The sequence below is a fragment of the Cygnus olor genome, chromosome 3 (genome assembly GCF_009769625.2).
Source record: "Cygnus olor isolate bCygOlo1 chromosome 3, bCygOlo1.pri.v2, whole genome shotgun sequence".
Classification (NCBI taxonomy): domain Eukaryota; kingdom Metazoa; phylum Chordata; class Aves; order Anseriformes; family Anatidae; genus Cygnus; species Cygnus olor.
Window position 1 is genome coordinate 78,028,804 of NC_049171.1, and position 144,179 is coordinate 78,172,982.

The 144,179-nt window shown below is 40.9% G+C and overlaps 1 protein-coding gene and 2 long non-coding RNA genes across 3 annotated transcripts in view; 2 read left to right on the forward strand and 1 right to left on the reverse strand.

Annotated features, from left to right (window-relative positions):
• Nucleotides 1-7,524: 7,524 nt before the first annotated feature.
• GALNT2 (polypeptide N-acetylgalactosaminyltransferase 2) lies at nucleotides 7,525-100,487 on the reverse strand. The gene is made up of 16 exons (XM_040551920.1): nucleotides 100,283-100,487; nucleotides 49,812-49,902; nucleotides 44,617-44,770; nucleotides 42,493-42,591; nucleotides 41,866-41,933; nucleotides 40,858-40,923; nucleotides 37,592-37,713; nucleotides 31,669-31,756; nucleotides 27,868-27,955; nucleotides 26,660-26,763; nucleotides 22,440-22,566; nucleotides 18,696-18,788; nucleotides 18,415-18,498; nucleotides 16,531-16,657; nucleotides 12,578-12,697; nucleotides 7,525-10,436 (listed from the first exon to the last, which is right to left on the reverse strand). The coding sequence occupies exons 1-16, from the start codon at nucleotides 100,391-100,393 to the stop codon at nucleotides 10,281-10,283; spliced, it is 1,698 nt and encodes a 565-aa protein (XP_040407854.1). The 5' UTR covers nucleotides 100,394-100,487; the 3' UTR covers nucleotides 7,525-10,280.
• A 9,900-nt stretch (nucleotides 100,488-110,387) lies between these two features.
• On the forward strand, nucleotides 110,388-112,376 carry LOC121068049. The gene is made up of 3 exons (XR_005818579.1): nucleotides 110,388-110,489; nucleotides 111,273-111,422; nucleotides 112,132-112,376. It is a non-coding gene; the product is annotated as an uncharacterized LOC121068049 (long non-coding RNA).
• A 25,560-nt stretch (nucleotides 112,377-137,936) lies between these two features.
• The window catches only part of LOC121067070, an 8,393-nt gene continuing 2,150 nt past the window's right edge, over nucleotides 137,937-144,179 (forward strand). Inside the window, exons 1-2 of the long non-coding RNA XR_005818086.1 lie at nucleotides 137,937-140,854; nucleotides 142,377-144,179. The exon at nucleotides 142,377-144,179 is cut by the window's right edge and continues 2,150 nt beyond it. This is a non-coding gene — a long non-coding RNA (uncharacterized LOC121067070). The remainder of the gene's footprint in view (nucleotides 140,855-142,376) is intronic.

Genomic DNA, 144,179 nt, shown 5'->3' on the forward strand with positions numbered 1-144,179 from the left:
TCCTGGCAGCCCTCTGGGGCTCAAGGGCTTTGTGGCCAAGGCAGAGCACTCCCTACAAAGGCAGCCTGAGTCCTGCCTCGCCCACCATGTTGCAGGGCGCTGCGGGGTTTGTGCCACCTTCTTTCCCCTGGGCCTCAGGACCATGTAATGCCCTCGGCAGGGCCTGCCATGAGGTAGTTTGGGGGCATTTCTCCCATTGGAGCAACACTGAAGCTCTGCAGTCCCAAGTGCTGGGGAAGACCCAGCCCCTCCTCAGAGGACAGCCTTCAGGGACACTGTCTCACATACGCCAGGCCTTTGTCGGCCCTCTTTATCCCCACACCATGGCTGACAGGCCCAGCTCAGCCCTTCTCAGCTCCCCAAGAAGCATTTGGCGAGTGCTTGTTCCTGCGTGCCTTCACACAGGCCTCGAGTTTTGTGGGAAGCTCGCTAGCTGGAGCTGAGCCACCCGAGCCAGAATCTGGCCAAAGATCTTCACTCTGACTTCGCAGCAGCTGGAGAGAGACACAGGACGAGTGTTTGGCGTTCCTGCCAAAAGGTAATTAAAAAAACAAACACAAACTGAAGAGAGGACTCTGCATGCGACACGGTTCATCAGTCGGGTCAGGTAGGACTTGTCGGATGCGTCAAACCAAGCTCCCCACAGCGAGCTTTGTCTACCTTTCCACCTCCTCAGGGCTAATTTAGGAGCTGCTCTTCGCAGCCCATAATAATCACGAGAAAAATCAAATTCTGTTCTGCCAAAGGAGGAAACTGGAGCACAGGAACCAGCAGGGAACTTGTCCTGCTGCCATCTCTGACTTTCCTGAGGAAACTTGTGCTCCAGGGCACTGAGTCACAGAAAATGGAGCTGCCTCCACACAGCACGCCTCGGTCTCTGCCCGTGAGGGAAGCCAGGCCAGCAGTAGCCGGTCTGCTTGGAAGGGAAAGGCCACCTCCAGCAGAGAGCAGCAGTGCATCGGTACCTGTAGACGAGATTTCTGTATGTAGAAATAAGTGTGCAGTGCAGAGAACCAGGTGGACAAGCACTTTCTCCATGTATGCCTCATGCTCAGAAAACCTCTTTTGTATGTACAGTCCCCTCAAACCCATCCTGAGGGGCAGGAGGGGTTTGAGAGGAAAAGAAATATCTTAAAATGAACGCCTTTTGTTCCTTTCAGGGAAGTCACTCAAAGGCCCTCTCCTTGAGGGCACTGCTCACTTCTGCCAGGCTCGGCATGTCTTCATCTGTATGCGATGGGTAACAAAACAAGCATCGGCATTAACCAAAATGGCGGGGCTCGTTCTTAGTGCAGGTGTTCTCAGGTTGCAAAAGCTACTTACCCTTTTTATTATAATTTATCTTGCCCAGGGTACCCCCATCTTGAGCCAAGACCCTCTTTGTGCTAGATAAGGATATTCAGAAACTCATACAAGCCTGTCTCCCAGCACTGCAAATAAAGGTCTCAACACAGATGCATAGATTCAGGCTTACAGAGAATTCCATGGCGTGTTTTCAGAAGTCCATAAAAACTTGTTTTCTTCAGAAGTGTATGTGAGTTTTCAAAGACTGTCCTTTGTGACTGTGCAATGAAGAGACACCAGAATGTCAAGGATGCTGTCTTCTATCCAAGATGCTATTGAAAATGCTGGCTTTTATATCTGTAGTCATTTTGGATAGGAAGAATATTCTTGAAGTTGCATGAGGCATTTGATCCCCAAAGGCATTAAACTTCTATTAACAATAATATATATCAAAATATATATATATTTTCCTGACTATTCTATGCTCTTTTTTTTTTAATTTTTCATCTTTCCAGATGAAAGTCTGAAATTTAAATAACTTTCTGCAGCTGCATGCCACTATAATATCAAAATCAACCAACCCCTTTATCCCGTTATTTTTCAAGATGTTAAACAGATGACTTTGTAGGTAAGCTGTAGCAAAAGAAAGCTAATTTGAAACAAGAGCTGGAGACAGGATTCTCTACAGAAGATGTTAAATTATCAGTTTCGCAATACTTGTGGGGTGCTCTGTTAGCACTGCCTCCTTGCACATGCCAGGAGATGCGCTGTTGTTTACCTGACCTCCTGTTCTCCAAGATGCTTTGTGCATCCATGTATCTGTCCAGCCTCAGGTATGAGCCACCCAGGGTATTTCAACCGAAAATCATTAGCCCACCTGGACCAAAAGGTGGTCTAATCCAGTATCCAGACTTTGACAACAGCATGTGTTTAAGAAAAGATCAAAGAAATGAGATCAACATTCACGAGATTAATAAGTTTAATATTAATGGTATTTCCTCCACTTGCCCTCCAAGCTCTCAATGTCTCACTTAGAGACTCAGTTTCCATAGCTTTCTGAATCACACGTACTTCTGGATTTCACAACCATGGGGTAATTTCCAACAACATGAAGTACCCTTGTTTTAAACTCGGTGCCTGATATCACCCAGTTTTGCTTTTACATTCAACTAAGAACAACAAAGAGTTACTCCCTATGCACGTTCTCCTTTACTGTTCAGGATATAACCTTGTCTTGTACTAGCACCATGCCTTTCCATCTCACGTCAGACAGAGCAGGACGATTCCTGCTTCTTGCTGATAAACTACTTCAAAGCAGCAGGAAAAGAAAGCAGGCCATGGCACCCGCTCTGCGCCAGGCAGCCTGCAGTTCAGCTGTCTGCCTCCCTCATTCTATTTTCCAACACCTTCAAAGGTTTACCAGAATGCTGTGTGAATATATATTTTTTTAATCTGTTCCAGAACATAATCCTGTTCTGAAAAATAGGAACCGCAGTAGGTCAGAGGCAGACAAACACAACGTGGGGCTGTTCCCTAAGCAAACTGACAGACCCTCAAAAGTATCAGTGCAGATTGGTGCCTGCAAGCACTGCTCCTGGACATCTGACAGCATTTTGTTTATTGCATGCACATACACACACACACCAACCTGTCTTATCACCTACAGGTGGAACATTGATTTTATCTTGCTATGCTGGATTTGCTGGAAGTCAGGGAAGATCTACCATCCCTCGGGATCATTGATTCAGAGCCTCTCAGAGTGCTGTCTAAAAACCCTCTGTCTTTATTACCAAGCCCAAAGCACATCATGAGTGCTAAGCATCAGTGGACATCTTACTCAAGCAACAGCTGTAAGGGCCTAATTCTATTTTTTCTGGAGTCAGGAGGAGGACCTTGATTCCTCACCATCCCTCCATCTGTCCTGAGAACAACAGCTGGAGCAACTGATGGTCTGGGAAAGCTGCTTCTCAGCTAGACTCAGCCTGTAGGGGGAAGAGTTAAGAAATGACAGGATCAGACACCAGAAGCTCTGACACAATAAAGAATATTTTGAGGAATCAAAGTTAATTAGCAGAAAAAATGGCTGGGAGTTGAAGCTAGGCATTCAGCCTGGAAACAATTACTCATTAAAACTATCTTCTATTGGAATAGCTGACAAGAAAAGGATTAGATCAGCTGAAGAATAAGATTTCCTAATTCTCAAAATTCATTGATTCCCCGTGATATTTATCTGCCTAAAATTTACTTATGAAAAGGAACCTTCCTAAACACTTCTGAAAATTGTATCCAGTCTTTTATATCTGAGAACATCCAAACCATAAGTCACATCCAAACGGAACCTGACGACTTGGCACAGATATCCCTGTTGAAGAGCTTATGCTATAGCACATCGGTCAGTTAAAACTCATTTTAACCTTAAACTATGAAGTTACTGACTTTGAAATACATTCTAACAATGCTGTAAGTGATGCTATTCTGGAAAAAGGAAATTAAGATTTCTCTCATTTTTTTCTTCCCTGATGAAACTTTCCATGTGTTCCCACCTGCAAGAGCTTGGATCAGCTTGACCAGGTAATCATTTAGCAAGAAGGAATTGGAACCATCGGTTTCTTGAGGGAGGAGACTTAGCTCTGCAGGTGCTTCTCCATAGCCTCTCACTTTGCACCACTTTCTCTGACCCTTCCACTTCACTTTTCTCTCATCTTTTTTACCTACACATCAAGAGACCAAACAGCAGCATCTTCTTTTGTAGCTCCTACTATGACAGAAGCCCTGACTTCACCAGTGACCAAAATATATCACTCAAGTAACTCATTCAGTAGGAAAAGTCAAACCAAAGCCTTCATACAATTCTGAAACCAGTTGGGAGAGAGCTTTAACACCAGCACGGTGTGCACCATACCACGCAAAACACAAACTGCATGCAAAATGCAGAATTTTCTTTCTCAAGATTGTCTGAAGTGTTAAGTCCGTTCAGAGTAGGCAAACCCCTATCAAACATGAACCTGTTGTTGAAACTGAGACTTTGATGCAACTTTAAAACTTCCCCTCCCTGTTGCGCTCTCTCTCCTCTCTTCCCATCTTGCCCCTGTAGGTGCAGTTGTCTTAAGACTCTGATACCAGCAGTAAGGCTGTTTTGGCAATAAATAGTAATAACAAAAAGAAGAAAAAGCATCTCAAAAGTGGAAAGCAAAACAGTACATCCCTCAGCTCAGGCTCACTTGCAAAAACAAGAGATTTGATTTTGTGGTCTAGTTAAGCTAAGCTCTAATGGCTTGCAGCTACAGAATGTAATAACTGCTACTCTTTGTGCTTTTTTTTGGTCAGCCTTCCTTACATCCACATTGGCTCACCACAAGGCTCCTTTTAATGGTTCTTGGCCCACTGATCAGCATGGGACAGCAACAAAACAGTACCCAAGGACTCACAGTGATGCACAGGGAGGGGAAATACCTTAAGCAGATGCTGGGTCCCACAAGATGCCCACATCTTGCCCACAAGATGGGCAAGAAGCTTTAGCACTTCAGTGTTATTAATGTTCTTGACAGGATGAAAGGGAGCACAAAAGTTAAGAGAAGCACATTTTGCATGAATAGTGCCCACCAGGCAGCCAAAGCACAACAGATACTCGATAGTCACTTTCTAACCCCCACTATTTTTTTAAACAAACCCAAAAGCCTGGATTACCAAAGGCAAGGTTTAAATAATACAAACATAGCAGAAAACAAGTATTTGCTCCATCAAGATCCCTTTTAAATTAAGCAAAACCACCACATCTGCTGGGTAGAAATGAAGACTTGAAATCACACAGTTCCCTCTTTCTGCACACAGAGCAACAACATGCTTCTGCACTGCAAGAAATCAAATCAAACCAAAAGGGTATCTTGCACCCATTTCAGACAACCTCTTGGAGGGCTGCACAGAGAGAACATCTATGGACTAACTTTATTCCCAATTTTTAAGCTTGATTACTAGCAGATCTTAAAAATAGCTACTGGATGTTAAGCTGCAAATAAAATATGCAGTCTAACAAAAGATCCAACTCTGATATTTCTGCTCATTCTGTAATCATGGCCTATTATCCCAGACTGCTTTTTCCAGTGCCTTCTATTCATTTGAAGTTATTTTGTACAGGAACAAGCCACTTTCTAGAGTATTCTGTAACAAATTATTTCTATGCAATTATTCCTTGTATTTTGTGCTGGATGAGGGCATTGATGCATGCAACTGAGGACCATGCCAATTTAGAGTGTATCTACATTTAATACAAATACGAAAAATACAGAGTAGACTCTTTTCTGCATACAAAAATACATTTTTTAAAAATAACTATGGTTATGGTAGAAGCATTCCAGGCTGTAACCAGGCAATGATCTATAGGACCATAGGACCCACCTCAAACAAGACAACTCTCCTTTTCTCTAGCAGTTTTCAGCGTTATAAACTCCCTCAATATTCAGGTACATACACCCAGTGATCCTCTTGAAAACTACTAAAATACATTTTAGTTAATCATGAAGAAAGATTAAATGTTCCTTCATAAAAATGGTATAAATATCTGATTTTAAGCACAGGGGCAGGCAGAGAAAGCCCATGCATAGACACAAGCTAAAAAGCATAACCTGAAATTTGAGCTAAGAAGTTGCACTGAGTGGGAAACTTGCCTTACATCTGAATATATAAGGAAAGAAAACAACAGAGCTCTGGTCAGAAGGAATGCAAACTTTGCTGGACAGTTCAGATACTCACACCAGCAGTTTACTAAGAAGAGTACCCACAGAAAATGCACAAGACTCTAGGCAGAGACACGAGATAGACTTCTGCATTTAACATCGGATTAAATTAAGAGCTACTGCTGCCGGAAGCCTGATATAATTACTTTGTAGTATTACCTATCAGCTCAGAGATGTCAAAGGGTGTTTAAGATGGAGAACTCTCATTTGAGTTCTCAAACACGATCTTTAAACACAAGGTGTTTTCTTCTATTTAATGCAGTTTGTCAGGGCCATTTTATTTTCTCCAGCCATAAATATTAATCAATGGTTTATCTTCTTGATAGAAGATTTAATGTAGATTTCATTTAGTTTTTGAAAGGTGCCAACTAGTCATCAACCTCTGACACACAGGGAGAGTAAGTTTGCACTGAAGAACTCTCCTTGAGAGCTAAAAATCTTCCTGTCAGTACAATTAAAAGGGTACAAGAGCTTAAATCTTTCCTGCAAATGCTTCTGCTGGTTATGCTAGCCGGTCAGGTCCCTGGGGCTACCTGCAAGGCTAGGGTTCTTAGAGCAGGAGCAAACATCCTAGTCCCGTATGCTACTCAGAATGGAAAAGGATGTGTCCTAAGAACTGGCTTGAGGAGTCTCAGAAACTGGATAAAATGTCTGGATGTCTCAAGACAGGATTTTATCCTCATTCATTCTCGTACTTACCCTTCTGGAGAGCAAGTTAGATTTGCAGTCCTTCTCAATCAAAGTGATGTTGCAATCAAGCACCACGCCCCAGCTGCAGCCCCACAGTAGGACAATCTCACATTCATAGCTTTCCATCACCTACTGTGAAGAATTTGTTCCCTTCCCAATTGGACCAATATAACACTTCATTTGAAAGCTCTCTAAAGATACACACCTGTGAAGTGTTTGTCCTCACAGGAAAAAAAAAAGTCATCTTTTGGTTTGTTTTAAATACGGATTATTTCACATCTGGCTGCAAGTGCACCACAGACATCTGAATTACTACCCTACATGTGGAAGAGGCAATCTCTAATGGAGCAGAGAAAGACAACATGAGCAGATGAGGACAGGGACCCCAATCAACTACAAGAGCTGTTGCTGCAATCATCTTCCTTGAGTTCCTCCAGGCTGAAGCAAGCCCATCATGCTTGGAATAGTAGTTTATGGAAGTGAAGACAGGCATTAATCTTGAGAAGATTAGACTTAACTGGGCCAGGGTGGGCGAAGTGCCTTAATGGTGTATTTTCAGGTGACTACAGTCAGTGTCAACTCACTCAATGGAAAACAGCTTCTAAAAAAAGACGATTTTCTCAAAGCTATCATATTAAATACAAACACATTCTCTTCTTAAATACAAGTATATAACCACGTATACATACTTTTAGAACAGGAGCTTTATGAAACAACCAAGTGAACTGCAGCATTTGAAAACTGCTGAAAAATACCATTTACAAGCTCCAGGCAGACATCTTGGTTTTACTCAATTACATTAACCACCACACATTTATCTATAAAGCATTCTTCTTTATTTAAGTTAAACAATTTTTCAAGGATGGTTTCCATCTATAAAATGAACAAAGTACAAGCTCTGTACAGCAGACTTTTCAAACCAACTGAAAAAACAGTTTCCAAACTATGTTTTGAAAATCTGCAAAACAAACAATATCACCATTCTTGCTCTGAAGACAGTAAGAAAAGTTCTCAGAAGACTCCATCACAATTTGCTTCAAGGGCTCTTAATTTATCTTTCAAATGGGCAAATTTCTTAAACATTAAAAACCCCTAAAATCACAGTACGTAACTTTGGCACACTGTCATGTAAACATAACAAAACGATACCACTTCTTGTCTGTTCTCTCAAAGAAAAGTAATGCTGTCTTTAGCATACAGCTCCTATATTAAGACCCCTATGCACAGCATCCATGGGGAATTAGCGAAAATATTCCTACTTTAATATAATACCAGTTGACACTAAAGACTTAAAAGGTGGAATAAGGATTTTTTTTTTTTTTTACTTTCAGTTCTGCCTCAGAGTTAAAAGGCAGGTCAATATTCAGAGTTGCAACTGCTGATTTCAGTTACCACTGTTTATTATGATCAAAGTTGCAAGTGGAAATACATCCATGGCAGAAGCTGAGTGTTTTTTCTTCTAAATTCTGTTTTTCAAAACCTCCAACAACTGACTTGCTGCTGAGCCCATATATCAGCATTTATTCTCCAGAATATTAAGAAATCTACTGCTATGTTTATGAATCATGTACCTCAAGTTCTCACCTAGGTTAAAAGGCTACAGATAGGGAGGGACGAAGCTGAAAACTAGTTTATCCACTGCATGGCCTCTAAAACAGGCTAGATTTGGGGAAAGTAGACTGTGAAGAAGCAAAAAAAAAAGTATTATCTCTATTAAAAAGTCAGATGATGGATGGGAGAAGCTGTATTTAATGTCCCCATCCAAAAGGTATGCAGGTACTTGCAGGTCATAACTTCAGAGATGAGACACAAGATATTTGTGGGCATGCTGACTGACAAAGTCATTTTGCCCATAAGAGTACCACTTCTACACTTAGTGTATAGATGCAGCCAAAGGAAACTGAAAAATCAGGAACTATTCTACTTCCAGAAACAAAGAAAGAAGGGAACTGTATCAGCATTATACAGTACAGCAAATTTTCATCTTCTTATGATCAACCCTTACATTTATCCCCCCCGAGATCCATATCTTACCAAACCCACTTCCTAGCAAGTCCACGCTCTTTTTTTTTTTTTTTGGTCGATGCTCTGTCACTTATTAGTGCTGGAACAAGTTATTCACCTTTCTTTTTCATTTTAAAAGCTAAATGAAGCATTTGCTTTTAATAAAAATAGTAAATAGTCTACGCAGATATAAGAAAGGACAGATAAAAGTTGAGGTTAACTTTGATAGTATTATTTTAATATAAAAATGACATCAGCTGGATTGAAGCTGTAAAAATGCATGGGTTTATGGTTAAAAACACCATAGAGGATCTGCTGGTATCCAGACTGATTCCCAGAGCCAAGCCTGAATACATTCAAAAGCCTCATTTAATGAAAAAAAGTGGGGGGAATACCGCAGTAGTAGGCCTATAAATTAAGCAAGTGCAATTCAGAGAGATTATTTGGCTGCTCATCCTTGCAAATTAAAATTCAGACCTTGTGCTGTCAACAGTGACATTACTATTCCATCTTAGAATTCAAAAGGGGAGCTTGAGACAGAATTTTTTTCTGATTAGGGCCCAGAATAAAATTGTGCTGAACCCACATGGCTGCATCTGTGAAAGATCTGCACTGTTCGTACAATTTTGTAACAAAGGAAGTATTTTTAAGAACATAATATTACAGAAATGATGAACACAAATATCAAGTACAAGATTAACGATATCCAGAGCGCATGTAATGAATTTCCAAGTAGGAATAAACAATCCGAGCAATCATCTGTGCAGATGCATTGGCTTATTCTGCTATTTTCTTTCTCCTCCTGAGTTTCATGATCTCCAGTGAGGGCGAAGCATTAAGAAGTAGATCCAGTTTGCAAAGCAAAAGCATCCAGTGTTAGCACGGACATCATACTCAGCTGCACAAAATCCACACCTTCATTGAGTTTCACTCTCCTAGCATTCCGCTCCAATTTCTGGCTATACATACGTCAATGAATTTGTTGATAATTATAGGGTGATGAAAATTGATATAAATCATTGGGAGCTGACAATATATATATATTTTTATATATTTATATTTAGAGTCCATCATAGAAAAGTTCATATTCAAATTACCAAGTACACACAGGAAAAAAACCCTTCAAAATGACACTTCTGTTTCTGGAAACAACAAACGATGATCTCTATGCAAATGGAAATTTCAAATGACCTTCTCCTAGTAATTTTTCCCACCCCTCCCTCCCACACCCTGTCCCCCACAGGTGTTTTTTTGAGATCCTTTTTCTATCATACATCAGTTGTTCCTAGAGTTAATTATCTGCTGTGCAAGTACATAACTGAAGACAGAAAGGAACTGTTAAGTCTTCACACCAAGAAGGAACTGTGCTGCAGCCGTGTTCAGTGAAATCTTTGCAGTGCTCCAAGTCCGCCGATTCCCTGGTGTCTGCTTCAGCACTCTCCTACTTTCAGATAAAGATGGAATACTGAGGTATATAAGTTCCGTGGAAAGTTTTAAGAAATACATCAGTAATTCAATCAAAACTTTGCCCAATGTCTATGAATTGAAACAGCATTTTGCTTGTAAGTTCTACTGCTGCAGATTAAGTGTGAATTTCCACTGTTGTGACAAAGAGGGACTGCAGATCTCAACGGTGAGACCACCATTTTTGGCATTTCGGCTGTCTAGACAGAGGTTGCTGCCAACGTGCCTCAGTTTAGAGTTGCTTTCAATTTGTTCCCATTTCTGCAAGAGAAAATAAAGTTACTGAGCTGTAAATGCAGGAAGAGGATGTGTTCTACATCCTGTCCTTTGGAGTCTTCATGTGCTTCCCTGGCTTGTGCTTGGGAGAGCTGTGAACACTGCAATTATAGTACGCGGTTTAGACAATCCTTGAATAAGGGTGTATAAATTATGGCAAGTCTTGCCAAAGCAACTATTCGTTCAGCTAATGCACTGAATTAGATACAGAATACACCAAGTCATTCTCCTCTACTTCAGCACTTCTCAAATATGCTGTCACACTGTGTTCAGTTTTGCGAAACCTTTGGCTTGACAAAGAAAATAAAGAGACACAAAACCCATCCACAATATCACCACTACTGCTGTTTTGAACATAAAAAATTAAGAAGCACAATCACCAAAGGCAACCTTAGAGAAATCTAGAAATCAGTCAGATGCCTTTCAATTATATAGAAGCACAAACTAACTGGTTGTCTGTCACAAGCTCTGTTGCCCAAGGCAATGCCATGGCGAGAATAAATCCCAACTATAGGACATTAAAAAAGATTTTTCCATTAGAACGTAACTTGTATTCTGCCTTTAAAGCAGACCTTTATAAACTTATAAAGAAAGTGTTGCTTCCTTGGTTTCCTTTATCTGAAAAGTGACAAGAATATTCTTTCTTCATCAAGGAATCAACATTTCAGTGATCTGTTTGCAAATATTGGGATACAGAAGCAAGGAAGGTGGCAGAAGATCAGAACTGATGACTTAGCAGAAACAGATGAATTGTTACATGACAAGATAAAAAAGATGTCATGTCTTTGCAAATGTGATTTTCCTCAGGCACGGGAAATAAATGAAGTAATGCTGCATTAATAACAGTGCACCAAGAGAATCTGGTGCTGCTGCAAACAGGTCACTGCTGACAAGAAAGGAAAGCTAAACCACTCTCCTGAGACAGACTACATTGTCTTCAAACTTCACTCAAGAAGGCCTTTCAAAAATACATCATGAAATAAGTATTTTATTTCAGCAAATGAACATGATAGTTGTATTGGATTTACATGGCAAGGTTTTGGTGGAAGGTGGCCTGTTGTAGGAGTGGCCTCTGTGAGAAGGGCCCAGAGACTGCCCCAGCAGTTCCCCTGCAGCCTGTGGAGAGGCCCCTGGTGGAGCAGGCTGTCCCCCTGCAGTCCATGGGTCCCACATGGGGCAGATCTCCACGCTGCAGCCCGTGGAGGAGCCCCCGGTGGAGCAGGTGGATGTGGCCTGGAGGAGGCTGCGGCCCATGGAGAGCCCCCGCAGGAGCAGGCCCCGGGCCGGGGCTGCAGCCCGTGGAGAGGAGCCCACGCAGGAGCAGGGGGTCTGGGGGGAGCTGCCGCCCATGGGGGACCCGTGCTGGAGCAGTTTGCTCCTGGGGGATGGACCCCGTGGTACGGAGCCATGTGGGAGCAGTTCTTGAAGAGCTGCTGCCTGTGGGCAGCCCCCGCAGGCTCAGTTCGGGAAGGACGGCATCCCATGGGAGGGACCCCATGTGGAGCGGAGATGAAACATTAGGGACTGACCACAGCCCCCATTCCCCTGTGCTGCGCAGGGGAAGGACATGGAAGGAGAAGGAAGGTGTTTTTTTTTTTTTGCTTTCAGTTTCCTCACGGTTCCAGTCCACGAATGATAGGAAATTAATCTCCCTATGCTGAGTCTGTTTTGCCTGTGACGATAATTGTTGAGTGATCTCCCTGTCCTTACCTCAGCTCAAGCCCTTTACTTTGTATTTTCTCCCCTTTTTTGTTTGAGGAGGGGAAGTGAGAGAGTCGTTGTGGTGGATTTCAGCACCTAGCAGGGTAAAACCACCACAATAGTTGAAGACTGTCATACATCAGTGCTACTGGGTGAAACCTCTATGTATGGCCAATTGAGATAACAGCTCTATATGACAGTAAGATTGTTACTGGCTTATAAAAAGGAAAGGTCAATATACGGGATTATTCCTGCTGTTCTGCCCCGACGTCACACATCCTAGTTTTACATGCACAAACAATAGAGAGACAAAGCAAAGAGTATAATGGTTAGAAGAAAATACAATTACCGGTGCATTTTCTTGTACTCTCATCCACAACCCTAGTTTTCCTATCGTTTGCAAAGTGTATCCATGCCATACTAACCTGTCTGCTGTCATTTTCCCTACAGCCCTGAAGTTTTATTAGTGAACCAGGTGCTCTGTCCACAACAGTAAGGCACAAATCCATATGTTTCACTGACTTGTCCTTTGTTAAGGCCCATTCCTAAAAAAAAAGGAAGAAAAATTAAAAATCAGCACACACAATCACATTACTAACACGTGCACAGGGTGCACCTGCTATTTCTGCAACCACAGCACACGTTAAACTTCTATGAATGGCTCAGTATGAACATTAGAATGGTTCATTGTTTCCCACAGAGCAGGAGATGAAAAAAATGTGCTTTTCAGACAGTAATTGTTCCAGTATCCCCAAATCAACTCTGGGCTGGGCTAGCTGACTACTCCCTCTACTGGCTTTACAGAAGTACAACAGGAAGTCACACAGGTCCTCAAGTTGAAAGAGACTTTTTTTTTTAAGGCAAGTTATCTATCCAGATATTTTCTGTGTATATTCTACATAGATATTGTGTGTGGATAGATATAGAAATTTTACACAAAAAATAATCACTTGGGCTGCCGCATAACTGGTCACTCTATCCATGCATTAAATAATGTATGCATGCCATGGGGGAAAACAGAAGTTGCTAATATGACAAAGACCACCAGAAAGCAAAACACAAGACAGTCAAACCGAAGGGTAACAGGAGATTGACACTTCCTACCCAAAGCATGACACACGAGAGAATTTCTTTAAAATACATTTAAATATGCCGTTTCTCATAGAAGAAAGAAAAGCCATTCTATGTGCACTGTTGCCCAGCTTGTTTGATCTCAGTGTCCTCCTACACAGGGCCTGATCCTGTCCTAACCTTCAGACTCTCTCCATGCATCTCACCCTGAAGTTTGGTCTCCATGACCCAGATCAGTCTCCATTTGTCTTATTATCCTTGCAGGAAGAAAGCTGACTTCCTCTCTCACTGAAGCCACACTAGTTAAACAACTCACGCTCATTGCTACTTAAAAAGGAAAAGTTAACTTTCCTTCAGTGGCTAAAGAGAATTCAGAGTTGTGTAATACAAAACCCTAGATAAAAGTGTAGTTGAACTTGGCCCTGTTTAAGTGTTATTTTGCAAAGAATGAGTGTTTCAAAAGGAAATTAGATGACTAATCCCAGCCCATTTTTTAGCTTATTTTCTGATACCATAACTCAATGTTTAGCTTGCATGATCACTTAAACTCAGTAGATTTAACAGTGATTAAATTCCTTTGAGAACAGATGCTCAGGAGACAGTCAGAGACCTCTCTCCCATGCAATTGCAAGTAATCACCACCATAGAGGTAGCAAACCTAGCAGCAAGATGGGTACCATACAATGCAACTACTAGAATAATGAGAATTATGAGAAACAAAAAGGCAGAACTCTGCATAACCCCTTACTTGTCTCTCAAAACCATACACTGAAGGCTTTTCCTTCTGCTCTCCACACAAAATATTTTTTCACTATATTGAGACTGCATGTTAGGAAAGAGCTCTTCACTGAGAGGGTGGTTGAGCACTGGAACAAGCTTCCCAGGGAATTCAAGAAGCGTTTGGACGATGCTCTCATTCATATGGTTTGATTCTGGGGTGGTCCTGCGTAGAGCCAAGAGTTGGACTCGATGATCCTTGGGGATCCCTCCCAGCTCGACATATTCTGTTCTAACCTCACTTGACAGCAAAATTACTTCTCTTCTCAGTTCCAAACAGTTTGTACAATGTCAACGTGTATCATTAATAGCCACTTTAAGAATTTAAGGAATTAAGCAAATATTTTTAGAGTTCATCAAGAAAGAATCACAAATGCTACTGAAACAGATGCCACCCTTATAAGATTTATACTCAATGACATTAAAATATTAACAGGGTAGTGGTAAAAACACGGAGTTCAAGGACCCTGCAGTCAGTGAAAGTAAGAGCCTTGAAAATGCTGATTTTTACATCTTCACCCTTCCATCAGCAGACTGGAAGAGCTTCAGACAAACCAGCAATCATGCAAGAACATAACACATTTAAAAGCCAAATCTACAGCTTCATAGAAGTTCCAAGCTCTGCTGCTGGAGACAATGTGATGGCCCTTCATGGTATGAAATTCAGCTTTCTTCCAGAGATCAGTAACTACGACTAGCTATAGTAGAGATAAGTTTAAGCAAATGCCACTACACCAGAACAGGAAAAAAGAAATGGCAAACAGTGCATGTATGTGCTCAAGGCACAGGCTGGAAACAGGACAGCTCTGTGTAATAACTGGACAATCAGGACATCCAAAAAACCCTGTATCATAAATCAGAAGTATAAAGATGGTAGAACACCAATAACCTTAAGCCTTCCCTTTGCAGCTGAGTGCATTTGCCTTTACCTTTAGCTCTTTAACATGAATATTTGCATGTAATTGTCAAACAATATACTAGAATTTCTTTGTCCTTTTAGAGGTGCAATTTTTAATCACTGAATTCTAACAGGCTGGTTTAGGAAAAGAATCCCTTTTCAACTAATTTTTTTTTTTTTGTGTCAAGTACAAGCCAGAGCACACTCTCCACATCCTATAGTAGCTGACTACTCTCACTCTCAGTAAGAATAGCTGCAAAGCACATAGGACAGAGTTAAAGACCCTGGTTTGCTCCTCTTCCTTATCCCATGCTAAGGTCACTCTGTTCATTCCTCCAATCCAGTATGAATTCTGCATGGACATAAAAATCCATTTTTGACCTGTTCTGCTTCCTAATCTGTTTGAATGCCTTGTCACAAGGCTCAAGGCAAGCATATATTACTTTTTAAAGGTCATCTTCACAGAAGAAACTACACAGAAGAGAGGGTCAGATTTGGAGGAGGGGAGTTTGAAAGAAGATGATAACTTCATGCATCTATAGAGAATATACAAGATAATGAGAAACTTCCAAGATTTCTGCACCAAGGCAATTCTTGACATGTCCACCCTTTCTTCTAAAAAAAAAGATTTTGCTGCTCTGAAAAGATGAGTGCATTTTCACAAAGACAACAGAAAAAGCCTCCCCAAATATATTCTTTAATGATATGGAAGAGACATACATTGCCTGAAATAATATATTTTGGGCTTCATCTGATTGTAGGGTTTTCCTCTTTTAATTTAAGTCAGAGCAAAATTCTGAAACAAACACTCTTTTTAATAGTGGATCTTAATTAGTAAGCCTTCTATTCTGTTAGATGCTCTTGATTATTAATTTTACATTTATGTTTTTAATCAGGTTGGTTCTGAAAAGTTTACTGACAAAGTAGCACAAAAAACTGTGAGCACATATGCACGTTTTGTTAATGGTAATGAAGTCACAACTGTATAATTAGATTCTTCACAATGTTAATCTCATTTGGTTCCCATCTACAAATTTGACATTTTCCATTAGTTTTGGAGTAGCATTGGAAAAGATATGTTGAAACATTCCCTTTACTGTGAGTGAATAGGAGATGAAATCTAGGCACTCCTGTTTTCTGGAAGAGCTAAACAGGAATTTGAGAATTTTTCACACGCCACTACCATAATAATAAGGCATCACAGTAAAGCATTCTTCTGATTTAACTGACCTTAGGTCATATACTTAACAGTACATCTTTTCTTAAGAAATAGTTCCCCCAAAAATCAAATATACCAATTCATGGATAAAAGCATTCTATAAAAGTATAAAATTTCTTGGAAGGATGTTACTGGCTTCTAGTATAAAAATAAATATTAATGTAGAGAAAGGAAGTGAATAATCTGATGCAGACTGAATCAATCTCTGTGCTCAGATTCTAAACCTGGAGGCATACCAAATTAAATTTGAGGGAGAAATTATTAACAGACTGACTAAATAACAACTGATCTGTTCATCTGGGTTTAGGTACCTATCACCAGTACGCAGTACCTGCTTGAGTTAGTTTCAATTTTATTTTTTTCCCCCTCTTCTTAAGATCGCATTTTGGAAAAAAAATCAATAGCATACAGACCTGGTTTCCTCCGGCATTATGACATTCATAAACTCCAACAACACCATCCGCAAAATGGCCCAAAGTATCAAGGCAATTGGTACCCTGCTGCAAAGCCCCAAAAGCTATATCTTGATGATCAGGTACCCTAAAATAAAACCAGAAATATCTGCTTAAATAGTTTTTTTTTTTTTAATCTATTTTTATTTGAAGTATTTTTAAGATGAGAGGTTAAAGATGAATGATGACTGATTTGAAAATTTCAGTTGTCTTTTGAGGATGGAAGGCAATTATTTGATCACATGGATAAAACAAACTTTGAAGCATAGAACAGAATACAAAAAGATTTGTATGTTCATCCTCGTTTTCTCATATAAACTCAGTACAACAAGTAAATTAAAGGTGACAATATCATCATTTGAGGTCACTTAAGTCTTAATTCTATCAGTTAAGGTCATCAAGCCTTCTTGTTTGTTGTGTTGGGTTTTTTTTTCAGCCAAGCTATCAGAAATATGACACTACATTTCTCCCAAACCGTTCTTATTGAAGTGCTAGAAACGATGTTGAAGAAAATAAGTGTTTTACTGATATCTTTTTAAACAGCTGCATATAAACTGGAATTCACAGTCTTGAAATACCTAGGCAAATGAATTCAGAGTACACTTGTGGGGCAGACAGACCATAAGATCATATCAAACAATAAAGCAAGGGCATACAAACTCCTTTAAAAACTTCAAATTATAATAATATAATAATTCAACCCAACAGAATGAGCACAAGGGAGATAACAGAATAAGGTAACATTACGCTCCAGTAATGCTTGTTGCAGCACATTTTCCAGGAGAGCTTACAAGACATATTTCTTCTGGCAAATGAAACAAGAATAAATATCCTCTGGCACTTTTAAGAGAAAATAAAGAGTAACTTCCTTCCTCAGCACCATCCTGGTTTATGAGACCCTTTAGTATGTGTGGTTCTTCACAAGTTTTACTAGGGCTGTAATGGCTGATGGTCTTGCATTCCCAGCCTGTATGCCACTAGTAGTTATCTAACTTTACTGACACAGTGCCCCCAGGAGGAAAAAAAAAGTATTCTTATGAGCCACGTTGCCAATACTCAATTGACAACAGAAACTAGTTTAGAGACTCAGATCTGACAGACATACATAGTAGGAGGTTATTGAACAAAAACTTTTTTATTCAAAAAGTGACAAATGTTTTCTTTGAGGATTTTTCATTAGTTAGATGCATTCTAAAGCAGCAAATTTCAATTTGTGTCACGTATCATGTTAATGCTCTAAGTGTTGACTCATTTTGCAGAAAGTATTAGTGATGTTACCACTCATTTCTCTGTTTATGCACATGCATAAAGGTTAGTAATTACCCACTGACAGAGTAAGAGATGATAAAGAAGACCACCCAGCTTCTTAGACCAATGCATTTACCAATGCTTGCAAAATTTACAAGGCTTTGTTATCTGCTAACTTGTGTTACTTGTACCATACTGAGATTCAGTCTTCTCACTCAGATAGGCACATGCTTAGGTGAAGGCAAAGCTTTAAAAAGAGAAGATGACAGAGAACAATGTGTCTTCGAGCAAACAGCCTGTGTAGGTGACTAACTCCAGGCTCAGAGAAGTTTAGTTCTTTGGACACTGTTCTCTAGAATACTGCAACTACAGCTTCAGTTGCATTTAAGTGGAAAAGAAAAAGATTACTTGGGAAAAATGAATTTTTAAGAATAGAACTAACAAAACTGAAAGCAAATAAGCCTACATGATTGATTTTTTTTTTTTCCACAAATTTAAAATATCTTTTACTTCCAAGAAAGTGGGAAGAGAAACCAATGATTTCTGGGGAAGGCAAATAAAGAAGTCTATGCTATTGCAGATTCAGCTGAAACTCACCGCAACTCAGGATAAACATTTTCGAGATACCACTTGAAGGGCTTGCAGCTAAGTCTCTTTCTGAGTTCCATTCGGCTTTGAATACTAGAAGAGGGGTAAAAAAAGGAACAGTTTTCAAAGTCTGGCTGTTGTATTTATATACATTAGTGAATATAGAGGAAACTCAAGTTCCTCAGTAGAACTACATCTTAAAGAGATAATGAGATCCAGCACTACTTTTTAACTCGGAAGGCAGTGTTTTGTGACGAATAAATGAAGAGAAAGAAGCAGTTGTGACTTACTTGCCATAAGGTACATTTCTGGCTGAAGGCACTGCTGCATAATAGAAGTTTTTGTATTCATCCATCCATACTTCTGCTGCCCTGCGTGTATTTCTAGAGACAAGCATATGAAATATAGGTTATATTTTTCTCCAGCTGCAATTAAACAGTTTATTCTTGGTTTGATTTTAATCCTCCCTAGTGCTACACAGTCATCTGCCTCAAGCCAGGCAGAAGATTGATTCCCTGTTAAGGACCCACATAACAGAAAACCATTAGAAAGTCACACAACTGAAATCTATGCATTTAGAACAAGACTTGTGCCTTTTCCACACTCTTCAGTACTTCATATTTTCATCTGGAATTTAATACATGTCTTGAAGATCTTTCTGTAAACTTCAGAGAATTTGTTTTTGTTTGTTTTAAAAAGAGTAACTTGACAGAAACCAAATTCCGTGAGTGTTTACCTGGATAAGCAAGCTAATTAGAAACAGAAAATCTCAACAACTGGCAGTATTCAATAATGTGTTTTACCTTGCTGAAAACAGATATGCTAACTTTGGCAACACATTCAGTCTGCATCTTACTATTACCAGCATAGCACTCAACATTCCAAGACGACATAAGCTGTTGTGACATTTAAGGCTATGAACCAAGCAAGTCTGCTGCAGCTGAAGTAACAGAGGAGAGACAGTAATTAGAAAATACTTCTAATATTTTAAAAGTCAGTAATTATTACTGTAAATGCAGGGGAAAAATAACCAAGGTTCTTTACTTCTAAGAAAACATCTAAGATTTCAGTCTTTATGTAACTGGTGTCTTTAAATCTCCTTTTGGACAGCAAGATGGTAAGGCTTTTTTCCACCCCCTGGCTTCTATGTCTATGTAAAACTCATTTACTTATTTTGTTCATAATTTTATGCTTCGAAAAAGTCTTACTTCACTTGCAACACTGAAGCTTATTTTACATTTGGCAGTAAGTTCATCTTGAGCAACCAAAGTAAACGCTGTCAGCCAACAACTTTAACATTACTCTTTCCAATTCAGAAGGCAGAAATAGCCAGGATAAAGTCAGTAAAATTAGTAAGACCCCAAAGAAGCCAGACTATGGAAAAACAGAGTGTAGGGTGCACTCAGCACTTACATTAGACCACAGATAATGAAACTTAGCATCACGCCATTAGAGACGGTTCTGCACGGACCAGACTGGGTTCTGCAAGGTTTATTAGCTCAGATGAAGTTGCATATTAAAGCAGCTGGTCCTCATGCAGCAAAGCATATATGTGCAAAGCTAAACTGATCTAGTAAATCCTGCCAGACGCAAGCTGTGTCTGCCCACACCACACAGCCAGGAAGTCATCCCCTCTCTCGTAATACAGAACTCCCAGTCTCTCATCCAGAATCATCAATTTGTTTTGGCTGCCCAAAGGCAATGCACATTGACTAGTCAGCTAAAAATAGGAAGCTTATCCAGTGCACTCCAGAACAAGTTACATACAGTCAAGGGACAGATGATTGTATAAGCTAACGAGTCCCAGTTGCACAACCAGCACGGATTCTGTGCACCAAGTTTCTTGGCACCAAGGTCCCACACATATCTGATAATATCTGCACCGTGAGGGTATCCTATTACCCTGGGTTTCTCATTCTATCACTGCTTTGTTTGTTTAAAGGAGCTTTGTTATATTAGTTTGACATATGAGACAGCTGACTGAGGAGGAAACATGACCTTTAACTATACAGCAACTTGTCAACCCTGCTTTTAAGTGATATGCAAGTTTTCTAGGTCAATTCAAAAATAACTCCAATGAAACAGAGAACTTTAATGGCATTGCAGCATTTCAGACATCTCAGCAGACAAAGGCAATAAACAGCCCACAGAGAAAGATAGATCTGGAGAGGGATGCAAGTTCCCAAGATGCTAGTTTGTAGGCTTTAGTTGTCCTCATCATTCACATCCAGGTGGGACCTCTTTTTCAAGTCATTTTGAACACAAGTGACTGGAAAGCAAAATGCTACTAAAAAACCTGTCATAGTAACCATCAGGACATTTGAGTGATCAAATTATAATGATTATTTGACTCCACAGCAACAAAATCTAAAAGTTTTAACCACAGTATAAATGCAGAATCTTCAGCCACTGCTAACATGATATATTTCTGATGCATGCTCTATTCTTGCACACACATAGCTAGACCCTTTTCTTGCTTTTCAGATGAGTTATGTTTAAGTACCTATTTAACATCACAAGAAAAGCAGCATCTTGGCAACAGACCAAAGACAGAAAAAGCTGTAGAGCAGGAAAACTGCACAACTTTATTAACCATATTATTTATTAACTTCGATCCTCGTTATGACATCAACATTTTAAAGCCTACTGTAAGACTAAAACAGTTGCTTCCTAAACCTACATAATATGGTTTAATAGGTAGATCCTTCTATCCTCCTGACACACACTATATATAGGGGAAGTTCAAATTGGATGTTAGGGAAAGGTTCTTCACCAAGAGGGTGGTTGGGCACTGGGACAGGCTCCCCCCAGGGCAGTGGTCATAGCACCAAGCCTGACAGAGTTCAAGATGTATTTGGACAATGCTCTCAGACATATGGTCTGATTTTTTTGGCAGTCCTGTGCAGAGCCAGAAATTGGACTCAACGAACCTTGTGGGTCCCTTCCTGCTCAGGATATTCCAGGATTCTATACTGGCAGAGATGTAACATATTAAGAGAGGATACTTCATCACTAGCTTTTGCTTTCCCACAAGTACTGTTATTCATTTTCACTGTAGCATAAAATACAGAACTCAAAGAAGAGGGGACCAGAAAAATCCCTACTATGACTACTGGAAGAAACGAAGACTGTGACTTTATTTTAGCAGATGTAAATTCATTAGTGTCACATTGCTGGCATAGCCAACATGGAAAAGAACAATTTATACCTCCAAGGTGATTCCTCAGCCTAAGGTGAAACACTATTCCAAATATATTGGCAGCTTGGAACTTTCTTCCAGACTTAAATACCACAGTGCTCTGTGCTGTTTCATGTTAAACAGTGTTGGGGTTCCATATTCTTTGAGGATAAATGATTTGCAGCTCTTAACTCATGGAACTTTTAGCTCATATTTATACTCCTTCAGGCCTCTGAGCATGGAGTCCAATGCTCTAAACCAAAATCTACACAGATGATTCAGCTAGAATTGACAGAGCCTTGGTCAAAACATGTCATACACTCATGTAGCGCCTTAAACCACATGACTTAAAACACTATGAACATGAATCAGGATTGCTGTTCTCATTCCACAGAAGAGCAACTGTGGAAATAGTTCGGTATTCCAGCTACTGCCACACACTAAACCAACAGCAAAATTAACACACGCTAATTTGAGTTCTTAATACTGCAGTTTCTTAGGTCTATACAAAAAAAGCATTTTAATCTTGTTACAAGAAAGGGAGATATGATATAGAATGAAGCTTTCAGCAGCCTGGCATAAATACCAGAATCAGTCTACACAATCATTTATATATCTCAAAATTGATTGAAAGCAAAGTTAACCATTTCCTTCTCCGTATTCTCTGTCTGCCTCTACTACAAATTTCTTCTTTTTTCTAAGGAATTTAAGGTTCTTCTCTCAGTCTGCATAGCTGCCTCAAAATCATCAGCTTCCTTTAAGGAAAAGGTCCTTAAAATGAAATTACTGCCACCTGCTGATCATTTGAAGAAATCCAAAACATTGCTATTTAACTGAAGACCAGACTAAGAATTACCTTGCAAATACGGTACCACTCCCGCCAGGAAATGTGTACGGATGCTGTTTGCGGAATACGTGACCAACTCTGCTGCAAGGGATGATTTCTAGGCTCCCACCACATTGCCAAACTCGGAATGAGATCTCTGCAAAGAAAACATGAAACACCAACATCACAAAATAATGTAATTTCACAGGATATTATTTACAGGAAACTTGAATATTGCTGGGAAGATCAATATATTTACTTTTTTTTTTTTGAGAAATTCCAGGATAAAACAAAGGTACATCTGAGCATTCTACTTCATTTATTCTTCAAGTTCTGAAGAAATAACTGTATTAACTTGGAAGGAAAACTGTATGTCTTCTCTCATCTGAGGTTACCCGGTATTCTCCAAATTCAGATAGGACAAGCTTATGTTCTATTACTGTGCTTCATCTAAATGTTAAGCAATAGTAGAAACACTTAACATAAATTAATGATCTTTTCTAAAAGAAATCACCTAAAGATGAAATAGAATATCAGACATATTCAAGACATGATAAAACAATCAACAGTTTTGAGCTGCTGACATATCAGATAAACACGCCCAAATGCTGGCAGCTGAATAAGTTATTGCAAGTCAATCTTGATTTGAGGAAGACTGAATAGAGAGGTGACATATATAAAGTGAAGGCTATGGACTGTACACTTCTATGCCAATCTAGCAAGCTAACCTTGCTATTGAAGACAAAGATCTAGAAATATTGTTGCATGTTTCTTAGCTTAGACAATTGTCAGCACAAGTTACCTCCTGCTGACAGAAAACTTTTCCTGATTCATTCCCAGTAAGCACACGGGTGCTTCCAGTAGCACTTTCTTAGTTTTGATTATTTCCCTCTTTAGCCTAGCAGCTGCTACTGGTCACCAACTCCTACCCTTAGTTTCAAACCTCTTCATCACCCCTTGATACCTTGCCACAGATTTGAAACAAAAACCACACACACAAACACTAAGCAGCTCTATTTCAGTGTCTACTTTTAAGACTACACTAAGTGCCATTCTTCCTCCAGAAGCCTTCCTCCCACATACACAAATAAAAGTCACAAAACCCAGCATCATTTCTAAAATTAAAGTAGAAAAAAAGCTATAGAGAGCATGTCTGACCAGAGGAAAAAAAAGGTGCTGTGATTTAAAACACTGACAATGCAAGATAACTGCTTTTCTCCCAAACGGTCGTTGCTTTTACATGGATTGCTTCGTATTTGTTTTATTTCAATAATAATTTCTATTGCATCAAGGCCAGCTAGGCATATTCATGAATTCTGAGCAATCAACATAGTCCAATCTGTAGACAGATAATCCTCCAAAAATATTAATAGGCAATAACGTTGTCTTTGGCAATAACTTATGACCTTGATTTTCAAGTTGAATTAACATGGAACAATAGGCAAAATGAATTTTAGAAGCAGCTGAAAATGACATTCTTGTTGTACATTTTTCACAGCACTTTAATCTTCCCTTATTTTGAGCTTAGAATGACAAAAATAAAGAATTACAACAAACAAGTGGTCAATGTTTCTATTAAACAAGTTAGTAACAAAAGCACTTTTATATTTCTACCAGAATAAACTACACCGATAAAAGACTTGAGGCTTTCCCCTATCCAGCTCAAATTTGATCCCACAGTGCTGAAATTGTCAAAGCAGATAAGTAATAATTTTCTTATATCACTTTGAAGCATAATTTATGGAGTTTTATGATTTCTGGAGTTTTGCTAGAAAGTTCAGACAGTGATCAGTTCAATGTGAGAGTTAGTTACATGCAGTGAGGCTAGGACATTGCTTAGCGAAAGGTAACAGGGAGATCTGACCAAAGACAAACACTTTTGCATTAGACAAACAAATGCAGACTAAATGCTCAGAAATCTAGAATTAAGCTTCATTAAGTATTGGGAAGTATATCCCTCTGAAGTGAAGAGAAGGGAGATTCTGGATAAAAATAAAGGTCAATGCAATATGCTTAAAGGCCTTTCTTTTTTAAATGATTAGTTTTGAACATTTAATCCAAAACATCACTATCATCTTCATTAATGATCTGATCGTGACCTGGATGTAGGTGCTGAAAAACTGTTCCAGATGCAGTTTAGAAATGCCTTGTGAATCAACTTTTTTTCATTATTCATAGCTTCCTCTACTGTGTATGTTAATGCTTTGTCATTTGATTAGTTCTCCTTCCATAAATGCCCAGAACATAGACCTATAACTCAACACAACACTAAACAAACCTTGATCTGTCTTGTACAACAAGCATATGTAATCAGCCAAATTTGGAAACAATGTGAAAATCACTTGGCTAATTTATGAATTAAACTGTAGGCAAAATACTGCAAGCCCATCTTGGAATTGGTAAATTCGAACCTACACTAACGTGAAAAAAAGATCTCAAGTGCTTTGTACATGCTTGAAGGAAAAATGCAAAGTTTTATACAGTATAAATATGTTTAAACTATTTTGCAAGTCCACCTAGCAGATCATTTGCATGTAACATCAAGAGGCTGACTGACAGATATTCTGGAGAATGAAGAGGCCATACAAGTGGACATATTAGATTTTGAACTGCACATCACAGATTTCCACTATCTGGCATATGTCATTTACTGCTAATTAAATAATACACCATGCAATTTTTACACACCTTCTGTTAATCTTGCAGCTATGAACAAATAATTAGCTGTCTCCTGTCTGACTTTGCTTTTTCAAGCAGCAGAGAAAAGGCACCCCAAAGTCTCCATGTCCTTCCTCCCATGGTAGGAGAAGGGGGAACAGAATGCAGCAGAAGCAACAAACAGCTTTTTGCATGCAGACTTTTCACCTAGAGTAAGGAGCTGTTGCTTGTGCCTTTTACTGCTATCAAGTCCTCAATTATCAAAGCATACGAGCAGCTGCTAAATTTTCAGGAAAAACTCAGTCACTCAAGTACATGCTTACAGCTAATCAAATACTTAAGTGCTCTAGTGGTAAAGGAGGTTCTCAGAGAATGCAAGTTTTGCTGTAGTAAGCTTATCCAATGACTTTCCAGGATGTTTTAAAAAAACAAAGAACAGTTATGATGTTCAAACTTCTACAGTTTAGTCATATGCAGCCAAAATGAGGGGTGGGGAATAGAAACAGGAAGTAATTGTTCAGAACATGCAAATGTTTGAGTATTGCGCAGAAAGGTCAGACAGTGGACCGTAAGGATGTATCTTCCAGCCTTCCAGTTCTTTACACAAGTTCAAGGAATTTTAGGATTTTGTAGATTGCACATGCAATAGAGAAGTTTTAATCCTTAGAACTGGTCCTACAACACACTATTTAGAATGTCTGAGATGCATCTCTACCTTGAAAAGTTAATAACATACTGCAAGTCTTGAGAAGTTGCAGAGTTCGGCTCCTCCTAAATCATTTTTAATACAAGTATACCAGTCTTAGCTGAAAAAAGTCATTCCACAACACTGTTATGCAGAGAGCTAGACAACCCTACTAATGCTAAATCTAACCACAAGGTCAAAGAAGCAATGCCTAATGTGCAAGTTCTCTTGGCCTCTCCTCCTTCTTCCCCCAAATCCCACTCACTTCAATATCTGAAAATAAGGAATTACAACAAAAATGCCTTTTCAATCATAATTATTTTGTTGGGCTAAAATATGGGTATAAAACACTAAGGCGATATGTCAAGCAATATAGTAGGATCAATGATAAATAATAAACCATTCTTCAGTTAGCTAAGTTTCGATTGATTTCTTAAAGTGTAAGTAAGTACATTAAACCCATGATCTCCTACGTTCTGCTTGTCATTAAGTTTCAGCATCTTAAATATCAAAAAGTTGTCAGCATTTAAACATTATTATATTTTAATCTATAACATTAGAAAACGATGACTTTCAAAACAAGGTATCATTTTTGGAATTAATTTCCTATCCACAACCTGAGGGTTGTGTTTTGCCTGCCAACTTTCAATCCAATTTTTTTTTTTTTTTTTTACTGTGCAGTGAGCAAATACATGCATTTCCTCATACTTAGTTTACAATTCCTACCGTTTTAATTCTTTTGTTGATGTAAACATTTTGGGTGTTGCCAGTAATGCACCTGAAGTTTTAACTCTGTTTCTTAATCCTCTCCACATAAAACCCCAAAGATCATGAATCCGTGACAGTAAAGACAAAGTTGAAAGATGCTTTCTTTCAAAAGTGATCCAATGGTAAATGATATACTTACCTAAGTTTTCTCCACCCCAAACATCCATCATCATGTCATACTTCCCTAGTTCTTCAAAATAGGATTTATCCATCACAAACAACCCACCAGCTATCATGGGTGTCCTAAACAGACAAGAAAAATTAAATACTTATAGAACCATGAACTGGGAGGTGTCTATTTGCATCTCAAGTTTAATACATCTTTGAAAAAACTGCAATGTTTTCAAAGGCAACTATGTTTACATCTATCACTTCAATGCTTGTCTGCATACCATCATACAACATTTCTATGGCAAGTACAGAACTATGACCATCATTTCAGCTTCTGAGTCAACTTCCAAATTTCCATTTGGCTCCCAAGATGTCTATTTAAAGACCGGGAATATGTGCCAGCAATAAAATATTGAAACTGATGCTATATTTCAAGCTGTCAAAACACATGATTTTGTGTTTAAATTTGATATGCTTGATATCTGTTTTTTGTTAAGGTAAGATAATCTAACAGTTACCTTTAAAGCTGGGTGGTCTTTTCTGTTTGTTGGTGTTGTTTTTTTAATAATCAAGTATTTGAGTCTCAGAAGGCTACACAAATATGAATGAAGTTTCCATATTCCTGAAAGCTATGGAAAAGATTCCTTTTCAAACTGAGAAAATGAGTTCTAGCTTTGTTTAGTCACTGACTACTTGGTCCTGAATCCATTTCTATTTTTAAATCTATGTCAAGTCTAACTGTAAATATATGGTTGCTATATCTCATTGCATGTCATTTAAAGTAAAATGACACAGACAAGGAAGTTGACAATTTTTTTTTCCTTTCTTATGGGAAAACAAAGGATGCAAATTCTACACTACAGACACTATCTGTTTTTTGGTATTAGAGTTTATAAGTAGCAAGGTAGTGTTTCCATTTGAACCTCCCAAACTGGAAATATTAGCTTTAGTCTGTTTTGGAGATGCAACATGCACAAAAGTAATAGTTACATGAACAGTATTAGAGGTAAACTCTGCTTCAAGCTATATTCTTCTATGCCCTGAAGCAATGTTACACTCTACACGATTTATTGTGTATTTAAATCTTCATCAGATAAACTAACCAATACTAATCCATTTGCAATGAAGTGCTCTGACAGGAACAGAGACACATGAAGATGGATCAGTAAGCTTCTTTTACTAAAAAAAAAAGTAAAGCATTATCCATCAAAGGGAGAAAAAGTGGTACAGACGCACTTTATGGGAGCAACTGGGTTTCCTTGCCGTGCTCTTCTTTGCTCTGGTGTCATGTAATCCCATTTGAACACCAGGTTCCAGTCAAAACCTTTAAGAAGAAAATTATGATAGAGAGTAACTAGGATGTTAAAAAGACGGTAGTCATCATTTAAGTTGCAGTAACATAATATTGACCCAAACCACTTGGAACTGAAATTTGAGTTAAAAATTTTAAATTCGTACAATCTTATGGGTAGAAAACAAATGAGGAAGAGACTGGATAAAAGGTAAAGAAGTTGGACAGAATAAAAAATTAAATCTCAAATAAAAAAAATGATTTCTCTTGTTGCCATCTATTACACAAAGTAAGAAACCCACTCAACAAATGAGAAAGCATAAGCCTTAAACATGAGATACTGGATTCATGAGTCAGTCATATGGAACATCATATGAGAATCTTCATCCCATTACAATTGCTCTCTACAGTTCTTACTGTACAATTACATTTCAAGTCTTCTATGCTCACATTTATGCTTAATACATATATTAATATGCTTAATACAGTACTCAGTACTCCTCTCTATCAGCAGAAGTTCTCTATCACAAAGGTTGCAACAGATTATGTAGCTCCCACTTCTCTTATTAACATTCATTTAAGTTCATCCTTTTCTACTGCATGCTCCTAAATACATCATTTTTAAACCTGGGATAAGTGCTGGAGGGCCAGAAATCTTACTCTTCTTATGCAGGTACATGTGTCTGCATGCACAGCAGGAGAAGGTCTGGACCTTTTATGAGTTAAGCACAGAAAAAAGATCACCAGTACAAACAAGACCAATAGGTCACCTCCAGCACGTTTCTGCCTGCCAACAGTTTAAAACACCTTCCTTTAGGCAATGATACAAGAAACACAGCCGGTATAAGATGACCCTACTACAGGAAACACTTTCTAACTATTTTTGATCCGGGCTAGACCATTAAGTATGAACCTCTACCAAAACACTACAAAGGCTACACAGCACTCTCCCAATATGCCTAGCAAATCAGCCTTATACAGACTGCCTGCTGCCAAAAGCATTTAGATCCTATGAGGTAATGTAATGAATGATTTCCAGATTTCTGTTGCACAGATGTCAATAGTTTTCTTTCTCCAGCATGAAGATAAAGCAATTACTTTCTGGGGAAGTGGGAAAAAATTAGCTAAACAGACAACAATTATAGTCCTACAGGCTGTTTGTCTGCACTAATAAATGTGCATGGTAAGGACTGAGGTGGAGAGTTTGAAATGAAAATTGTTTAGTTTTCAACTCCCAAAATACTTATGTCTCACGCACACAATACAGAAGTTATCCTAAACAGTCTTTACCACGTATATGCCAAGTCTTCCTCTACAGGTTTGAGCCCTTCATAAGGTGTTGCACTGTAAAAAATGAAAGACCATCTAATACTCCAAAAATTCCAAGTAGCAAAACAGTAAAATGGCTACAATTGATAGCAATGCCAAGTCTCCAGCTTGAAAAGAAAAATGAACTCCAATATTTCCGTGCAGTTAAAAAGTCTCATTTCATCATACATACCCAGCAAAATTACTTGCATCTGGGAAAACCTGAAAAAACCCTACTGTTCTCCAGCACAAGTGGTAGAGATAGTGTTATGTACACCACAGTGAACACAAGGGGTCTCTTTTGGAACACAGCACTGTGTTGCTAACTCGGAACAAGTGTATAAATTGTCTACCCATGAAAATGTTTTTTCCGTCTCCATTTTCACTGAGTCTGGGAAAAAAATTGCACTCAGTGAGATAGCATCAGTAACTCTGTAAAAGGAGTATTTTTTAAATACAAGTGCATATCCAGTATGAAATTCTATCATGGGTAAATTGCATGATAGGCACAACCTAAGTTATTAGATCTCAGTTAACTATAATTTATTTCAGTAATTAAAGTGCTTCTCAGGGTGTAAACAGTTTTGCAAGCCTCCTCCCCTCCAAAACAAATTTGTAATATGAAGTCCTCTGTAAAATTTGCTGGATGGCTTGTTTTGGGTGATTAAGTCTTTTGCAAAACAGACCAGGCACAAATGCTGTCCCAGCTGTCTCAACTCTCCATGCTTCAGCCACACAGATACTATATCTAAGATTGAAAGCATGGTTTGATTTCCATGTTTAGATTTGGCCCCAGTGAAAGTGTCCTGTGATGCCAAATGCTGTAGTGCCCCTCACACGCTAATCTGTCCTTCGGTAACTGAAAGGGAATATATTATTCACATTTCAACATACCCCAAATAGTATTTAGATATTGCTACGTGAAAAATGTGTTGTTAAAATGCAGCTTCTCACTCCTCAGTACAGAAGTACAGAGGCTCAATGCACTTTAAAGGATCTATTTCTATTGTGTATGACAGGAGAAAATGAGCATTAAAGAAGAAAATGGGAAACAGATCCATAGACAAAGCATGAAAAGCAGTAAGAGGTAAAATGATCTCTCAATTCTCTCCAACTTCAGTTGGGAAGAATTAAAGAGCATGAACCCCACAGGAACCAATCAAAGGTTTCAATGAAAACTCCTCCTACTGCAGACAACAATAAGAGCCACATAATGGTATAGAGATTTCCATACTTGCTGTATAATGAGTAGATTGGTTAAAAGCCTTAAGGTTTTAATAAAGCTGGCACACAGATAATAGCATAGTATTATATATTAGCATATTGTGAATATATCCACTGTAGGCATTCTTTCAGAACATTAATTAAAAGGATATAGAAACACCTTCAGGTCATGACTGGAACTTAAAGCATATGCAACGTTATGCAAATATTACTTTCATTTGGGTTTACTGGAACAAACACTTGGTGGCCAGTTCTGGACTAGGAGGTCAGACAGAATGGACCTGAAATTGATTTTCCCTTCCCCACTCAAGAATGCCCATTCAGAAAAAGCCGAAACAACGTGGGAACAGCACCATGTAATTTCTATATTGTGGCTCATCTTATATCTGTTATGCAGACAGTAGCTTCCTGAGTTGCAGGAACAACTGGGGGGAGGAGGTGGAGACAGCTATTTTCAATGTTATATTCCTACTAACAGTGGAAAAAAAACTTTAAAAAACTTGTAATGAATAAGGATTTTAGCATGTAGTTGCCCTCCCTCCATTGGAAAAGGAGAGGAAGAACTATTTTTGGAGGGCTTCACAAAGCTTTTTATTATTTGCTGTCAACAGTTTACACTAACCAGACAGTGAAACTGTAACATCTCTAAAATGAATTTAACAGGAAGTTTTGTAACAGTAAAGGTAATAAACACTACAAATTTAAGGTCACATTTTACTCTCTTCACAATTACAGATCATCACTAACAAAAACATTTTTTTAAGCACATTCCAAAGCTTTCTGCTTTTTCAGAAGCATTTAATTAAGCAAACCAGCATCTTGAAAAAGACTCATAGGCACTGCATTGCTGATGGATTTCTAAACTAGATAGCAACTAAAGCCTGTCTTATCTAAAAACAGAATCATAAGCTCTGGCCATAAGCTGCTTCTGACACATGCATAGTGCTACAAACATTGGAGTGACTCTTGCACGTTGGTAAAAGGCAGCATAAACTTATAAGAATTCGTATAATAAAAATGAACTGTTTTAAAGTAGAAGGCAATAAGGCCAATTAAAATCCAAGCCTAGAGAAACAACTGACATCTAGAAATTAAGCTAGAAATGCATAAGGGAGGGGCAGTATGTTAACAGCCCATTCCACAACTGCAGTGATTATGAGCTTTGATTCTTGATGCTTTTTATTTTGTATTTGTATTCCAGTACAGGTACATACCGCCTTTTAAATCAGCTGACGCCCCCACGTACTGGAAGTTGTCCATATTAATTACATCAATAATAGGAGACACAACTCTGGTCTTGTCCTAAAATAAATATTAGAAAGTGATATTGAAATAATGAAATCAATATAGAAAGATTCATTCAGGATGAGATGTTGCACAGTTCTGTAGGATTTCATCAGCACTTCTCCCCCAGCTTTTCCTCTACTTCAGCTTCTGACTCTGAATAGTATTGCTCATCCTTGCTTCAGAGAAAAGGAACCACACTATATAGCTGAGAATCCACTTTGTATTCTAGGCTAACTTACAGGCAAGTAAACCCCCCTCTTCTGGCTTGCTCTTGAAGCAAACTCGTAGTTCAAAAGGCAAGCAAGCAAACACCACTTCCATTCCTATTTTTCAAACCGGCTCAAAGAGAAAAACTATCCAGGTAATTCATACTTTCACAGCAAATATCTAGCCACACAGAGTACTGCAGTCTTATTACTTCAACCTTTAAGGAACTTTAAGGCCCTTCTACAATCAGATAAGTCTTAGGTTAACGATAACCCATTTCACACTAGAAGAATCACAACTTCACAGTCGGACACCAGATAGGAGAAAACTGAAAAAAAGCACCTCTTAAACTAATGAATGCTATTAATCTCTGGCAGCCAAGATTCCAGTGGCACGGATGCTGCATTCCTCTGTCTGAGCATGGTCTCACACACTATTTCAAGCAATGTTAATTACCTTAGCTCATGTGTTTATCAAAATAGTTTTTAAGGGAAAAAAACATCTTTCCAGCAACTCCACATGCATCATCTATCAGGATAATAAGACATCTGTACTCTAGAAGGGACTCATCTAATATTAGAAACACAGTATCATGGTTAAATCAATTCCTCTCCATGAAGTACCTCTTGAAAAAAAAAAGGAGTTACATTTACACACTGAAGCATAGCTTCTTTTGATCAAACACGTAGTTTGCGATCAAAATAGAAATTTGAGCGCCAAGATTTGGCACCATTCAGAGAGCACAGGCACCTTCTGAACAGTATTATCACGAACTCTGTGAATATAAAAATGCTTTAAATAAACAGGGGATATTTTGGTAACTCTGTTACAGAGAACCTGTTCTCGTTGTTAAAAAAAATACCAACCTGAACATCTCCATTTTAAGTATGTATGCAGAAGCGTCTTCAAACAATACATGTATTCTGAGCAGTGGTTCAACAATACTTACCCCTTGCTAATCCAGTATTATACACAATAGGTTGGTACTAAAAACTAGTAGGAGAACAGTGTGAGCTCGTAACAAGAGACTAAAAAGCAACTCCTTTAGTCAAACTCTTTGGCTGGTCCAATAAGATCATTAAAAACACGTTTTCACTTATTGATTCTTCACTACTAAATCTACTGATTTTAGCAAACCAAAACTTCATAGCTGGCGTATACCAGGTCATTCTGTATTAGCCAAAAGGAGAATCTGAGTTAGGCCTTCAGCTTTTGGCTGACAACAAAGCTAAAAGCTGATGACTTGTTATTGATTCTACTTTTCTTTTAAGTATCAATTCAGCTATACCATACGGACCAAGCGTACATCTTTGCGAGGGATGTAACAGAAAATGTAAACAGGCCTTCCACTAAGTATTAATTAGCTAGGTCTAAAGCAAACTTGTAACAGACAAAGAAGACCAGCCTCTCCCATTCTGCTGCTGATCACATCTTCAGCTCACGTTTCTGTTAGCTGTAGCCCCAAGTCTGTGTTTAAGACAACAAGCATATGGGTTTACTAACAGTGTTCTACTTGGGAGGCAACTACAATTTATTGCACCTGAACTACAACACCCTGTGTCCTTCTACACCAATAAAGCACTTCAGGTGTACCCGTGACCTTATCTTAGATATTCTACTTACAGCAATAAAACTAAAAAAACTCCTTTCTTTAAAGACTGATGATATCTTCTAAAGAAGTTACCCAGCCTAACCAGTATTTGCAATACACCCATCAGCATGAAATAAGAGATACAAATGTGAAACACCCCTTTCTGTTCTTTCCTTAGCTGAAACTGATGTGGTTTATACATCTGTGTCCATCTCTAAAAATCATTTGTTGCAAAAAATCTGTATTTTCTCAAATGGTTCACAGAGCTGAACCTGGTAGGAAAAACTGCCTAAGCTGTCATCTGTCACAACAGGCAGAGCTTAAGTTAGGATTCCGTTCATCTTCACTATGCCTCCATAACACTGAATAAGCAGGTAGCACATCGTCTCTACACATTCAGTATTTCCTCAGGCCATTACTGTTTATCTGATTAATTCTATCAATATCAGTGCAAGAGCACCACTTGCGACACTGTAAGCTTAAGTAACACATTAAGTTATTTCCCTGACACACAAATACCCAGGTTGTGACCATTGTTTGATGTACAACCACCACTTTCTAGGCCTGGGAACATGCTGTTCCTTCCATGATTTGAAGTGATAGATTTGTTCAGCAGCAAAGTGGACAAAATACTTGCACATCCTTAAGGTGACGTTTTGCAGGGCACTGCAAAGTTGTTAATGCAGAAACTGCTAAAAAGACCTTGCAAGTCTCCAAAGTACATGGAGTTCAAAACCATCCACTTAAAATACTAGAAAGCAACTGCTCCTGTTAAATTGATAATGGAACACAATTGGAAAATCTTGTGCTTCTATGTGAGGATAATGGAAAGAAATAGCCTGTGAACACTGCAAGTCTCTAGTGACTGGAAATTTGTAGCAGACTATTTCATTTTAATATTTCATAAGAAGGTTATGTATGCTCTAGAGAGTTAGGCTACTATTAGATATTATTCTCATAAACCATTGGAAATTATCCTCAGGATTCTGCATGCATTGCTTCCCCCCAACCCAGTACCCAAAAAACTTAGAACACTTCAAAGATTAAATTTCACAACACTCTTAAGAGGAAAATATTTATATTTTCCTTTCAGCAATGTGCCAGTTAAAAGTAACTCATTCAAGGTCACAGAATCTGAGACAGATATGAGAAAGGGATCCATGTCTTATTTCTTAATTCTAGTTCCTTAATCATTTTAAGATCTTTTGTTTAAAAATATTGTCAAAAAAGTGATGCAGGATCAGTTGTGCTATGAAAACAGATGAGTTTAGTTCTGCTCCAGAAACTTCCTTTTTCCTGTAACTGATATTATAAGAATAGAACAAAGTGCTTAGAAATAGAAAATGGAAAAAGCAAAGTAGGAAAACATTCACAAAATAACCTAGTAATTACCAATGTTTTCAAGATAATGGGTACTCCTGATTATTATTGATATTTGGGGGGAAATCAAAGGGTTAAACTCCACTGATTCCTTGTTTAATCTCCCCTAACCAACACACACGCTCCCCTGGAAGACAAAATGCAATTAGAAAGCCTCCTTGCAGTAGGGAGCAAGGTGGGAGAAAGCACACCAGCTCCAGTTTACAAGGGTATCTGTACATTCTGAATGCTAAAATATTCAGTTTGTGTGTACGTTTTTATTGCTTTAAGCCTTTGCTCAAATTGCTGAAGGAAATCCCTAGCACTGTCAAATCCCTCCAGGAACAGTAGGCAAGCATGGCCAACGAACAAGGACATTCTAACTAGGAAGCCACCTCAAAGAAGAGCACTCTGGGATGGATCATCTTTCAATAGAAGAGAGGATCTCAAGGCCTCACATCCTCCTAACACACATAAGAAGTCAAACACGGCTTTCAAAGGGGGTTACAGCATGTTAGATAGCATATTGTAGAATTGATTCCATTTAAACTGTTTCTGGATGCTATAATTTTTTATATTTTAAAACACACAATTAAGCCCCTAAAGCTCCCACAGAATTAAATAGCAAGTGGGCAATTCTGAAACTGAAGGAAAAAGCAACCCTCCCACCACACACAGAACAGATGTAGCAGAGCATCAGAAAAGACTGCATTGATGTTTAGTAACTCTAACCTGAAAAAGCTATCTTTGAGGCTAGAAAGGAAAGGAAGTTCGAATCTATTCAGCTTCCTGTCACCAAGACCATTAAGAAAATGCTATTGATTAACATCAAGTAACACACCATCTGCACTGTGAGCAAAAATCAACCCATTTAAAACAACAACTATACTATATGCAAGCCCTATACACATGTGCCCTAATTATTTGAACCAGCAGAACACCTACAGGTATCTTTAACAAACTCCATACCTGCTGCTTGGGAATCTTCCCAGATAAAAGTAAAATAAATGATGTGGAATTCTAGTTATTTAACAACACATCAAGCTTTTAAGAATGGAAAACTGTTCATACAGCTGAAAGCTATTCTAAGGCACACAACTAGTATGTGTCAGGGTGACAATTACAAGGAGCAGGTTTTGAAGCATCTAATCATTCACGTACTTCTAGAAGTAACTACAGCACAAAGCAAAATATGCAGCTACTTCTCCCATCAATTACACTATGTGTAATGCCAGATCTTCATTAACCTGTCAGCCACTTAATAAGACGTTTTACATTCAGTTATGATGAAAAGGTAACACTTTTTCATATCCCATATCAGTTTCAGAAACTGAAATGTAGTATACCCTGAAAAAAATATCAGAGAAGAGGGTAAATGGCAAAATATTTGTCTTGCTAAAAGCAAGGCTTTATTGACCAAAACTACCTTTCTTTCCAAATTTCTCAAACAGGTAGATGACTCAAACAAATTACACAAAAAGGCTTGAGAACAGTTCCCACGTCCTAGAATCAAGCTAGTGCTTTAGCAACGAGCATTCTTTGCTTCCTTCTGAGATGTATTTAATGCCTTCAAGTTCACTTTCCTGGTTAATAATTACATAGAAACTACCCTTGCAGGACTGCAACATTTTACATAGTCACAAAAATTGAGCAAAGTGTTATGTTGCTCATGCCCAAGGGCTCTGTGGGCTGCAGGTACTTGAGTGACCAGGTTTGAGCTGATTACAGTTATTTCACCTCCAACACAGGATTTTAAATGCTGTTATGTCTTAGGCAATTTACAGTATTTCTTGAATACACAGTAAAGCATTGCAGAAAAACAGAATAAGAAGTTATCAGTTGATGATGACTGGTTTCCCCATTGGCATATTGAGGACACAGCTTCTTCCTCCCCCTCTTTTTTTTGGAGGAAATGGAAAGGAGAGCATATGGAGAACAAGCAAGGAACTTGGCATTAACAAGACAGAGTAGCTAAGTAAAACCATTTTGACCAGGAGCACTTTGAAGGAAAGCCTTTCCAAACTAAAACGTTAAATTAAAAGAAAATGCAATTATGGAAAAAGCTTGGTTTTTTTTGAGCATCCCCCAACACTTCCTGGGATCACACATGATTCACTTTCTACTTCAGTAGAGTTCCTCCGGAGTAAGTTAACATGGATAACCAATCCCTGGAGAAAACAGTATACTTTCACTCTCAGTTCTGTCAATAGCTTTTCTAGAACACTGGCAAAGCATCGTTTTCACAGAAGCTGAGAGCCCATGGTCCCTGTTAATTTCCATGAGAATTTTTATTTCACAGTTCAACCTCTTTCCCATTATCACACTGAATCTTAATGAGGCATAAATATTCAGGTAAACTGAATTACATTGAGATGATATTGGTTGAGAAGAACTACGCTTTGCTCTAAAGATTTTCAACACTTACTGAGGAGGTCCCTAAAGAACCAAAGAAGCATATATTTGAATTGCTTTTAAAAGTAATAATAAATATTCACATTTTATGTTCCTATGTTCACAGATTAAATGAACAAAAAGTAGGTTTTAATCACAGAACCTCCGATCATCTCCATCATCTTACTTCAGAGAAAAAGCCTCCTTAGAAAAATGCATAAAATTAATGTAGTATAAACCAGATGTCTTTAAAATTTAAAAGCTACTCCTTCAGGAAATTACTTTAGAAGAACTTTACTAACCTCAGCTACTCTTTCCAAAAGTGGTTCCAGCCAGTGTTCATTGCATTCACAGTGACTATCCAGGAAGGTCAGTACTTTTGCTTGTGCTGCATCTGCCCCTCTGACACGAGAGCGCATCAAGCCTGCAAAGTAAAGAAAAAAAGTCTGTGTAGATTCTGGAGGAAAACAATCAACAGCAGAGAGACAAACAATTGCATTCCAAGATGATCATGAATTAAATTACTATAACTCAGGACATAAACACACAAGTTCGACTATAAAAACAAGATGCTAGTTAACAGTTCGGTGAAAAAATTTCAGAATAAAAAGCCTGCAACTTTAACTATTGCACTCTAGTCTACAGGTTCTAATCTTATTTAAACAAAAGAATTTAAGTGCCTTTTCAAAAAAAAGTAATATACAAGTGCAGCTGGATCTACATTACAGTAAATGGCATTAATGCTGATTAATTAACTCAACATCATAACTGAAAACAAATCCGCCCTCCCCCAAATCCACAATAGGATATAGTGCCACTTTGGTTTTATTAGCATAATTGAAGGATTGCTACTGGGTGAATTAAAAGTACTCCTGCCTTTATGAAAATACAATAGAACTGCAAAAAATAATATCAACTTATCCTAACCGCCTTTTTGCACTCCCACCACCTCCCCATTTCAAAAGTTCTCAGAAACAGTCTGTGCATCCTTCTGTCAACTTCTTCCAGAAATAACCACACTTGGTTAATTCCTGTTTAGGAGCCTTTTGCCCAACCCCTTTCAACTGTCTGTCCTGTGTTTCTTGCAATTCACTTGTTTGTCTGTTTTGGATTTTTTGTTGTGGTTTTGATATCTTAACCCTGAAAAGATTTAAGAGAAAGCTTTTGATGAAATCAAAAGATTCTTCTCTTCTCTACATCTCATTTATACAGACCCCCTCACTGATTTGCCCTGTTCCTTTTCTCCTTTCCCTCTTATTTCCTCATTGGATGACCTCACCATTCCTTCACGTCCCTTTTTGTATTTACGCATCTACCCTAGAACATCCCACCATGTTTTTCAATACAGAAAAGAGTGAACCTCATTCCTTCGCAAGTTTCCTGCCTGTTTTTCTGTATTACTGTTCAAAACTCATCAATTTCACTGTCACTCAAGATCAAAGCAAAGCAATTACTTTTTTCCCATTGACTCTCACCAACTCCGTTTTCTCAACTGAAAAAGGTCTAAAACAGATATGCAAAAAACCCCAACCACTTCTTTCCATCCTCCTCACAAAATCAACCTGCAAAATATAGGTCTGACAAACAGACACAAGTAGCTTAATAGGAATAGGCTACAGACTTGTTTGCTCTGTCCAACATTCAGCAACTAAATAGCCTCACAAAGATCCTTGTGCTCTCTTATCACAAAGACGAACACTTCACTAGTGTAGATACACTCCATAATGATGATCTATCAGTACTTTCTACTTTACCTGTTGTGCATTTGCAGCTAATCATACCTTTTTATGCCATCTCCCCGGTCCCAACTTTTGCATGTTTCTGTGCACCTTTTCCATGCTGTTTGTTCTACTTCTACAATTCCTCATTCCAGAACTTTGTATTTCTAACTTTCATTCTTACATCATCATCTACTTTCACAGAAAATGGAAGTGACCATTAGGTCATCGAGTCCTCTGAAATCACACTGAACCATACAACAGGAAGAGTTCAGAAGGTTCCTGTGAACATTTAGTCTGTAGATTACCACACCCTCCAAAACACATCTGTTCCCATAACTCTGGTCCTACAGATAAAACCCAAAGCTACCATCATGTATTTCTGAAACCAGAGCAGTCAGTACCTTCCCTGCCTGAGATATCAGGCATCAGCCTACACTTGAAAATAAAAAGCAAAGTTAGTATTAAACTCTAGCATAACCACCCAGCAATCAAATGAAATCTTAAAACATTTTAATTTAAAAAAATCTGATTGCACAAATGAATATCTAGGCAAAGCCTCCTAAACAGTACAGTAGCTCCCATTGGTAATAATTTTATCCTCATCTCACAATAACACCAAGTAAACTAGTATTGCACCTTGAATTTGAAAGCATTTCTTTTCTGACACAGTAAAAGATTTGTCAAATCATATTATGCATCAGTATATCTGAAAATGAAATTTGAAGTATGAAGGAAAATTCAGTTCATGTTTGTATGTACAGTACAGAAATAGTATTTATAGTACAGAATAAAAATCAAAAAACTGTTGCTTCAGTCAATTTTTCCATTACTATTATCTCAATATTTAAGCGCTGCACTGGTCAGAAAAACGAGATCAACTCACTGAGAACCCTGCAACCATGGCAAGTCACAAAAGGTCTGATTTCCTAACAAGCCTTTGTTCACAAGTATATTCCAAACAAACACTTAAATACTAAGAACACGCCCATATGTAATAGCTTTAATTATGGGACAACACAGGTTTTGTGCTAGACATTTCCAGCTTCTGACAATCTCATGATTCTAGCTGCTCCCTAGACCTGGCTGGCAGACAAGATGCAGTGCCTATAAAAACAAACAAGCACATATCTGCTAACTCAGTCAGCTATTTCAACTGTCAGCTCTCAGTTATTATTTCAAACAGCTGTAGAATAACAGTTGCCTCTATCTAATTCTTTAAGCTCCACAGACAGGAAGCTGCTGACTGAAGGGCTCAGTGGTACGAGGCCATAATTTACAAGGCAACAAAGAAGAAAAAAACATAATACAAGTTTGTTATATGACAGAGGCTTCAACAAAACTGGCATACATGATCCCTGCCCTCCCGGATGCTCAAACTCTTTCAGGTTTGCCAAACAAACTGCCTGACAGGCTGTCCATCAACTGGATCCTTAGAATGATCTCTAGTAAGGGAAGCAGAGAAAAAGGATATTTTTAAGCTGGATCTTTGCAAACAGTCTTACAGTTTACAGTGAGGCCTTCCATACAATTGGAGCAGCTTAACAGAGGATCGAAATACAGTGAGAAAAAGGAGGGGCTGAGGGTGAAAGGCAATTTCTCAAGTTGGCTTCCACTGTGAAAGCCAGCAACGCGTAACTGCATACAACAATACTGAATTAATTAGAATTACTATTTTTACTTGCACAAATACATCAATTTTTACTCCTTTCACTTGTAGGTTGATTTATAAAGTGAAAATCCTCCCCTCCAAGACAGAATGTTCCTTTAAAACACCTGATCAAGATTAGCAAACACAGACAATGCAACACACTAGAATTTTTATCTTCCTTTCCCCAAACGAAGCCTACCTTCTCGGCGATCGTTTCGAAGAACCCGCACTTTTTCAATTTTTCCCAAGAGAGCACCATCATCAGCTTAAAAAAAAATACAAATAAAGTGATGAGAAACAGTTTGATATACTATAAAAGCATGTTTTCCTTCACCAAACAAAACCAAAAACTTCATAGTGGAAAACGTTCATGGTTGCAAATAATTCATTTAAGATACACTCTTAAAAATGCCTCACCAGAAATAAAGAAAAATTAATCAGGCTAAGGAATTACTACCATTATTATGTTTTTTAAAGCTAATTTGATTTTACACTCAAATATTTGTATTCAATAACATTCTTTTTGCTTACTTTAGGTAGTTTCTACATGTTATAAAAAGCTAAAGCATTAAAACATGCCTTCTTTGCATATAGGAAGGCTCGCACTTAAATCAACATTATACTTATTGTGGAATACATTTAAGCCTTGAACTAGCAAATTCCTTTTAAGAAGTGTTACTCAGAAGTCCATTGTTCAAGTTAGCATTATGATACCCTAGTACTTTTAAAACCTTGACTTATTCTATATTCAGAAAGAAATTTCCAGGAGGCTGATGCAGACCACCATTCCTTTAAAGCAGTGCTACAAAAGTATTTGGTACAAGCACCATAGGTTTAATTTTTCATCATATAACATGCTACGGAAAGGCTGTTCTCAAGTCTACAGGTTGCTTCTTCAGCTAGCAGGAAGTAACAAAATATAGCTGAAGTATTTTAATCAGAAGTGGGTGATATTGGTGGTAGTGGGATGGTTGGACCAGATGATCTTGGAGGTCTTTTCCAACCTTCATGATTCTATGATTCTATATATGCAGAACTCTTCACTTTTCCATAACGACAAACATGAAAGATTTAAGACTTGGTTTTGGATCAGTCCTTTCAAACTCCTACCCATATGATCAATTCTCAACTAAACCACCTACCTTCATCTACAGAAAGTCTCAGCAAAATAAATAAAATTAAATTTGGACACTAAAAAATTACTTACGATCATTACTGTAGTCATCTACCAGTATGATTTCCTTAATTAGATGTGACGGGCTTTTTTTAAGGACACTGAAACAATGACAAAAGCATTCAATACAAAGTAGTTTTCATTTCCCATGATAATGTCATAAAAAACATAGCTTTATTATAAGCCATAGTTCAATCTGGCCGAGGGTCTCATCTTCAACAACAGCTATTGGCTTATTAAGTAAAGAGTTTGAGAAAAAAAAGGCACATGTAGAATTGTTCTCACCCCCAATAGGAATTCCAGCTTCCAGAAATCAGTGGATTAGACAACTTGGAAAACGGAAGCTTTACAGGTATCTTTAGATCAAATAGTCCCTGAGAATTTCTTCCTCAAGTTTTTCTTGAAACTATCTATACAGCCAACCTCCAAACATCATCTTGTAATTAGTTCCACACTTTCATGTATTTGTAGTTAAGGGGAACATTTCTTGTTTAATTTCAGAATGTAAGAAATGGAGTCATCAACAAAATTAAGTCTCAGCTTTCCCCTCTGTAAATAGTACAGAAAAGTATACTGGATTGTTATATCCCTTCTTTATCATAAGGTAGTATCTCACACAAACTTCTTTTAGGGAAAATCAAAGTCTCTCTTAGGTAATACCTGACGACAGTTCGAAGCAAAGCAGATCTTGCTTCATTATGAAAGGTGATCACCACACTAGTGGCTGGCAAATCTATCCGCCATTGTTTCCGCTGACACCTGAAAGACATAATACCCTGTCATTTGAATGTAGTATTTACATTCCAGTCTTAGCAGACATCCTTCGTGAGAAAGCAGCTATCTACTAAACTAGTGTACACTCTCCATCTACCTCGGAAGTATCTTGTTTTCAGATCAACTCCTCTTCTGCCACTTTTGCTAGTTGTCTTTGTACACAACAGACCCAGTGAGTGCCAGATCTGGGTACGCTGACAAAAAAAGTCACTGTACAATTGCTGCAGTACACTGAGTACCTTTCATGCAACTGAGTATGAAACCAGAACACTGTTTCACATTATGACCACTTAATAAATCTAAGTAAATAAGCACATTAAAGGAACACGCAAGGGTTACTAGGCTACCGTACGTGTCTCCTTTAGAACAGCACTCAGCCACTTCACCCTTCATTTTCAAAGCTATTGTAGCATCCTTGTCTTGCTCATAGAAGTAACCATAGAAAAATGTTTTTAAGATTCCAACATTCAAAATTTGAAGAATAAAGCTAACAGTGACAATATTCAGCCAACTAAATGCAGAATGAAAACCTTACAAACCCTGAAGATGAAATAGTCCATCTATGCCAAGTCGTTTTTCAAGACCTCTATTAGCTCTTCATATCAAATTGTAGAATTCCGAAAAACTGCTTCTAAACAGCCTAGACAGTCTCAGCAATTAAGAAGTACTATTATATAGCTATTTTAAAGTAAAATAGGCTTTTAGACACATCAGTACAATTAATAAAAGTTGCTTAAATAGAAATATTTACTCATTTTTCTTCAATAAAACCTTGCAGCAGCTCTAAAGGAAATAATTTTAACAGTTGCCTTCAATTTTACTGAAAATAACGTGCCACCAAGTGTCACATGTGCTCAGATCTGGAATATATTCTTCTTTACATGGCTATTAACTCTTGCTCTTCCCATTACACAGTTTCCACACAAACGTTTCACACAAGTTCTTCAGCTTCTGCAGTGATTATCCTTGCCAAAATAGCTATCAGCCACCCTCTCCCAGTTTTGTGTCACCTGAAAACTTGCTGAGGTTGTACTTTGCCCTCTCATCTGGGTCATTAATGGAGATATTAAGCAGTAGTGGACCTAGTAGTGACTCCTGCTCCATATGTTGCTCATGCTCGGAAGTAGCTTCTATACTGCTTAGTCCACACTGCGTGTTCAGTGATGCTACAAAACCACAGTAACATGCAGCAGGATTCTATGTTCTCCCAGAACCAGGTAAGATAAACAGTGTGGCTGGGAAAAGAGAAGAAACTATCCTTTTGTTTACATAAATGTGGTCTATTAGATGCAATACCATATTTAATAACTATCTGCCTTGTTCCTACAGCAAGAGGAAAACAGGTGAATCCTGGAACTCAAGTAGAAGAATGCGTCTCATCACTGAGCAGTTAATCCAGCATCTTTCCCAACCACACAATGATTCGATCCCCAGTATGAACTTTGATGCCATTAACTCAGGCCAATTTATATACTTGAAAAAACATCACAGCCACATGACCTTGAAGTAATCATTGTGGTGTTGATTATATGCTATTACTCTGTCCATGTTTCCCTTAAAAATGGGAAGAGGGTTCAGCAATCAGCCCAGCTTACTAGGAAAGACCTGCAAGTCAACTTCATGTAAAGAACTACACAACGTGTCTCCAGAGACTAGCAAGTACAGAAATAATGTCAGAGCTGTGCTGATTGAGGTGTCAATCACCAGAGTGAAGTTAAGATAAAACATGCTACAAATGTAGAAGCCACAAAAAACCATCAGGTAAACAAGAATAAAGAGACTGAAATGCAACACCAGCTTGGATACAAGATACACACTGACTGAAGTCATGGAAACAAAAACTTGAACAAGATCTATTGTTCTTACCCTGCTGTTTAAGGATCACATCATAGTTTGCTGTTCCTGTCATTCTGAAAGCTAGAGAACTCCTGCATTAGGAAAATCACCTGCTGCTCAAAAGCCATAAACAAAAACTAATCCAAGACAAACATGGCTCAGTCTGACACTTACTGATCATGCCTTGTATCAGGAATGTTTCTGTCCATTCGAAGTTTGTCGCTTTCTACCTGATTGAACTTGTTGCGGGCATATGGATCCTGACCAGATCGCACCATAGTAGCGCTAACATAAGCATCTTGATCAAAATCTTGCCACCGAACTTTTCCTACAATAGAAAAACACAAAAATATCCAAGTCAATCTTGGCAATTTAAAAGGCAAATTCAGCGATCCATTTTGTTTGATTTTGCAACAAAATAATTAAGCCCCAATAGTATTTAACAGCATAGCATCACACTCACTTTTGCATATTAGATTTCTATAATTACCTACAAATTAATGCAATTGAACCACTTTACATCTTAGTTTACACTAGTCACCAGACCATGCTTTATCTTATTTACTGGTTGCTGTTTTTTGCCCCAACTACCATGATTTCCATTAAAAAACGTTCCACATATCCATATGCTTTAAGATGGTAGACCTCTTTAAAGATCTAGATTTCAAAGACATTACAATTCAGTTTACTACTGTTGCATTTCATAAATAAAAATACAGACATAACCAAACTATTTGAGGACCAAGCCTTTCAGAAGTACAAGATAGCATTTTTCTTAAAAACTAGCATTTCATGTAGGCAGAACACTAGATCGCTCTCCAGTATGAGTTACATGACATAACTGCAACTTTCTTTATACTCAAAAAAGGATTCACAGATTAATTCTTCTTTAACAAAGAGTGTGTTATTATATAACTGGTTGTGGTACTTGGATTTGTATACTAAAAATTGAAAGGCAGATTTAACATCAATCCCCTAGAAATAAAGTTTCAGAATATTTACCATCTTCTTCAGCTTTAAAATAGTTCGATATCAAATGTATTTAAACTATTATTTCTTACCTCCGATTGAACATTTCCTTTTTTTGTATATTGACAGCCAAACTGATGTTACCTACTGTCAATTTACACCAAAGGTAAAAAAAAAAAAGGAGCTTGAATTCTAATACAGTGCAAACACTTCTTACATAGATGCACACAATGATCTCCTGTGAGCATGTTGTGCATAAAAAAAGATACAAAGCAAAAGCTGTCTTTTGGGGTTAGTATTTATTACAGATGAAAGGGGTCATTGTTTTCACAGGTAACACACAAAGTTTTTGAGGTACTTCAAGTTCAGTAGGTGGCAGATTGCAGAGATGTCACTCCTTTCAAGCTCAGCTTTTAAACAAGTAGTACAGTTCAGGCATATCCTGAAGTACACTGATAATGCATAGACAGAATACCATTGCAACAGCTGTGAGAGTCAGAGGTTGCTCAGGTGTTTCAAGGTTTGCCTTTGTTCTTTCTCTCAACTTGTGAATAATGGAAACTAAGGTAGATAAGGTAGACCTCGTTCAAAGCTTTCCACCATAAACTGTGCTCTACCTATCGTATGTTAACTTCTGCTAGAAGGTTCTGATATTGAAAGAACCCTTTTCCTTCATTTAGTACAGTAATCATCTGTTGTTTACTTAGACAAATACCACCAAGCTGATTAAAAATGCTCTATAGTTTCAGGACCACCTGAGGAGCTAATCGACAATAGCAACATGAACACAAGGTGTGATTTGGTTATCAGATAGTAGCAGAAGGTTGTAACACAAAGAAATCACTGCTTTTCTGGTCTACAAAGATTTAATGCATTACTATATTTTACAATATATTTATTATAATCTATACTTGAAGTGCTTTTATGTACATTTAGATAGGAGCTTTCGAAAAGCACTCCAAGCATTCAAAGGACTCTAATACAACGTTGAATGCTTCTCTGGGGTACACTCATAGGATCCTATTTAATTTCTTCTGGGGAGTTAGCTGGCTCTGTAGTTTCCTGAAATTCAGCAACTTTGCCAGGTGAAATGAATATGCAAAAATATAAATGTTATTTGAAACCTAAATTAAGCAGGTTGGTAACTTCAAACTCAAGCATGTTTTTTGTTTTTTGTTAAGGCAACCTATACTGACACCTAACATGACAATAAATCAAGAGTAAGGGAACTGCAGGGTTTGTCACCAACATCAAATAGAACCAAAAACCACTGCAATGGCTAAGAAACTGGAAGCAGGGGATGCTACTACACTGCACTACTACAGCACTAAACTCATTTTTGGCAAGTGTTTATTTTACAGATGCAGAGGTTAGATGTTCTTCAGTGTTTGTTGTTGTTGTTAATTAGGTTTGATTGTTCTGAGGTGGATGAGCTGAGCAGAGCCAAGATAAAAAAAAATAAGTGAAACCCAGCAAAGCTGCTTCTTTTTGTCCACAGACAGAAGCAGGTATTTCTCAAATCTAAAGTCTTGGAGAAGGCAATCAATGAAAATAATGCAATTCTCTGCAATTATTTTTAATAAGCTGGTTGGTTTTAAACATGAAGCACTTTTTTTTTTTGCACTCTAACTGTAATTAGCTGCAATTAAAAGAAAATAGTACTAGTTTTGTGGATTTTATTGTATTATTTCCATCCAAGTAGAACTTGATAAAAATCATTAAAGATGTATCACCTATTATTCCCTAGGACTTTAAAATCAGCAAATGCAAAGCTAGTGCAGAAAACATATAACAAATTTGAGGAAAAATGAAGGAGACTGTGTCATAGCACTAGATTTACTGAAAAACAGTGCCAGCCCATAGAATATAAAAACAAATGAAATTGGCTTCAGAAGGCAGGAAGGATGCAAAGCTTGGCTCTGGCTCCAGCAGAGGTCCTGTCGACTGTGTGGAATATGAATCAGATCTATTAGGGAAAAGTCAGATAACAGTAAAGCAGGCTGAAGTCAGAAGAGAAAAAAAGCACAACAGAAATCTGCATGAGACCAAGCAGCAGGCACCAAGGAGTAGGACTAGATAGATACAAAATTCCACAAATAGCTTGCGCTCCCTCTCACTGACTCAGAGGAGCTTAAAAGCAGTAGGATACTCAATATAAATATGATTATTTTGACTTTCAGACATTCAGAGATTCCAGATCTTTAACTAAACAGAAGGAGCTGGTTGAATAACTGCTGAAACTCTATTATTACTTGTTCAAGGTTGAAAAACATCCATCTAAAAAGAACTGGCTATATAGTTCTGCTTTAGTTATCCACAGAGACAGTTCAGGGTCAGTCTTTCTTGCTACAAAAGCTGACAATACCATTTTTACAAATCAAGAAATAGAATTTTGCAACATATAAAAAAAATGTCATCAAATGACAAAGGATAGATATACTCTGATGTACAGAAGGTAGAAGAACAGCAGTTAAATCTTTATAGTAAGCCATTTCAAAGATAAAGATAAATAATTCCTTACTTTCTGGAAATTCTGAAAGATACTGGACTGCATAATGGTGAAACCTAAACCACAGGTCTCCTAACCTCAATGGAAAAGAAAGATTTGAACCAAGCCTCTCCAAAAGTTTGTTCATTTTGCCTTAGAACACCCCACAAAATATCTGCAGAAGTATGAAGTTCCATTGCCATATGAATTCAACAGTTTGCCTACGCAAATTGGAAATAATCAAAACAGTGGTTTAAGAGTGCGAAGTTCTGTGTAGCCTTTGATGTTTGCCTAGAGACTCTCATGCTACTTTGCAGTAACGATTCTCTTGCATGTTAAATCAAGTCATAAGAGACTACTGATCAATGGATTAAATGAGAGGAGTCCTGACCTGTTCTACTTTACACTCAATTTTACTTCTAACCTTCCAGCTTCTGATCTCTCTCCCTTTTGACCTATGACACTTCCCACCCTCTTTTAATACTCACGGCTACTTTGGGCAACATAGAAAGTCTTTGAAGACACGTGTAAGGCTTTGGTTCTGAATACATAAATATTGAAGTAGAAATAAAGATACTTCCTTCCAGAAATAACTTTCCTTCTCAGCTGGAAGGTGTGAGATTGGCCAACCTGTAAACCCAGTATTAGGGAAAATATTTAATAAATTTGCAGAGAGTTCTGTTAAGGAAAAAATAGTTGGGATGATCCATCAGAAACCAAGTTACATTAGTCAGGTTTTTTTTTTAATGGATTTATTTCTCAGTTCATACACAGTTGTTTTTTTGTTTTGTTTTTTTGTTTTTTTTTGTTTTGTTTTGTTTTGTTTTTTTTTTGTTTTTTTTTTTTTTACAAAAAGCATACATACATAACCAGAATCTCGCTTCCCCCCAACCCGAAAGCATCTAAGACAAGGTAAGCCAAATGCTACAGGAAAAAAAGGCCATGAAATTTAAACAGCTTATACTGTATCAGAACTTTAAGACTGTAAAACAAAAAACTCATGTTTTTGGGGATGGAAGTTTCAGATGCTTAAAGTAAAGCTTACTTTGGTTAGTTCTTTCCTCAAAATCTCATGCTGTTTCAAATGTTTGGCTTACAAATTTGTTTTCTAGCCCAACATAAGGATTAACTGCAGAAGATTAAAACGTTGTAAAGCCATCTGATCGTAAGTTGCCCTCTCTGTAGGGTAACCTTTTTTGAATGCAGTGTAAAATTTTCAAATCCATTTCAATATTTCTGCACTCCTTCGTATGTCAATTCTAGCCACCCGTTAAATCTCATTGATGTGAAGCAGTTAAGCTGCAAAAAGTTTTATGGGAGCAGTCACACAAAATGAAGATTCCCTAACATTTAACCGTCCCAGCTCATCTCCAAGGCAAGACTCCATTTCATTCAAATAACACAAAAAACACGTTGTTCTGTTTATTTGCCAACATTCAACAAATACTCAGCAAGCATGAGAAAAAATAAGGTACACCATCAGCACACTTAAAAAAAATCAACCTGCCACAAAAGCTAGACAAAGCTACAAAAAAGCCTGAAACTTGGCTGAACCTTCAGTCAGAAGTACAGTTTCAAGGTGACTTGTCTGTTACCTGCCAGCATTCTCCACAGAGAAATGGACTACCTTTGTACCAGAGGCTTTTACAGCAGCTCGAACCTATTGCAAGGCAATATAAACGTACTAGCAAAGAGTAAATTTCTTTCTATGACTTAAAGCCCAAAGGAGCAGTGAGGCAGGCAAGATAAGGAAGCTGAAGCTTTAAGAACAGAGATACATACTGCTAAAGTAATCCTATCATTTCCAAACTACAAAGAATGATTAAAATCAGAAGAACTGCTTAGCTACTTGAAAGTCATAAAGCAATGTTCTGTGCCCATGGACCTTTCATTACAAACTTTACTGCAATACCTGGAGGTAACGTCTCCACACTTTGTGCCTTGTCTTCCCCATCACTGACACGCACATCTTTCCTTTTGGGGTCAACGTCATTTGGGTCCTCCTGAAAAAAAAGCACATACTCTTTAAAATAATATCCTTAGTATAACTTTGTGTTTTCAATGCAAACAGCAATGACAGCCTCTGGATTTTAAGTTTATGATGTGGTTCAACAGAGCTAACTGTGCATTTTGGAAGAGAAAAGACAGTTATTTCCTCTGCTACTTTAAAAATGGTAGAAATGGGCAAAAAGTTTAAGATAGGATTTTGCATTTAATTTATGCAACAATTCTTACTTGAGAAAGCAAAACTAGTATGTAAGAAGGAAATGTACCAGGAAAAATAGAATTTAAAAAGTTTTGATCAGTAATACTCAATTTTTCCCTGCCTTGCTCATTTAAGACCTGAACAAAGCCTTCTTCCAGTAAGGAATAACCCAAGTATGAAAGTTACCTGAAAAAAGTCAGTTTACCTAGCAGTTATAACTAGAGTGGCAGCTTTCTGACTGAATAAAAACCTTCCAAAATATTCGCAAGTCGCTGTTTTCATGTGTTTGTTTCAGTGTAGCTTATTCAAGGCAACTCTGATGGACTTGTTATTCCAGTAATATTGGTAATACCCATTTAGAGAGGGTTGAGAAAAAGCGTTAATAAGTTTCTTCTCTCCTACCCGCTCTCCGAGCTCCAACATTTATTCTCAATCTGTAAGTCTCATTTTCCTTTCAACAGGAAAAAACCCACGCTCTTGTATTCTCATTACCACAAAAATACAAGATGTCAAAGAAATTTGGATTCATATCATACTATGCACTTGGATGAAGTTGAGAAGAGGGTAACTTTTTTAAAAAAAGATAATTAGCAATAGTATGCTGATTTGCACACTACGCTTCGCCAACTGTTTTCAGTGCCAGCAGCTTTTGCTGCTCTTGGACGTGTGTCAAAGGAAATTCTGTTGCCCTTTCTACATCTGCCTTGAAGAAGTCCCAGTTCTAAGATGGTTCCATTTGCACAACCTCTCTAAAGGCAACATCTTCGCTATGAATAGAGTCGTGTAAGAAGATACAATACTATGCCTATGGTAATCAATTAAGTGCACCTAGAAACAGAGCAGAACAGTTTGTAGCCATCTGCCTGAGCCTCCAGAACAAGGTGACGGTACACAAATTGTCTATTGCAAATGGTCTCTGCCACCGCAACTCCTAAGCCATATCCAACAATTCTTTAGAATAACAAGTAGTTGGAACTGGCCAAATTCATGTTGGAGAACATTTAAGCCATAAATTATAGCATTTCCACAGGCACATCTAAATTTTTCCAATGTAAATTCAGCTGAAGTTACCACTTACATTAAGCAGGCACCACTGGATATTTGCGTTTCTGTATTTTAGAAATATGATGCCTTACATTCAAAACTCAATACTGATGTTTTGTTACTGGTCATCATTTTTAGAGAAGCAGCCATATAAACACTAAATTAGTTAAAAATGAAATGCTACCAATGCACATTTTTCATAGAATCATGCATTCAGGATATCAGAGAGGGAATATGCCCAGGTGCTTATACTATATCCCATCATGTAGTCCATGTTTCAGGCCATTGGACCTTGTGGAGGTCAATACATTTGCTTTTTTTTTTCTTTTAATTAAGTTAAGACAATAAGAAAACACATTTCAAGAGAACTATCACAGCATGTTGATGAGGGAAATTATCTTTCTCTGTCCTCTAAGCCCCACCAACACACTGAAAAAAGCTTTCTGTGGTTCTGGAAAGCTGTATTTTACTTGCTATTTGGCTCAGTACATCATTTTAAAGGTAGCAGTGTTATGGAAACACTTAATTCATTAACTGCAAGTATCAACTGCACTTAAAACACTTATCAATACAATAAGGTCAAATTTTGCCAATTTCTACCAAGCTCTTCACTGTCCCAAATTATTGGGAAGCATCCAAAACTATGTAAATTGAAAAATAAATGCAAAACATCCATTAAGCAACCAAAAAAACTGGAGGGATTTTTCCTGAAATTAAAGAAAAGGCACTGAGTGCTTCCTCATTCTCTTTTCTTCCACCCCTACCCACTGTAAGTCTTTAGGGGAAATCTCTGCCTTCCTTGTATGCTTAACATGCCATTAAGCACAATTAGTTATCAATAAGTTAACAATAAGTTTTTTCACCTTGTTTGGTGTTTCCTCCCCCCAGAGTTAAACACAAACTACAAAAGGCAAATGTTAAATTTAGAAAAGCTGAATGCAGTTTTGAATTCTTTTACATCTGAGGCTTCTACGTAACCATTGAGCTACAGTCTGCAGAATTTCTTAGGCGAGACCCATTGCCAACAGAAGTTCCTAACACAGACTGCTGGATCTTCAGCCTCCCTATCGAACGGAACAGGTCCAAGAGAGTATGGGATATTAATCTCTAATCTGTGCCCTAGACTAGGGTTTTGTGGTATTCTTCTTCTCCAAAAGAAATCTATTTTAATGATGCTCTATTACTTTCACCCAGTAAAGCATTTGGAAAGTATATGTAGACATCCAATGTCTTTTAAGGGAAAAGATACCTTATGTCCTTTAGAGAGAACTCAAAATGCACAAAAGGAAAAGAAAGCAGACATTAAAGGCATAGATATAAATACACCAGACCAACCAGTTTCTTTGCTTCTCTAACTGTAAATTGCTTCAGCATGTTAATTTGGTGCAGCACACAAATAAAACATATGGTCAAATGACATTCCTATGTTGTCATCATCACAGGAGTTGCTTTTTCAGCTTGCTTAGAGTGAAACAAAATACCAATTTCTAATGTAATCTTCAGAAGTCACTTGCATTTGATGAGTAATCTTCTTGATAGAAGAAAACAATGCTTGCACTGACAGCATTCATTCATACAAAAAACTAAGCTTAAGGCAAGATTAAAAGCAACTGAAACTGCTCAATGGGACGCACAGTTCTAATTAGGAGTGTGAGAAGGGGATTTAACGAGAAAAAATAGAAAAAAGCTAATACTAAAATATTGCTAATGCTGTTAGCATTTAATACTTAAAAAATACTATTTTCCTGACATACTAAGGAAAAAAGCTGACAACATCAGGCTTTAATCTAATGCCATTTTTGTTTGCTGGAAATACATTTGGACAAGAATTTTGAGCTTATTGGAAAAATAAAGGGGTAGCTATCCAAACAGCATAGATGCTAACCAAACAGATGCATGTGGGGCACCACTACAGTAATATCTTTGTGGTCCTCATTTGTGATGTTACTTTCTCAGGCCAGGACTCACACAGCAACATCAAGATCGGTGCACTCCACTGATACTGCAGGTGTCAGGGATTTGGCATACGTTGGTTTTATACTTCATGTCACAGTTTCCCATTATTCTTGATTCAGGACCAAATGGGCTATGAAAAGAAAAAATTGCAAGCTTTCAACTCCGTTCAGTGGGAGATCTTACCCCGGTATGTGCCAAATAAACCTAACTGAAATCAATTAAATTTTAAATTCAATTACCTAAATACCTTTGTTATTTCGACAGCTCAGAAGTTAACATGATGTACATTTACATTTGCCACTTTTTTAAAACATGCAAGTCATAACGACATTTCATTTTTTTCCCCAGGGAAAATTAAGGTAAATGGACATCTACATTAGCTACCCAAGTCTAACTATTGTTTGTTTTTAAATTAATAACATTTCAGCAAAAAGGACAAGGAAAGCGTTTACTACTCAACATATTGAACAGAACAGCTCAGTAGCTTTAACTACAGAAGACAGATAAAACTGAATAAATTTGGGAGGTTTTTCGTTTGTTTTTTTTTTTTTTTTTAACTCAGTCACTAAAACGCAGCAACTGTTTATTTCAGAAACCATTGTACTCTCTGTATGCCAGAAAAGGTTCACATTAGTTTATACGCCTTGCTATTACCACTTTTCTTTTCCTGCTCAACACATCCACTCCAATAAGACAACCTGGCAGATTGAACTCGAGATTTGAAAAAGGTGAAGTAGAAAATCCCAGTTTCAAGAATCAGAGCTTCAGCTGTTTTAAAGAAACAAGAAAATGCTTCATCAAATGATAAGTTGCACATTTAAGGCTGCATTGAGTGGTGAGGGGAGAGGGAGAATGAGGCAGCTCATACAAACACTAGGCAAGATTCACACTCACTTTTTACAGCATTTCTACACAGCTACAGCAAGACATGATCATATTCAACACAAAATTTAAGACGAGTGCCATTTTAGTTTAGAAAGCTGTAATTATACACAGACATACATTAGTGGATAATTTCACTACCATTACTTAGGCCTTCCAGACTGCTTACCCTTCTGGTTTTGGTATATTTATTTGCATCTAATGCCATATTCCTTAAAACTGTTTTCCTTAAAACTGTTTCAAAGCAATTAGTGTTTTGTCAATTGTTATTTCACTTGGCACAAAAAAAAAAACAAACGTTAAACTCATCCAAGTCTCTAAGTATTACTCCACTGTAAAAAGTACTACTGCTTTTCCTACTTATTCTTACCTTTTTTAAAAGAAATGAAGTTTCACATATCACGGATTTGACATTTAACTGTGAGGAATTAAACCTCATTATAGGAGAGATTTCTATCCTGCACTGACTTCCTGTCACCCAGAGAACCGCGTACCAAGGTGTAACATTGCTAGATATATTAAGATATCACACCCTTTACAAGTGACAGGTCAACACACTTTTCAGCAAAGCTCTTGTGGTTGAAACATCTTAACTGGGAGCCAGGTGTGACCCCAGGAACAGCCTTTTCTACCACTAAGGCCCCACCACAAAACCTCCCCGGTGCAGGAGATGACTGGGGGCTCTGACTACACCTAGCACTACCAGGACAGCTGCTCGCTGCCTCCTCCGTGAGGATGGCAGCAAGCCAGATGAGAACATCTCACGGGCCAACACACAGTGCTACCCCACAGGATAACACCACCTAGCCCTCTGAAACACGTCCAACAGAGAAGACACCAACTCCTATGCTCATCACCATGTAGCTGCACACTGCAACATTGTTCATGCAGAATACAAAGCAGGGAACTAAGCAAAAATAGAAGTTTTACTTGCTTTGGTAGCATATGCTCGGATAAAGTAATTGAGCAGAGTGGTATCATGGGATAAAATACATGCTAGGGCTTAATATCTGTTTTCGTACTTGCTTTTAAGATGTTGGCCAAGGGCCAATTGCAGACAGATTTTCTTCTACTGATAATTTTCTAAAAGGAAGCTGAATACTGGCAGCATCTTCAAAATCATCTGATCCAGCTGGCCTAATACAAGGCTTCTCTGCATCATGTGGCGCACATCAGTCAAATGGGTTGATTTTGGAAGAGATGCTCTTGCTGCAGCAGACACTCCTCGCGGCACTTCATATACTTGTGCTCTGATCATGCACTTGGGGCCAGATACACAGAAGCACTTGGATGTTTCGTAGCGGGCCACTTGGCATAGCAGCAGTTCGGTGCCTGCTAGGATTTGGATGCCCAGCCCAGGCATGAAGGCTCCTCGCAGAAGCTAGTTACCTAAGGGAAGGATTCAAAGCCGGCTATGCTATGGATGCAGCCAAAGCCTGATCTTGTTTGCTACTGCTGGTGCTTAATATCTGCCTCGCTTTTCCCTAATCCAGTTTACAAGCTTACAAACAGGCATTGCATTAAATGCTTATAGAATAGCTAAATAGGCTCTGAAGTGCCAGTTACTCCCAGTCCTGGAGAAACTTAAGCAAGGAGAGTTAAGCAAGGAGAGCTGAACTCATCTGCTGGTCACTGACTCACCGCCTTCCAAGGGAACGTCTCAAGAAATATGACTCCAAGTCTCTCTTTCTGGAGAGAACGGGGCCAGCTTTTCTACATGCCAGACAAGCACTCTAGCAATTTAATGTAATTACATTAAGGGGCATCCATGCCTTCCCCTGTCAGCAAAAAACGTTTTGCATGAAACGACAGAGCAGGCTCTGAAAACACCCAGAATACTGATTCTTACAGGCAAGACTGGCAAGAAATACCTTGTAAGCAAATGCCGAGTTGGTGATTGCCAAGTTGCTTAGCATTAGTAAAACAGACATGTCCAAGTACATCAAGAAGCAAAACATAAGTAACCAGAAAAACACTTTGCAAAAATTTGATTAGAAGTAATATATTTGCTGGAAGTAACGTCTGAAATTAATACAGCACAGAATTAAATTTTCCTTCTAATTCCCTTACACAGTTTAAGTAAATTACTGCCAAAGGTATGTTTCTTTCACACGTTCTAATATTCAAAGGAAAAATAGAAGCTTCCAGTACGGGAGAACAAAAAACAAACACAAGCACCACACATGCATACAAGAAGGCAATTTTAAATTCTCAAGAAATGTGGAAAAGTAATCAAAATTATAATTTGATAGCTCCTCATATGTTTAGATATAGTCTCAGGGAATATACTCAAAACATTTTGAAAGTGCCTGTTACCATAACCTGTCATCTCCAGACAAAATTAAATGCCTTTGGGCCCTACTTATCTGTAAAGTTTACCTTCAGTTATGACAAAGCACATATTTTAGTGCTTACGGGCAATATTTGAAGTACCAGAACAACTATAAAACCTGACATGACATTTTATAAACTGAGATTGGATTAGACAAAAACAATGCTTTCCCTGAAGTTTCTGGCATACATGGATACATATTCTCTGAGGGAAAGCCCGATCCAACTTTGCGGCAGCAGACTTATTTGTACAGCAAACGAGATAAACTGCAAGTTCTTGTTCAGCTTCATTTAGGATCTCTGGGCATTGTAAACTTACTCCATCGACAAGAGCCAATAGTAACAGAAAACCCCCAGGTTAGGGGGGGCAGGGCTATTCACGCAGTAGGCTTTTAAATATAGCTATGTTGGAATGCAGATCTTTGTATTTCACACTGTATTTTAAAGAAAAAAATCCAAATGGATTTGAAGATAGCTTAAAAGTAACACATTTTATCCTTCAGATCCCTGTGTTGGTTTAATATGTTACATTAATTGAATAGCAGGCAAATGCCACACAGTTTTCGATTGTAATAGTGTTTTACAATAAATGGTGAATTCTTCTGTAAGCATCTGACGTTGCACAACGTTGATCCTAAAGGTATAAAAGAACACAATACTCTTACAGCTTTGACAATTCAGGTATCCATCTCTAACAAACCATACTCTCATGCCTAGAGACTTCGACTCTAGTAATGTGTGTCTAAACTAAGTGGTTAATCTTATCACCTGTCAGGAAAGTAGAAGGAAAGTAAGCATTGCCTGCCTTCCAAAGTTGGCAAGATAACTATATGAAAAAAAACACAGAACACACAAAAAACCAACACACATCACATCCTTTGTTTTCTTTAGTTTCAACAGCCTTTTTCACCTACAGCTGAAGAGATCCTCCAACAGAGGACAGTCAGAGAAGGGCAATAATATCTGCTCACTGAAACATCTGCTCATTTAAAATAAGGCTGGATAAGAGCACATCTTCTTGGCAGAAGCTACTTCTAACAAAACCAGCTAACCCACATCTCCCCTGCATAAAGCAGCCCTACCAACCAAGCAAAAAATACTCAGCACAGCCTACCACAGACAGAAGCAAGAACGGCACTTGCTGTGAAGTGCTCAAGGACCAGAAAGCAAACCAGAGTCTCCCTCCGACTTGTGGAAGCAATTGTCACCTGGCCGCAGAAATAGCGGAGGCTAGGGGAAAGCCTCATGCACCACAAAAAACGTTATTGCAACAGGAACACTGCAGAGGAACCATTAAAAGGTTTTGCTGCTTTTACAAAAACTATTCATCGATTCTCATAATTCAGAAGGCTGCAAAATGTGTAATGGGATGGCAGGGAAGGCAGGAAAAAAAAGGAGGAGAAACGTTTAAGGGTACTGGGATTGATGGTAGGGTGAATTCTCAAATGCACCAATAACTTTGAAAGCAAGGAAGAACCATCTCTAAAAAGGAAAGCAGGGATGGAGGTCAGAAGCAGAAAACAAAAAGGTCTGTCTAGTCAGTGTTTCCTGTTGAATTTTCCACATCTGGAATAAAAATCTCACTGGTCTTTACTAGCAGCTACAGACTACAAAAATAATACATCACAAAACATCTGCAATAATTATTTAAATTCAAGAAAAATATTTAAGTCTTATCACTCGATTTTAGTTCCCACAAGGAGAGTGGAAAGAAAACCAAAAAAATGTCATTTTAAATAACATTTAAAACAGCCTTCTATTCTGAACTGATTATGTCAGTGCAAACACGTAATTCCACGATTTACATGGTAAGTACACACACAGCAGCAAGAGCATTTACACTGCTCTTTTAGCTGTACTAGATTGGGAAAAAATCCAAGAATAAATTAATCATAAATCATCATCGTTCAAAACATGTACATTGGATACCACATCACTCAGCATATGTCATAAAAAAGGCTGACAAAAAAAAGGAAGAGTCAAGGAGACATCATAAAACTTCCCCATTTCCAACTTGTTGAAAGCATCTCATTGGTATGGCCACCTCCAGGGAGGTTTCTGTCACCACTGTGTCTCTTGTATTGGTTAACAAGTGGTTTTAGGTATATATTCTGGCAGCAGCATTAATTTTAGTATTCCTGTCTCACACCTACTGCTTTCCATGCACTTTGTGACATTTGCAAAGCATTTATTTACTTGTTTTAAAAACTGACCAGCCTCTGGAAAGGGGCAAGGTAGAAGAGGCAGCCACGCAGGTCCCGAAAAGGTAGGGCACAGCTTGATGCGGATACAGTTTCTGCTCGCTGTGCTGCTCTCAAAGCTCATTGGGCTCGTTTGAGAATTACTGTGCGTATTCAGCTTCTCGCTTGACAGCTCTGCGAGATGTGAAGTCTGGACATTCAAGTAGCTTAACGCAAGCATACATACTCCGATTCAGATCCAAGAAATACAGTGGGCATTAGAGCCATTCTAAAAAATTAACCAGATAAGCCTGAATCCCTGGCTAACAATCCCACAGACCCAACAGACTTGACAGTGAGCTTTTTGGCCAGAACAGGGCCAGGAGGACAGGGGTACACAGGCATTTCATCGGTTGGGTTTTATTTAAACCATCAGTTCAACTACTAAATTAATTGGTTTGATTGATGGGAAGCAGCTGAAGGTGTGTACAGCCAAGGTAGCAGGGAAAAGCGTAATGGGAATACCACCTTCAGCAAAAGGGATTAAAAGTTCAGTTACAACATGAAACCACACATTACTCAAAACACTGCCTTCTTTCAAGCAGAAAAATATGCAATTACTCCAACAAATGTTCAGGCACAATTTAATGCCATCTCTTGTTAATTCTACAATATCAGAAGTGCCCGATGAATTAGCCTGCATTTCAAAGTCGTGTCTCTAATCCTCTTTCAATTCAAATCATCACTGCTTGTTCTTACCTCCAAGACAGGCTCTTAGAAGAACAGGGCGGGGGGGGGGAAGGGAAGAAAAGCAGCTTTTTCAGAGGGGAGAAAAGCATAGAAAGCAATGGATGTGCTATTCTACTTTAGTATTTCTGCACATGAGAAAGTCTCTTATTTTCTGGAAGTTTAGGAAACTCAAGTCGTTGTTAATTGAAAGAAAGGTGAAGGACTGAATAAGTTGGTAGAACTCATTTTACAGTGTGTGAATCCAATAACAATTATTTCAATAACCCAGGTACTTCCAATTCTCCTCCTATATATTTCTGAAGGAAGCAGTAAGCAATCCCTCAGCTGCAATACAGAAAACAGCTGGGGCGGAAAAGAGAAATGGAAGAAAATTCTGATGCCTTTCACACACATCTTGAAGTAAAGACTGCAGACAAGGAAAGCAATTAGAACTAAACACTTTTCAGCCTAATTTTGTTTTATAAATATTTAAACCTGCAAACGTAACAGAGATCAAAAGGATATACATATATTTATCAGAAATGCAAGTACATCTAAAGGCAAAACCACTCTTGCAGTCACACAGTTTGTAGTAAAGGAAACAAGGTGACTTAAGACAAAACAATGCAGAAACAGGATCCAAGAGAGCTATTCCAGGAGCGGGAGGTGAAGGGGGAAGATGCACTTGACAGGCTGAGTGCTTTGCTGGATCAGATCTGCAGGACTATGATGCAATGAAGCAACACAACATTACACCATATTTTCCTCAGCCCTAGGCAGAAGGTTATCACAGGCATAAAAGCAAACTCTAGACAGGCTGAGATGAGTGAATTAAAGTTGCTGTCTCAAATCTTTTGTATAGCATGCAAAAGCACTGTGGTTTTACTTTCTTTTTGGTTTTCTTAGGCAATAAGTGAGATTGACTTAAAATCTGAACCCTTTTAAAAAGAGGGAGAGAAGATCCATCTTTAGGTTCGGGAACTGAGCCACTACAGAACAACGGAACCATTTCCTTAAACCTCTTTCAAGATGGGCATGTTTTGAACACAAACAGATGGGAGAAATCCCTGAAGTCTGAAAAATTACTTCGTAACTCCTCTAATAAGGTAACTTTATGACAAGCTCGCATGTGACAGATGACTTCATTCAATAACTTTGCGTTTTCCCCTTTCATCCCAACATTAGGATTTACAGACAAGTCTCTGCAACTCCAGGCACATGACACAGCACATTTAGCATCACAATTAAAAATCTACACAAGTTAAACACTGATGCTAATTTAAACAAAACGAAAACCACAAGTCTAATATACTACCCACAGGAAGCGTAGCTTTAGTGTAGTCTAAAATTCTGACAGTAATTCTACCCCATAAGTGATATCCAATAATGCATTTAATCATTAGATGTTCCGTAATACAAAATTCGCACAGACGCCAATAGCATCTTTCAGTTTTGCCAGATCTAGACAAAACCGTTCATCTGAAACACTTGGGACAACTAAATTAAAGCTCAGTTCCACTATGGGACAAGCGCCTATTACAAGACAGCCAACAAGTGTGAAAGGTAGAGTCCTGCTTCAGAAGGAATAAAGACGAATCACAGTTATAAAGGATAGCTATCCTTCTTTCAAATCATTCCTGCCAATCTTTAGTACTAACATTTGTATCTGGAGTAGGTAATGTAAAGCTTTACATCTCTGCTCAACACAGAGCAAAACCATACCACGTTACACCTTTTTAAAAACATTCTGCAATGAGGTATGAGTTGGAAAAAAAGCCTTTTTTCTTCCTCCTGCTACTAAGCACGAAATCAGTTTGGGTGTGAACCTGTTACAAGAAACAGACAAAGCACTATTAATAAAATTTAAGCCATGTACAGACTCACAGCTTTAAGGCATAGACGAGGGCCCTTCAGACACAGTTTGGGCCTTGCGTGCAAACCTTCACAATTTCCACTGCATATCTAACATCTGTGGGGCCTGGGAGAACACAACCTTCAAGTGTCACACAAAGCTGGCGGTGCACGAACCTGTTGAGAGTAAAACAAGTTTTGCAGGACTGGCGGAAGGTGTTTAGGAACAGCTGGGCTCTTTACTGAAGTATCCCAAGAATCCTGTGTGCTTGAAAGCAGCGAGCTGGAAGCCAGCTTCAGCTGTAGGCACACACTGAAGTTAATCTCGCTCTAAAAGCGGCAGGAAAGCTCACCCTGGATGTTAAGGCCTAGCCAGAAGCCAGGAGCTCAAGTTAAGGCTTATTCATCCCAAATCCCTCAGAGGAGAGGTCACCAACTGCGCGCTCTCCGCTGAAATCTCACACCAGCTCCACAAAAGAAGCCTTATAATAGAAACTGACCTAAGAGGGGAAAAAACAGAACTAAAGACTGATCCAAGCATGACAGATAAACCAGGTGCAATGCAGGAAAGCTTTTGTGCTACTCTCAAAACCGTCAATAAGAAGTGCCTTGGAATTCAACAACTCAAAAGACTTTTACAGGAAATATAGATTCCACTTTAAGGTTGCTGAACAATTCTCAAACTATTAGAAAATTTTCAAAGTTTAAATTTAAATCCTTTTTGCAGGATTTTATGAGGTACCCTTTTCTAAGGATTGTTACTCCAAACAATTTTTTTTTTTAACTACCGACTTCGAAATGGAGTATTAATGTTGGCAAATGCCACAAGATGAAGTAAAAGCTATAATCTGTTTTGAAAGTAATGAATGGTATATAAAAGATAGCAGCAAAATGTCACTCCCATCTTCTGTCTCCACAATACGTAATACCCCAGTATTTTCAATAGTGAGCTCTTCTCCTTCTCACTTTGTATGCACATGCTGAAATTTGTCCGAAGTCAGAAAAAGAAAAGGATTTGAGGAGAAATCATCCTTACTTCATGTGTGTGTGTCTATATACACACAGAGACCAAAGGCACTTTCAAAATTGCAGCAGAAATCCTGAAGAATAATTTCAGCTACCATCAGAAGACAAAAGAACTTAAGTGTTCTCTGAAAAGTGAAAGAGTTGAAATTCTACTTATAGGAGAAAAGCACTAACAAAATTAAGAGATACATTAACTCAGAGAAAAAAACATGAGGAGAAACAACAAACTTTCACAAAAACTAAAGCAAATTTCAATACAGTAATATCACTTGTCTAGAAGTGAGCAATAACAGCATTTTTGAATATAGCCCATAAAACAAGAGTGTCTTCAGCTTCCTGAAAAGCACATTGTCATGTGGATTAGAAACGTGTTTAAAAATCAGGGAGTAAGGACTACACCACACTCAAGAAAGAAAACACGTTTTTATAATAAGACAGCTCCAAATAACAACTTAGTTTCAGTAGGAATAAGTTCATCAGTTAGATGCTTGTAGCAACCATCAGGCTTCATAGTGTAGGAAGACCATTGTGGTGCCGTAGCTATACTGCCATGAATGTGTGAGTTACCCAATGTAAGCACACTAACTCATTCATACACTGGTAGTCAACTAAGTACAGATACAGTCAGGTAATACAATAAGTAGCTAACAATATAATTTTTTTCCTTTAGTAAAAGCAAGCACAGCTCATGACCATAAGGAATTCATGTTTCATTAATAGGATATTACTTATTTCTCATCACTATTCAACTTATGTTCTGTATGTCAAAGCTTAGGGCAACTGACAGAATGAAAGAGCTGATGTGTTGGAAGAGTATCAAGGATTTTGGTATTGGCTATTCCACAGAATACTCAGTGAAATATGATTTGAGATAGAGATGCTTTCTTTCCTTGCATCAGTCTGAAACAGATTTTATGTATGCTCTCATACACTGCAGATGCAGTCCTCAGTTTTGCACAGTAGTAACTCCACTCACTCCTGAAATCTTACTCATCTATTCTTTTCCAATTGCTATCCAACTATATCATCATCTCTATGGGATAGCAACCTTCTTTCTGGCTAAAATGGTGGTGGTTGTCTTCATAATGGAGTGAGACTGCTCTAATTTAGCCAACACAGCAGCACTTTATCAAAGGCAATTCATCACAAAAAAACAAAAAAGGCATCAAATAATTCTAAACACTACACTGTGCAGTCAGATTGTTATGACTGTATTTTCCATTTTAATAGATCGTAGAAACTGTTTGTTCTGTTTTGTACAGAATCTCATTTTATGTAGATTTTTAAGCAGACTCATCCTTCACAAACACTTAAAACAGCTGCTCAGCCCCAACGGTTCAGACAATGGGAGATGAAGAGAACAAGTGTTAGATATTACGTGTAGATATCAAAACAGTCGCATGGTTCGCTTTCATATACTGCCTTTTTTTCCCCCCCCCCAAATAATCTGTAACTCCTCCTCATCACATGGAGGCACTTGAAGCATCAACTTCCATCAGACAGTCCTTTCACTTCAAGGCTCAACGTCAACACTCCTGAGAGCAACAGGTTATCTGTAGACACCCTATATCTCAAGCCTGAAAGCTAGATACTCCAGGGCAAAACAAATATCCAGCTTTTCAGGATATTTCTCCAGTCCTAGAACAGTTTGTTTAACTTGAATGATGCAGATGATAGAATAATAAACAAGCTATTCAAACTCAGAGGAAGCAAAGCTACATGAGTCAGAAGTTCTCAAGTATTGCCCCATCTTCCTAATGATTTGTTTTGAATAGTGCAAGGTAGAGTTGACTCTGGCTTCAAATTTTCGGCCAGCCTTGACATCCAAAGTTAGAGACACCAGATTTTAATAACCCCACAACACATACTGGTCTAATTTTTCACTCTGTTTTGTTTATATTGGAAAAAAGCACCAACACAGAGCCACAACACAGAGTAAAATTCTACATCAGAGGGGTAGTACTGAGCACAGCCATGCTTCTCATTTACTCAGACTAATAATTCAAAAGCTATTTCTAGACTCCTGGAGTGAATCTGACCTGTCAAAATCCTTTAAATTTTGACTCACATAGCTAGATTAATAGTTGAGATACAGTCTAAACAGCATATAATACAGCATCTAATACAGCAGCTTTACTATTTTTAATACTTCAGTTAGACTAGAACAGATAACAGACCTATACAAGCAGCAGCATTTTACAAGCTAAGGACAGGAGAAATCAGGCTTTGTAATCTTAGCCCACGAGGAGTTACATATATTTCAATTCACAATGCAAGTATTCCTTTGGGCAAGTCATAATCTGATTTGCCATTATCTACTACTTTGTCTAGTTTCAAAGAACTTGACAAAGATGGAATACTGAAGTCTATTTTGAATTGAACAACAGATTCAAAAGCAGTTGGAGGAAGAAGAATAAGGAAGGAAAGAAAAGGAACAGTCCATCAAAAGGGTTTTCTTGAGGGAGGGGGAAAACGCTAAAAAACTACTACTCAAATACACACAGATACAGAAGAATCCTAAAGAAAATGAAGAAAAACTTCAAAACCACCAAGTAACAATTCAAAGCCAGTATTTCTTTGACATTTAATTCCCACTACTGGATACATACCTTTCAGATAACAGCAACTTTAAAAGGTTTATTATTAAAAACCATACACCACTTGAAAACTCATTTATTTTGCACTTGCAGGAAAACATAGATAAGGGATAGAGCCATAGATTAGGTCACCTGCTCTTAAAGCGTGTGCTGTTTTGCTGATGGATATTATTCACATGTTGAGATTATGAGATTAAAGTTGAAAAAAATGAACTGCTACAGAAAATTATGAAAGATAAAATTCACTGTATCTATCTTCCACAAGCACTAAAAACAACATTCGCAAATCTAAAAGATTGGGATGGCAGGGTGGGAGACGGATGAACATCAGACCCACGTTAACTTCTCTGGCTACTAAATGCTACTTTCCAAAAGCCAAGCATCTGGTACTTTTTGTCAGCCCCAAGCAATATTGCTTGGTGACTCCAGCCTTTCCCCTCACCCCTTTCCCATTCTTTTCACTCACACATTTACACTTCCTTCCTCTAAGAGGATGAGCCAGTCCTTAAAACTGTAGTTGAATTCCCTGGTGCCCAGACTGGTGATGTGCTGCTGAACGAAGCTGCAATACAAACTGGAGTGGATTAAAGGGGTGGTTTCTTATACCTCTCATTTGAACGCTGCCAGCTCTGCTCCCCCAACCTAACATCGAAAACTGTTCTGATCCTGTATTTCACAATGCTGCTCCTTTCTTTTCTCCAAACTATTTGGCTGCTTGTGTTATAAAAAGAAGTTGCTTACTGTCAGCAATAGCTGCACCTGAAAATCCTATATACTATAATTTGGGATGGCCATGGTTCTAAAACAGTTCTAAGCACCATTCACTTATTTTCCATTTACTGCTTCAAAGCCATGCACCCAGCAGCCACCAATTTTACGATTTCTTGGGCTTGTGACGCCTTTACCATCAACACTAAAGGCAAAGCACTCAAACTAGCCATAAGCGACATGCCCAATGTCAACCATTTGTTACGATGGCACAAATTTATCATAATCTCAGCACTGTTTCTAAAGTAGTCTCCAAATCTTCTCGTGCAAGGAGAAATGGCCCTGATTAAAGCAGCTGGTACACATCTTGGACAACAGCTTCCCTTCATAAGCACAAGAATTGAGTTGTTTAAGAATACCCGTTGCACAACATTATTATTGTGTTTATTTCTGTATCAGTTGCCTTCAATACTATCAAGGGAGTTCTCTTTCTCAGTTGGAGTTGCTGAAAAGAGCAACTGGCCCATTCCTACAGATGCCAGGTATGAACAGTCAGACATAAGCAAGAACTTTCAGAGTTTTTAAATTATATTTGAGTAGGTAAAAACAATATTTAATTTGTTGAAATTCATGACTTAAAATGGGAGCAATAGGTTTTCTGTTACTGAACACCTTTCAAAGGAAATTACTTTTTAATCAGGCTATTAGTTTAAGTGTGTTTCAGATACAATAAAAACATCCTATTAAATGCACGACCAAGTGACAACTGAGAATAGCCTTGGTTCATTGGTGGGTTACAGTCAGCCTGAAACAGTACACACAGGTTTCTTTTTATTTATATATATTATTAATTTTGGACATAGGAAGGTCTTGTATTTATGTAATCAACTTAAAACAAAAGAAACTTACACACTTGCACACTGGAGTTTACACTTCACTTTGAGATGGTATGGACTCTGTCTTATGTTTCATTTTACTCCTGTGACTATGAACCAGTGCTGCTACCATTACTGAATACAAACAAGGCAATTTTGTTTTTAGATTTTCAAATATTCTTTTGCACTGTTTTTCAGAAATGTTTTAATGAACAGCAAAACTATATTTATGTGCTAATGAGATACTCTTGACAACACTGCAAGTAAGGAGCAGAATAGATTTTTTGCGCCTAGGATACGAAGTCTTATAACAATTACTCAAGCCTTGTCTAGTGAATTTAGCATTCAGAAATAATTCTCTGGCAACCCCACTTTAAGCCTTATGAATAACAAAGAGCACCTTGTACGTCTTAATGTCCTTTTATACAGGGATGCACCTATACCTTTATCTTCCCACATTAAGCTCTTCTGAGTTGATAAAGTAGTACGTTTTTTCATTCCTGTATAATTTAGACTTCTTAGCCCAGTTCTTCTACATGTTAATGGATTTTTATTACCGCCTTGCACTCCAGTAGTTTTCTGGATTAAAATGTTTTCTTTGATTTATTTTAAATCTAAGGTCAATCACTATATTCAGAAGAGTGGATAAGACTGTACCTCCAAAAAAGTTTTCATTTCAGGTGCTTAATCTTGCTTACCCTCCTCCCCAGCATAAAAATAATACACGGTACCTCTCAAACAGTTTACAGACCTAGTGACAACTCTAGGGAATAATTCTGTGCAACATCCACCAAGAGAAACCACCCACCTGATGCTGAAGGCCTCAGCCAGAACAAGGAGGGTGGGCAGGAAGAAATGAACCATATAAGAGCTGCCCCGCATGATTTATCAGCCCTCATGTGATACCAAGAGCGCTCTCTTCTGAGCAAAAGACAGTGCTTCACAGTTTTTAAACCAGATTAGTCCTTTGTGTCTACTTTAACCAGCCCAGGTTATGGTCTAGAAATGTCTGTAGTGAGAGTGGAAATAAAGGAATTTGTGAGGAAAAATGCAGAACTGACAGAAGGAGAGTTGAGAGATTTTCCTGGAATAAAAGGGCTCATATGGAATACTGTAGAGGGAAGAAAATTGTGGCAAAAAGGTGAATATAAGATACTGTTTACACATAAAGCAAAAATATATAAATCTAAGAATAAATAAGCTGTATATAGAGGTTCAATTATGGAAGAGAAATACATTTGGGGATTATTTCTACTCTTGGAAAGCAGCAGAGATCATAAGGAATGATTTCACCCAAATGAAGAGAAATCCAGAGCTCTATACCACCAGAAACAAGCTATCAAGAAAAAAGTGCTCTGAAGTCCAAAATGTATCTTAATCAAGAATATCTGTAAACTAGACAGTACATTGGTATGAATAATATATATATTCCAAATTATAGAAAATATTTGTTCTCCTAACAAACCCATTCCTTTGGAGCTGAAATAAAGTATTGATCGTTGTTTTTCGCATAACTGAGTTCTCACGTTTTTTGTCTCCTCAAAAGGAGGACTACATCCCTAACAACAACAGATTTTCTTGGAGAGCACTAGTACATGCTGTAGAGCTCTGAACTCTCTAGGAACTATACTAAAATCTTGTAACCTTTTGAGGGAAATAATGTCTTTATTGCCAAACACTAAAAGACTATATTTCTGTGGTCAGGGGCAGGGGGAAAACAGTGTAGGAAGAAGGATGTACACGAAGTGTCAGTGAACCCAAAGGAGAGAGCCCCTGGAAGACCAATACCACTATCACACTACTGATAAACCAAGGATGTTTGGTTTTCAGTTAGAGACTAACTTAAAAAATAAAGGAAACGTTTTATTATGACAAATACTACTATTTCCTGCTCTTGCGCCAGACTTCTGCAGTTTACATTTATCTATTTTCTGCATTGGTTCAGCACACAGAATGATGTGTTACAAGCACACATTGGCAATACCTATAGTTATAGCTGAAAAATAGTTCAGAAAACCCTTAAAGCTTATCGTTAAGGATATCTATTTGCAAATATCTAGAAAAGCAAACCTATTTTTGTCATATGCACAATGCCACAAAAGACTACCTATTTTAGGAAAGTAGTGAATTCAATATTCTGGTAGTAAATTTAGTTGCATTTTAACCCAAAGAATACAGGTATTTTCTAAAGAGAATATTATCCTTTACGCAAAATTTGCCCTAAATTTGCAATAAAAAAGTTTTCATGCACACAAGTAAAAAAAACCTTAAGGGTGGGCAAAAGTAAGTCACAATATACTTTTAAAACTTATAGCAGGTGCAAAGCTTTGAGATGTGATATTTGTTCTGTTCATTTTCCATGTGTCTACTGCTTAAAGGTAAAGTTTCAGACCGATTTTTCTTCCTTATAAGAACAGTAAGCAAGCAGTAAACTCCTGTAACACAACAAAAGTCTGCTGGAAACAAAATCAGATTTATTTCCATCATAAGATTCCCACTCAATAGTAAAAAAAAATCGGTTCCTTCTCGGAAGGCTTCCTTTCCAAATGCTAACACAGACTACAAGAAATCATTCTTAATGCACTTTACACTGCAGCACTGACTAATAAAACAAAAAAAGATATTCCACCTTTCCTGTTGGCCCCCATGTTATTATGATAAAGCCAAATACCACAACAGATTCATAAAAAGTTCCCGTACAACAAAAAAATTAGATGAACAGCTTTTTTGTTCACAACCAGCAAACTCTATGGAAACATTCCTTACGTAAGAAAAAATAGTTACAGGAGAGAACAAAGTGAAATAGCTGTCCTAGCAATCAATACTTCTTTTATCCTAGAAGAGACATACTACATGTCATCCATTATGAGAAATGCATTAACAAAGAAATGTAAAGTCTAATAGTCTCGGGCTGCCAAGCTTCACTGCAGCACACAAAAAAATTTTGGCTTCCTCTTACTCCTACTCATGATCTTATCAAGTTCTCATATTAGCCTTCCTATGACTCACACGCAAATAAACAATTTTTCACCTTTTAAATGTCTTTTTAATTACATTACTACTGATAAAATTTATATAAATGTAAACAAGAAAGAAGTGTTTTATCCAAATAAGATAAGGAAAATGCAAGCAACACTCTATGCCTAAAGTTTGTGTATACATACCTGTGGGTTGACAAGATTCCCATTCTGAACAATACTCTATTTAAACCAAGATTTATTAGAAGTTCGCTAGCTGTACCTCTTGGTCTAGCAATTAAGACACTGCCTGCTAAGACTTCTCTTTCATGGGCGATTAAATAGCTCCAACACCTCTGCCAGAGTTGTCTAATTTACACATAAAAAAAGATTACCTAGTAACACTCCATCTCGAGAAGGTGACTAAAGAAAAGGACTTCCAACTTTTTCTTTTAAACCCTTGGAAGAAGTCACGCTGTAGACAGTAGTCCAAATATTTGAGAGAGAAAGCTCACAGAATACTACAAAATTGTCAAACGTACAGCAACAGCTAGCTTTTCAATGCAGTTAATATAGGCTACCTCACCCACCATCTCAGCATTATGTCAAGGATTTAAGCATATCTTTACAAGAAGTTCCCAACACCGAAATCCCTATATACTCACTTTAATGTTACATTTAGGGTTTCCCCCTGATTTTTTATTTTTTAATTTTAAAAGAATAGATATTCCTATTTTTTGCAAAACAATTCTAAGGCTTCAGAATGAAGACACAACAGCAATGTACTGCAACATGACTCGTATCTTTCCCAGGCATTAACTGAAGAGCAAGAGCTGAATTAAATTTAAGCCAGCATAAATGTGGACATGAATAAACGGTAGTTTTCCCTCTTAATTCCAAATACTCTGTTTTGGGCAGAATTCACGGCAGTGTCTCCCCAGTGACCTGGGGAAGAACCATCCCCAGAATTTGCATCCTACCACTTGGCCACGGGCCGTCCTCCACACGAGACACCAGTTGGCAAGAGGCGTCTGCTCCGAGCTGCCAGCACTGTCTCTCTGCCAAGAAGCCATTACGCGGCACGCTTGGGCTGCCACAAGTCACACCAGCAGCCATACATTTTCTGAGGACCAACAGTCACTGGGCAAACTTCACCAGAGAACACACGATAATCAACTGGTATTAGTTATTCTAACAGCGAAGACCTGGATAAGAGTCTGAAGATGGAAACCAAGGGCAAAAAACAAGAAAAAGGATGGCAGAGACTGAGGGAACTGAAAGGTTTCTTGCAGGAAGAAAGCAACTTACAACTGATTACTGCTTTTAAAGGTATTTTTAAGGAATAAGTACTACAGAGCATGGTGCTCTTCTCCAGCCATATTTACTGCAGTCTTGAGAAGAATCAGCATTTCCTCCACTTAGCCTACTCGGACAAAATGCATCCGCGTTTTGATGACATTTAATTGCTAAAAAACAGAAGTGCCAGCCAACACTTCCCCGTGTGCATCTGCTGAGCACTCAGTCCTCTTTTTGTTAGGCTGGTCATGACAAACATAGCTTTAGCCTCACCTCTTATAAGTTAATCTTATCAGCCATGATTTGTTAGAAAAATATACTCCTTAGTTGCAAGCAATGCAAAATCCCTCAAAACCAGACAAGCTTTCAGCCATGTATCATGGCCTACTGACATAGATGTTGGCAAACAAAATTAAAGATATCTTATTAAATAGCATAGAAGCAGAAAGACTAAAAGCCAGCTTTTTCCATCTATCTTGCACTGCACGGCAGAGGGCTGTGGTGTTCTTACCCGAAATAAGCAGCAGGTATCACTGCCAGAGATGTAATAGGAGATTTTTCTTAAGTCTGAGACACATCTAAGGTCATAACTGGGACGCAGCTCCTCTGAATACTTAAATACAAAACAACAATGCTAGTTTTCCAGTTAGGCTTATAGGCAGCCGTATTCTCATTTTTAATGGGAAAAACTATCCCAGAATGAGTGTTGGAGTATGTGATAACAACGGCAAGCACACTTGTCAAACATCCAAAATGATTATTTTGGAAACAAATAGACATGTGCAATCTAATTTCACTTAGCAAGTGCTAAAAGCCAAACAATGTGGTACTAAATTAGTTCATGCTGACAACGAAAGGAAATTCCCAATTACTCTAAGGATTACTTTTCTGAAGCCAACCTTTCCTAATAAAGGCAAAACTCCTATACTTGCATAAAAACACTTGATAAAAAGATTAAAACTCTATGGAATTGAGTTTCTGAACTTTAGAGAAAGTTACTACAGAGATAAACCTTGCATTACAGCACTTCGTTTAGTACTGTAAAAAAGCTATAGAGCCATTAGAAAAATACTGTTTTGTGTGACTTAATTAGTGCTTCACAATAATTAATGATTTGGAGGGGGGGGCAGGGGAGGAGAGCCTCATTTTCAGCTACCTTGGTTACCCGAAATGCTGTAGAATTAAGAGAGAGAGTGCTGTGCTACAAATACACATGCAGTCATGTCAAGGAAAGGAAGAAGTCATGTAACAGTCAAGACTGGAAAGTCCCAAATAATGGAAAGAAAAGATTAAAAAGTCCACAAAAACCTCTTCAGCATTACATACACTGAGACAAAAAAATAACCAGAAGTCAATTAAGACAGCTCCTCCCCATCTTAAATAGGCAGACCACCAAAACCCCACCTTCCTTTCTTCCTCCACCCCCAAGTTTATCTGTACAAAACTAGGAGCCCTTACCAAACTTTGGCTGTTTGAGTAGCATTCAGTAAGTTTGGAGTCTGAAAAGACTAAATTTTTTGTATGATGCAATAAACCAAATTTCAGGTTAGGCTTCTTTTTCTTATTAAATTTCATCTAAGGAATAAAGCCTATAGAGATTTGCTACAGCTGGGCTCTTGATGAAGTCGTCCAGGAAAGAGGCAGAGGTAAAGGCAGATTGATAATTATTATACTTAAAAATTAAAAGCTAATACTGAGAACTGGGGGGGAGGGAGGAGGAATCAAAATCAAAGCAACTGTAGTACATGCTTACACACCAAAAAACATTAAATGATCCTTATTAGTGTCAACACAGTTAAGATACTTTAAGCCTGATAATTAGAGAAAGGGGGAAAAATATATATATTTCAAGTACCCTTTATATTAGGCCTACTTGGTATGAGCTTATCTTCAACTTTATATAAAGCCATTCCAAAACCTACTCTACAAACAGATTTTAAGTAATTTATCATGTAAAAAGCAGGTCCTCATCATAGAACTCCTTTCAGAGATGCACGTTGTTAGAAGTCTGTCCTCGTTAACCAGTAAAGGGATTTTGAGCACTTAAGATCCATCTAATTGCTGAAGCAATCCTAAAGATTAGTACTATGGTATTTCTAATAACTTTGTCTGCAGAGTTGCTTTGGGGAAAGCCTGATCTCTGTCATATCTTCAGAGTAGTTCAAAATCATCGTAATTAAGGGGGACAGAAAAAAAACCAGGCAATACCATGCATTCTTAGAAGGCACAGACTCAATATAAATAATTTGCAAGTTAACCCTAGCAATTTATGAGCATGCATATAAAGTCAGACATTAATTTCCAGTTCAAAATGCTGAACAACAGTTTAATAAACCATTTTAACTCCAGGAAGAAATTAAAAACAGTATGTATCTACAAAGGTAGAAAGTATCTTAAATGTATGAGCATGTTTCTACAAAGGAGCTCTGGAATATTACAATCCTTGCTACAGGCCTCAGTACAGATCAAAAATAAACTCCCGAGACGCCACTTCTATTCTCCTGCAAGCACAAGTGAACACAGCTGCAGGTGAGAAGGTATTTCTTTCTCTATATGCATTTCTAGAAACATCTTTGCAAGAAGCTAGAGTTCCCAGCGAGACATTTCACACCAGCTAACCTCGCCACCAAGTCTTCTAAAGTAACAGCAGCCTTTTCCTGTTTAAGCTGAGGGAGGAAGTTTTGTCTCAAATTATCAGTCATGTTCTGAACAAATGTTTTTATAGCCAGGAATCCAAACCACTGTAGATTTCTCATCTTCAAAAGATACAAACTTCAGTGATATTTTTAACATTATTCCTACCTATTCCCAACAAAAGAACAGCAAGAGGTGAGATACAGTAGTTTTTCCAAGCGTACTCTTGCTCAATCGAAATATCTAAGCATATTTTGATTGATGTTAGTCTCGTGCTCAGCTAGGCCTACTAGGTCATACTACAGTATTTCCTCTAAACGTCTTTCTAAAATCACAGCAGGCTGCAAGGAACAGGAGTATCACCGAAAATAGACAGGGTCTAAGGGCAGGCTCTCAGGGTACCTCTTGGTTTCCTTTCTGAGGGTCAGACATTAGAAAGTTGTCATCTACAGATAATCTTTCAGGAGTTATTTGAATGCAAATTTACAGTGAAGCATTCCTGTTTAAACCCCAATAATTCTTGCTCACAACTTCCCCAAATCACTAGAGGAATACAAGTTTACTTACTTGAAAGATTTTGCTATTAGTCATCTGGGAAACTATGCAACCTACAAAAAATCTGGCCGCTAACTGGCTGCAAAGCAGTTACAAAAACAAATGACGGAGCTTTAGATTAGAGACCTTTTTGCAGTACCCTTGAAGAAAACCCTTGTGGTCCGCTGTCCGGATCGAGCAGATGTTCAGAGGGATGCTACACCTGCTCCCAGAGCCTGGAGGAAGTGCAGTATCTGAGCAACCCTCCCAAAGCCAGCAAGCAGGAAACGAGGGCAGAACCCATTTCTTCCCAGCATAAGGAACCATTAACCCTTTCCTTTAGGGGGTTGGTTACTAACGGGGGTCTTCAAAGCCACTCAGATCTGTTAGAGATTCACTGGAGTTGGGAGGCAGTATCAAGGAGTTTGCAGAACACAGGCACTGTTACACCCGATGCGGAGAGCAACGAGGGAACCTGTCAACAGAGGGAAGAGCGGACTGTGCATGTGCTCCACGTACAGCTGCCAGGCTTCTTCTGCAGGAGGACAGAGAGGAAGGGATAAGGCAACTAAGGAGGAGAGTTAAATGCTGTAGAAAATAAAGTACAACATAAGCAGGTAGGAAAGAGAGGCATTAATGCAACAGCAAGTTGCAGTACACAGCACCAGCTGCAATCTCCCAGTTAAAAGTCACCGGCCTCACAGCACCCAACCAAAACAAACCAAAAAAGCTGCTCGGCTCTATTTCCACCCGGACTATCCAGGCCTAGCTCCTGGATAGAGGAACCCACAGGAAAATAGATAGAGGAACCCAGAGGAAAGTTTTCAAAGCTTATCACTCAGAAGATATTAGCACAGAACGGAAAGCACAGCATCTGACTTCGGAGACGGAGATCGAAATGTAATTGTCAAAACAATTTTGAGAAAAGGGCAGATCTGTGCCCGGCTGTCTCTGCTGTTTATTAGTTGAAGACAAAGTGCAGTTCTGCAACGGCAGAAACAAGCTAAGTTATGCAAAACTCATCTGGCTAGCATAGCGTTAGACAAAGAAAATGTTGATACAAATTTACCCACAGATTGTTAAGGAATAGGAGGCATTTATGCTCCCAGCAAGATGCTTTCAGTGTCCAATGCAGAAGCATTAAAAGTTACTTTGAAAATTGCCACTCGCAAGCAGGGGGGTGTTGTACCAGTGCTTCACATAGCACGCAGCACTGGCCATTTCCGGGGCAAGACACAAACAGCAATGCCATTAGCACAATCAGGAGTCTGTTTGTAACACAAATGCTAAAAAACATTTGGAACAGACCCACAGATTTTATAGTCATGAGAGGCACACAGCGAGCTGCATCTCTAAATCAATTTCAGGAACAATCAATACTCCTCTAACACAACAGAGGGGCTAGATAAATGAAATAAAAATAAAAATAAAAACAAAACTTATTTATTTTTACAATTCCTTGTGAACAAAAGAATGAAAAAAAGACAACCCAAAATCTGATTCAGTACGAAGAATAATTTTTCTGTGGTTATTCTGCTGTGAAATCACTGCAATCTCTCTATTTTCTGAGTAAACTAAAGAAGCATTATCACAAGCAGCACCAAGAGTATTTTCCCTTATCTAAAATTATAACCCTATATACTCACGGTAAGCAAAGAGGCATTTTAAAATCTATAAGACTATATATACGATACTTTTTTAGAAATCATTACAGAAATACTATGATACTGAGTTTGTACTTTAAAAAAAAGAAATACATTCTAATACAGTAACCCACTACATTGTGCATAAGATCGCGGTGACTGAATTTTCAGAAAACAGTCTTTTAGCTTTGGAGAACTGAAGATGTGTCTTAAGCAGTGCGTCTTAACCCTTGAAAGCACACACCAAATTGGCAGCAGAACATCACAGAGTGTATTGACAAGAGCAGTAGGAACTTTTAACCTCTACTCAAGTAGAAATTCACTGCAGGTGTACAAGTTACTCAAAATCAAGTTACTCAAAGCCAGCTGGCATACCAAAAATGAAGCCTTACTCTTTAAAATGCTGAAGAATATCACAATAACTTCATTGTCTTATAATTTGGAAAGATGTCCTCAAACACTAACCAGTTTACTGCAGTCCCCGTAGGTAGCTGCACGTACAACGAAGCGCAGTGCTTCCTTGCTACCTCACAACTACACATCCGATTTACAGCTGCTCTGCAGCAAATTCACACCTGTGCTGTGAAACCTTACTGAACTTTCCACCACTTGAATTCGGTTACTAAGCACCCTGCAGAAAATATTTATCTGTAGCAGTCAAAATTCACAATAATCAGGATATCTAGAACTTCTAGTGGCACGAGGAGATGAAGAAGAAAAGCTGTCTACGATTTTGGGATGGCAGGGCACAGAGAATAACAATGTGTGGCTTCTGGAAAGCAACAGGAATACCACTGCCATGTACCCACCCCATTCTCCACATTCTACTGATGGAAATTAAGACCCGCTTACTCTGGGCTGTCCCTTTGATATCCTGGACCACCAATTCAGGGCAGCTAGTTCTACAGCTCACTGTGGTTCAGGACAGCCGGTTACACTGCAATTCAGATTGCCTACATGCATGCAAAATTTGTTGCTTTCATTTTGGCTTTGATACCAAGTCAGCAAGTAATATTTTTTTGTATTAAAATAGGCTGGAAGACACCTAGGAATTTGCATTTTCTAGAATAAAATCTAACTTCAGGAGAAAAAAATTGAAATCTAATTTCAGTAAAATCTAAAGCACTATAGCCAGTCAACATTTAATTACTCCTGTGCCATGCAAGTAACAAAGATGTAATCAAAAATGATTAGAAAAATTACAACTTCAAGTTGCATAGCTTGATATTAGCAGTATCTTGCAGAAATCTCAGAGTTCTAATTTCACAGAAATTAACACAATTTAGCATTAGGAGTTCCTGAAGGTGAAACCAGACATCAAATAAAGGTGATACTTGTTTCTTCATGTAAATTTGTAAGGTTTATTTTTATGTATATGCAGATAACTAATGAAAGAACATACACAGAACTCGACAGCAGATCCCAACTATCTGGATCCCACAGACTTTGAAAGGAGACATGCCACATCTGACCCCGTCAAGTATGAATTAGTGTCACAACAGCTTCCAACCTTCTGAAGCATTCCATCCTCCCACTTTACTTTTCTGGGACAAATTAAGTATTCAGCAGGCAGACTACAGCTGGCTGGAAACGCTGACACCCAAGTGACAGACGTGGCTCACACCAGCTGCCGCTACAGCAGTGACCTAGCATGCCAGAGGGGCAATGCTAGATCACTCCCTGGGGCAAGTTCCCATCCTTTCAGTTTTTGGAAATATGCAGCCTCTACCACGAGAAAACCCAAGCATGCTTGGGCCACTACAGGCCACTGCCTGTACATCCTTACTTTTAACAAAGGTGCTAGATCCTCCATCAGCTTGTTCTCCATGCATGTGCTGTGCACTCGTAGGACTGACAGCTAGTGCAAACTTTGCTGAGAAGGAAAATGCAAAGCAGACACGAAATCCTAGAACCATGATGAAACACGCAAATCTACAAGAGATGCACCCACCCCGCTTACTACATCAGTACTGCATGCATACCAATACCTAGCTCGGTTAACTGGCTCTTAAAGATAAGTGTAATTCCTAAATTTGTCCTGTAGCATAGTAAGTTGTCAGGGTTGGGGGGGAGGACTGCATTCAAAGAAACCTCCAGTTTTTCCTCAAAACTCCCCATCTGTGTATGAAGCAAACATACGAGCAAATATTCTATAAGTACGCTGATGTGAAATTTTAGCAGTGAATTAACATTTAAGCTTATTTACATTTTCTAAAAAGTGATGATAAAGAACAGGTTGTTGGTCTGCCCACTGCCACTTTAGAGGCACAAGATCAAAAATAACATGCTTAAATTCCTTCTATGTTCTACCTGCTTTTCACTAAAACCCATCTGCTCCTTCATCTCTACAGGGCCCACTCCCTGCGCTCTGCCAACTCCTCTCCTAAAGCAGAGCAGCTATTCTGTGCTGTGTCGGTGATACCCTTTGGTATATGGCCTTTCTTATTTTTCCTTCTGCAACCCTGCCATCTTTTCTGAGTATCTTTTCCACCTCCTCCTCAACACTAACTTCTCTTTCTCTCTGCCTTAAGGGATGCAGAACAGCTGGGTCTAGCTAAGTTTGACTAACCTATTAGGACTGCCCACTTAATTACCTATTCTCGCTAAATAGGTAGTGGTACACAATAACTGAGATCACAGAAACCTATTAACATTAATAAGGTGATAAAATAAGGTTCTGCAGAAGCCCAGAGCAGTCAGCTCACACCTGAGCAAGACTGCATTTACAGATAGACTGAACATCAAGGTAAAAAGAAAATTGTTTCCTTATCACCATTACTTCCCTTCCAAACTATGCATTAACTTACCAAAACTTACAAAGATAAAGGGCACTGGCTCAAAACCCTTGAGAATTCACATAAGCATTAGTGACACAGGCTTTAAGGCAGCAAAACTTTTGCAGTGCAGCAAGGTAAAAAGGACATGGCTACTTGTCACATTCCCTTGCAATTGTCTAATAATAATAATAATAATAATCTCACTTTTAGATACTAGGGCCTCACATACTGGACCCCTAACAAGACTGGTCACTATTTTCAATCAATGGTGACCTCCCGTCCACTTATTTCCTAAAAATGTAGGAGCAACCGCTCTGACTATCACTGTTTCATTTAGCATTTATTAATGCACCTTCAACAACAATGTACAAAGTTGTCAAAGACCCATGGCCACACTATTAAGGCTAGCAAAGTCTCTTATCTCCAATAACAGTTTCTACTTGAACACTTTATTACACTGTAAATGTGTATGTGAACTGTACACTGGAATTTGTTCAGTGCTCTTGCCTCACCACCTTTCCGTGTTTTACATTCCTTATGTCACCAGTTGCTACTCACCTAAGAGCTGAGTAAAAGAAAAAATGATGGCTGAGCTTTACAGAGTGTTTGTATGACAAAATGTGGTCGCTATACCAAAGTCACTACAATAGTCTAAAAAACAAGCAGTAGGTATGAAGTTTACACAGAACGTATGCAGATATTCTCCTACCTTACTGATCACAGCTGAACGACCAGCTATATTCATTTGCTTGATATGAAAAGGAATAGCCTTCAAACATCATTGTTGCTTCCAGAATCTTTCTGCTCTGTGCATTTTTTTCCTACAGTACTCATTCAAATGCAGCCTTTTGTCATGAACTAGAGATAGCCCAATCTTCCTGACCTTGCGAGCCACATCCTAAAAACCTAATCCTAATCCATCTTAACGTGGTAGAGAAGAGCAAAAGATATATCCCGCTCACCTCAGCGAGCGGAGGCTGACGGTACTCGGTCATTCATAAGCAGGAAGACGTCTAATCTCTGCTGCAAGACAGACCTGCTGCTGGGTTTCTAAGGTCCTAGCCATCCTGCTGCAGTCCTGCAGGTCATGAATTTAGTCCTTTTATCAATAAAATCTCACAGGAAGTGCAGCCAGACTTGCAAGCAGCAGCGACTTTGACTTATTTCCGACTACAACAGCCTTCTCTCATGGCACTCACTAGGACAGCTGCAGATATGAGGCAGAGAGCATTCAGTCTATCCATACCCCAGCATACACAAGAGAATGGAAAACTGTCACATTACTAGAAAAAAGAACTAAAAAAAAACAACAATACTCTCCATAGGATATGCAAATTACAGTACAATACAGCACAACCAAAGAAAAAAGGGTAGTTGCATACCTAGTTATGAGGCCTTCTTCTTCACCATTGCCATTTAGACTCCAAGCAAAAGAGCTTCCAGCATAATACAAAAATCAGAGGATTTATGAAATTGCTTATCGGCTTGCTCTTTGGAATCTAAACAGCCTAAAAAAATGGTTCAAGATGCTACTGATCGCATTGTATACCCCCAAAAAAGGGAAGGAAACGAAGATCATAAATCACCCAGGAGTACAGCCTTAATACTTTTAGGGGTGTCAAAATGCCATCAGTATTAGATGACAGATTTAGCTCTTGAATTTTGGAAATTACTACTTGATTTAAATATATACACACATGCTACACAGAGTATCTGCAACCATGTAGCTCCTCCCCAGCAGCCCCTGCCACCCCCCAAAAAAAAAAAAACAACTTCAGAGTTGCTTCTAAAAATGTATTATGCATTATGCACAGTTGTCTGAGCAACACACACCAGGAAAATAATTTAAGTCTAACACAAGACTTCCCCTTGAACTCGGTAACACCCCTCCTTATTCTCTTGATATTCTCCCTCCTCCACGGGAAAATAAATGCACAGAAAGATTTTTTTAGATGTAAACCTGTTTAAGAGTGATCAATTTAATGTACCTCAAATAAGAGAGGAAGGAGTTGTGGGGGAAGAACAATGCTGGGGGCTGAATACGGGTACTCAAAAGAACGAACTTCATTCAGACACTTCCTGTACTGATGAACAGTGGCTTTACCCCCTTTTAGAAGGGGATGTAATGAGAAGTTTAAATATAGTGAAAATTCTCAGTCTTGTAACAATTATGAATGACTATCCAGCTGTTTCAAGGGCATTCTTCAGAAACATAGCAGCAGTTAAAACTGCCAAAACTGTTGGTTCAATAAACAAAGGAACACCGATACCGTGTTTGGCTTAAGAAACCCACTTCCCCCAGCACGTGTTCCCTGAGAAATTACATGTACATGCTGAACCCGGGCAAGGAAAAGCCGCTTGCTTTCTTTATAAAGACATATATGAAAGTTCGTGCAGTTTTAGAAAGCTTTGGGTTTAGAAACTTTTTTTCCCCCAGCGTGATCACCTTTACAGTGTGGCTGCTTGGCAAGTGGCATCACATTTCCCGAAACTTCAAGACAAGGAACATACCATAGCAGGCTACGGCCACCCGCTGCCCATCCTGGAAGAGGTGGCAAGTCGCTGAACTAGTCGGTAACCACAGCGAGCTAGGCACAAGTTAAGCTATTTAAGTCCAGCTATTAACAAAATCATTGTCAGTCACTTGATTGCTGTACAAACTGAGACCATTTATTCACCTAAGTGAATAGGTACGCAGCCAAGCAGTAGTGACTTGCTTTCTGATCAGAAAAATGAGTTACTCAGGGTATGGACCAGCAAAGGGTACTACCATCGTGGCAATGGCAAAGAACGGCTGCTTTAAAGATTTGACCTTTCCACATGGAAACCGCAGACTGTCAAAAACCTTCAGAGCAGTTGCATGGATAGAGAGGAAATAATGGAAGCAAGAATTCCTGTGCCTTTAAAAAAACACCAAACGGATTGCTTTTTGCTCATCTCAGACAAACACTCATTACTGGCTTCACTGAACAGACATCTAACAAAGGTTTAGCTTAAAGTCAAAGATGGTAAAATAAGATTTTAAAATCTAGAAGCTCCACAAGTGCTTCTGAACACTGGGCGATGTTTCAGCTCCTGTCTGGCTGCTGATGTACAGCTTCAGTGCCAGAGGCTGAATTAGAGGGGGGGGGTTCTGCATTGAGATAATTTCTATTGGTACATCTACTTCGTTGATAATCTGCACTAACAGAGCATAGTACTCCGTGGTTCACATACTATACTCTTGTTGTCAGTACCTCCTATGGAGGAATCTCAGATGCGAGAAGCAAAAATGTTCAGTTTTATATTCCTCTCTGTAAATATAGACTCCTGGGTTTGAAAACCAGCTCTTCCTTTCATGTGAAGCAACTGAAAATGTCATAAAAGCAAGGGAAGCTTCACGGAAGAATACTGAGGGTTATATCTATTTTATGGGATGAATATATTCGAATGAGCAGAACAAAGATGGTTGATTTTGTATGCGAGTAGAATAAAGAAATAGCAACATCACCACTCTTCAGAAATGAATTCCCAAGCCTTTGGAGTTATGCCACACCACACAAACACAGACTCCAAGAATGCTACTAGAGCAGATTTCTTTGGAAAAAGAAAGCCCACAATGACTACAAATCCAGATTTGGCAGAAACCATGAAGACATTTTTAAGTTAACCCTCGCTCCCCTCATTCAAAAAAACCCCTCCTTGATAAATTCATATTTAAGTTCAGTTTGAATCTTCAGCTTGCCTGATATCGTAAGCTGAAGATTCGTCGTCTCCCTCCCGCAACTCAGTCTGAAGAGTTACTGTTTTGTAAAACCAGTATATTCTTCGGGCTGACTTACCATCAGCCTACCATTGTGTTGTGCTTTCCCTCCAGCAGGAGGATAAGAAATAACCATGTTATTCCTTCTTGGTTTCTGAACCTCCCCTTTTCACCTTAATTTTAGAAGTCTCTAAGCAAGAGGAGGGGATTATTTTTATCTGATGACAAGAATATTTATTACATGACTCCCCCGACACACACACGCACACTAAAGGTTAGCAGTCTGCACCAGTGGCCAAAATAACTCAACAGGAGGCAAGAACTCTACTGTGAAGTCAGAGACTACAAGTATGGCTTGCATGAGAAAAAGCACTCTTGTAAAACAGATAATCCAGTATAACTCCACTGGCAGCCAAATACTTTGAAAACCTGGTACAACAGAACAGCATAGCTCCCTATAAAGACAGGGAAAGAAAAACAGTACCCATGAGGTCAGGAACTATATGGCTACTTACTTGCTGCAGAGAAATATCAGCTGGAAGGGAGAAAACAGAAGTCAGAGGGACACCACAGTTACTGGATGCAAAGAAAGCCAGTCAGCACAGAAGCAGCTCCTCGGTGATCTTTATAAACCCAACTAAAGCCGCCGTCCTGGAGCTGGCTTTCCTGGCTACGTTCCTGTGAAGAGCAATGACCCTCCGAACAGAGGATTGATTTAAGTAACAGCTTGAAAATAAACATCAATTTCAATTTTACGAATATAAAGGCTTGGTAGCCTTTATACTACTACTCTTACCCAAAGAAAGGCTCCTAAACCTTACTTGAATTTCAGGCACTGTCTAGGCACCAAGATTATTTTTATTAGCTGATGATGACTGGATGCAGAAGATGCTGTTCAGGCTCTGCAGAATGACTTAGTCACAAAGAACAAAGTGTTTAAGTACTCACAAAAGCTACTTGGTCTCCCAAAGGCCACCACTTTCTGCAACTCCCAAAAAAGAGGAAGTGTATATCAAGATTGTTGCTATTCATTCCTATTAGCTAACACTACACAACTCAGAAAGCAAGAGGAAGAAAATGAAAGCACCATCAAATTTTTAATTAGGTACACTTACGACCAGTAAAAGTTTAATTAGGTATACTTATGTTCAGTAAAAGTGTATTTTCCTCCTACGTACAAAGATAAAGTTCAAGTGACTTGTTCTTACAGATTTTATTTTACTCTATCAGTCCTCCATGGAAGAAATTATTATTACAATGTCCTTATCTCCAAGACACTTCAGGTCAACACTTCCCACATTTGGGAAAGGTGTTCAGCTACAACCATCTAGTAATCCGAGATCTAGATGATAGGGCAGTAATCCAAGTGTAGAAGAGTGAAAGCTCTGACACTCCCGATGATTCAAACTGTAGCAGAGTAAAGTGATCTGAATGAAGGGATTGGACATATATTTCACCATCCTCAAAAAGAAACAAGTTCCGATGTAGTTAAGAAGTCCTCAGGCCTGTGAGCAGTACAATTGCAAAAAAATAACAAGTAGATTAGCTTTTATTTAAAAGACCTAACACTTCCCACTTTCACTCAATTCTGACAGTTTACAAGTACAATAATCTGCTTACACCAAATAGTAAATATTTTTGGAAAAAATGTTGCTTGTTATTTCTTGTGATAGTAGAAGTCTGTTCTTTCTTTCACTGCTGTGACAATCTGTAACAGGACAAGTTTTGTTTTCAGTAACAGAAGCAGAGATGGCAAGGGATGCTGAACATGCAACATATTCAGAATTACGGCATCGCTGGGAAAGCAGCTGCAAAAACGAGTCGTGACAGGTACACATTGAAAGACAACTTAACTCCATGAACAACCCAAGCCTACTTTTTAAGTAAAGGTTTAAAAGCACATTCTAAAATAGTAAACAAGTTAAAAATTGTAGATACCTAACCCATGGGAGAGGATTAAGTTGGCAATTTCATCAGCAATTATCAAGGGAAGATCTCTCAAAACATCAGCTTATTTCAAAATTGATCGCGAGAAGTCATGCGACATAAAGACAGACATACCATTAAGATAGACATACACATTTCTAGCACCAGCACCACTTTTTTGCAGCAGCAATGGCACAAGAACAGAGGAAAAATGAAATCCAAGTTCTACTCTGTCTTGTAACACAGATGCACTGAACTCAGGTGAACCATAGAAACCCCCCACTCACCAGAACCTAATTCACTATCTACCAAAAGTTACTATGAATTCTTAAAGAGTTAGTGGAAAAAAGTGACTTAATTTTAGCTTTCAGACATACATTCTAGTTTTAAAGACAACCTAAATCCACTGTTTCAATGACTGGAGTCCCAGTTACAGAGCAAACTGACCCTTCTCTTCAAAGATTTTCACTGCCTCGTGATTTTGCCACAGTTCAAGCTGCATCTTCAGTTCTCCCACCTCACTGAATCATTTTTAGCAATTTTGAAGCGCAACTGGTGGTTACACAAAATTCAGACTTTCAGAGAACTGTGACTCAAAAGTGTTTTGAGATTTGAGCCCCAAAAGTGGGTGTACTCAGAGCACCTGGCATCCTAGATGAAGCAACCTGACTGGACCGTCTTTTTTCTCAGTTTTGTATATCCCTGCACCACATATTTAATCTATATATACACCATACTTTAGAGCTGCCAAAAGACGATGGATGTCGTTTGTTTCTAAAAGCTAATGCAAATCTGAAGACAGTTGAAAGATTCCATTTGTTTGATATTCAAAGTCTACAAAAAAAAAATCTAATTGTCACCACTTAAATCCAAATGTGACTGAAAAAGAAAGGAATCAGTCAAGCTGTCAAGAAGTGACCAAATGGGTAAGCAAAGGGATACAACAGCATAAACAAGATATAAACATGGAGAGAACAGCTTTCCACTTTTATTTGTTCTTAATGGGAAATATTTGTATTTGTCTAGAAGTACACTTTGTAAATGGGCATACTGAACAGCTCAGTCTATAACTGCATTGTCATTCTTCAGACACACTATAGATTGTTTTGTAAGCCTCAAAGTTTAATTTATTTAATAGGATAACTACAATTACACATTGTTGCCATTAGTACAAACAAACAAACACCACGATCAGATCTGCAGCACGGTATTCTCCCCAGATTTCCTTCAGTTAAACTGGACTCGGCTTTCATGCAGAAACCAGGTAATACAGGCAGCTCACGACACTAATGGTAAGATTAGAATAAAACACATTTACTCTCTTAGGGCTTGGGATGATTTTCAGAGAGAGGGAAAAGGGAAGCAAAAGGCTAAGCTTCTTTAGGATATCCTTATTTCCTTTTTGACCTAGAGCTTATCTTCCCCCGTTTCTTCCTCTTCTTACACAGGATGCATTGTTAGTGGCTGATGAAATAATTACATACAACAGATACTATGCCTTTTAAAACAAAGGAGCAGCCTATATCTTCTTCTTTTCCTTTTCTGTTGCAGAACACAAATAAGATGTGCATTGGTGCATGCCAGATACTATTGAAATGATTAAATTCTTGCAGCCCTTCTTCCTCCAAGGAAACTCCATCTGGTTTTGGACATCAGAAACGGAAGCAGGCAGTTCCTAGTTTAAACAATTTGCTGCAACAGAAAGCCTCAGTGAATGGAGCAAACACTTCCATTGAATGTTAACACAAAAGATGCATTTTGTTTCCATTCAGCCATCCACGTCCACCTTCTAGACTTCAGCAAGCCATGTCTTTAATGAGTGGACACATCGCATGTTCAAATTTGCAGAGGACACGAACACCTACATACTAGAAGTGAAACAGAAAAGAACGATGGAGTTTCAGACCAGCAAAGAGCTGGAACATCTATGGCACAGCTAAATACATTTACACAAAGCCAGCAGCATTAAATGGTATGGGAGTGGTGACCATTTATTTTTCAAATAGAAGAGGAAGGAGCAAGCAAGAAGGATATATGAAACAAGCTGCCTTCAAGCTGCCTTCTTGTTTTAATGGTTGGGAAGCATGAAGCAAGCTAACCACTCAGTCCAAGCCCATGCTTCTGTCTTCATGTCACAAACGGTCCCCAGTCTCACTCATGACGGTATGTCAGGACAGCTTGTAGTACTCTAAAGGGCAGCAGATACTCATCTCCACTTTTTCTTGCCCTTACTTCCCGACTTCTGACTAATCCAAAGGCTAAAGAGACAGCAGCAAAACCAAGGATGCTACCAACTATGCCAAGTAAGTGACCGTCAGCCACCTAAAGTCCTGGGAGAGCTGCTTTGATTTGTTACCGTCTTCCCCAAATTAAAATTAGGGGGAAATAATCTCACAACAGAACACCTTATCAAAGTTTGAATTAAGTAGTCACTGCACCGAGCCTGTCGGAGTTTAAGAAGCATTTGGACTGTGCACTTAGTCACATGGTCTGAATTTTTGGGTTGACCTGTGTGGTGCCAGGAGTTGGGCTCGATGATCCTTGTGGGCCCCTCCCAACTTGGGATATTCAATGATTCCATGATTTCAGTGGCATGTAAAATACAAGTGATGCACATAAAGGCTCACAAGTTTGAACATGCTTTGGAAGTCAAAGATCCTGAGCTGAAGCATTCTTAAGCACTCAAGTCCTTGTCAAAACTAAATGGGGGCTGTGACAGAGCCAGTTTGAACTTTTATCCTCATTTAAGTCCCACAGAAATGTAGAACTTAGTCAGCTTTGGAAAACAGAATTGGAAAAAAAAATGGGGGTAAAAACAGAAAGCCCAGTTCTGCAGCCTATTAAGAATTTACCAGAACTCCTCATCTCCATCAACCAGAAAGGTTTTTCCTCTCTTGACCAACAGCACTCTTTCTTTAGGTTTGATACAGATTGCAAGACTATAAAGCCAGGAGGCAAGGATCACCTACTCTAATCACACCCAGAGTATTTCCCCAAAACTCAATTTATCAGGGAAGTTTTAAAATTTAAGATAAGGATTAGGACAGTTTATCAAGAGTTAAGTTATGCAGTTAAACAAAAAACTCAAACCATTGAGCTCTCTTTTAGTATTCCAATGTATGCAATTATTTAATCCTTAAGTATAGGATCACAAAATTTCCAGTCAATGTAAAAAAATAGTCAAGCAACAATCTAACTTGCTCTTCATAAGCTCCCCGTTAGGTAGCAGATTTCCACAGAAGTATTTGCCATGCCTTCTTTCTTAAATGGCTGGAATGCTGTCACATCAATATCAGCAGCTTTTTGTACATGCAAGAAAAGAGAACATGCAATTTATTTATACATTAACTTTTTCCACCAAAAATATAAAGCTTACAGCCGCTAGAGATTTAAATACAAACCCACAGGAACAGCACAGGAAGTGGTCAAACGAAAGCAATGCAGCTTGTGCTGTGCACCTCCAGTCCTCAAGGGAATAAGAGGGCAGCATACGTTGCAAGTCACCTCTGCTGTTTCAAGTGGGCACAAGAACAAGAACCATGCTTCCGGAAAGAGACAGAATCAAGTCGTAATAGTTGAAAAACTGCACAGTGCTACACAAGATGTTTTGTTGTTGCAGTACTATCTAAAAACTGACTGCTAATATCACGGTAGGGATCGATTACTCAAACTGTAAGATGCTGCAAGGCATCTGCATTGTTACAAGAAACGAGCCCGTAATTATCATTTTCTCCAACAGGAAACAAAAATACTGTTGGCTAAAATACAGAGGGGAGTCAAGTTAACACAGACAAACTAAGACCACATACTTATGCATGGTATACTACTCGAAGGAGGTGCATTAACAGAGTCCATACCATGCATCCCAACAGCCCAGCTGGGACAATTCCCATCCAGCAGCAGTCCTACCAGTATTGACACCAGTACATTAACCAGCAAGCACTGCCATTTATTGACAGAGCTGGGAAAAAGCAGATTGTTTTTCTAGCAAAATCCAGCACTCAGGAGGAGGAGGAAGAGAATCGACAGCTTGATCACCAAACTAAAGGCAAGAAACAGCAAACAGGAGTGCAAGAACCACCGTAGCTGACAAACCAGAAAGGAAGCCGTGGCACGAGCACTTCCTGCTATTCCATTGCCATTTGCTTTGCTATTTGCACAATGGCAAAAGGCCATTCACATAAAGGAAAAACAAGGACTATAAAATCGTCTTAAACTGCTAAGTCTGAAAAGGAAGAATAAAGCATGCCACAAGAAAGCAAACATGCTGACATCCCAGCTGCTGCAGTCTACTGCCAGTAAGAGCATGAGAACAGCCTAAATGAAAACACGGCACAGATGCCAGAAGAGCAGTTATACTGATATACTTCCAGACACTCTCCCACTGGAGACTCCTCTTTTTTCAACTGGCAAAACAGCCAGCTAAACAAATTCAGGGCTAGAAAACCGATACCCATGAGCACTAGCTGATCACATAAAAGCCATAAAGGAATCCTAACTAAATGACCAATAGAATTATTCTGATAGATGCCGATGTAGAAATATATTTTCCAGGCTGATTACTTAAGAATCCTTCAGCCACCTCCTTCCATGAGCGAAAACACGACTTAACCTATAGAAAAGGGCAAAAAGAAGAAAATCACACTTGTTCAAATAATGTATGAGACAAAGCAACAAATATCAGTATTTATAGAGGCCAATGTCTTCATTAAAAAAATAAAATGCCAAAAATGGTTTTACATCTATCTTTACTTGTGCAATAAAATATAAGCACTACTTAAAATCTGCCTTAACCAAGGTATGTTTTAGAAAAAAAATCCACCCTCTGCCATGATGTTCTGACAAAGTATCACGACAGTACAAGATGAAAGTGACACAATCATCTAGCTAAGGGGAATTAGCAACACACTCAAAATAAGAACATGGTGTGACACTCAAACAGAAAATTATTAATAATTGAAGCTAAACTGCAGACTTTTTAGCTGTTTTGCAGAAGTAAATGAGTGCTAAGAGTCTTTTTTTTTTTCTGAGGTTTTGCAATGATTTCTGTACTTCTATGGGTTATCCCAATCCACAGAGATTGCCATTTTAAACACGGAGCATTTCCTTTAGTCATACTAGTCACACCTGCTTAAAAAACAAAGATAACATCTTGGAAGAATATCAAGCACACACTCCCACTAACACCCAACACCGTGCTTATTTATCAGTATGAACTGGCTTTCATCACAAACCATGTACTAAAAGCAAGGTTTCTTTACATAGTTTTAGCAGTCTTCACAAGACTTAACCAAGTCACTCATGCAGCAGTTCCACTGTAAATTGCTTTGAAGATTTATTTTCTTGTGAAGAGCAATCGGTTCAGACATTGTAAAGTACTCAAAAGAAGTAACTTCTAAAGTACTCCCATACCCCAAGAGTCATCTAACAGCATCCCTGAATTGCCTCTTGCTTTTTTTTTTGTTAAATAACTTTTGGAACACGAAGGACACTTCTGTTATTTTGGGGAGAAAAATAATCACAAGATAAATCTACTTCAGAGATTAGAATAAAAAAATTTATAGCAGTTTTGTGTACTTATCCAGATCTGTCACCGGAAACCTTTTGAAGTAACAGGGATAACAACATTGCGAGATGACAACCGCAATCACAGTTAATCTGAACAAATGCCAAGATATTTCCAAACCATTGCCTGCATCTGAGCTGTTGCTGCTCTTTGAAATAAACATTAAAATATCACAATCCTAAACACGAACGAACATGCATGAACTGGAGGTTTCAGAAGTAGGACACATCAACCACATAGGATTAGGCACAAGCCACAGTTCTCTGCACAGCCAGCCTACCTCATCATATCCAGATCCACAACACATCCAGCCCTGTTCTCCTCAAAGCCCAACAGCACCAGGTCACATCACTCTGCGATACCACAGCCTGAAAAGCTTGAGCTATCTTTTCTATTTGAGTATAAATTGGGATGTTATCATTTGTTAAAGTCCATTCCATTACTAAGGTGTAACCCATACAAGCCTATTCTCTAATACACCTCAATGAGACACGTGTAGACAAAAAGGGTTGTTTGGAACAAGAGGCCACAGCAAAAAATGACTACGTAAGTATTTCTACTGCGAGACCACAGCTAACATTCACACATGGATATCTAAGTGTTACTAGGAAGAAGCCCTTTTCTAAATTCAGGGTGTAGAAATAACCTGCCAAGACGGCTCAATAGAACTGGGACCCCATATAGTGCTCTAAAGCAAACAACCGTCAAAAATCCTCCTGAAACAGTCTGGGGTATCTTTTCACCAGAGTTTCCAATACCGTCAGGCAGTGTTCACAGCAGCCAAGTTTTTCAAGAAATCATTAGTTATGTACAGACGACTTAGCAAACGTACTTCTTGAAGTTGTCAAAAATATTTTCAACATGCTTAATTTAAAAACACAACTACTTTAGCGTATGACTAAATAAAGACACAATCATGGCCACATTTGAAACATGTACAGCCATTAAGGAATAATAATTAAAAAAATAAAAGTCACACTCCAAGACCCCGCATGTGTGTAAAAACAGTTTTTGCCTGAGTTTCTTGCTCTCGAAATGGCAAGCACTTACTTAGAGAACACTAAGTGAGCACAGACTGATGTTATCTTGATTTTCTAGCTATTGTTCCCACGATGCAAGCAGTGTTTTCCTAGAACACCGCTATGATCTGCATTACTTATCTCAGTAGGTAACCAAAATGGATTTTTAAGCAAACAGCTTTTGCTGAGTATAAAACCAGGTACTCCAGGCCTAGGCCAAAGTGGACATCAGGATCAATCTCTTGTCTATTTTACTAGAGAACATTCAGTAAGTATGGGGGATAATTGAACAATTGCACCTCAACAAAAGGTACTGCATCATTGCTACATCTCTCACAAACCTGACAGTCACTGCAGACAGCTCTTTGCAAATTTTTTCCTCCCTCGATCAGCAGAAGTTTATTTGTCCTAATGTATTTCTGACTTGTAATCATGCAGTGCTGGCATCAATGCTCTTCCACTCAGCACCCTCTCCCCTTCCTTTTCCACATCGGCTTCAGTACAAAACCTGAAGAGGCAAAGGAGTGCTGTTTGCTAGGCTGCTGCTGACTACTTGCAGTTGAAATGCTTCCTTCAGACTGCAATTGCTTTTTTATTCAACTACCAAGGCCTACAAGCTTAGAATGCGCTTATTACCAGAAGTCAGACAGCTTAACAAATGGGGAGGGGGGTTGTCTTTGGTAGGCATCTTTTTTTTTTTTTAAAAAGGTATTAAGAACAGCTCCTGTGAGAGTGTCAAGTAGGAGAAGCAAGCTCCAGCTCTCTCAAGGGGGTCCCCCGTTGGACTTGCCACAGTTATCACTCCCCATCACCACCTACAAAGAACATCGGAAGAGAAACAGACACTTCATCAGTGGAACTGATGAAGAACATCTCTAAATTAAAACTTACACTATCTTAGTTGATACTTTTATATCTGGGTAATAATTATTCCCCATGCTAGAACATCAGTTACCAATTTGTTAAGAGTAGATGACATAGCTCATCTTCGCGTCAATGGTGTTTTCTTGGCAAAGCAACAGGGCAAGGACCCAAATCCACACTGTGTTGCAAGAGCACTAGTCAGAGGAGTAAAGTACACACCCTGTTTTCTACAAATAGGTAATGCAGGATAAAAGGAGCAAGTTTGCTGTTAAGGGATGGTCTGGCACAGCCTGAAGCATTCCACTGTAACAGGAGACTGCCCATAACAAGGATTTAATACACTGTCTGGACAACACATGCACTCCTAATTTCGTGAAACACCCCAGCAGAAACTACTGTAATTCAATAGCCCCCACATTTTTGCTAGATCTGCCTACCACAGTAGTGGTTTTGTGAGAGGGACATTTCCCAACGTCTGAGCAAAGACCAGTAATTATACGGGCCGACCCACCATTAGCTGGTAGCAGCTTGCTACCAAATGAAATAAGGAAATTTTCTCTCTCCTCACTAAGGACTTGTGAACCTACATGTACTTGAGAGAACATATTTTTCCATTTAACTTAAAAGCAGGAAAAATAAAAGCCAAGCTGTATAAAAACCTTACTACTTCAACTCACTAAAATACGTCCATACACACATGCTGACCGTCCTTAAACCAACAGGCCAGCTAAAGCAAATTTACTTCAGTAACCACAACTAATTTCAGCTGTGCTGATTATTTTCAGAGTGGTTAAACATTTGGAACTTCATACAACAAGAAAACATTTTCTTCTCGTCAGGTCACAGCTCTTTGAAGATTTGTTCACAATAGCATTAGCTCAGTGCCAACTCTTTGTTGAATCTTTCCTTGGCTAAATTCTTTTTGTTTCAAGCAGCTCTGTTACAGTCCAGACAACCTATTGCATTTTGCTAATGCCTGAACTCAGCAGAATCTCGTTACTCTTTGTTTTCCTTAAAAAGGGTGCCCAAATTGTATAACAAATACCTTTCTGGAGCTATAAAAATCAATAGTTGAACCTGCAAACTTTTCAGTAGGCTCTTTTTTTCCATAAGAGACCATAGTTTTAAAGATGACAAATCAAAATTATTGCCTTTGATGCATACTACATAGTAGTTTCTGTGGATATGTCAAATGCTCTAAAATTCAGACTGCTTTTAATATCTCATTCCTTTTCCGTTTGAATTTTATAAACAGAGCTCAGAGGTACCATCTGCCTGGATAGCCCCTTTATGTAGATGTTGTTCTGTCAGGTGGCATAGGTATTTAACTAGAATATATTTTAACTCACTTAAATGACAATAAAAGTACTCTGGGAAATTAACAAAGCCAGCATTTAAAAAGAAAAAATGGTGGGGAAAATAAACAGATTAGACAGATGAAAACGCAACTGGAAAAATAAAGTGTTGACAGCCTTCAAACATAGCCTGTGCAAATTACTCTCATATGAACAAGTTACCAAATAGCTTTAGCATGCAAGTTGATGCACAAAAAAGACAACGCCCCCTGAAAAGCCTACCTTTAAGCCACGAAAGAAAATAGGCTATATTCCAACAGGGTAAATACAAGTTACTGTTTTTAGAAGGAGAACAGATATTGATTTTTTCACTTTTTTGATAATTAACAACTGCCACAGGACACAGTAAATATTCCAGGACTACTTCATTCACGGTAATTTTTATCAGACAAATGGACACTACAGGATAACAGGTAAACAACTACATGGTGTGCATCAGTAACACACGTTTCCTAAAACAGTCCATTGTTCAAAACAAAAACAGAAATAAAGTAAGCTGTTTAAAAACCCCTTCGCTTCCAGTTAGTGGGAGAGGCCTATGATATAAAGATTTCTATGAAAGAACATCATGGACCCATAGGAAACATCAGAAAGTGAATCATTTCATGTTATCTAGAATACTTTGTGCTACGCCTCTGAATTCCCAACACAAAAGATGAACATTTTGATGTTGACATTTAACTTTTTTTTTTTTTTTTTTATCTTCCCTCCTCAATTCCTCCTTTCTTTCTTTGAAAGCTTACACGAAACAGAAAAGCAGAAGATGAGCACATAGTCATTTCACAACAAACAGGATAACAGAATGTATGCAGATTTTAAAATTCATGTAGCTTAAGATACCACCGCTCTGAATTACATTATGGCAATAAAACAACTTGCTTAGTGTTTCCTTATACAACGCCCACACTGATACACTGTTTCTCCACTAACCCAATGTATGCAGGCAATGACATTCAACCCCTTATTCCTGAAAAAAAAAAAAGATGCATGTGTCACACTGCTTCCTGCAGATTCATTATAAGAATTCAAGTGCATTGCCAACACATGGCATAGCCAACATACTGGCGATACACCGCTTCTCCACTAACTCCTACATTGATGACTTGCTACTAAATGTCCAGTCAGTTGAAAAACACATTTGTACACCACCGAGCTGCACATCGATAGCTAAACTACTATCTGAGCAAATTATTTAAGAAAAGACCTAGGTGAACCAAATTATCTTGAACAAAAATACAAGTTTACATTCATCGTTTGCACTGACTCCTTTGACCAGCTTAAATTCATCTCATGAGTTGCACAGGATCAATTGCATCCTAACACTTCGTTTTCAGACTAATTTAAACTAAGGTCCTGTATATTAAGTTCATTACAAAATGTATGTAGTTACCTAAAATCCAAGCAAAAATATCTTCCAGGCTGTCTACTGGTGCTGTTTTTAAACATTTTCTAGTCACGCAACTAGGGTTATTCTCTCATGACACTCAGTGCAGATACAAAGGCATCTCTTCTCTGTAGTAAAGCATGGTTGTGAGCAGGCTTTCTGGCAGACAACACCACACCTCAGGTCTGATCTATCATCTTGAAAGAACAACATCAGTTATACACAAGCACTTGGACAATACATAGCATACCTAACTTTGGAAAACAAAGAGAAGACGACTAAAAGAATAGATATGAAAAGTGGGGAAAAATCAGCATTTCTAAGGAAAAAAACATGGAACTACCATGTTTTTTGGAAATATGGAAAATTACATGGAATTATTATGTAATTTTGAAGACAGAGATTTACGTTCTCTAGCATATTTAAATGTTTCATGTCTGGGTAGGTTTTGTGTTTTTTTTTTTCCCATATTGGTCTACAAACCAAATGATGACTATTTCATTTTGATATCCACCACTGACATATCTTTAATACTTTCACTTATATTTAGTAATATCGTGCCTTTTCTAAGCTAGAAAAAAAACATACTTTTCAAGTTGTATTTTTGGAGGGAGCTAGAACACATTGAAAGAATGACTGGCATTTATTTACAACACATCTCCAAACGCATGACTGACAAGACAAAAACAGGTAGGGTACATGGCACACTGTTTGCATACTACTTCATTTCTTAACCTACATCTCTCAAAGGACATCATTACAATTTACAAACTTTGATCACATTAAGCAAACTACAACAACGGAATAACACTGAAAAGCTCAGCTAGCCATTGCAATACTCATGGGGGGGGGGGCGGAACAGTGGAAAAGCACATTAACTACCCTGCTTCACGTGAAACTAGAAGTCATTCCTGTTTCCTCAACCCCTTCTGTACATCCAAACAGCCCTGCTTCACTTCTCTGTTTATGAAACAAAAGTAGGTACCAGTGATACAAAAGCGATAGCATCCAAACCAAAGCCAGAGTCATCAGTTTCTGAACTGATGGGTGTGCTGCGGGGACAACACAGCAGCCTCTGACTAAGAATTAATTTCTCACTACCCTGCCATATCAGAGAAATGCCGCATTGAATCATCTCAAATTGCAGGGGAGACAAGAGGAAGAGCCTCGTGCAACCACAGACCTACGCAAACAGCACAGAATTTGCAGGTGACTGCCTTTTCATCACACCTGAACTTACATTTTATGAGAGAAATAATCCACCCAGATGAGTCATTTTGCCAAGTGACATTTTACATTAAGAAAGTATACATATTTGTCAAACTTCAGAGGCTCTTTACATTCCAGCGAGAGCTTTATTATCAAAGTGCCTAGGCCTTTAATGTGTTTCTCATTGTTATAGAATTACATCGAAGAAAAATATCTGCTGGACAAGAAAGTGTTACCCGTTAAGCAGAGGAACGAGCTTTTCTATCTTCTTGTACTTTGTAGGAAGTGAATGCCAAGTGTTAATTTCTCTTTTTTAATCTTTGGTATCTTCATTTGTCTAACGATCAAGATACCAGAAATTGCATCCAATGGGGCGTTGCACAAGGCACTGAAGTTACCTTTTAAAATGATGCAATAAACTAAACTCTAAGTATTTAGCCATTGAAACTGGCAATGCCTTCCTTAGGCAAATGAGGACAACAGAACTGCGGTGGTTATTTTTAACCCCCTCCCAAAAAGCAGCTCTCCTGCCTCCACACACCTTGAGAGTCAAACAATTTACACTCCGCAGTTTCACCCCCTGACAAAAACAGGCTGGCGTACCTAAAGTTAAAACACACTTCCTCTTTCTTCCCACTTAAACCTTCAAAAAGAAGCTCGTGTACACTAAGTCTGGAAGATATGTAGCTCTCTTGCTGTCCTTCTACTGTCATTATACATATATGTCATGCTTAAGAGCCTCACTTAACACTAACTGAAATAGTTCAGAGGTTCTAAAAAAGAAGAAAAGAAAGAGGAAAAGAAAGCTTTCTGTACGCTGAAAGAAGTTATTCTAAAATTTTATCCTTGTAAAACTTAGAAGAGAGCAGCTGGCTTCTTTTCTTCCTCCTTTCCCCAAAATGCTTGAGTTACTTTTAGTCAATCCAGTACTCAAGGCATCATTTACCTTTGAATTTATTCCCTCTCAGCTAGCTTCATAGTACAACCACTAACAAAAGCCTGCTCAAAAAAAAAAAAAAATTCACCAACACATTGTCCCCCCCAACCCCAAAAATACACAAAGCCAGGAAACAGGAAAAAAACCCAACCTCACAAAACAGTACTGTATGCAGGGTAGTAACCAGTTCCACAGGAGAAGCCTGCCTCCTTGTGGCTCGACTAACTATAAATTTGTGTTTTTTTTGCAATTCATTCCATTGCACCCAGAAAATCTGGCAAGGCAAGAGGTTAACAGGCTTCTAGTTCAAAGCATTTGGGGGCTGAGGGCGTTTTATTTGAGGGGGGGGGGGATGAAAAAGAGATGTTTCTAATTTTAAGAGGTACTGGCAACAATTATCCATCTCTGATTACTGAATAACTGTTTTTACCCTCTTTCTCTAAATAGCCCAAAGGGGAAGAGAGGAAGCACAGCACAGAGGGAAGGGGCAGCTTGAGGGGACGTCCAACTCGAAAAGGAAACGAAAACGACGTTCTTCATGTGGCAGCAAAAGCTTGTCAGTACTCTGGCACCTACAACCAGAAGACTCCAAACCTTGGCTCAGCTGTGGCTTAGCCTAGCAGGCATCTCCTCTTGATGCCTCAGCTTTCAACAGTAAATCCCCTTTCAGCCTACAGGTCTCCTTCAGGGTACGCCTATGAGGAGTTCCCTCTTGGCAGCAGCGAGGTGTTTGGTGCTGTCAATAAGACGCAGACATTCCTCTGTCCTGCCTGAAGGGCTCCATTCAACAGGCCTACTTCCTTAATGCTTAGAAGAGTAAGTTCTTTAGAAACCAGCAGGATTTTTTGTTTTGTTTTAAAACCCAGTCACTCAGTTGTGCAAGAGCTTAGCAGTTAGAGTATTCAAAAAAAATCTGAAACTAGTTAAATGACTTGTTTACAAGACCAATTCAAATTCACACCACCCTTAGAAGGGGGTCATAGCATCAGGACGACCTTGGCTTGGAGGGTACGCGTAGCTTTCTAACCATGTTGAAGAAGCTGTACTCCATTTCGTGCAAGTCAGACATGGAGCATGAACCACTTTTGCTACGGGTTAGGAAATTATCCACAAGCTTCGTTCCAGTCTCCACTCCAAAGGCTGTTTAATATAAAGCACATTAAATGAACACAAAAGCGAGCCACATTTCTCTCAGTCTTGCAACTGTTGGGCTTGCAACTTGCTTTCTTCTGTGTCACAGCCTCTGTTTTAGGAACTGTTTCTCTAACCACTAAACAAGTGAATCAGACTCTCTCCAATCTACAGCCCAGTGATCTGGCTGGAAGAAGGAAAGAACTGAACCCCTGGCTTTCACAGTTACAATCATCTTAATTGGAGATTCACTGGAGGAAAAAGAAAACAAAAAAGCCACCTCTAAGTACCTTTTGAATGAAAGGCTTAGACTCTGCCCTTTTCTTCTTTTTAAGAATAAAAGAAGAAAGCCTGTCATACCCTAAATTCCAGAATCGGAAGAAGCAATTTCATTCTACTGCAGCTCTGTGCCTAGGTCCAGAAGCGTTGCTCCTTCATGGCTTTTTTTAGTCATTACTATTTACATATTTACTAATGAGACAGCTCCCACTTTGTGTGCTTTAGCTCCATTTATGTGTGCTCAGCTCCCGCTGCCCCACGACCTGCCTAGCCAGAGCACCACACACACGGCTGTGGCTTCCACCACTGCTGCCAGAGGCCAAAAACTTAGGCAAGGCTGTCCTGCACACTGCAGCATCCAAATAGCTCAGAAGGTTATAAATAGAGAACCAAAATAAGTAGGAGCTTACATTAACTCTGACACTCCTCTAATAAGAGAAAGAAAAAATAAACAAACCACTCTTCTCTCTTATTCAGGGGCAATCCTGGAAAAGGGCAAATACTCTCACCTCTTCTAAAGGTAAAGGGAATTGATGTTGTTCACCGCAGGACTGGATGTCATACCAAACAAGTCCAGTACGTCTGAAAAACACGCTAGGTCTGTATACGAAAAAAATCATCCTCATGGAAAAAACATTCTGTTTCCATAACCAGATCTGTAATTAACATGCAAATTACTTATTCACATAAATGAAGAACTATCCCCTTCTGGCTTCTGTAATTTTAGACTGAACACGGCAGAGACTCCAATTTATAAAAAGTGATGTTCTTCTGTAAGCAACTCTGTTTTCATTATACTGAAATAGTGGGAAAGTAATAAGGACTACATGAAGTCATACCAACCAAGAAATTTACTACAGCAGGGTTTCTGTTCATAAGTTTAAGGCAGTTTATGTTTTTGCTTTATACCAGGGTCAGACACTAAGTTAATAAGCCTTTTATTGAGATTCAAAAGCTATTACATTACACACATCTTCCTCTACTTACAATTGCTAACCTACTCTGAGGCCCAGGATTAAATTTTACGCTTCGCTGACAGAAAATAGAATCCTAAATCAGCAATCCACACGTAATTGTTAATTTCCCCACTTGTTTCTTATGGTCACAATACCTGTTTTCTTCCTTACCGTGGCCTTACTTTAAACTTCCACATTTTTAAACCTAGCACTGAGCTTCAGTTCAGGCTTATGAAATAACTCATTTTCTTTAAATTTACCTTTGCTAAAACTCTCCCAGTTACCCAGATCAGTAAGGTTTATTAAATTTCAAGCAGAACGATGACAAATAAACCTGAGGAAAGCATCAGGATCATAGAGCTCTTAAATCCATAAGAAAAGTTGTACTAATATCAACAAGAAACAGCAGCAGGTTCTAGGAGACTAAGTACCAGACTTGTACTCAGAAGGACTGGTTTCTTTTCTACTTTATTCTCACCTCATCTTCTAGGTGACCTTGTGCAAATCATTATCCCCACACCACAGCTCCCCCATCAGTAAAAGTGAATTGAACTCATTTGCAAAGCTGACTGGAAGCTCCAAATGAAACACACTAAGAGTTAAACATATATTCCCCTATCTGCAGATATATTTGCCTTAGATAGCATTCCTTTATCCCATTATGCATCACCAGCAGCATAAGATTGCTTTTACTTTCTAAACACACTGGGGTTGTTCTTCAAGAAAGGCTTTAGGCTACTGCTTTACTTTTTATCACGCGCTTGATCCTTTTCCACCGCTGTATCTACTCTGACGGACCACGCTTAACACTTACATTAACAAGTTGTGTCAAAAGTTGCTGTTGAGAATAAAAAGGGGAAAAACAGAGCACTGAGCCAGTTAGAAATGAGCGGAGACTCATTCCGCAGACCCTTGCGGGAGTGACTTTGTACATAATTGTGCAAATATTTGCTCCCATGACTTGCCGTGGGAACCCATCATCACCAAAACCCAGCGGGCTTTTACCTGGAATATAAGCACTGATGCACAGAATTGCATCCGAGTAACCGTGAAAAGACCCCCTGCGTTATACATCACCGGCGCGAAGAAAGGCCGCTTTTCCTCTACAAGGGGCACGGCACTCCTCAGCGAGCACTGAGCCGAGGTGCACTTTGCTCACTCGCCCTCTGCCACTCCGGGGTTCAGTCGGGGAAGTTTTAAGATGCAACTTAGCAATCAGAGGCTTTGCTGCCGTTCCTACTCCACAACGTAAGGCGAAACAAGCCTTGGTCGGGGGGGAAGCGTGCGCACACACACGAATTACTCACTAGCAGCTTTTCTGTCAGGGCCAGCGGGCGAAGCCGCTGCCTCACGCTGTCCCCCAGCAAAAGGCAGGAACCACCGGGTACGTGTCCCCCCCGTCCCGGCCGGTAACTCCAGCCCCTGGAAATGTTTACTCAGAGCAGCACGGAGCTCTTCCCGCACTGCCGGGGCGTCACTGACCGAAACACGAAGGGGGGGGGGGGGGGGGGGGGGGCGAGAAGAAAAAAAAAAAAGGAAAAGATGGAAGGGGGGGTACACGGCACGACCCGGCCCTGCCACGCACCCAACCGGGGCACCGGCGTAACGGGGGCAGAAGGCGTTAAAAAAATAAAATAATAAAAAAAAATAAAGGAAGAAGGAAGGGGAGGAGGGCCCTGGGGGGCGGGGGTGGGTCGCGGTCCCCGCTCGGCCGGGCCGGGCAGGGGGCAGCGGGCTGGGACCGGGGCCGTGAGGAGGGGCACGGGTCACGGTAACGGCTGGGGCTCACCTTCCTGCCGCCGCCGGCCAGCGCGGCGCTGCCGCCCGAGTACATGTAGTAGGCGATGCCCAGCACCCAGAGGAAGGCGAAGCACAGCAGCAGCCGGGACCTGCGCCGCATCCTCTCCCTCGCCTCCTCCCCGCCCCGGGCCACCAGGAAACGGGCAGCAGCCGCCCGCCGCCGCTCCCGCCGCCGCCGCCGCCGCCGCCGCGCAGGGTCAGGGGGCAGAGGGCGAGCGCCCGCCCCCCGGCCAATCCCGCGCCGCCCGGCCCCGCGGGGGGCGGCGCGGGGCGGGGCGGGGCTACCGGCGGCGCCATGGTTGCAGCACGCCGGGAAGCCGCCGCCCCGTGTGGCGGGAGGCGCGCGCCGCCGCCGCCAACGGCCGGCGGGCAACGGTCGGCGGGGGCCGCTCGTCCTCGTCCCCTCCTCGCCTCAGTGCGGGCGTCCCCGGTGTGGTTAAGAGCTTCTGCCGTGGTGGCATCGAGGTCCTGGCGGTGCTGCCACGCCGCTCTCCCGGCGCTTATGGGGTCGCTGCGTTACCCGAGTAGCAGTGTCCCGTCCGGTCACTGTCCCTACGCCAGGCTAAAGGTGACTCTGCTGGATCTTCCCTGGTGGGGCTCCGCTCTTAGAGGCTGCTCTGTTGATACAGGGTCGTCTGGATGCTCTTATCGAGAAAGCAGAACACAAAACTCAAAAGGGAAGAGGCTAACGGTTAAAAAACACCACACGATTAATACCACGTCATTAACCCTAAAGACCACCGTAACTGTATCTGCAGCATCCACTCAAAGCAGAACATTCCTGACTTCAAAGTTTTTCTCCATCATCTCACCATGTTTTCTCAATAGGCTGTTTGATCGCTGCCCATTTTGACCAAACCCCACCTTTCTGTGCTCCATCTGTCCATGCCAACGTCAGGCCTCCACCAGTCCATCTGCACCAATGGCCTCACTACAAGTCCGGAATCCAGGCCGCGCCAGGATGGTGTCAGCATGGACCTGGTGCTAGACCTGGTGGCAATTCTGCTGCATTAGCAGGAAAAGATCCAGCAGCCCAAAGAGATGGCATCAGAAGCTCACCTGCTCACCGGCACAGTTGCTCTGCTGACAGCCTCCCCAGGGAGATGAGCTGTGAGAGGGTTGGCACAGCCTGGACAGAAGTTGTCTGGTATGCAAAGATTTCAGAGAATAACCACGTGCCTTCCTACCTGCCAGGGCCCCGACAGAAAGAAGAGATGGACATAAAGACAAAGGAAGGAATCCGAGATAAGTACTCCTTCAGGATCTCAAAATAGAGAGATCTTTCTTCAGCACAGATGACTCTTTCAATAAACTCATCTTTGTGATTCTTGGTTCTGGAGGGAGCTAGAGAGAGACACACAATTTGTGCAAAACACAAGTTTTGGAATCAAACCACTGGCATCTATTGAAGTGAGGTACACTGGAGAGTATGGGCTGCCAGGAGACACGCAGATGTTCTGGATGAGATTTTTTGATTCATCCAAAGCATGTTTGATGCAAGGGAGCAACAGTAACTGCAAAAGCCTGTGTCTAAAAAGGCGCACGCACACACCACCCCAAAGGCTAAATTTTCATTAGCAACATTTTCTATGTAATTTGGAGCAGTCTCAGCAGCCCAAGACTGTCAACAAGTTGATAAACTCCAGCCTGTTAAGCTCTGCCATCAGCTTTTAGAAGCAGCTTCCTGCTGCTGGGGGACTCCTTCATCAGGCAGATCTGCTGGGGGAGAGGGTGCTGTTCCTTCCATGGCTCCACACAGAAAACATCACACACCCGACTGTGTAAAGTGCTCGATTCTGGAGCCATAATCCCATTTAACCTTACAAATTCTGCAGGCCACTTATTCTTTAAATGCCTTGGAAAGCCTACAGAATCTTTTCTTGCCCTTTACACAGCCTAAAAGATCTTGAGACAGCCTTCAAAGGTCTTCCTGAAGCCTCAGGTATTTTCACTGATTTTAGCAATGTGCTTAGATAGATTTTTCCCTTTCCAGCAAAATTAACCAGCCATGCATGTACAGAAAATCCTTCTGTAGCTGCACACTTCACAAGCTTACCGAAATAATCCACTGCACATGCTCATTCACAGTTTTCAAAGGTTTATAACTCAGCCAAATCAAAACTAATTTCCTCTTGAACAAGCAAAGGCACATCTACTTTAAAGGAAGGCTACTTCCGTGTCAGAGTTCACTTGTCAGCCGTCTGCTGATAAAGTTGCAGAAATGCTCAAGAAAGGCTCTATTTAGCTCAAGAAAGGCTCTATTTAGCTCAAGAAACACTTTTTTATTGTTGTTGTCTTTGACTCTTCTGATATTCTGAACTGGCTGAACCAGTTTCGTTCAGATCCTTCCGAAATATTCACATTTGGACAAAGTCCAAAGACAGAAGATTTCATCCCAAAGTATTTTTATTTCGGAGACCACAGGAAGCACAGAAGTTTAGAATGGAAAATGTTATATAGCTTTAACTCTAGGAAAAGCTGCCTGTTCTGTTACGCCACATTCGCATGCACATACTTCTTTGCCTCAAAAGTCTTAACATGTTTAGTCAGCAAAGCAAAACTGAAAAAAAAAAACACAACCCAACCATTTCAATTAAGGCAAGGAAGTCAAGAAAAAAAAAGACATTTAAAAATGTTTTTTCCAGCGCATTTCAAAAGAAAATATTAGCATATTTTAAGAGCAGCATTGCTAGAATGAATCACAGATTATAAATGCTTCTGTATCAACCACAGCACTTTAAACAAAAGGGAGATCAATCATGTGAGAGTACAAATAAGGGTGACATTTGCAGAAGGAATCATCAAAACTTTTCCTTTGATCTGTAATGCGGACACCTAAATTCAATAGGCTAAATTCTGATCCAGTTAGCTAGGGTGTAAACCAGAGGTTAGCTCACTGTATTCATTTGAGAGCAGGTATAAAAACAGGTACAGCCCAGATCAGAGTCTAGTTTAGGGTGTTAGTGTTCATTTTCTTGTAAGTAAAGACCACAAAAATTGCTCATCCTTTTCTGGAGTTAAAGGACCTAGTCAGAGGTAAATGAATCCTCCAGCAGTGGGAACGGAAAGTAGTCCTCACCTTTAGGAATAAGTGAGTCAGTTCCTTACTCATGCAAGCAATCTTGCACTTGGAAAGACAGGAATGAGGATTTTCAGATCAGGACTAAAACTCAGAATATAGATTTTAAAGACTTTAAAAGGCCCCAATTCCAATCAAGCTGTCTGGAACCTCTTTGATATACAGAAGCTGATGTGTTACTGATCCATTTCAGATTATATTTTTTCAAAACCATGCGGTTATGTCAGAAAGTATATCACTCTTTCTCTCTCAAGAAACTCATTAGTAAGATGTGTTATGACATAGGAACCACACATTAGCATTAAATTTAAAATACATCTGCAGGGATATAGGTTTATTAGTACGTTGAGAGCTTGGGCTGCATACTCAGCCTGAGCTGCGCTTGTGTTTGTATTGAAAGAATTGCATTTGTAGCGAAAGATCTTGATCCTGCAAACATTTATGCAAATGTTTAACTTCATTCAGTGCATATTCCCATCGGAGTCAGTCGGACTACTCAGATGTTTAAAATTATATGCTCATGGCTGAGTACTTGCAGGATTAAAGGTTAAGTGCAGCTAGCAGGTCTGAAAATCTATGTGGGTGTTTTGCAATTCCTCACTGCACAGTGGTAACAATGAGAAACAGCCTACCTCCTCAGCTAAAGACTTGGGAGTCAACATGTCCTTTCCCATCTGTTTAGATGCCAAGAACTATGTTTGTTTAATTTTTCAGCACAGTTTCTGATGCTACCCAGAGTAGGCAGACGTGCTGGCAATAGCATTCTAGAGTGGCTCACTTCCAGAAAATCTTTCAACCCTCCAAGAGTGTTACTTGAGCTGTTAAAACCCCAAGTATCAAATACTGTATCATGCACATTTTACCTTGAAAACAGTGTGTCATCCTGCCTGACCACGGAGCATGCCGTGCAAGGTCTGAATGCGTTCAGGCCTGTTAGAGCTAAAGTTATCTCATCCCAGACTTCGATATTGATAAGGCAGCATCTTTGGTTTTAAAGCACGAAGCAATGACTCTTTCCCCTGGTAGCAGGTTTTTTTTTATGCTGTTTCCCCACCAGAGACCAATCGACGCACTATGTCACGCAATGCAGATACGGCAAATGCCATATTTTCTCTCACAGGCTTACAGTATCAGCTTAAGCCCATGTGCTTCCAAGGCAAACGATCCAAATCTGGAAGTCCTTCCTCTCTATTAAAGTTGAAGGTTCAACATTCCTTGCAGTTTTTTGGTTTAATGAACAGAGGAAACGGATCCTTTTCCTAGGGTGGTGAAGACAAAGAAAGAACAACTCAGCCTTCGGTCGGCCTCCTGCTAAAGATGGCAGCAGCCAGCACAAACTACTGTCCCATTGCCAGCGATTCTTCCTGAGCTGAGTCACTTAGCGGGTTGCACTGAGCTTCAGCAGCACAAAACAAACCTCTTGTGGCATTCTGGAGGCTGATGATCAGATTTCAAAATGTGATATGGCTCAGAAGCATCTCTCACAGGGGGGTGATGATAGATGGAGGAGAGAATCAGCTGTGGAGAGAGACTTGCTGAAACAATGACCTCACCTTTGATTGAGGTAATTTGATCCCTGCTCGCTGCATTTATCTGAATTCTTAAGGTCATGCTGGATTCCTCATTGCTGCCAGGAGTGGTAAAGACCGATGATCTATGGTCTGAGACAGGGCAGGAAATTCCATCCTTTCCTCTCCAGCACGATTGCATCGTGGTGGTGTGCAGCCATAGTACTGTAAGGCACTTGAGTTTAGGGGTAAATACTGAGTGCTAATGCATAATACAGCAGTCTATTTTTGAGCGACAAAGACGAATATGAACACATCACACAATGGCTCTGTAATCTCAGCTGGTGCTTTATCTGTTCAAACTCATAATCCAGATCAGTAAGGCTACAGTCAAGTAATGTGAGGCTATCTATCTATGATACAACAAAGCACAGAAACTGATGCTAAATTAGCCTACAGTAAGATTCCTGGAGACGAAGAAAGAGGTTTCCCCAAGTCAAATTGTTCTGCCAGAAGCATTTTTTGCTTATCTCTTTAAATAAAGTCTTTCCTAGCTATTCGAACCGTCATCAGCTCAGCACAGGAAATGCGAGAGAATGAGGGAAAAAAGAAAGATAAAATGGAAAGAGGAATGATGGAATTGTGGTAGGAAGGGAGCTGAGTGTTCAAGGAAGCTATATAGAGCCTTTCCTTCCAAAGTTACCGGGCCGTACTCAGACTATCTGAATGAAGCATCTGAAGTGAGAAGAACGGTAAGTGATTCAGATGGCCAGGTCCCCAGGATGTCAGACCGTGGCTTCTTGTACAGACAGCTGGGAGAAAATGATGCTTAACAAGTACTTAACCTAGGTATTGTAAATGCTTCTCTTCTGTGACTGTACGTGATTCAAAAGGGCAGCCAGAGAAGACCTTTCCTTGCTATACAATACTTCAGTTTCAGCTGGAAAGTGGAAAACATCTCCTTACTTCTTCCCCACTTCCCTTGTAGTAGGTGTTAAAGAAAGTGTTTTCATCCTAAGCCACTGAAAGCAGGTCTCACATTTCCTGGAGAAGCATCCTAAATCACTGACAATGAGTTACTTCCAGAGGTGCCGTAGCAGACAAGCTGAGTACAGCTCAGATGGTTTTGATTCACTTAATATATACATATATAGTATTTCTTCTCATTCTTCTATGTTCACAGTGCTGGCTCACACTCAGTGGAGCCCATGCCTCAAAACCGGCGTGCTGCCTGTAGCAAGCTACCCCCGCTATCCATCCTGGGCACAGCACAGCCTGACGGTCAGCAGTGGTGCGCACTTCCAGAGACTCCTCCAAGCCTGGCGAAGGACTCCACTGCACACACACCTGCCCTACCACTGTGTCTGCTTTTTGCATTACAACCGTGGCTAAACAAATAACCCCCAGGGATGCATTTTTATCACCACTATAGGTTGTACTCCCAGATATTGCTCAAGAATATTTTACATTGTGGAATTAAAAGTAGCATTTTCACACAGCATATATTATCAGTAAACAGATTACTTTATCATGTTCTTTTGCATATTTGCCAATTTGTAAACTGTTGTTTGGATCCCACAGTCATTATAACAAATTACACAGGTCTTCTGTGTCACACTCAAGAGCATATTTCATGTAAGAAAGAGAGAGATGCTCATAGATGTTTCAGTTCACATACCCTCTAGAAGTTATATATTGATTTCTCCCAAATATAATTTTTCAGTACTTTGGAACAGACAGTAAATAGGCTCACTCACCACAGGGGTTGGAAATTGACCCCCTTGTAGCCTTTATGACCCTTTTGGCTTCAAACCTTTATCATCATCTGTTGAAATCACAAAATATATTGTTTCTGAAAACAGGGCCAAAAACAACAAATCAGGAGAAATTACTTTTACAGCATTCCACTTCCAGCAGAGGTAGCCAGATCCACCCTCTATGTAACACTCCTGAACCATAATGAACTTGGCCCCAGTGCCTATCACACAAAATAATTTAAAAGAGAAACTGCGATTGCACCACAGAGACCATGTATTTTCCATGCCCTTTGTCCTTTCAAGAGTTTCAGGTAGAGTAGCAAGTGTTTTCCTCCAAGAAGGCAAACAGCAAACAAAAGACCTTTCTGTCATGTTTCTGTAAGCTGAAGATCTGCAGGTTTGTGAACTGAGGTGAAGATCTTTTTTCCTTTCTCATTCTCCTGAAGTATCCTCCACTGATTTCTCTGCCTTTCCAAACTATCGCTGAACTGGGAGAGACGTGCACCACACGGAGAGGTGGCCATATAATGATTTTACTTTTACTTGAAAACTTCCAGTGCATCCAGGTGTAAATGAGGCTTTCACTACTGAAATAATATTTTTTTGGCATCAGAAAGTCCCCAGCAAGGTCATTCCTTCCTCAAGTCCGAGAGAAAGAGACTTTGATTGTCATCTCACGTGCACTGGTGTAAACTGGGAGTAACACTGCAAAAGGCCACATCTCTGCAACAAGGAGAAACTGGTGGAAGCGGAGAAATAGAACCAGCTTTCCCAGGGAAAGGGAGAAGAGGAGGAGAGAATCAGAAGAGAGGGCATGCCTTCTGCATGGGTACACACCAGCATATCCTGATTGTGTTGGGACAGCCCAGCACAAGGAACATGTTTTCCCACTGCACCAGCAGAAACGCCACCTCTAACCAGTAGAACCTCTGCCAAGCCTAGCATTTCCGTACCTAAAGCCTGATTTGTCTGAGTCATCTGCCCTTTCAGGCTCATGCCTGCTACGTGTCCTGGAGCAGTTTAGACCCAGAGCTCCTGCTGATGAGAGCACAGAGCGGTGTGAAGCTGCGCACGCCACACCTGAAGGCAAGGATCCCATCAGCAAGGGACTCGTGTCACAGCACGCTAGCCAGGCACACACCTACACACCGCGGGGAAACCCTGAACTCAAGAAATAACTCCCTTGGCTCCTGCCCTTCCCCAGGGCTCTGTCAAGCCACTGTTAGAGGATTTCAGCCAGAACAAAAGCAACATCCTCCGTGCTTGGGTGTCATGGTTTTCCTGCTCTCTGATGAGATCTTGGCAGGGGCTGGATGCAATGGGAAGCCTCACCTGCTGCAGAACCACTGTCAGCTTTTATCTCCTGCTTCCTTGTTTCTGTTTCAGCTTATTAACTTCACAAATTTTGTCTTTCTTCCTGGCAAGCAGAGTCCTTTTAAAGTCAACGAAGGGCAGTGCGTTTTCTTGCTGCAATTAATCACATGCTTTCTGGCATGTGACTAAATAATAATAATTAACCCAGCAGCTGGAGCTTTCCTGGGTTGGATCATGATGCTCTCTGCTGGCTCTCCATAGTGTTTGCTTGCTCTTAGTTTGTCTACACTCCTTTCTTGGCTAGCCTACCTTCAGGCATACCATGTGCTTGAGTAACAATAATAAACAGGAAAAAATGAGGCAGTTCTTACAATTATTATTTTAGTTAGATTTTCTGCTCTAAAAGCCAAGAAAACATCAGCAGGCCCAATACACCCATGAGAGCTGGTTTTTAACTCTACTCACTAAAACATCGAGTTGTTGTACAGCTGTATCAAAGAATTTGATGGGACACCAAATACGTTCAGGATCCCACTGGTACTTCAGCTGCTGGATTTGATCAGCCACAAGCTCACATCATCGCTCGTGAAGAGAGAGAGAGGAAAAATGGGGAGTTTCCATTTGAAAGACACAAACAGATTCAGATCTCACATACTTATCAGGGTCAGTCTGCACATGCCATTCTTTCAGTTCTTGAAAAATTGTACAGCCCTGCTGCACAGAAAAAAAGACTCAAAATGGAGTGCCAGAAGAAGTCCTGATAGGGCTCTGTACTGTGTTGGTGACGGAGCCCTGGCTGCCCAGTGAGGCTGTGGAGTCTCCTCCTTGGAGATCTTCATAAGCCACCTGGATGTGGCCCTGGGCAGTCTGCTCCGAGTGGCACTGCTGGAGCAGGGGTTGGACCAGGTGGGCTCCAGAGGTCCCTGCCAGCCTCAACTCTTCTGAGATCCTGTGATTTTGTGACTCCCGCAGCCCACTGCCCTGGCCTAGGAAGCAGGGTCCTGATGGGCACTTGAGGTAATAGCTGATACACATCTGAGAGGAGTCAGTGTGCTGACAGCCAAAGAAATGAAAAACCAAAGGGCTCGCATCTCACACACAGGAGAGATCTGCATTGAGATTCACCAGATACAGGAGTTTCTCCTTCCAGACCTTGTATTGATTCCAGAGGAATACATTCTTCAGAGAACGACCTCTTTAATGTAGGAAACCCTACCAGAGATCTGCTTTTATTCTGAATTCCTCATGGAGAGCGACATTACCTAGAGCTGAGACAAGCCTGAACAAACAAGTCAGCTGGGCCAAGGCCTCTTTCCAGTGTGTAACCAGTCACCCCTTCCCATCTAATTGCTGTTGGTTGTTGCAGAGACTTCACCCAAGGGAGTGCACTGCTCTCAGTCCTACCGAGAGCCTTCGTAAAGCCTGCACTGATCCTGTATCTGCTGTCCAGAAAGACAGCAGTACAGAGGCTGCTCATCTGGCACCATTCAGAAACACTAAATTCACCAAAACCAACCAACCAACCAACCGAAAAAAACAACCCCCAAACCCAAAAACCAACCAAAACAAAAACAGATGCAATTGAAATTTACTGTATTTTCATCTCATTGTTCCCTTTGGATCTCCAGGCATGAAAACAACCCTACATTGGAAAAACAGCATCAGGTAAAGGCAGGATGAATACCTTCTGGAAGCAAAAAGATTTGTTTTGTCAACTGATTACACAGATGGGAAAATCATCTGAGCAGTGGCAAAGTTGACAACGGTTTGGGCAACATCCCAAAGGCTAATGAAAGTATCCTCTTCGTTCAATGCTTCTTGACATTTCCCCAGAGAGCAAGTTCACAAACTGTGCATTTCTGAGTTCAGACAACATCTCCTAGACTTGTCAAAAGTACAGATGCCGCAATTGCCAACCCAGGGCTGTAAGACTTAGAGAAGTATTGCTTTTATTTTTTGCCTTTTTTTTTTTTTTTAAGAGATGGCTCTTGTAACATCTTGACTTCTGAACGAGATGAATTCTGTCACTGTGCCAATTCTTTGCACTAGGCAATGGAGGGCAAAGATAAGGTTTCAGATGTGTCCCACTTATATGTCAAAATACTGCAACACTGACAAGTATTTTAGTGCTGTATATTCCCTGAATACTAAACTTCCTTCTAGTAGTATCTTGTGCTGTACAATATGGCTCCTTTCATACTTCTGTTTACCAGCATCCATTTTCATTTGCGGTTAGGCTGGTAAGGGAAGAAAGCCCCTCACAGAAATTATGATTACATTTTTCCAATCTTTACTCCTCTATGTAGCACGTGTGAACTATCCACACAAGTAGGGATTAGAAGTCATAGAGCTAAGATATACTTACACCTTTTTCACCCTTAAGTGTTCTTTATCAAAGCTTAACTCACTATTTATCTTTGCAGGGTTTAAAAAAGAATATTTTATTACCTGGCTTGGTACCTTCTTGCCATCCTCGGAGATGATGGAGTGGAGAGTGCACTTATAAAATTTGCGGATGACACCAAGGTGGGAGTGGATGTAAGTACTTCAGAAGATGGGATCAGAATTCAAAATGATCTCAAGACATTAGAGAAATATTCCCAAACTAGCAAGACAGAATTTAGTAACAACGTGTACAAAGCACTGCATGAAAAAAAATGAAAGATCAAATGTACAAATATAAAATGCAGAATCACAGGCAAGGTGGAAGGACTGCAAAAAAAGGATGTGAGAGCTACAGTAGGCCTCAAAACAAATACAAGCAAAGCAGGTAAATATCCTGAAAGGCAAATATCATACGGAGATGTATTATTACATGAGCACCATATGCAACAGGGATTTATTCGGCTTGGAAAGGCAACGGTCTTCACCCAGCTGGAGAACTGGATCTAGTTCTGGGTGGCTTTAAAAAGGAGCAACAAGAATATAAGAGATTTAGAGAATGTGACCTGTCAGAAAGAAGCTCAGATAATTAGGTTGGTCCCTCTAGAAGCTCCGAAGGGAGATTTGATAATAGTTCACCAGTATGTGAAAGATTGTCCAAGAAAGGACAACGACCACTTATTCCCTTTGAACACTTTTCACGAAAGAATTAACTAGACCTGCATAATGGCAGATTTAAGTTAGATATTGGCCAAAAATCCAATGCTGGCTTCTAATCCTTAGGGGGACTGGGAACTCTCTGCTAATGGAGGATTTTAGGAGTAGATCTGGCAGTACAGGTATATTTGATCCCACTTGGAGCAGGGACATAGGCTCAGTGATTTCATCCAGCATCTCAACTTTCTTAATCTTATCCATCCAACTCCTTTTTATTTTCAGCTGCACACAACTAAAGCTTAGCTGCAGGTGCTTTTCTGTCTCTTCAACACTTCAGCAGTTATGAATTCAGGATCATGCTCGTGTGGACAAGATGGGAGCATTCTCATCACCTAACTCTGCTCCCTGTTTTCATACGTAGGTTTCCCAATGGTGAGTGTTGTGGGGGGATTGCATTTCCCCTTCTTTCCCCAGCACACTGCATGTACTCACAGCTGTGTGGCATGGGTACATCTGAGTGCCCATGAAAACCCTCAGGCTCCAATCTCTACCCGCTGAAGGCAGAGCCCAAGCAGCTGGGATGCTGCAGCCCCCAGCCTGACCCGTGGGCTGCTGTGCAGGTACTGCGTGAGCCCTCAGCTGCTGTGAGTCCTGCAGCCCTGCCTGCCAGACCCAAGAAGTGAGGATTTCACAGCATTATTCCACTTCATCCCTTGTAAGCTGCTGGGCAAGGAGTTTTGTAAAACAGATGTCTCTGCCAGAGCCTGGAAGCCCAGCACCCCGTCAAACAAATCCCCCCTCCCCTCCACTGCACTACAGACCTGTAACAGATTACGATTCAGGGACCTGGAGGAAAGGACCAAGCTTCTTCCTCCATGCAGCACAACAACATGGGAGAGCCTGTGCAGCAAAGAAATGAAGATACCATCATCCCCATACCTGCTCCCTGTCTTAGTGGCAGGGAGTAGCTTGAGCGATGGTTTTCTGGGTCCCTGCTGTGTGCTGCAGACTGTGGTGCAGTATCACCGTGTGCAAGATAACTTTAAATTATGAGAAACAGTTTAGCTGCAGGAGGAAGGAGCACCATGCAGGCTGATTTGCCCTGTTTCACAGTGGCTCTTACAAATGATTTTGTTCACAGCCCCCAGAACCCCAGCAATGCAATTAGCACAGAGCATAAAGCTGGATGGCAACCTCAGGAGTGCGACCGGTGCAAGTAAAGAGACTGGAGACCTTCCCTGCATCTCCTGCAGTGCATTTGTTATGGTTGGAGAATATCCTCCCCAGGCCATGACAGACAGCCAAACCTGCGTGAAGAGGTAGTAAAGAGAAATGTAGAAGTTTTCCCACAGTAATTCTTTTTTCCTGGGCAAATAAATAAATAAATAAGTGCAATTGCCTACATTTTCAGAAGGCTTTTTCAGTTCAAAAAAGACTTTAAGTCAGAAAAACAGAAGGTGCCTGGTGGAACTCTAATTTGCTCATTACAAGCTGTTGGGCTTCAGAGACATCAGTGAGCAGCATCAGGAGAAGTCACTGCACAGCGCACACAGGTGAGTCTTAAGCCACCAGGGAAAAGCTCAAGAAAACCTCTGACGAGGGAGATTCACACCTGCACACAAAATGCAGGGACTCCTGGGCAGACCATTGAGCCACCCCCAGACCTGCCCGTTCTCCTGCCTCTCAGCGTGTTGCCGAGAGTAAAAAATCAAAATTTCTTTCCACAGCATCCTGGCATCAGCCTCCCTACAGGAGCATGGATTTGTCTCTTCTGCTGCACTTTCTCAGCCATGCAATCCTCCACCTGCCTCACCTTCCTGCCCACTTCTGCTCCCTCCTCTCAAGCAGCCCTTTGCTCTGCAGAGCACTCCCCTGGGTTCATTGGCTTACCCAGACAGCAAGATGTTGTGGATAACAACAACAAAGTCTGGCTCTACATGCTTTTTACTTCCATTCACAGCTGATTTTTCCCATCCCATAACTTCAACATGTTGTTATTAACATTTTTAACCTCCTTCAATATCTTCCTTTTTATCCTTCTTTTCACAGCACATAATTTTTCTAGTTTCTTTCTTCCCATTCCCCAAATTTCCCTCCCAGCTTCCTCTAAGAAAAATGAACTCCCAGTAAAATTCTTTTTTTTTCAGTCTCTTCCCCATTCCTTCTCTTCCTGCCCTATTCTCTAATTCTATCCTTTCTTCCGCTTACTTTTCTTACTACACCCAGGGATGTGTTTCCTCAGCTGTTTGCTGATCTATTTGCTTATACATTAACTGCTTTTGGCTGATGTCCTCACAGTAGCCGTCACGTTTCCTATCAGCTCCCAGATTTGACTCATGCCTCTGGAGTTGGGGTGAGTCCAGCTGCAGCTGATGTGACACCTAGGTTTAAGCCAGCTCAGTTTTAACAGCAGTAGGACTACAGCTATGCAGGGTGTAATACGGACTGCAAGCTCTGCTCAGTACCCTGCAGTACAGCCTTGTGGATGCTCCCTGCAGAGCTCATGCAGAAATAATCTTCCCCCAGGCAGGCTGGGACCTTTCACAACCCCTTGGTGAGCGATGTTTAGGGGTGTGAGAAGGAAGAAGGTAATGAAGGCTAACTTTTTTTGGATAACAGCTCTCATTACCAAAAGCCCTGATCATGTGCTATTCATGTCCATGAGAAGTTTGTTTTTGTGTTCAAAGGAATAAGAGAAGCCTTGTGGCGTTGGCTTCTGATAAGATACGGCATGCAAGAAGGGGGATAAAAAAATGAGAGAAAATAAAAGGGAAAGCACGTCGGTGTGGTTTAGGAATGAGGTTCTGGAGTTCCCACTGGTGCTGATTTAAGTCCCAGTTTCTCAGCAAGGCCAGATCCCCTAAGGTGTTTGAATGTAGAGCTAGCAAATGAAACAAAGAAGAGGTTGGTACTTAATACACCCATGTGAAACCCTTTGATGGTAAGCCCTGAAGATAAGGGAGTGAAATTCAGACTCACCAGAGCAAAACACGCCAGTTTAACTTGGCTGAGAGTCAGGCACTGTATGCTTTTCCTTTGCAGTGTACAAAACTGAGTGCATTGGCAATGCTCAATAAATAAATAACGATAACAAAATTTGAAGCATAACCAAAAAGATACAAGAAAACAACTCGTGTATGGAATTCCCATAGATACAGGTTCAGCACAGCGAAATACACTTCCATTGTAAGCTTATAGTAAGGCAACTATTACTTTTAACCAAACATTCCAGAGCAATAAAAACAACAACCTGAGACCGTGATAGGTCAAATAGTGTATAAGTTATCAGGCAGATTATAGTGCAGGTCCATGAACCAAACTGGTGGTGTTCTGGGGATAATGAGTGAAGCATTAAAGACATCTGAATTCTTCCCTTAACGTACAGTCTAACCTTTGCATCATGATGACCTGCCAGACTTGCCTACAGTGTATCACTTGTTATTTGTGAGAGAGTACTGGGGGAAAATAAAAAGGCTGGATGAGCGCAAAAGGCACAAAAGCCTTGATGGAACAACATCAGTCTCAGAAATTGTCCTTTCTTCTCCTGCTGTTCAGAAATGCTGCAGTGAAGCAAGGGATTTCTAGTCACAGGATACTGACAAGGGAGATTTTTCTGTGGATCGGTACTTTTCTTTTGAATGTGAGTTTAAGGCACAAAAGAAAAAGCTGCAGTAATAAAACGCTGTTCAATGGGTGATAGATAAATAACTCAGGGCTATGGATGAGCAGGTGAACGCCAGCTGTTTCACTCTGGTATTAAGTGCATCTCACGTCGCAAATCAGCACCTCGGACTGGGAGCTACTCGCCATTGATAGACATCTTGTCTGTTTGAAGTGTCTTGTCAGACACTTCAGGCAGGTGCTCAGGGCCACTGCCCTCCCTAATGCAAGCAGAAGCATTGCTGCATTGGAGCAAGTACCCAGCCATCCCCACGGCTTGGCCTCTGGCCTCCACCTGTGACCGGGGTGGCACAAAGTACAAGACATCCCTGAGGACTCAGCCAGGCACCCGAGCCCCTCAACACACGCCTCAAAGGGTGATCACGATGACTTGCGATTGTCGTGGACTCAGGCTTACTCCTACCAGAGATAAGGGAGATTTCCCACAGAATTCATCTGGGAGTAGGATAAAACCACGGGATCGTATCATCCCTGCTGCTGTGATAATGAAATATTGTGTAGCTGTTATTAATACTACATCCAGACAGGAATCACATGGGCAAACGTCTCTGAATCAAATACATTTAAATCAGGTTTAAGGCATACCATCAAGTGCCAGAAGAAAACCTGTAACGAAGGAATAAAGAAATGAAGAGGATTAGATATGATAAGACACTTGTGCATAGGCCAGGTCTGTGCACGAGTAGCACAGTTTTATTCTTTGGAAGATACACTTAAAAAATACCGAACCGTGTATTAGTGTCTAATAAATATTTACTCGGAACAGTTGACTGCACTTCACAAACGAAGTGAGATTTGCAGAAGACGAAGTGAGATTTTCATGAATGAGTTAGAGAAATTTATTCTGTATGTAACAGAGCAAAAAGAAAGTACAAAAGCCATCTGCTGGAAAAGCACTTGTTACTGCCTTGCCTTGCATCTCTCCGCAGAGAGGAATGTTTATCCCCCACTGCTTATAGTGCAGGTTTCCTTAAGATGGTTTCTGACCTGCCCACCCTGCTCACATAAAAGCCACCACCTGGATGACCAGAAGACGTGGATCTCAGAAAGTGAGTTTCCACCAGGTGACAACAGCTTCTGGGCTACATCTGGACAAGGGTCGGAACCAGGGATCTTCTAGATGAAGACCACCAGCTCTTTCCAAAAAGCCTGTGCACCAGCAGAGCGGCTGTCTGACAGCACCCACCCATCAGAGGTGAGTCCCACCTGTGTCAGGACACATCCCACCAGCTCAGAAAGGCTGGGATGGGAAACATGGAGCTGGAAGAAAGTTGGGTCCAGGGCTTGCAGCACGTGGGTTTTCAGCGTGGTGTGCAATGTGGGGTAAAACCAAAGTGAACAAGAATGAACTAGAGGTTTTGTGAAACAAATATCAGCCCCTGTAACGCATTTTCCTGAAATATTTTGTTTGACTTGAAATAAAATAGCTTGTTTCCATCTCAAAATATGCCATCCTTTAATAGGAATAATAATAAAGAAGATTTCCACAGGTTTCCCCAAGCAAAACATTCAACTTTAAAACCACGAACACAAGGTATTTTGAAATCTTTGATTTGACAAATTTGACTGAAATTCAGGAATAGCTTGGCTCTCTTCCACAGGTTCCATGATTTTCCGAGTGAAAATTTACTACTTCTGGAAGAACTGCACCTCATCAAATCTACACCCACTCTTCCCCTCCATGCGTCAGAGGCTTGTAGCACACACCGCTGGGGGCTATGACGATGGGTACCAAACACTTCCCCACTCTGGCTCTGATGAGCAGCTACTGGCTTTTGGGGGCAGTATTCAAATGGACCTCTCAAACAAACATTTAATTTAAATGTACTTAAAAAATATGAGACCAGTCCCCTGCTGCAATGTTCTAAACATGCAGTTTCCAAGAGCAAAACTATCATTTTTGTACCACCACCCCCCAACACTCCACAGTGCTTTCTTCTGTCTGAACTGGCTGACTTTGACCCATATAAATAGCAGTGCAGCAGTAACAAATGCTGTGTTATCACTGTCATTCTATCTCAAAACACAAACACACGATTGTCAGTTTTACTTTACTATCGGTATACCTCTATATTTTAGTCAAATCTGCACAGTTCTTTCAGAAGTGATTTTGAGGCCTTTTTTGTGCCTTTTTATGTTATGTATGCATGGGGATTCATCAAAGTGCTCCTTACCGAGCTGAGGGTCTGCCACCCAGGTATAAAAGTAGATCTAAAACATTCAAATGGGAAGGTTTAAGTACTGTTTACAACCTGAAACCTGCAAGAAGCAGGGAAAAAAAAGAAAAAAACAGTAAACTTTGCTTGTTAAACAATATCCGACTCTGCTTAAAATTCACTGCAGCTGTCAAGTTTGTGGGCAGAAGAACACGTGGTCAGGTAGGGCACTGCCATCAGCTGAAGGCTCTGCTCAGCTGAAGAGGGGGCTCTGGCTCTTGCTCCTCTGCCCATGCTGGCAGCTTGAGAGCAGTGCCCCCCGTCGATGTATTGCACTGTGTAACGGCAGCTTCAGAAAGTGGGAATCCCTTCAGACCCCAACTGACCCTAAATATAGGTTCTGTTTCAAAGACCCCTTCCTCAGCAAAACTGGATGTCTCAGAAGATGGGTAATGGAATCACCATCCTTGGTAATTACCAAAAATTGGTACTGTTTGACAGCAACCTTTTAGTGATCGCACACCCCGAGGAACGGCGGCAGTGAGTCCATTCCATGCTTTCTGCCAATGTGCCATCACTTCACTGGTGTCGCTCCAGACTTCTTCACGTCTGCGTGCCCAAGCAAAACAGCAGTGAGTTCAGACTCAATTATAGGTATTTTATAGTCTGGGAACTCGCGGGTTATTAGCAGGCAAGTTTTTATTTGTACAGATCCCAGCTACAGTCACACATGGAAATTCCACCCGCAAGCACTCTCAGATCATTCCTCCAACATGAATTTTTGCACTTGCTAACAGTAAAATTACTCCCAGAAAGAAGTAAAATGTACAGGTGACTTTGTCCCTTAGCATGTGGGTACTGAGATTGTGGTAATCATTGTGGCCATCAGGTCCCTAGCCAGGATGGTTTTACTGCTTTTGCATTATATATCTGTCTCTTGCCTGAATGTGTGCAACCTTTGTATGACTGCAAATCACCTATTGCATACATGCAATAATATGCACTCCCTCCTCTTTTCAGTGGTTGAATTTAAGAGTCCTAATACGCAGTCTACTTGTTTGATTTGGTAAACCAGAGAAGAACAAGGCTGTGTCTGAAGTGCAGTAGGACAAGTAATCACATACCAGCCTATTCTGACAATGCTGTACACTGCCTAAATATATATGGAGTGCTTTGACAGAAAAATGCACGCATATACACACACGCATACAGACAGACAGGAAGATATGTCATTTATATGTATGTGTATATACCCATATGTACATATAGAGAGAGAATATTTCAGAACTGAAAAGGAGATTTAGTCACGCAGCTTCTCGATGCTAACTGATACTGTATGTCTGCATACACACATGCACACTGCTGGTACTGCAAAAAAGCCATCTGCACTTGCACTGTATAGCAATTTTTAGTCACATTTCCCATGGAAATAATGATTTATGAAATCATCTCTTTCTGCATGCTTGCTCTCCTTGTAATCCCAAACCTTTTTAGCAGCTTCAACCACACCTGGAGCTAACTTATTTCTTACAGAATCCATGAAAATAGGCATCCAGACAGAGGAGAAAGCCCCTATCTGTATCATGCTGACGTAAAGGATGTCATATGAACTTATCCTCATCTTAACCCACAGAATCTGCAAGAGACAGCAAATTTAGAAGTCTAGCAATCCTAGGAAAGTTTAAATGAGAACTTTCATTCAGCCACCAGACCCAAGCTGATAGGACTGGCTGTCTTCATCAGTTGCAGCTCTCATGGCACTGCTTTGTTTCTGTTGATCTGAAGGAGGGCGTTCCTCCGTTCATTTCTGGCTTGGACCGTCAGCAAATACACTTATCCTGTACAACCATGCTTCTACCTAATGTTTTTCTGTTTGTGAGGGGCTGAGTGGCTCACTTCCAGAGAGAGAATTTCAGATTTTGGGTGAGTGACATATATATTTATGTCAGAAGGAATTAGACCAGTGCTTAACTGATGGAGGAAAAATTTGGTCCAAGTATATGGATGACTTCTGGATTTGGCAGCTGGAGAGGAATTAAACAATACAAGAATTTTCAAGTCTGTTTTTCTTGTTCCACATCCTGAACCTTATTTATTCCCTTCCCGAAGGCATAGAGGGTAATAAAAATAATATACACCTTAGCAAAGCTTGCCCGCCAAGAAGGGACAGGGAGGTTTAGAGTCCCCATGAAACAGTGGGAGAGTCTCAGCTGAACTGGAGACTTATGAATCCTGGAGTCTGTCCCAGATGATGATGGGAGGAAGATGGTTTCAAGTCTTCCAGCTCTTCTGGGGCTCCTGAGTAAAACCCAGACCAGACCAGGACAGTACCGTAATTGGCTCCTGGCAATTTCCATGCCCTGTCCTCCTGGAGAGGCAGAGGCAGGAGCCATTGGGGCATGGGTGCTCGTGAGCAGGTCATGGTACCAAAGAGCTGCCCAGGAACTTATACGGAAAGTGGCTTTAATGATGGATCTCTAAACTTGCTGATGGTTAGGCACCTGTACCTCTGAAGAGCCCTCCCAGTGGAGCAAATCGTGCACTTCCACATTGCATAAACATTACCATATTGTGGACTTTGCATGCGATGGTAGGATAGAGCTCATTGGGATTCAAGTCACCTCATTCCCATTAATCATGTTAATAATTGAAAACATATGTTCAGCTTGAAAGCACAGCAAGAGAGTTAGGCAACCCTACACAGAAGCACATCGTTACCTAATTCAGATGATACTCGTTAGCGTACCCTTGCCAACCTCAGGTAGAAAATCCTCCCACCCTCATCAGGTGCAGTGTCTGCTGTTAACTTCTATTCCAGCCTGACAAAACCCTTCCCTGGGCACTCATTTCCCCTCAGGAACCCCTCTTCAGTTGGATCTGAACCTTCTCACACTACAGGGACATGGTGCGAGAAGGTTCAGACACAGGGGCTGCAGAATCATGCCCCTGGTCATGGTCAGCAGGAGCTAACGCAGGCCTCCTCAGGCCTGGTGGTGAAGTCCTGTTTGTCTTAGACCAAAAGGTGAAATGAGATATAGAAAGGCTGGTTTTGAGTGGGCTTCAGCTTTAGGAACGTGTTGCTCTTGACTTGAGTGCCTGATTGAGGCCTGGGTCCCCTCGGCTGCTGCCTCTCCCAAGGAAGACTTTCAGATTTCTGAAAACAAAACAGCCCAAGCAAGATTAAATCATCACAGCCAGCAATATTGCCCTCTCATCGCTCTAGCTAAAGTGAAGTCAATGTTTCTGTTATCAACTCCTTTTTGCCAGAGCTTGCATGATGTAATCATTAAAATGAATTCCAGGTGAAAGCCTACAATACAAATTTGTAACAGAGCAGCGAAGCTCCGATCAAACCTCGCTGCGTGTAGGCAGGTTGTGTTCCTAACTCAGCACCTCAGCCTTTCCCAGCTATTGAAGCAAAAAGGGGGGTGTTTTGCCTCGAATAAGGCAAAACTGGGCTCTTTGTGAGCCCAGACATGCTATCAAGTTGCCGTGGCACCTGCAGAAGCCACAACAGCCCCTCGTGTGCCTGAGCCCCAGTGGGAGAGCGCAGAGGAGGGGGGAAGTTCAGCTACAGGTGGAGGAGAGGACAGCTGGTTTTTCTCTTCAGGTGCCCCCCTCTTCCCCAGTGTGCTTATAAATCACTTCTGCTACTTTTAGCAACAGGAAATAAATAAGTCTGTTTGGAAAAGAGTTTTGCAATCCTGTAACGGAAAGACAGGAAAAAAGAAAGTAAGCAAGCCTTGTCAAGGTATTAATAATATGGTTTAGAGAGACTTCAAAATCCTGATGAACAATCTGGTTTAGATTGTATTCTGTCCTCTCCCCAGCCCTTCTCTCCTCCTGCACCCTTTCCCTGTTGTTCCATAGACATAGAGGGAATAAATTTCTCCCCGATGGATAGCAAACCTCAGTTGCTGCCTGTCCTTGTGCTGGCCCACCTCAAAGGAGCTCAGTGCCCTGTGGGGAAGCTCTGGACAAGGAGCTGGAGGGTGGTGAAGGGAGTACGCATGATGGCCACAGCTGGAAGCAGGAGCCTGGGGGAGATGGAGCTTGCAGGGCCTGCTCACAAGCAGAGATGGGTTCAGCAGCGCAGAGGGCATCTCTTTCCCTCTCAAGTCATGTCTCTTCTCCTTCTTCCCACCTCCTGCCAAATGGTTCCCCCTGGCAGGCACCGGCAAGGGCAGTTCCCTGCTTCTGAGCCGCACAGCAACAGGAACATGCAGAATAAGTCAAGGCCCGACTGCTATTTAATCTTTCTTTGGGGAGTAGGATTTTGCAGGCTCTAATGCACTGTTGGCTCATTTCTGCCTCATTTAGGCAAAAGGAGGGGACTGCCTCTGGGGTGCTGTTTGGGACTGGAGGAGATAATCAACATCAAAATGTCTAAATCCAGTACCCACCGCGGGGTGCACCACAGCTTTTGAAAGCAGGAGTACCACAGGTAGGGGTGAGACCCAGCAGATAAGGTCCTGGCACCCCGGCGCCTCCAGGTCTCATCCTGCACCCCTACTAAGTTGGTTTCTGCCTGGGGCTTCCCCGGGGGAGGCTGGGGGAAGAAGAGCTCTGCACATCCAAGCCCGCGGACCGTGGCAACCCAGCCCTCTGCTGATTAGACCACTCTGGTATTTTTCATCAGGAAATGTTGGAGGATCCTTTGGAAAATATAGGCCAAGGCCTCAAGCAGTGTAAATCAGCGTAACTCCCCTGAAATGAATCACCAGGGATCTGTCACGTGAAGTGCTCGGGATTACTATTGTATAAACAAACTGCAGAGGCTTGGGCAAGGCCCAAAGAAACAGGATTGCAGACATCTCCGTCGTCCTCCATCCCCAGCGTCCCTGCTTCCTCCTGCAGCTAGCAGGTATTTCCCTGCATGGTTTGCTCAAAGTGCCCGTGCTGCTCAGCTCCCACCAAGGACTTAGCACCATGCCCTGTGCCAAGACTTGCTTTTGCTTGGAAAGTAGAGCTTGCTTTGTGCATTAGCAGCAAGTCAGAAAATATTTCAGTTGTCAAAATGAATCAACAGACCACATGCTCCGTATCCACCCTACTCCCTTCCTGTGATAATATTCACCCACAAACACCCCAGCAGCTACTGCCTGTAACAGGCCTTTCTCCACACCACTAAGATCTAGGGCCAAACCTGAGGTGGGAATGGACCATCTTGGGGCTGCTCCCACCTAAGGCCCCTGAAAGATGGTTGGCAGAGGACCCGAGCACTCTGGGGGAGCAGATCAGGCTTCACCCCGCAGAGGAGGGGGAAACCGAACCAGCCCCTCTGACCTGAGGGGAAAATCCCTCCTAGCCCCAAATCTGGCTGAGGGTTTATCTGAGGATGTGAGCAAGGCATACAAGGCAGGCACTTCTGTTATCAGTTTGGAGAAAAGCCACACTAGTGATCTCATGCGGGGGGGGGGGCTATTTTGCCAGAAGGAACAGAATTAGACCCAAATTGTTGTTTCCTCTCTGCTTCCCAAAACTCCTCTCCCTGATTAAAAACACATTTATAGTATCTTTTCCTTTAAGACTAAACTTTTTGGCTACATCTTCTCTTTTCCATGTCTGGTGAAGGCCAGAGCTACGAGTGCCAAAATGTTGAATGAAAGTTGTTGGTTTTTTTTGTTTTGTTTTGTTTTGTTTTTCTGAGGAACTCTCTCGCTGTTATGGCTTATCCCAAAGCTACAAATAGTTGAATAGAGTTAAACAGCTGGGAGAGAGGTGGTGACCAACCCAGAGACACAGACCTGGGAAATTTTTTGTGTTCCAGACCTGGCCCTGCTGCAGCGCCATCCGCCTCCCGGAGAATCCCCCTTCGGCCCTGGCCCCGTCAAGCACATGAGTTTCCTTAGGAAAGTCACAGGACTACGCCAGCGGAAAGCCAAGCACGTGCATCACTGCACTGCCCAGCTTGGGGCCCAGGAGTCTTAACTATAAATCAATGGGCCCACTCACGTGCTTAAAATAGGGGCATATGTTTAAACACCTTGTTGGATCAAGGACTTAACCCCTCTTTCTCACAGCTGAGCAAGTTTTTAAAAGGCTTCCAGTGTGCTTACCATTTTTTATTTTTATTTTATTTTATTTTTTTCTGGCAGTATTTGAAGCATCAAGACTAACTTAAACCAGCATATATAAAGCACAACACTAATCCAAATGCCACACACCTAAGGGGATAAGTGGGATGAATGGATAATAACTGTATTTACTAACTCCATGGCTTTCTCCATTTTATTTCTCTTGTCAGGGGGACCTTAAAATCTTTTCTTTTAATCTAATCTCTTGGACATCCTGGCATGGGAACATCAGGAAAAAAAACAAGATTCAAGTCCCAGTGCAATCACGTGTACAAGCGTTTTGTACCAGGTTTTGATCTGCTCGTCCCAAAAATGAGCCTGATCCTATTTTCCCTGAAGGTCACAGTAAAATTCCCTACTGATGTCAATGGGAGTGGGAACAGGCAGTCAGACTTGTAGTTATTAATGCAATTATTCCAGCTCTCGGGATCCTTTCTTGCCTGACTGGCTTTCTACCTGTCTTCTCTAATGATCCTGCCGAAGCCCTCTGCTCCTGATGCTGGAGCTGGTGGCACTTCGCAGAGTATGGAGAGGAGCTGATGCTGGATCACAGCTTCCAGAGCTCGATGTACCTAAAGTTAATACAGATGAGAGGTTGCAATCCATAAAACTCCCTCTCTATTGTCTTTCTCAGTCTTGTCCCCATGTATTTCCACCCATCAAGTCATGGCTTAAAGCGTTACAAAGGACTTCTTCTGCCACAGTAGACACCCACAGCTGAAATGAGGAGCTTAATTTTGTGCTTGTTCATTACCTGGAAATGTAAACGGCAACACCAGGATGTAAAACAGGCAAGTGAACACCTCCATTGGAGCTGAGAAGCCTTTTGGATTAAATTATTTCTCTTTGCAGATACCCTTATGGTTTGCCACTATTCCTTTTGTCCCTTTTCCATTTGCTTGATTTCTTCTCTTTATGCTGCGTCTGTAACATTTTGTTCAGGGTTGCTGCGAGTGAACAACAATTTAGGATGATGAATTATGGATTGAAAGAGCAGGCTGGGCTATTCTGGAAACACTGCTCAGCGCCTTCTGAAGGGACAAAGGAATTCCAAAATGACAGATTTTCAATTATTTGTATTGAAGAAGACAGGGAAAGAAGGGAAAGGAAGTAAAGGAGGGTTGGGAAGGCAGGCAGGAAGAAAGGGAATGAATGAACAAAAGAAAGATAATTTCTTCTGTTCACAGCACTGAGAAAGCTCTCCATTCTCTAAATAATTTTCCCTAAAAGACTTTCCAGGGAAAACATTGAAACCCATGTGAATTTTTAGTGGTGCTTACAAACGCAGTCCCCTGAACCTAGTGGGAGTGACTCACGGGATCGAAAGCCGCCCGGTGCTTGTGGGGGGTTGCAGATGGTTGTCCTCCTCCTCCTCCACTGCCGCTGAAATCCCGATGCATAGGACTGTGAAATAACCCAGGAGGGCTCTGCTGGAAATTTGCAGTCCTGTGTTAAAAACCACAAACAAACATTTTCTCAAGTACTGCAAGCAATATCTGCATAAATACTCCCTCCCTTGGCTGGCAGATTATGGGGAAAACAATTGCAATTTTGTTGACTTAACTTCAGCATTTGAAAACTATTAATAATGAGGCATGGGGGAGGCTTCTGTTGGGGAACAGAAATTGCCATCTAATTCAACTGCAATTTAGTGAGCTATAGGCATTTTTGAGGGCTGCTGTGCAGAAATGTTAATCCTTGTCTGAAATGAAAGGACATCGTTGGATAGGGGGGTGTTTTTTAGGTAGGTAATTTGTTGCTCATTTTAGCAAGCGCACCAGTGTGACCAATGAGGTACAGCACAGAACCGGCACGCAAAAACCCTGCCCAAGGCCCGATATTGCTCTCAGATTGTGGACAGGCAGTGGACAAGTAAATCTTGCCATCCTGACACCCATCTGCAAACAGAGAGCTGCAGTGTTTGGACCAAGGTGTGCTTTGGGAGCCTGGGGCAAAAAACTGCTGTCTATGTACATGAGGGTGGTGCTGCAACAGATGGCTTTTGGAGATGTGTACTCTTTCTTTTAGACTGCTTAATATCAATTTGTTTTGTTTAATAAATTAACAGTAATGTAGTCATTTCATGCTCCACTCTGCCTGTTTCTGTGACCCTGGTAATATAAGTGTCAGGAAGACACAGCCATGCATCTAACCAATTCCCCACTGTCTGCTCCTCCAGCTTTCCTCTAATCTTGGCTGAATAGTTTCATTACATGACATGTTAACGCACCAGCAGAGCTGGAAAGGCTGAGTGCTCTGCTAGGTGTACACAATGTAAAATCATTAGGGTTGCTTAAGAAGCTTCCCAAATGCTTTCTGTCAGCAGTGAGATCGCAGTTACAGAATTAACTGGAACAGACCACATCTCCCCCTCACCGACCCACAGCTTGCCAACGAGGGGATACCGTTTCAGTGGAAAAAAGGTATCACCTGTCAGAAGAACAATAAGAACATGAATAGCATATGGAAACCATTTACTGGCTACCACAGTATGCACTCACCGAGCACCCTGAAAATTCGAGTACTGCTTGGACCAAGCTGGGGTCAAGCAACCTGCTGCTGATGCTCATGCTGCCCTTCCCCTGGACACCCATGTGGATGAATAAATCTGTGAGGGGACCAAGACTTTGAGCCACTTGTGCTGATGGGGCAAAGGCATCAGTGTCTGATGACAGACACGTGGGATGGGGTAGGATGGTGTGGGGCACGCCGCCCCCCTGCCTTCCACTCTGCCTGGGTGTCTTGGGGCTGTGTTGCTGGTGGGGGATGCTGCAATGCTGTAGGCAGGAGAGTCCCCTTGGCCTGCCTCTGTGGTCCATGCAGAGCAGGGAGGTCCTACAGAGTGCTTCTTGGAGGTCCTGAGGGAGGCCTCTGCTTTGAGTTATTCACTCTAGTCATTATCCCTGCCTCTCCCTGCATGCCAACCACGGCCATCCCGCTGGTTCTCCCTCCCTGAAGAGACGGCTAATGGAGCTGCTCTGGCCATGGGCACACTAATCCTAGCCAGATGTTTCCCAGAGCGATTAAAATCCATGGACAGCTTGCTATTTCATACTGGGCCACACAGTTGCTGGGCTGTTACTGTCACCTCAGCCCCATCCCCACAGGGCAACCATAATCCTTCCCCAGGCCACCACACACATAAGCCAGTATAATGAATAGGTTCCTTGTGTGGCATTTTAACCTTTCCTTCTCCTCTCCAGGCCTGGACATTATGCGCCACCCTTCTTCCTTTCCTATATCCCATCCCAAAGCTCCCCTTGGTTCCCTTTGGTACAACTTCCACTATCAAAGTCTTCCTCCAAGCGGCTCACAAGGTGGCGTTCACACAGGACAGCTACGGCTGTGGATCTTTTCCACGCTTATTACTCTGCATTGCTCTTACTTTGACATTTGTGTGTCACTCGGAGAGCTCCTGAGGCATACACATCTCGCACACTATACTGATAGCTCATATATAGACCAGACACAGGCCTCCAGGACTATTCACCCAGCCCACGGCCTGCTCCCGATGCCTTTTCCCTTCCCTTCCTTTCCAGAAAGAAGAAGATGGGAACCAGGCCCACCAGGTTGTCCTGGTGATGGCCACCTCCTGGGGCACCCCAGCAATGGCATGAGCATCGTGAAGAGCTCACTCAGCCCCATGGCTGAAGGGACCCAGCAAGCCATAAGGCCTGTCAAGCCTCATCGTATGCTAGGCCTGACTGATGTTTCCCCACTGTTGGTCCTACAGACAGCTGGGGCTGGGGACTGGGCACCTTCTCTGGGCAGTACACAGTGCAAACCACTCGTGCTTGTGTGATAAACTGGGGAATGGTGAAGGGATTTATGGCAAGAAGCTGTACAGTGCACGGGCAGGGGCTCGGTCAGGTAGAGGAGAAACAGTTCTGGCACCCAGCCCACCCTGACACCAGAGTAACAGCACCACCCACCCAGCTGGAAAGTTTGGGCTCACTGCTTTGTATTTGTCTAGGCAAGAGCTTGCTAAGTGTTTTTACACTCTCTGCTTATTGTAAGGAGCCATGTCTCTGCTTCCCTCAGAGGCAGGGGAGTGGTTTGAAAATATTCAGCTCTAGTTTGTTCCATGAGGGACGGGGGTGGGGGGGGTGGGGGGGTGGGGGTAGAAGGACGGTGCTCCAGGAGGGCTGCTCCTGAAATGCAGAGGAAAACCAATTGCCAATCCATAAAGCTGCTGACAGGGCAGCTGTGAAGGAGGACAGGGCTTAAACAACTCAGGGCACCTCGGCTCAGGAAAACAGAAGCAGCAAAGCTGCAAGCACAGCAGCTGGCTGGGCTGCAGATGGGTCCTGCCTAGAGGCGAGCGACAGGTGTCGAGTTCATTTTTCATCCCTCTCCATCCTTGTTCCCTGTGTTATCAAAGTGGCCTGGAAGTGGAAAGCAGAGCCAGAGGAAAGCCTGACCCTCTTGGTCAGCTCAGTCCCAGACACTGCCTGGCCCAGACACCCCGTGCACCCACGGGCATCCCAAACCTCTGCCCTCCCCAGGAGATAAATGCCCCCCAAGAACCCCAGGGCGACCTGGGGACCAGGTCCTTTCTGGCACTGTAGCTCCCAGGACAAAGGCATGGAGCAGGCAGCTGGAGCAGCTCCTGGGCGCCCAGCCCCATGGGGCCACCAGCTGCAGCCTGGGCACGCTGTCTGAGGGCATCTCATGGGGCTAAACACCCCCATGGGGCCAACACATGGCCCTGTAGTTTCCCAGTCCCCTCCAGCAGCACATGCAGGTTAAGTTCAGTGCACACGTAAAGTGACACAGGGCTGGGACATTAGACATTTAGCTGCCACTGGGAGCTAAACTCTCTTATTCCCTCGCTAAAGCACCCTATACATTTTTGCTGATGCACAGGTAAGCATTTTAAAAGCCAATGAACCTCCTCAGCCCAGCTCAGGTACCACCTCCTAATCACAGTGAGAAATTTCATCCTCTGTATATAAAAAATTTTCGGCAACAGACTTGCCTGCCACATGCCCACAGAGACAATTAAATGTCAATGCTAGAAAATACGGAGCTAGAGGTTGGCAAAATTTCTCTAAGCCTTTTCATCCCCAGCTTCTGAGTCCAGGGAGAAGGAAAATGGGAGTTTGGCAATGACTGGAGGTACAAGGGAATCTGTGAGAACCGTTTTTTCTGTGAGCAGAGAGGGAAGATTTCATTTACCTTTTTATCTGTCAAAGTACTGCACTAACTTATGCACAGCCACGAATCCTGCTCAGTGTATGATATTATCCTACATGACTGCTGATGCTTCTTTTTTTTTGTAAAATATGCTTTGGCTTATTGAGTTGCTCTACCAAATCATTCACTTCTCCGTTTTTCTGCCTCTTTTTTAATAAAGATTGCCTGACATATATTATATAAAGGCTCTCCCCATCTCAAACACCACAAAGCAGCAGTGTAAATACAAATTTGAGGAAAGAGAGAAGAGAAACATAACTGGATATAAATGCCATCAGGTCTGTGTCACTAGCAATCAGTGGAAAGTGTAGGGTAAGTTAAAAAAAACACACAATGGCTAGAAAATGGACTGTTTCGTGTGTGTACTTTGGGGCAGAGGCAGTTAATCGACAGAGGGAGAAAGTCACAGCAGAACCAAGCCTTTGGCTGCACACCAGCCACGTGCCTTCTGTCCCTGGCCAAAATCTTTGTCCAGAAGCGGCTTTGCACAGCCTCCTTGGAGAAGACAGCGAGTTGATATTTTTGGTCACAGCACAGGAACCGGAGGCTGCTGTCCACACATGCATGGGGTTGTGTTGGCATGATCCTGCCCCTTATCTTTTGTTTTCCTTGTTTCGTCTTTCTCTTCGTCCTGATGTTCTTGATCTCTTGCTGGACTTCAGCACTTCGCTTGCCAATGATATTATTGGCTTCTCAATTGTTTTCCTCGTGTTTCTTGTTCCACATGCTTTTGACAGCCTCAGCCTGGTCTCCCACCACTTCCACCTTCAATTACTGCCACTGCTCTCAGCTTGTGGAGCGCTTCCCACTGCTCTCTCTTTCCAGCACTGGCCAGCTGGGAACAACTCGCTTCTCCTCCCTCCTTTTCCTCTTCCCTGCACAGCCACAGCTCTCCGTCAGGGATGCTGCTTTCCCTGCAGATGTCTGCTTATTCCACCAGGCTGCAAATAGCCTTTTCTGCTTTACACGTGGGAACTGAGGACGTAGACATTACACATTTTTGGTGTTCAGATATCACTAGGGACTAGGGTGAGCAAGGGCTTTATAGGCAGTAATGATGCATTCTAAATCAGCTTACAAGACTCCACCCTCCTCCTCCTTCTTTATCCTGGCCTCTCCACCACTCTCAACACAGGCAACCACACTCCTCTTGTCTTCTCTGCATGTCATTTTCCCACCCCTTCAACTGGGAGGTCTTCTTTGGCCTTTCTTCAGCCTTTGGGGCTTCAAGGCTCTGTCCTTGGTTCCTCCTCTTTCACCATCCCATTCTGTCTCTGGGTGGTTTCATTTGCAAGCAGAATTCACTTTCCTCATCATTCCCAGATCTACCAGCTACTGCAGTTCAGTCTCCTTCTGTCCGGACTAAAATCATGGCCAGTCTTTCAGACATTTCTTTTTGGATGTCTGTTCAACCCCAACATGGTTAAAAAAAAAAAAAAAGCATCTTCATCTATCTCTTCTGTCCTCCACTCTGTCCAAACGTCCCAACAAGTCCCTTGTTCAATTGCTGCAGACCACATCCTTGGTTCAGCTCGTCCATGGGTGTTAGGTGTACCCAGGAGGAGTCACCTCTGATATAACCATCTTGGAGATTCATTTTGCATCATTTATTTTACCGGATGTGACGCAATCACCCAGTGAGAATCTTATCTGGTTCCTCATCTTCTCACATCTCTGTTGGTGCAACATCCGTTTCTGCAGCTTTGACTTGACTACAGCAATCCTGTCCTCATTCTTCTGTAAGGCTACTACTGCAGGGACCCACTCCCCTACCCCATAACCCCAAAGCTTCACTATTGGTCCGATGATTGTTATTCCCTTATCTCCTTCTGCTCTCCAGATGGGTTTTTGTCTCTCCCTCTCTCTCACACACACACAGGAAAGTATTCAGGGCAAGGACTATCTTTTTGTTTTGTCCTTGCACAGCACCTAATATAGCAGGGCTCCGGTCCACAGTGAGAGTCTCAAAGTGCTGTCACTAATCAAAGCGACAACATACAGTAAATACTCCAAAACTGACACTAGCAGTAAGTAGCCTGCTCTAGCTTGTCTCTTCTGCGCTCACACATCTGGTCAAAACTGATGGAAAATGCTGTTACCAGTGGGAGATTTCAAAATTACAGGATATAGTACCCAGCAGTGGCAATACCAAGGTACCGAACATGTGTGTACCCAGGCACCATCTCTAGTATCTCTGCGCTTATCTGCATAATAAATTTACCCTGATAAGAAACCTGCCAGGTACCTCTCCAACTGTCACATCCAACAGGTTGCAGGCAGCTGGGCTTGTATTGTCTCAAACATCTCTCTGAGGCTGTTGTTAGTGAGAAAGCCTACCCTTATTTCGGCTGTAGAGCGCACTTTTCCATGATAAATCTCTTCTCCCATCAGCACTCTTGCTGAATACTTCTAGAAGTGATAGAAAACCAGAGACGTGGTTTTACAAAATGGAGCAAAGTCACGTTCATTTCACTAAGCTTAAAATAGAGCTCTTTTCTAGCTCTTTTTTCTTTTTTCTTTTTTTTCTGCAAATAATTCTTTTTTTATTATTTTACTGAATTTTACCACGATATTTTTCTTGACATTAAATTATACATTTTTAAGATTTTTGCTGAGATGTGACATGATGCAGGGAAAAACAAACAAACAAACAAACAAAAAACCTTTAATCTGAACAACTTCCAGAAATCAGAAAATGCTTCGTTTGTCTTTCTCAGACACAAGCAGCTCTGTGTCAGGTCCTGTTGCCTCTTCCTCATTCTGCTGGTGGCAGCACCCCTCTGTGCTCATCAAGCCCCCTTAAACATGAGTGTCATAGGTGTATCTGGAATTATGAGTGAGAAAGTCACTCGAATCGGATGTGAGCGATGCTGCCAATGACATTGTCCAGAGCTCAGCATGCAGTGAGTTAGGATAGACAAAATATACAAGGCTCTGGTCTTTTGGGAGAAAAGAGGGGAGAAAAGGGAGAAGGAAGAAGAAAGGTATCTTCCAACATCAGTAAATATTTGAAGTAAATGGAAGAATAATTTTGCAATCTCCCAGCATATTAAACCAATGTTGGATGTGGTTTGTTTGATTTTCATCTGCCAAACCCAACAAATTCTATTGGGGTGGAATTTGGCCGTACTTAAGGTATTCCAGTAAAGAAGCCATGGTGTAACTGTGGGTACAGAACAAAGCAGTGCAGTAATCCCAGGAGCGTATGAGCAGAAACTTAAGTAACTGTAGGACATGAAGAGCAAATGGGGAAAAAAAAGAAACCAAGAAGAAAGCACATAAATATTTAAAAACAGGAAATGCCATCAATATACTGGAGGAATGAAAACTGCAGAAAAATAATGGGTCAATAAATAGAGCTCTTGGAAGAAAAAAGTGACAGCGGCACTAAATGTTTTCTTTGCCTTTGAATTTGTTAAGAAAACGTATTAACAATAAGCCTGCAGAGGATGTGTGGGTACTAATGAGCACAAACGGGAGGTTACAGAGATTAATGAAAATGCAAAAGAGCCTCTTGTGTAGGATACAGATAAAAAATGCCAGACAAGTATGAGTTAACCTACAGTTAATATTGGAGATTAGGGACCAAAGAGTTGGACCACAAACTGTACATTCTGAGAGAATTATTTATTAATCATGAGTCAGGAGAGTATTTTGAAAGGCAAATCATATCAGACAGATGTGGGTTTCTCCACAAAATAACTGGATTTAGGAAAGGCGAGGTAAAAATTCAGCCAGATTCTTCTGACAAATAAACTCAAAACCACGTGGATGGCACAGCCAGGGGCTAACCTTGAAAAGCCTGGCCTGTCAAGTCTTGGTTCACGTTAATGTCAGAGTTCAATACTAGCAGCCCTGATTTTCTCAGGGGTAGAAAAGAATGACTGGAAAAGCACCAGAAGTTTACTATAGATGAATTGGAAAAATAAAAGCTTGATAAATTGTTTGGTGAGACACAGAATTTAATTTCCGAGTTAAGTGCCAGATAATTTGTAAGAAGCTTGAAAAGATTGTAGGTAGGTGGATGCTGGAGTGAAATTTGATTTTCATTGCAAGAATTGGTAAGCTGCAGTCCTGTCTCCAGCTGTTAGGAAACAACTACTTTTGGAGCCATTTTAATACCAATTTTGACATAAGAATAATGTGTAAAATGTATTTGGAAATGATACTAAAATAGAGTGGCGAAGAGCGCTGTACACCTTGATTAGTACAGTACCCTGAGCAACAATAAAAGGCTCCAAGTTAAAAATGAATAGCCCTAATACCAATCTCACTTTTACCATCATAAATTACAAGCATTTCTAATGAAAGCAAAAAAAAAGAAATGTTGATATTAAAAATGCATGTATCTTTATATGAGGCCTGGGTTAGTATGATTATATAATTAGAGAAAATAGTATCCCCTCAAGGGTATAAAAAGGAAAACTACAACCTTAATTATGGCATTTTTAATTCCTTTTTGCAAATTAAATAATTATCTTCTAGTAAGTTTTGTTTTAAGGGAAGGTAATGACAGAAGCTAATGAGTTGCAGATGAGCAAAAATATACAAAATGGGGCTTGAAAAAAAAAGCAAGAAAGGACAAGACAAACTGAAACCATTTCCACGATATTGTATGTTTAAGCAAGAATTTCTAATTGAGGTCATTTCGCTCACGAGAATTAGAACACAAGCCGAGGGGCAGGCAGAATATGCATCTAAATAATTTAAGGAGGATTATTTTACAGAGAGAGCAATCAGTAGGTGACACAGATATTCAGCAGAAATGGAGAGGTCAGACAATGCCGACGTGAGCAAAATCTTGCCCTCCACATGGAGCTCTAACGGATGCGTGCTTGAGGTTAGCCGAGAGCCCAGAGCATTGCGGGGAGCAAAGAATTTGTCAACCACCACATTTTTCTTACGGGCCGGCTGTGCAGGGCCATTTGTTTTGTATCGATTCCTGAGAGTGCTTTGCCCTCCTTTGGCACACTCTTCCACGTTTACAGCCCATGTAAACTGGATATAGTCATAAGCTTTGTAAATGTTATTATATGAATTATATTGTTTATAAAAGAGGAAAAGAGATTCCAAATTCACATTTTTCAACATGTTTGGTGAAAGAGAAATGCCAGATCTGACATCGAACTCTTCCCAGCAGGAAGAAAATATGGCCTTTTTCAAACAGAAAAAAACTGTAATTACATAGACTTCCCCTTCCACAACGAGCCCAAGTGCTCTGCCCAGAAGGGCTCACAAACTTGTATTTCTTCCTAGCTGTCTGAGGTCACCTCTGAGCAATCACTGTGGAATCTTGTAGGGCTTACCTGAAAAAATAAAAATCAAATCAATTCGGATTAAGTCACCTCATGGTTGGAGAAAGAAGGTCTCAGTTTCTGGTTTACACATTCATGAAGAGATAAGAAAAGCTAATATCTGTCAACAGTCAGGAAAAAAAGGATTTATGAAAATTCATAATGAAACTCAGGACTTGTTGACTTTTCAGCTTTCATCTGGAGCCCCCCAGCCACTTCAAACGTGCCGCGCGTCACGCTATCCCCATCCCACAGCGCGTAAACCTGGGCTGAGGAGGATTTCCCAGGGACCGCCTGCCATCCCAGCAGGAGAGCTCGAAACCAGGGCCGAGTGCCCTTCCCTCAGGTCCCAGCTCTGGTCCCCAGACAACACTGCCTCCTGTTAGCTTCACCCATGGAGGCGTGCAACCCACACAGGTGCAAACACTGAAAAGAAGGGGATCCTCGCTCGAAGAACGGCCCATTGAGCCCGACCGACGCCGCATTGAGACTTCACCCTTCTTGGCCTCCGCCCAGCACCTGCTTCCACGGAGCTGGGAGCCCAGATCAATATTGCCTATAACTTCTCAGCTTGGCAAACGCGCCCACAACAAACAAGCACTTTGCGTGCTTCTGCAGAAAGAAACAATCCTGCACTGCTGACGATCATTTCTTGTGCCTTTCGTTCTTGTACTTAATTGAATCCTGGCTTTGTCCCTCAGTGCTGTTAGAGAAATAACTGAGACAGAAGTGTCGTCTAGCAGTCCAAGCAGGGAAACAAACCAATTAATAAATGTAATCCCAATTCTAATATTACTTTCTTGGTCAGATCTTAATCCAGCTCCTACTGAAGTCAAAGCGCCTTCCTAGATGGTAAGGAATTAGCCTGAACGATAAATCTCCCTGCCTACCATCAGTTTGCAACCAGCCACGTTTCATACTTTTATCTGAAATAAACTATAAAAGTCATCACCATTTTTAGTAGCCTAAAAATAAGGGAGAGCAAAGCAGGGAGGGAGGGCCCGGATCAGAGAGTGGTTTGTGCCTGTGTTGCGGTTTGGGCCATGGCCTGCTCCTAAGAAGTCTGTCACAGAGCACAAGAAGAGCAGTAGAAGTCCTGAAACTAAAAAAGGTAAAACCTGCTGTTCCAGTTTACCTCCTGTATAAAAGACCTTGATCTGCTCTCCTGAACAAAGGATTTACAGAGACAACGCTTTCCCCCATCGTAGCTCTCCTCTGAAGCCTTTAATGCTGCTGCAAGAGGGCGTGTGAGGAGCAGAACTGGGTGCTGACGCCAGAAATGAACCTTTTCCTGTGGCCAGGGATCACTTCAGCTGTTTTTGCTGCAGAACAGCAAACGGAGGCTTGTTTTTATCTGACTTTGCACCCTGGTTGTCCAGTCCTTCAGGGTTGTGGATACCCAAGGCAGTGTCCCCTTTCTGTGAGGGCGGCCTACTCGCCTCCTCCTGAGGCACATCTCTTCACTTCTGGCTGCATTGAAATATTTGCAGACTCCTATTTTTAGGAGTATTTCAGCTCAGTGGTGTGTCTTCTTCTCTACCCTCACTCCCCAGTTTTCAGCAATATTTGCAGGTCTTCTTCTGGGTCATTTCTGTAGCAACGGGTTGAAGAGAACAGGTCAAGAAAGCCCGCAGTTGCCTACAGAAGATGTCTCTAGACTTAACAGCATGTTTTGAGCCCTGTCCGCTAAATTATTTTTAGTCTCATTTACCACAACTTGTTCATTTGAATAATTCTTGATAAAAATGTTTTTTCAGTACCATAACAAACACCTTAGAGAAATATAAACACATTCTCCCCAACACTCCTATTGCTAAACAAACGTGATGCCATGCTGGTATTGAACAATTTGTTTCCCTTGAGGCTAAACTGATCGCTGTTGACTGCAGTTCTTTTTTTTTTTTTTTTTTTTTTTTTCCTCCTTGTTGTTGATGACATTGCATTATTTTGCTGAGGACCAAGCTGACACGCATGAAGTTATCAATATCTGTAACTTCTGTATCTCCAGACAAGCAAGTCTTTCCAGTGCTCCCAGGGTTTACCAGTTTAATAGTCCACAGCTCTCCTCATCCAGCTCTTCTAAAACTCTTGCTGCAACCAGACCTACTGGTTAAAAACAGCCAGCTTATTAGCGCATTTAGCACATTGCCAAGTTGCTGTTGGAAGGGAACAGATTTCATCTTCGCCCTTGGTGAATTCTTCACGCAGACTTTTCAAAAAAACATTTGGAGCAACAAGATATATTGAATCTATCTGCCATTTCTACATTAAAAACATGTTTTTACAGACTAGACTCATTGTTAGGATTTTTTTTTATTAATAGGCATATTAAAAACTTTGTTTTACTGCCATTAGCTCTCTCGCCTTAGGTTTTTCCCTGTGTCCTGTCACTCCACCAAGACATTTTCTGGTTTTCCAACCTTCTAATTTATATTCATTACTATCTCTTTTTTCCCTATTTGTGTGTGTGTGCATGCATTTGTATTCAGCTGCATTCGCCTACTTCAAGCCAGCTTGCTTCTTTTTACCAGTGTAACTTTTTTCTCACACTTGGGCAGCTGTGTGGCTTTGGGGCATGTAATAAACACTTGCATAAAATTCCCAGTTACCCTTCACACTTCAGGAAGGCGAGAATGGCTGGACAGGGCACAATCAAAGGGCCACCGAACCAGCCTCCAGCAGTGGCCAGCTCACCTGGGCTGCGCCTCCTCATCCTTGTATGCAGTCATTTCCATTCACCTTTTCCACACCATTTTTAGTTGTGTTACATCATGTTCACTCCTCAGTCAACTCCTTTCCAAGCTGACAAAGTCCGGTCTATTTAAAGTTTCTTTGAATGAAATGATTTTGGCTGTATCTGTAATCTCTCTTCTTGTCCTTTGCTGGACCTCTCTACTTCTCCTTTTTCCTTTTGGAGATGGATGGAAACAAAATTAGGCATACTATTATGATGTCTTGCATTTTAAATTCTTTCTCCAGAATTACTTTTTTTTTCAGCTTCATGAAACTGGATTTTTAAACTGTGAAGTATTTATATGTTGCTGGTTTGGACTTTAGCTTCTTTGGATGTAGAAGACACTCAAGCCACCATCACCTGTGCTCCAGCAACCAGCAATTTTCAGTTGTGTGCCCTTCATGTTAAGCTAATGTCATGTTAAGCTAATGTAATTCAGAGCCATGTGAGGCTGGATGCAGTCCCCACACAGGGAACTGCCAGCTGTGGGCTTTGGCAATTCTAAGGAAATTTTGTGTCGGCCTCATAAAAGCACAAGCCAGAAAAGGTTCAGATGGAAGCTGCAAGTATAATCTCAGATCAGACGACTGGCTGTATAGCAAAAGGCTAACAAAGCTTAATGTTGCTAGCTTAGTCAAGAGAAAATAAAAGGTGATGTGATCATGACTCACAAACACCATTATGAAAGGGGGTTCTGATGGCAGATGGATCTCTAATCTAGTGGTGTAAAGGCGTAATAAGATCCTGTGGCTGAAAGCTGAAGCAGGACAAATTCAGATTAGAAACAAGACAAAAATGTTGGCAACAAGGGTGATTATACAAACAGCTTAAAGGGATGTACCAGATTCTCTAACACACAATGTTTTCAAATCATAATTAGCTGTCTTTTTAAAAGATGTGCTGCTGCTCAAGCAGAAATGATGGTCTCCATGCAGAAATAATCAGAAGATAGTTTTTAGCCTGTATTAAGCTAGAGGTCAACCTAGATGATCTTAATTACCCCCTTGGCCTTAAGATCCATGAATCTTGAAAACTGAGAGATAATGGCACATATTTAACTACCTTGTGTTTTGAATGAGAAAAATTGGGCCAATTGTTCACGGTGAATAATTGATTCTGTAAATGTAGACCATGTTTCTGCTCGTAAAATATCTGGGAACAGACTATTAACTCCTCCAACCTATTATTCACGTTTGATGGACAGCTATCTTGCCCAATATCGAATTTACGTGTGAGTTGTGCTGCCTAGCTGGCTAGAGGACAGGCGATGTGTCAGCTCACCTTGGTGACTGATTAGCAAGAAGGCAATCCAGACAGGCATGTTTAAATGTTTCACGTTCAGTTTAAGTGAACATGTGTAGGAACGCGATTTTGAAATGCACGTTCCTTTAATCAAGCTCCACCATGTAATGGCTACTGAGGAGCCGGCAGAAAAACTGTATAAGCCTCACTAAAGCGGACGCATTTATTTTAAATGCTAAGGTCTAATCAAGCCATAGTCACAACATTATTTTGCTCATCAGTCATCTGGGTCCAGGTCGAAGAACGCATTTTGTTTTGAAAATGAACAAATTCCCTAGCCATTTGCATATACAGTAGGTAGTATAGTGGTGCCCTTCTAGGGGCTAATGCAACTGAAACTGCAAATATTCAAGATACTAGGTATTAAAAAAAGAAACCTGCTCTAACTTACTGTGTGCCAATATGCATGTGAGGAAGTGCAGCATACTGGGAGATGAAACAAGAGCAGGGGCAACTCACAGGGGCTGTAGTTAAATATTACAAAAACAAGGCTACAGTACCAAGATAGGATAAGTACAAAGAGGAATATGTGATAAAAATCTCTTTAAAAGCAGATTGTCTTTAGCTAATGAAACCTGTTTAAATGATTTTAGGACCAAGGGAACACGTCTGGTGGTGATGAGGCACACATGAAAGTGGTCCACTGCGGAAAGAGGAGGACTCCCCCAGGACCCCAGCACCAGCAAGGCTTCCCTGGGACACTGGACTGCAAAGAGAAAGCATGGCAAAGAAAAAGGATGGGTGCTCCTCAGAAATGTGTAACACAAAACGCTCCTCTTCAACAAGGCTTTAGCTACCAAGCACTGGCAACCCATGCCTGATGCTTGTTGCCCATCAGGCACACACAGCTCTTCATGCCTCTGTGCTAAATCACATCCTGGGCAGCATCGGCAGGACACAGGAGGGGCAGAAGTGCTCCCTCCTGGCCAAAATCCCAGGGGTCTACTGCCAACCTGACCTCAGCCCAGCAGGTACTGCGTCACCATCAGCACCAAGATGTTCCCTCTCCACCTCAGGCACATCCACCCCACTGCCAAGCATGACCATGATGAGCACAGGCATAACCGAGCTGCTGGGCACGGAGCCTGAGTTTCCTTTAGCCGGGAGGTGCCCAGACCCCCGGCACGCTTTGCCAGCCCCCTTTGAAGCCTATGCTCCAGCAGCACCTGGTTTTGCAGCCCGCTCTGGACTCCAAGTGCCCTGGGTGGTGCAGCAGGAAGGGTAATGCTGCGCTCTGGCTGCACGTGGAGATGCCCCGCGTAGGAGATGAAGGGCTGCAGATGATTAGAGAAGCACAGGCAGGGGCGATGAACAGCCATTTGGCCTGCGGTGAGCCTGTGAAATGAGCACAGTTTGTATTACAAAGACACCAGGGAGCAGCAGGAAGGCTGCAGTAGGTGGGAGGGAGTATCTGCCTGTGTCAGGGGCCACTTCATTTTTCACCTGCTAGATGGCTTTTCTATTACATCTCCAGCCTGGCATGGAAATTACGCCTGTTCTCTGCCTCCGGTTCAATGCCAAATTGGAGGAAATATATGGCTGCCCTACTTCCACGCACTTTTCTGCCAGGAGATGTGAACATCAGTTACAAAACTGCTTGGCACTGCCAGCACCTGGTGGGAGCGGTACCCTCCGGTGCTCAGCATAATGCTGATGTTTGGGGCCAGACTCATCTCTGCGCCATCGGCATCGAGAGCATCTGTGCTCCTGAAGACACCCCGCGGTACGCAAACGAGAAATAACGCCATGATTGCCCTCTCCTTTGCCCGTAACGACAGACTTCTAAGTCATGAGAGCTTTCAGATGACTGAGAAACCCACATCGAGGGCAGTGGCCGGGCAGGGAGCTGCTCTTCCAGCAACCCCAGGACCGCAGTGCACGGGCCATGCACAAAACGGGAGGCACGAAATTCGTGTGCCTGACCCAGCTCCTGCCCTTGTAGAAGGAGGCTGCTTTTGCACCTGCAGAAAGCTACTGATGCCAGCAAAGTCCCTCGTGTGACCTCCAGTGACAGAGTGACCTCAGAGGAAGGTTTGGTCTCCGATGCTTCCCCACCAAGAAGAGCACGTACACGTGTGCATACAGCCTGCGTGCTGCCCGTGCATGCGTGCACCGCTGGGTAGTAAAAGCCTGTGCCCTTGGACCATACGTTGCTGTTTTGCAGCCTGACCAGCCAACGCAAAAATAACAAAATGGGGTGTTTTCTGCCAGCAAAGCTCCTATTTGGTTTCCTTCTGGGCTCGGTGTTTGAATTAGGTGGAAGCAGAGCTACCCCGGGTCTGGATGCTTAGCTGCTAAATGCTGTTTCACTGCCAGGAGTAATGGTCGTGGTTCAAAGCACTCTTTGAAGCCTCCTGTTCTGCCCTTGCTGGTGGAGGAACGGTTCTGGGTCTCTCCAGTAGGTCTCAGTCCCCGTCATGGCCAGTGCTGTAATTAGAGGTGTAATTAGAGCCCCAAGGAAACAGCCTCGCTCCGCTCCTCCCCAGATGCAGACTCATCTCCCCAGGGTGCAGATGGGGGAGGACTCGTGTGATGGGGAGGGAGGGCTGGGTGTCTTCATCCTGAGAATTAGGCAGAAGTGCTTACGGCAGGCAGAAACGTAGAGTCATTACTAGTCTAGGTCCACTACAGCAACTCCTACCTATTCTCCCTCCGCATTCATCAGATTGACACAGGCTGTCTTAAGGCCGGTACGTGGCAAATACCTGCTTTATCTCCTGAGCCCAGTCTCTCCAACACCAGTGTGGCGGCTGGATTGTGCTCTTCATGTAGAGTGCTGCGGGACCAGACCAGCTCTGCGTGTGGCCAGGGAGGTGACATGAGTGGAGGGCAGCACCAGGCATGCTTTCACGTCCTTTGCCATCCGCTTTTTACTAAAACATTCCGTTATTACTCACCATGTGGCCAAAGCCTCGGTGTAGCTTTGGGGAGAAGCCTGGCCATGGAAAATTCAGGCAACAGGGTCCCAGGGCTGCTCCTGTTTTCCCCAGGGTATATTGGGAATAACTCTGTTTACAAATCCAGGTTTGTTCCTGCATGACCAAGAGCTGGGTCTGGCCTTGCCCTCCGTTGCTCCATGGGGCAGAAAGCAGCACTGTTTATTTGCCCTTTTGCAGAAAATACGCTCCAGAAAAAGGCAGCCTCTCCCTTCCCCCATGCTGACTCACCTTCAAAGCCAAACCCTGGGCTTTTTTCCACCACAAGGCTGCGGAGAGCTGACAGCTTGAAAACTCGAGGAAGTTTGCTGCTCATTTTGGGGATTTTGAAGTCTTGTTTCAGTCCAGTGGGCTGACAGAGATGCTCAGGTATCGCTTACTTGGGATCCATTTATCTACAAAGGCAATCAAGCTATTCCCACCAGCTGCCGCGTGAAGGCCAAGGGGACTGGAGATACATATGCGGGACCTGCTCTTTGATTAGTCTGGTTTGTACATCAAGGTTTTATTAGCTTTTACTGCCCTACTGACTGCTGCCTGCAATTGCTTCACGCTAGCCTCCTCGCTAATAGCTCCTCTGCACTCTCTGCTTCCCTTCCTGCTGAGTTTATGTGAGCCTCTTTATTGTCAGCCCTGGCGAGATGATCAAATCTGGCATCTGTTGCCGGACATTTCAGGTTTATTAAATCCGTTAGAAAATCTTTAACTCTCTGAAATGTGCACAGGGCCGGGTAATTGTGGGGAAGCAGCAGGGCCCCGTGCACTCGAGGCTTTTGCTGGGTGAGTACTCCACAGCCACATGTGTGTGACCACGGCCTTGGAGATGCCCTCCAGATAGGCATGCCCGCCCTCCCAGGTTTTCGTGTCTTACCTAATGCCTGTGTCTCCTTTTAAGGGGCATTTTTCAATAAACAACTCCTGTATTATTCATTATCCCAGAGCCTTTTGAAAGGCCAAGATTAGGAGAGGACTAGCTTGTCAGAGTTTCTTCTTCTCACCTTTTTCCAATGACAGGCAGCTCTTGGTCTGCTGTTCGTGAGCTCTGGGGACCCCAGGAGGTTCCTTACTTTCTCCTGTTGGTCTCATACTGAGCTTTTCTCTTACCTGCCTGCACTCAGGTTGTTGCTGTCTGCTGAGCTGTGGGGGCTCTCAGCTCTCCTCCATAGGATCAGTCTCCTCACCACCAAACTTCAGCAGCTCAGCTGGATACTTAAAACAAGGCAACATAAATACCTCCAACATGTGCCTGTTGCAGATCTTGGTCCTTTTTTTCCGCAGCCACATTCAAAAAAGTGAGGTGCTTTCCATAGAGGTGCTTTCTAAAGTGAGAAGGAAACATTTTTCCTCCCCTTTCCCCACTAAGCAACTAAAACCTGAAAGAACTGGAAAATTCTGCTCCCCAGAAAATTCTCAGCATTTCCAAAAATCTGCTACCAAGCCAAAAAGCTGGGTGAAACTTCTCATGCTAGGAAATGTGCGTGCTCCAAAAAGTTGTGAGGATGTGGAAATGAGAGATAGTCAGGGAAAGTGCTTTAAACTTCACACGGAGTGGTCACTCTTGGCAGTTTAGAGAATAACCCTGGGAAATAAGCTATTATGCTTGATGACAGCAGCAATAATTAAATGCCAGGGCTGGTCATTACAAGAGTTAACCACTGATTAATTAGTCTGTTTATATTAAAAAATAGGGTTGGCTTCACTAACTAATAAATTGCCTGTGTACAGCTGTTACCAAAAAGATCACTTGTTAGATAATTACTTAAGTCATTTTTAAATTGTTTTAATTAAGTTTCAGTAATTGGACTCCCCCCAATTTATTTTCCTTTTTTTCTGGAGTGGAGAAGAAACGAACCGACACCGCCTATGTGCATGTAATAGGAGGCAGTGGAAGTATGATGGGAAATCTATAGGAAAACAAACACCTATTGTGATCCCTTTGTCCTCCCAAAGGCTTGTAGGAATCTAGAGAAAATTAGATTTTAATGTTATTTTATTTACTTTGCCTCGCAGGGACTGAGCTTCTGCCTCACTCCACTTGGTGCATTCATAATCAGGACAGAGATGCTCAAGTCGGTAAACCCGTGCGTGCTCCTCCAGTCTCTTACATGTGGTACGTGCCCGTGCTGTGGGGGTCAGCTCACGGCTTCGCTGTGCCAGATCCTCTCTGCAAACTTGCCTCTTGCCTTTTTCTGCCTGGTCTTCGTGACTGCTCGTCCCACGCTGGCCCCAAGCCTGGTGGAGGTGAGGGCAGGGGCAGCCATGCCCAAGGCAAGAGGGGAAATGGGACAGGCGCTGATGGGGACAGCAACAGGGAGGGCTGCCTTCCCCAAAACAGCCCCCCGGCATTGCCATGTATCAGGTAAAGCAAGCGCTGGCACTACAGGCAAGTTCTTTTCTTCCTGGAAATCCAGGCACAGGGGGCTTGCTGTAAAGGGTCTTTGTAATATGTTGCTGTTCTCTGTGTTACCGTCATTACTGCAGAGCCTGCTCTTAAAGAAAACTCTTGGGCATCATCACGCCAGGCCCCTGCATTGTCTCCCCTCTCCGTGAGGTCACTTTGTTAATGACTTCGTTGAGCCATACCTCTGCGTGGCTCAATTTGCCATTTTCTACCACACTATTGCAGTGACACGGAGCTCAGCTCTGGGACAGAGCCACCCAGGCGCGACACCACATCTTGCTGAAATGCAGCTCTTTGGCAGCTCGCTGGCCAAAGTGCAACCTTCAACGTATTTGCTCACACCAAGGCTGCAACTCGAGGCTGCAGAGCCAGAAAGGCAGTAGAGTAATGCAATCAGAAAAGCAGGAGCTATCACATTCTGTTATCGCGGAAGGAGTTACCTACCCGCACCACACCTAAAAGGCAAACAAACGCGTGCACCTCCCGTGCCCAGTGCACAAACAAATCCACCCTATTCATAAACGTGCACTGAAAGCATCCTCTGATAAAAGAACGCTCAATTTATAGCTGTAACCTACCGATGTGGCTCTGCAAATATTGGTTCTCACAACCATTTTTCTTTCATCTTAACAAAATGTGATTGCTTTTTAATTGAGAAACGGTCTCACTGGGGAACGGCCAAACCGCAGCTGTAACCACCAGGGATGTCGGAATACTCCCTGCAGTCAGCAGTGGTGTGAGAAGTGCAAACTCTGAGAAACCTCACACATTGGTAGCATTGTCTTCCTCATCCTTTGAGCAGGACAGAAAGAATAGGATAGGGGAAAAGTTGGCTACCCAGTGCCTACATACCCAATGGCTGCATCCCGCTGTGAGTCACGCTGATGCTGCAGGTGGGGACGAGCACCTTGCTGTCGCATGGAGCACAGTGCCACCACGCAGCATTTCTCCTCCTTCTGCACGTTGCCTTGCGAATGCTCGTTCTTGACATTGCTGTTTCCCAAGCCTTTTCCTGACACCCTGCAGACACAGGACCTCACGCTGAAGCAGTCTAGACAAATCTGTGAAGACTTTGGGAAGCGCTTGGGTGCTACCACAAAACGTTACGCAGAGAAGTTAATCTGGAAATTGCAGCCCATTTCCTCCACGGCGCAGTTTGAATCACGGCTTGTAAATAAGGCATGAGACACGCTCTGAATAATGAGGAGAAATGATGAAAAGTATGAAATAGCTGATCATGAGATCACCATTTATTTTGGACAGGGAATGTAGGAGAGGTTTCCAGGGAAAAATTAGTATGCAAGTACATAGGTTCAAGATGCAAGATTGTGTCATAATCCATATGGAAATGGAAATCAAATGGATATTGCCCAGACAACCCTAAGTCTAACCATTCTTATACTCCAAGAGTT

Coding starts and splice junctions, on each gene's coding strand:
- GALNT2 (XM_040551920.1), bottom strand. CDS start 100,393: ATGCGGCGCAGGTCCCGGCTGCTGCTGTGCTTCGCCTTCCTCTGGGTG. Junction 37,714..40,857: donor TCGAAACGATCGCCGAGAAG/GTAGGCTTCGTT, acceptor TTTACTTTGCAG/GCTTGATGCGCTCTCGTGTC. Junction 27,956..31,668: donor GTCAGCTGATTTAAAAGGCG/GTATGTACCTGT, acceptor TTCTTCTTAAAG/GTTTTGACTGGAACCTGGTG.